The 113,834-nt window shown below is 36.4% G+C and overlaps 1 protein-coding gene and 2 non-coding genes across 4 annotated transcripts; all 3 read right to left on the bottom strand.

Annotated features, from left to right (window-relative positions):
- Window positions 1–15,222: 15,222 nt before the first annotated feature.
- TRNAQ-UUG (transfer RNA glutamine (anticodon UUG)) lies at window positions 15,223–15,294 on the bottom strand. Its single transcript has one exon. It is a non-coding gene; the product is annotated as a tRNA-Gln (tRNA).
- Window positions 15,295–16,293: 999 nt separating this feature from the next.
- TRNAQ-UUG (transfer RNA glutamine (anticodon UUG)) lies at window positions 16,294–16,365 on the bottom strand. Its single transcript has one exon. It is a non-coding gene; the product is annotated as a tRNA-Gln (tRNA).
- A 5,924-nt stretch (window positions 16,366–22,289) lies between these two features.
- Window positions 22,290–92,274, bottom strand: sens-2 (zinc finger transcription factor senseless-2). Of its 2 annotated transcripts, none has more exons than XM_028322908.1 (6): window positions 92,059–92,274; window positions 64,295–64,423; window positions 51,951–52,590; window positions 50,948–51,129; window positions 24,221–24,487; window positions 22,290–23,664 (listed from the first exon to the last, which is right to left on the bottom strand). In XM_028322908.1, the coding sequence occupies exons 1-6, from the start codon at window positions 92,189–92,191 to the stop codon at window positions 23,567–23,569; spliced, it is 1,449 nt and encodes a 482-aa protein (XP_028178709.1). In that variant the 5' UTR covers window positions 92,192–92,274; the 3' UTR covers window positions 22,290–23,566. The 2 variants fall into 2 exon arrangements, with proteins under 2 accessions (XP_028178709.1, XP_028178710.1); XM_028322909.1 differs by having other exon boundaries at window positions 50,948–51,117.
- Between the last annotated feature and the right edge of the window lie 21,560 nt (window positions 92,275–113,834).

Below are 113,834 nucleotides of genomic sequence, written 5' to 3'. Positions count from 1 at the left end.
TCTAAGACATTCTGGCTGGAAATAATGTTAGATTTTTCAAATGATTAAAAAAGAGCAATAAATATAACCTTAAAAGTTAGTGACGACAAAATACTACTACATTTGAATTTAGAGGTCTTCACTCAGTCAGTGCTTGTATGGGAGCAGCATGGGAGCGGTGGAATGAGGGCTATCGTTTTTATACTTAACAGTTGGCACCCCTGGCGATTGACAGGACCTTACTCTACAGTGGCGCCATCTTGATGAGTGCAAATGCGATAGTCCTCCTACCACTTTAGCGCTCACAAGTTGGTGCCACTGTCTTCGCGACTAGCAAGTGACAGGACCTTACTCTACAGTGGCGCTAACTGGTGAGCGCTAAAACGATAGCCCTCATTGAACGAGGGTTTTCGCGATTGAAAAATCCGCCAGATGGCAATACGTAGACGGGAGGTCCAAATGCTGCATGATTGGTGGATTTTGACATATCTGTTAATGTCATGTCAAAAATAACCAATCATGCAGCATTTGGACCTCGCGTCTACGTATTGCTATTATCTGTGGTATTGCCATCTGGCGGATTTTCCAATCGCGAAAGTCCTCATTATGACGTGACAGATCATAATCTTAAGAAGTTCTGAAGTCTCGCTGACGTTTGACGTTACAAAATATACCCTTCGTGTCGCTCCCATAACTCAAGCACTGACTGAGGTGACTGACTTAAGCGCTAGCTTAAAATAAGTTATGTACTTCTTTTGAAAATATGTTTATCAATATTAGGAGAGTTAATAAGGTTTTAGGTGTAAGACGTAACATTCATTTTAAGTAGGCCTACAGGGAAATGTAGAGTCTAACTTCAGTTATAATTGATTATAATGTTTTGGGTGCCTGTAATGAAGTTTTGTCTTCCCCTCTATCCAAAGAGGCTATGTATTTATGTAAAATTGTTAAAGAGTGTTCAGATAAAATAAATATCTAGTGTATGATTGTTTGTAAATGCTATTAAGCGACATGTTCACTCAATGAACAAGCTCATAAAATAAAGATTAAAAAAAATCGATTACTTTAACAACCATACTACTTAGTATGCAACAAAATATTACAACATGCGACTGGCAATAACAAAATGAATCCTTTGCTCCAAAAAAGAAAACAGTCCGCCATCTTTAAAACGGCCCATTTTCGCGCGCTCTCTACGGGTAATTTATGAACAGTCACTGAGCTATGTAATAATCTGAGGCTGGATTTAATTTGCAGGACTGATTTCACACTAGGGTGCGAAAGGGATAGACGTACTCCCTTTTCCATATGCCAGAAGAGACCCGAATGTAGGGTTACTATTCGTAAAGAAAATGCCGGAAAATTCCGATTGCGTCAGTCTTTTTCGGGTTTTAATTAATTAATATATGTTGCCGAACACTTCGTGCATGTGAAGTTAAAAAAAAACTAAAATTAAAAATTAAATCATCATCATCATTTTCAGCCACAGGACGTCCACTGCTGAATATAGGCCTCACATCGCCCGTTTGGTAGCGGCCTGCATCCAGCGTCTTCCTGATAAACCACACCTACTGATATTATAAAGTTCATCATAATTATTTTGGTTCAGTGATCATCACCATTTCAGCCATTGGACGTCCACTACTGAATATGGGCTCAGCATAAAATGCTTCCATGAAAAAGTCAAATATCCATTTCCACAAACATTCTCGATTTTAATAAACGTCTTGTGCTTTGAATTTGTACTGTGTGAATAATATTCCCGGATTTTTTAAATCCGGTTTTAACCCGGATTTTTTTAATCCGGTTTTTAATCCGGATTTTTAAAACGAAAACACGGTAACCCTACAAAGTAATCGTTAGTGGTTTCGTCTGAACCGTAATGGAAAATCAGCAGCGTGAATTTATCCCGCCTTTTTGTAGTAAATAATGTGGGATTTTTTTGGGCTCAAATCGTGGGGTTTCCTTTTTTGGGTAAGGATTTGTTTCTAATTGACGATTCGGTGTTCGAGCCCCGGGTTTTAGGGCTATTTTTCAAGTTGAAACGGCTAAAAGATGTTTCTGCATATTTTTGTGTTGAAATAAACTTTTGGTGGGCATTTTTAAGTGTTTTCTATCATGCAATCAAACCTTTTGTTTTGTGAATGAAATTAGACATAATATAAACATTGATTATAACTATATTACTACAGAGAGAGACTGAAAAGTTTATGAGAAATCACTGAACTAAGTTACTACAAAGTTACACTCAATTTTATCATATTGCAATAGTAATTGTACTCCGAAACTGTTTTAAGTTAACTAGCATAATAATAGGGTATCTACATCTAATATAGGTTTAAAGAACATTTATTTCTCATTAAAAACATTACAGTCACTTACATGAGAAATTAACAAATTTTATGTAGGTAGATAATTTACAAGTTGTTCAATAGCCAGAACAAGCAGATGTACTTCTGCGGGAATCGTCCTAACAAACCGGTACTTACGTGAACTTTGTTGTACATACGTTTACACTCAGTTTTCTAGGTTGACATTACTGTGAATAAAACTAAGTTGTACATTACTGTACATACATACAATATGTAAGAACCTTTGTATACCACATGGAGCAATAAGGAATAAGGATTATGAATTTAGAAACTAACAAACAAATGGTCAATTGCCTATAAAATAACATTTGGTGCTCTACATAGAAATGTACAAAATTAAATAACAAATCAAACTGATACATTACATCCATCCTCTCACCTGCCAAAGTACCTATTCTAATTTCTCAGTCCAGTGTACGTACCATCTTCTCTACACTGAATAATACCCAACCTACACAGCTCAGGGATCGCTTTAAAGCAGATACAATGGCTTTTAATCCCATTGTCACATTAGGGCGCTTCAGACTGATTAATTGCATCACAAACAATATACCCCACGCAATTATTGCTAGGTCTATCCACGGTTTAGCGCAGTGGTTCCCAACATTGCTGGAATGCGACCCTCTTTAGAGAAATACTGTAGAAGGGGCATCAAAAATATGGATAATTGTTTTGTATGGCTAGCTGGTTCTTTGTATTTTCAAAGTAAAAATGAAAAATAATTTTCTTTTATATTTATACTTGAACGCCTGTTCTACAAAATTCACTGAAGTTTATTAAATAGATGAGCTTTGAAAGAAAATTGGAAGATTTGGAAAACGATATTTGAGAATGAGAAAGAAAATTAAATGTTCATTTAATTATTTAACTTTAAATTGACACTGTTTTTAATAAAAAATGGAACTAATTACAATCATAAGATGCTACAGTGTTATTGCCGCGCATGCTTGTGCATTAAATGAAATACATAGATTAAGAATAAAAATTGGCATCTTAGTTGTAAGTAACTTTACGCACTATTCGCTTACTAACGTAATGTATTACTACTCAAAATCACTTATCACGGGGCGTAATTCAGTTAATAAGATCCCTACACCGCAAGTTTGACAACCACTGCCCTCAGTGGCCAGGGGTCTCACTAAACTGGCCAGTTTAATGAGAGATAAGGAGAGACAATGCCGCTAATGAAACTGGGAACTTCAAGATGTTCGGATGACGCGCCGCTTTGTGGACTGATTAGTGTGGTAAATAGCTCGTGAGGTCACCCTCGACGGTTTGGGGGCGATGAACTGGTGGATTTTGATGCATTTACCTGCTAGAAGTAGGTATTTGAGGGTGTTTGAAGATTATTTGCTCGGAAAAATAATGTTCCGTAGAACTAAAATGTGCCATAAAACCTATTGTTAAAAAAACGCTCTTTTAAATGGTGTCAATAAATATATCTTGTAGTTTATATTGGCCACTAACAACCAATTAAAAAGAACAAAAAATAATCTAGTTGTAAGTGCAACATCCTCTTTTATTTTTAAAAACATTCCATAAACACATACCAAGTCACTGGTCATAAACAGAATAAAAACATGACAGATTCAAACAAATAAAATTTGAAATTCGAAGCCCATTAGTGACGTAGCACCATTCCACAGGCACTTGTTCACTCGTTACACCGAGTCCATTTGTTTGCCGCAAGGCGGTCTAATCCCGCGATTGTACCCGGATAATCCAGGATCACGAATCATGACACTATTGTTGTAAGTGTGAAACCGACACAAATAGGCCTACGGCTTTGCGCGTCCCTCGTGTATCCTTGGGTTTAGAGAGATGAAACGATTTTGAAACCTATTGTCACGGTTCTAGAGAAGGATTTAGTTTGATTGTTGTAATGGTAGAGGATGGTGGTGAAATATGATTCGTTTTTCAAAATCTCTATGAATATTCGCAGATGTGTTTGAGTATTGTAGGGTTTGTAATAAAGTTGAAAATTGTTTGGCGTTGGTTTTATTTTGAAGATCTTTTGGTTCCGTAGTCAATTTATTTGAGCACGACGGATGTGCATTTGAATTTATATTTATAAACGCTCATTGTAGTTAGTTAATAACGAGATTATTCGGTGTTGGGGTGGTTTGATCAAATATTGGCCGCGTTGGTTAAATGGCACGTGAAGTTTGCACTCGTCGTTTGTAACAATGTTTTTGTTTGTTCAATTGTTCTGCAGTTGTTTTATATGGGGACTGTTTGGTTGTGATATTAGAGGGCAAATTAAAAGGAGTTGTTACCAAAAGCGGAGAGTCAATATAAGAATCCGGATTTTTTCTCCTTTCTATTTAGAGTAAAGAGAACCGTTATTTTTAATGATCACTTACAAATAGGCATAACACGTCTGTAACAGAAAACTTTCAGAAAGAGTAGGTACTATTTTGATGACCTAAAAAGATGGATGTTTAATAGGTTAAATTTTTAATTGGGCACATAATTATGAATTTTGTGAGTGTAAAGGAAGGCGCTGGACTCAGGCCGCTACCAACCGGGCAACATGGAAAGCATTGGAGGAGGCCTACGTTCAGCAGTGGACGTCCTATGGCTGAGATGATGATGATAATGATGAGTGTAAATCTAGTCTAACTTCTAGTCTTTCAAATTACAAATACCAATAAAAAATAATAACTGAACTCCTCCTTTTTAAAGTCGGTTAAAAAGTCGAACCAAATTGCGCGTGGTAATTTTGTCCACTAGTGTAGCCTATTCTTAACCCTTTAACCGCCTGAATATTCATATAATCATAATAATAATCACGGACTGAGTACGTGAACGGCTGTTAAAGGGTTAAGCCTACCTAGTCCATTATGGCAGTAATAAGACAGCAACCCACAGACGAGCCTATCCTTTGCTCACAAATCGAAAGCAATTCTAGTAATGGCGTCGAAGTTTACGCGACAAATAAAACTGAATTTACATCGCATCAAGTGATATGTTTATCGTAACGTGCGCGGAACGACGCCCGCGGGGGTCGTCAGCGGGGCCCGATAATTATCGAACGTTGAAGCGTTTAGCGTGCGCGATACGGTGGCGATACGATTTAGTATGATACCTCAAATATTATCTCTTAGACAGAGACCTAACTTATTTGAGACGCGCCCCCTACTTTGGGAACCAATGTCTTAGTCTTATGCCCGTTTTCACCATAATTCCCTAATTTTAAGTGACCCCTATTGGTCACACATAACAAGCATTTTGTTGTCTAGGTATTATAATGAAAAAGGTTTTAGCGCTGTGATTGACTTGTCTTGAAACTTGTGAAAAAAATGTCAGTGAAAAGGAGCATTATTTAGTTGCACTGTGAAAAAACAATATCTATCTTTAAAAAATACAAACACTTATTTTTAAAATGCCTAATAATAGTAAATCAAATGGTTCTCGTAGCAGCCTTAGATTCGCAGCTACAGAAACTGGAAGCGACTACGAGAAAAGTGGACGCGACTACGATTTTTTCCTTCCTGTAGCACTGAGTTAGTCGTAGCGTGTAAACCGCACTTTCCTTAGGCCGCGACAGTAACCGTAGCCGTAGCGTCTACGGCTCGTAGTCGTAACGTTTATGACTTTGCATACGCTGTAGCACGCTAGGATGCAAGCCGACTGCATCGACTTTATTGGCTCGCATAAACTACGCGATCGGCGTAAAGGTGTCGATACACGCCTATGTATTGGCCTAAAGCGGTTTACACACGTGAAGATGGATACATTACTAATTATTAATGAGAAAGTAACTCTATCTGTCTGATATCTATTTTTAGGATTAAACCAGTAAACGGTTTTGTTTGAAATCGTTTTATATGAAATTTAGATTATAGTTAGGACTTTGTCCGGTGAAGCTGAAAAAGCCGCTCACGGCTATCAGCAAGGTCCATTCGAAAAAAAAAAGTTAGTTTGAGGGCCTCGGAAAAATAACTTAAAAAACCCAGTATGAAATAGAATTGACAAAATTAGTTTGGTAGGTACTTACGTCCGTGACCGGTCCGTTAACTCTACTTTTATTTAAAAAAAATATCCTATGTTTCAGACAGAAGCTATGTTATATATTTCGATTGAGCATTCTGGCACGAAAGAAAAGTCAACAGACGAAACAAAAGAAAAATGGAAGAATTTATTTTCAAAATGAGAATACGCAACAAAACGAACTCCCTCAAAAGCGGCTCAATTATTTTTTCACGTTAACTGCATTTTAATTGGCAATAAAAGTTGCTGGCCACAAATCAATGTGGCGAATTGGCGCTATCCCACTCCCGCTAAATCTTCATTAGCGGGTAGATGGACTCCGGCACGCGAGCTCTGACTTGGGGAAGACTCTTTTACTGTTTATTTAGAACTGAATGCTGTACTCTCTCTATTTGTTATGTCACTATCTACCTACACCCATAACCAAAATGGTCTTGTGAATTACCTACTAATTATGAGGTGTTTTACTACACATAGGTATTACGAGTACTAAGTATTTATACCAATAAAGAATTTGAGCAAATAAGTATTTTATTAATTTATTTATTTAGTCGATTTACTCTAAAAGCAAACCTGTTTTGATTTGTTTTTCTTATTTTCTTTTGTAACTTTTTTTTCAACTCTTTTATAAGATAATGTACGAATAGTACGTGGTAGTACCTACACATTGGTTGGTTCAAATAAAGCTGTCCCTTGTTGCTTCTACTTAGCAGTAGTAGTTAACAGCTAATTTTAATCCTAATAAAGTCCATCAGGTACTCAAAACAAAACTTATAACAATACTTGTATTTATAAGAATCAATATGATCGATTAATGAACACAATCAATACTTCCCAGATACTGTTCACTAAAGCGCCTGCAAGCAACTTTGCTATTCAAAAACTCTAGGCGTAAATCTCATCGCGTGATGTTCCCCATATTTCCTACTCCTCAATTATGCGCTGTAACCGTTTGCGAGGTACTGGATAGGTTTACGTCGCCGTGTGTTCTTATTAGCACCCTATAATTGGTTAATAGTTAGGGTAAAGAATGGTTTATTAATGTTAATTGCGTAGGTTAATGGGCATTTGGTCAACTCGATGGGTAGATGTTGATTTCTTTCATTGTCCGTATAAGTGTAATTACTTATGAAGTCAAATAACCACTTACCTGCTAAGATGCTTGTTGGCTGAAGAGACGGCTGCCAGAAAAAAGCTGGATTGCCAGAAATCCTGGGTTCCATACCTGCACAATACAAATATTTTATGTGAACATAATTTATTGGTGTAGGTGCAGTTGTTCTCTACTTAGAGGTAATATCAGTAGGTATTTAGTTAGTAATAAAAAGTATTTCAGTTAGCTTACTAAAGGGTAAAGCTAGATAGAGATGTATAATAAATGTACATGTATACCTACTTTTATATTTTTTATGTTACCTGCTTACTAAAAATATTGTTCACGTTCGTGGTTTGCGAGAAACTATCTTCGCTCGCCTGACATCCGATATCAGTGAATCGTCCTAAATTTTGCATTACTGTAAGCTTCGGGAAAATATGATAAAAAACACCATCCTCGAATATCAATCAGGTAGAGACAGCAGAATAAACTTTCAGAGTAAATGCAATCTTATTCAAATCTATTTATTAAATAGTGACGCTTATTTACTCGTCTCGTTCAATGTTTATTAAAGCGTAGCAATCATAGTTTCATACGTCATCATCATCATCGTATCAGCCACAGGACGTCCACTGCTGAACATATTAGGCTTCCCTTAATGACTTTCACAATTGTGGTAGCGGCCTGCATCAGCGCCTTCCTATGATAAGTAATTACAATGGGATAGGCAAATGACTTGAGACACTGCGGTATTTCGGACGTGAGAATCTCGCGAAGACCAGTGTGTGTTGCCAGTGATGGTGTATGGCTCTGAGACGTGGTCGCTTACTATGGGCCTCATAAGAAGGCTCAAGGTCACCCAAAGAGCGATGGAGCGTGCTATGCTTGGAGTTTCCCTGCGTGATCGAATCAGAAATGAGGAGATCCGTAGGAGAACCAGAGTGACTGACATAGCCCGCAGAATCGCTAAAATCAAGTGGCAGTGGGCGGGGCACATAGCTCGAAGAGCTGACGGCCGCTGGGGCAGGAAAGTTCTTGAGTGGCGACCACGAGCTGGAAGACGTAGCGTGGGCAGGCCTCCCACTAGGTGGACCGACGATCTGGTGAAGGTCGCGGGAAGTACCTGGATGCAAGCGGCGCAGGACCGGTCTTTGTGGAAATCCTTGGGGGAGGCCTTTGTCCAGCAGTGGACGTCTTTCGGCTGAAACGAACGAACGAACGAAGGCAAATGAATACGGTTTTTGCAATTTCACTGAAATAAATGGTCCTCTATTCTCCAACAGTAGGAAGAGGAACACGAGAAAGAGCAGTATATTTTTTATGTTGTCAAAAATCGATTCTTCCTGAAGATCTTTTATGGCAATATCTTGTCAGTTTTTTTGAGCAGGGATGACTTGGCATAATTAATGGTAAATGATTTCAGCGACTTCATCAAGGTAGCAGGAAGGGCTGGATGCAGGGGCCTCTACCAACTGTGCGATGGGGAAGTCATTGGGGGAGGCCTATGTTCAGCAATTCATGTCTTGTGATGATGATGACTTCAACGACGGGTAATGAATAAAATCATTAAGTATAGTCGGGACTATTCCCACCTCTCGTTTCCACCACTGCAACTCCTGTGTAGCCAGGATCGACAGCTTGACCGCCACAAAAACCCAACCAATGAAGGTCAAGTTTGTCCCGGGGGAAAGTTAAACTGTCATTGGACCCGCAACGATATTAATCAGAAGAACATAGGAGGAGTTCGAAATTAAGGTTCATTAAGTATAGTGTCAACTTGAAACTTTTTGCTCGAAAAATATTATCTTTTTTGCGATCAGTACCACCGTACAGTCCTAGAATGATTGATTTTACAACCATGTCCCCCGTAAAATATTGACGCCCCTTTTGGTGACCGTCTTTGCATGCTACTGATTCTCTGGAGTGATACTTTATGCTATGAATATTATATGTATATAGGTACCTATACTACTAGTATACTGTGGTGAATATGAAACGGGACGAACGATCAGGCTATAAACTAAAAAAGAATAATAGTTTTCTTAATACTTAAGCGTCACATTTCTTTTCCTTTACGTGCGGTAGTTTTCTGATTCTAGGCACCACTTTTTCGAATGTTTCATCAACATCATCATTTCACCCACAGGTTCGAATGTTTAGGTCATAGTAAAATTGTGAATTCCGTCAGATTTTAATCTGCCATTACTATCTAACCTAATTTAATTTCACGCGCTATATGTATTATAAATTGACGGAGTTCACAATTTCACGTATAATACTTACCAACCTACGATACGTAATTTATGAAGTGACCAATTTTTGAGTACTCTAACGAACTATAGCGTCTCAGCAACTCATAGTTTACTAACTTTAATAAAAAAAAAAACAACTCTAAAACACATCTGCACCCTTTAAGTGAGATTGTGATCAACCGCCCGCCCATTCAATATAAAAAACCCACTTCTAATAAAGCCCAACCATCATAAACCGATAAATATCACCATAACCTTCGATTCACTTTATGTCATGTCGTATGGGATGAGTTTTATCTTTGCTATCACTTAGTAACGAATTGCACTCGTAAATATACAGGGCTTGTCGTATTTATGACATATAACGGTGGCTTTTACCGCAGCTCGCAGTAATCACTTTTCATTTGAAGTCATAAATGTGGTCCTGAAATGGGAATTGGTTAAAAGACGCTGGAGATATTAGTCAAAATGTCTGACTGTTTTGGTCATGCCATGTAAAATGTGAGTTAAACGCTCTGTACGGCTAGCACGAAAAACTTTCGAGTTCGAATCGTTTGCGTATTCGAATCACCATCAAAAGATTTAGTACGAAAACTACAACAGCGCCCTTGTGAACGTGTCGTAAAGTGAACTTAGTATGAGAAATGGTTGCACGAAACTTATTTTGAGAATCAAAATTGTCACATTATTGTTTAATTCGAAGGTTGATTGTCGAATTTTGTCGAATACGCAAACGATTCGAATACGAAAGTTGTTCATGCTAAGGTGTCCAAGTTTATAAATTACGAAAGAGTGATTATAATAATATCGTCATAGTGAAACGACTCTAAGGTTGGGTTGAACCATCTTTCTTCAACTTAAACAAATCTCAAAAATCTGTCCACCTGCATACAAAAAAAAAACTGTTATCGTTAAAATTAGGTAGTGCAACTTAGCTTTAAACTTCATGATACAAACTCGAACGATTACAGCTTCGAATTTCAGCATTTTGCGTATCACAGGCTTGATTTTTGCTACCAACTATGGGTACAAATATCGTTTGACATTGTTAAACGACTGTTGGGACAGTTTACCTACTGAAATATGAATTACTAACTAAAAATATGAATATTCAAATAGATAGTTGACAATACCGTCTTAGAAAGAGATGTCCTTTTTGTAATCGTTTAAAAACTATCAAGAAGGCGTGATCAATTCAAATTCTACGAACCCAAAGCCTCCCCCGTCGATTTGATTTCGCCCGACGTCTCAGTTATACCAATTTAATCGTGTCAATTGAAATTCAAACGGCACGGCCACGAATCAATTACGTTCAGCATTTGAATACCTCCCCAGATAGAAATGTTATTGAAGAATGTGCGTGTGACTGAATGTGAGCCAATACGCTGGTACGTGTCTTGCAGCGAGCTTTGGGGTTCTTCAGGAGTTGTTTTTTATTAAATGCCTTCGATATTTATGACTATAATATAGGTTCCTAATGCAAATGACTGTTTTGTTTCATTTTTGTTTAACTGTTAATTGGCACGTAGGTATCGTTCCTATATTTTACCAATATTGTTAATCCGTTGTTAAGCCGTTGGGGCAGAAAAGTTCTCGAGTGGCGACCACGGGCTGGAAGACGTAGCGTGGGCAGGCCTCCTACTAGGTGGACCAACGATCTGATAAAGGTCGCGGGAAGAGCCTGGATGCGGGCAGCGCAGGACCGTGCATTGTGGAAAACCTTGGAGGAGGCCTTTGTCCAGCAGTGGACGTCATTTGGCTGAAACGAACGAACGAACGATTGTTAATCCTGTGTTACTTTGCCTGCCGCGACACAAGCACAGCTTAGTGCAGCAGCCACTAGAAGGAGAGACTGTAAACCCTCTGTTGGCAAATAAATACTTTATAGGTATTTGACTTACTTCATTTTGGTCAGATTGCAGCTTTTTTTGGAAAAAAAAGATGTTCCGCTTTGGAATTTCTAATATTATACTTTTAAAAAACTTATACAAACTCCTCTAGATATAACTTAACTTTATGTTTGTTGCGTTTTGTGCTAAACCGCAAAACGTTTTGATGAATTTTGGTCGAATTAAATTGATTCTTTGACCTTGGAGAATGAAGGAAGGAAACTAAGTACAATACACCAAATAAAGCTATCTTGGTTCTAATTTAAATTATAGGTAGATAAATTACATAGTTGCTTCTATAAACTGAATTATAATATACTAATATAATGACCCGCCCCTGGGTAATAATAAGTATTCAACAAAATTTAAAAAAAATAAAAAAAAAGCATGAAATCGGTCCAGTAATTTTTGAGTTCATTAGTTTCCTTATTACACAATAAATACAAAATGTTTGCTGTTTATAATATCAGTATAGAATATTATACTAATTCAACAATAAGCACCAGCTTGCCAAAGCGGCATAATTGCTAACTTCCTCTCGTCTGAATTCGACACCAGCGACACAAGATCCTTCCAAGAGTGGCATTATGTAAATATTGAGATTACCAGTGTCTCGGACGGCTCCGTATAATGGCAACACTGATGCGATTGGTCCTATCGCGTAACTCAATACGCAACTTGGCCGCCCATTCTTCTGTGCCCAGAGTAGTGGTGGGACATAGACGGTTAGGTTATCGATATTTTGATGTTAAATAAAATTGACAACCTCCGACTCTACAACTGACGCTGTGAACGCTTTGACGTCACCACGACCATAAGAAGAAGAAAATTGCCAATAACAAAATTAAAAACACACGCAAAATTAATAAAATTAGAGCTCTCATTGAAATTTCATTTGTTGTAGTTGTCCCTGGGAACAACTAATGTTAACTCTACCAAAGAAGCAAAATTTTGGTTTATGCTATCGCTCGCTGGACCGAAGATTAATGAAGCGGGCAGCGCTGAAAATTCTTGGGGGGGAAACCTTTGTCCAACAGTGAACGGCCTTTGGGTGAAATAATGAGCTTAAATTACCGGTGACATCTTGACCACAATCTCTGGCCATTCTTTATTTTGCTCGTAATCAAGCTTGATCTTTGGTGCACCGATAAGCACCTACTTTTTTCAACCGACTTCAAAAAAGGAGGAGGTTCTCAATTCGACCCGTTTTTTTTTTTTTTTTCTATGTTTGTTACGCGATAACTCCGCCAATTATGAACCGATTTGAACAAATCTTTTTTCGGCGTATAGGTAATACCTCAAGGGTGGTCCCATTTAAATTTAATAATAGAAAAAACAACCCCCAAGGGTGGAAAATTGGGGATGAACTTTTTTATACGCAATATCTCCGCCGATTATAAATCAATTTGAACGATTATTTTTTTGTTGAATAGGTATTATCAAAAGGGTGGTTTCATGCGAATTTGAAGAAAATATTTCACCCCCAAGGGTGGAAAATTGGGGATGAACTTTTTTATACGCAATATTTTTAATTTTTAGTTTTTTTTTGTGTTCACGCATTTGAAGTCGGTTTTATTTTTTTAAAAAGTTATATCGACACAATTCGTCACTCCTGCTCTCCCTACCCGCCTTGAACTCCCGAAAACTCTAAACGGATTCGACGTCTTTACTAAGCGACAGTTTTAAAGTGCCCCCGCCTCCTAACTCAATTCTGATACCGCTCAAACTGACAGTCGCCATTTTTATGTAAATTCCCGCGCAAAGTTTGCACTGCGCGCGGCGAAAAGTGGAACTAAGTATTTTCTTACTAACTTGTACGACTGCTAGCGCCAACGTAAAACAAAATGGCGGCGCTTTTCCAACGTCTTGTTGGTGTCGTGACGAGTTTTTTAAATGTTCAAGTGGATCCGAGTAAGTAGATTTGCGAGGGATGGGGACAGAGCTGATATTTATTTTCAATATGTGCGCTGTTGCGGAGCCTGGTTTGAATGAGGAATGTATAAGTAGGCAGTTCCAAGACGATTTTATGTTTAGGGAAGTAGCTGAGTTTAAGGTAGAATCCGTAGAATAGGTAGGTATGTTTTTTCTTTTAGGCAACTCGTATTTGTGGACATATTTAACTAGAGCTTTTCTCTCCCTTTTCAGTACATTCTATCGTAAACTTATCTATAGGATCGTTTAATTTAACAAAACATAAAGTAAGTATATCTACTGATAGTTAAATAGTAGGTAATGGCCTGAAAATTTTCATGCAGATTTTCAGCTGCGTTGCTTTTGATTGCATCTCGTACGCACATTTATTTGTTAAGCCACCGTCCACGCTGAAATATCCGCGTCGAATCATAAAAACGGCAATACATCACAAAGCAAATACCCGAAACCAATCAGGAATACGTTTTTACTGGTCCAATAAACTGCGGGTTGATAATCCGGGAGCGGGCAATTTCATCACCATACAGTTTCCGAACGATCCCGCCACCGCAACGCAGAAATATATTCAAATTGCGAGCTGTCTCCTCGGCAATTCTGTGACACCTGCTTTACATCTCTCTCAAACCAATACCAACTTTAACCCCACTCGATAGAGATCGGTTTCCAACAACGCGCAACCTCAATTCCGAACTTAAATGATTATGGATAGAAATTCTTATTCCTTTCAAAATAACATCGGTTTCCTCTTAGCAGAGGTTCACTTGCTTTCTCCGTTTCAGGACAGCGGAATTCCGACTGTATTGTCGTAGGGTAGAGTGGCATTTTCTTTGGGGGAAAGAATGGAATAACATCTTGGGGACCCAGGGAGGTATGAACGTCTGCAGTCTTTGTCTGGACCACTAAAAGCCAACTGACGTAAGTTTGTCAAAGGAGTACTCACAGATAGTGGCATGGAATTTGATATTTTTCAATTGTAGCTTACTGAATGTTTGTACCTATGCATTCTTACGCCCGTATTCACAAACACACCTCGGTCTGAAAAAGATGGTATCAGCCATTTTCAGTGACTGGATGAATAAAAAAATCTTAGGTGATGTTTTTTATTGTACTTCTTGGAAAAGCCTTAGGTCCAGAAGTGAACTGAACTGTGCCCCGGGGAATAGTTATATTATTGCTAGCAATGAAAATACTTGCATTGCAATGTAGCTCTTGAATCTAATTAAGGATTAAACTATTTTTCGTTTAAAAACAACACAATATTAATCATTATTCTAATTAATACATTGAATTATCACCAATAGATAAAATAGTTATGTTTGATAACTTCTATACATCTACAATAAAATTAATGACACTGAAATAATCTGACCCCAGACTTGTGGTATGAAGAGACTTGTGGTATGAAGACCTTACTTATGATATCTAAGCTGAAATAATGATAAATTACTGAGTCTCGGTCAAATTATCATTTCAATTTTTTCTGGAGTCTGTTGGTTGGCGGATTTAATTAATCATTAATTACTTCTAAAGACAAAAAAGATTCTTGAAGAAAAATTTTCTTTATCTTGACTTATTTTCCTACTTAGTGTTAGTTCCGAAAATCATAAAAAAATATATTACTTGCATAAATATGCAGTTTTGTATAATATCTTTTACTATTTTTCTATTATTATCTAATTACAAATTATATTTTGTTACAACAAAATGACAGGTTCCACCGAGATTTGAACTCGGATCGCTGGATTCAAAGTCCAGAGTGCTAACCATTACACCATGGAACCGCTTGTCGTGGCGTTCGAAATTGGCTATCGCGAGCACCGAACTCGTGACGTGCGGTCACGCGCAGGTCAAGATGAGCTCACAGCGATAAGTGAAAGTTGGAGATGTTAGTTTAGCACTAGTTTGTACATATTATGTGTGAGACATAATACGGACTGATTTAAACAATGTCTGTTGCAGGCAGTTTCACTAGCAATCCACTTTTGATTGTTTTTAAGTAACTACTATTTTATTTCCTTGGGGGAAGCCTATGTCCAGCAGTGGACGCCATTTAGCTAAAACGAACGAACAAACTATCTTTTTTAAATTGATATCGCGTTATAACGATGATTAAATTAAATTGTGCCGCCTTTTTTGTTTTTTTTTCTTTCTTTCTTTATTCTGTTTTTGGGTACTGTACAATAAAGTTTTAAATCTATTTAACTATCTTGTGTTTATGTTTTGATGTTATAATTGTAAGAAAGCTGTTTTTTCTTGGTTATTCGGTATATTTACCATCGGACGGTCAATATTCCTTCCCGATTGAAGCCCTTTCAGGCACTAAACATTCCAAAATTTAGCTTACTCTACCACCACTCCCATTGTCACAGTACGAGTACAAGTCGGAAAACAATCAATTCTAATAACATTATTTAATATTTAATAAATTCCCGGAACATTTTTCCGAATCGCTCTGTCCGTTCTAATAATAATGACGTCACAAATCCACAGGGCCGGGCCCAGAAATCTTCAATCTCGCGGACCGGACAATCATCGTCCGGCCCGGATCAATTATTCACAATACTGATTGCGTCCGGAACGCACGTGGATGCGCCTGAATTATATATGTGTGGCGAATCGGACCGCGCAGGGGCGGACTTAGGGTGACTTTTTTACCCATAGAAAAACAAATAAAAAAATTCAATGATGGAGCAAGGACATAAAGATGCAACATACTCATTACAAGAAACACGAAGACAGAATAAAAAGTTATAATATAAATCATTTATCGTCTAAAAGGACGGTTCCACCGAGATTTGAACTCGGATCGCTGGATTCAAAGTCCAGAGTGCTAACCATTACACCATGGAACCGTTGAAAGAGAAGCCAATAATGTGGGACATACGATAATTGTTATTGAATGATCAAACGAACTTACCAAGTGAAGTTCGATCTAAATTANGTAACCAATTTTATGCAACAACTACGGATTACTAACATACTCGTACAATAATGCAATGCAATACTATTATACAAATAAATTAAGAAAATTGGTAAGAAATTAGTAAAAAAATTACTATCAATATCATTAACATTTAACACTGAGCAACGATAAAACATAAATTTACAATTCCAGGACAGAAGAATACACTGAGTACCAACAGCAAAAATAAATAAATAAAAATAAACCCATGTCAAGAAACTAAACGGAGCCAAGTGGATGAGGACTGCACACAAGGTGCTGGAGAAAGTCAGGTGAAGCTGGAGCTGGAAGTGGACCTGCTCCCAGGCGTGTCGTGCATACATTTAAGGTAGGATTTTTTCCTTGACCTGTTGTGAAATAATGAGGTGGTTTTTAAGTANAGCAGGATAATTAATAAAAGGCTTTATTTGTTCAAGTGTTTGACCAATTTACTACGTTTCTCGACGACCTTGTATGTTCTTACAATTTGGTGTTATTTTCAATAACTGCCAATTTGTAAATTATCGAACAAAGTTGACAAAATAGTAAGTCACGTCATATGACTGTAAGGCTGGGTTGCACCATCTTACTTTCACTTTAACAAACGTTAAAAATCTGTCAAACTCCATACAAAATGCACCGGTTATCATAGTTACCATTAAAGGTGCAACTCAGCCTAAGACATTAGAAAAGTTTCACGTAGGCGAAGCCGCAGCCTTATAAATAATTTAATACGAGTATCTTATTAATCGCGTTTTGACTTGAGCGATTTTATTGACCTAGGTATTTTTGTATGAATGGAATGTATTATGTTGTGTCAAATGTACTTTTGTTTGTTCTCTGTAGCCTTACAAAAAAATAAAATAAACAAATGAATCGTGTTTTGATCGTTGTTTAGTACACGGACCTGAGTCCCTCCCTGTCATAAAACAATAGCCGGGCCCTGAATGCGCCCCCGTAGTGCGTGATAACAGGCGTTTAGCGTCTACCATTCTCCCGGGAGGACTGCCCTCTCACTCCAAATCTAACAATGTTTTTTCGTCCTACTGTAATCAAATAAAACTCTAGGTTCTGTAAGGTGAATTTTTGATGGGGACTTCTTTAGGATAGGGTCAGCTCTACTTTTTAGGGAGAAGATTCTGATGATACTTTAGCGAGTTTTAAAAATTAATTTAAGAATGTCTGGTATGAGGTGGACCGTTCGTTTCAGCCAAATGACGTCCACTGCTGGACAAAGGCCTCCTCCAAGGTTTTCCACAATGCACGGTCCTGCGCTGCCCGCATCCAGGCTCTTCCCGCGACCTTTACCAGATCGTCGGTCCACCTAGTAGGAGGCCTGCCCACGCTACGTCTTCCAGCCCGTGGTCGCCACTCGAGAACTTTTCTGCCCCAACTTTGAGGTGGACCGACGACCTGATAAAGGTAGCAAAAAGGCGCTAGATGCAGGCCGCTACCAACCGTGCGATGTGGAAGTCATTTATAGGGGAGGCCTATGTTCAGCAGTGGTCGTCCTGTGGCTGAAACGATGATGATGATGCAAGGTTTAAATTCCACGGAAAGAATATGCTGATTGTGTTAACTAAATGTTGTCTCAACCATCTACTGTTAGTGGTGGTCTGTGTTAGAGTAAATTTTATTAAAGGCACTTTCACTTTAATTTTTATTTATATACCGGCCGTTGTGGACATCCTTGGAGGAGGTCTTTGTCCAGCAGTGGACGTTATTTGGCTGAAACTGACTTTCAGCCTAGGCGCAGACCACCGATTTTTAGTTGGCCGATAGTTGGGTCGGGCTGTTAATCAGTATGAAGATGTATGAATGTTAGTGCGTACATTACACCGATTTGGTATCGGCCGATTCTTCATACAAATCAGAATCGGGCCCAACTATCGGCCAACTAAAAGTCGATGGTCTGCGCCTAGGCTTATTCTATGATTTCAGTCCATTAGAAATCGCTAAATGTAAATAATAATCATTAGTGTTGACGTATCATTGCCACTGCACCTTCATAACAGAGTAAATATGGTAAATACAAATGAGTAGGCCATCTTCATAAAAACGCACCGAGTGCGGTTTGTATGTGAGCGCGCCAATATACGTATGCGGCGCGCATGCACACACTGACAAAATTCGGCGCAACCACGACTGGCTCCCCGCTAATCCCCGCTAAATTTTGTCAGTGTGTGCGTGCGCGCCGCATACGTGTTGGCGCGCTCACATACAAACCGCGCCCGTGCGTTTCTATGAAGATGACCTACTCATTTGTATTTACTCTGTTCATAATAAGCCATCAGCAGATTGTTTGCGAACCATAGACTATCTGAAATCGATGGCCATTAGCGTGATCATCGATCGATCATAACTCGGCAAACAAACGCCCGCAAACAGGCTTCAATCAATGTAATCGACTAATTAATTTAGTAGGGTATGGCTAGATTTTTAATCGCTAAAAACGGCTGCGGATGTGTACACAAGTCGACCGTTTTATAACACACTGCGGTAACTCAAAAAACAGTTTTTTGAGTTTTATTAACGTTTTTTTTTTTTAGTTTTAAATTAAGGTGAGTTGTGATTAAAACTAATTTAATTAGCTTACGTGAATTGTCTCCTGCACAAATAGTGAGGAATCACTTTTTCGAAAATTTATATTCAAAATGAATCCTTGACGACCACATCTATGCTATTAACAATGCTTTAGTGAATGTGTGTTGCTGAGATTTTGCTTGGAAAATTTAGGAAGGAAATAAGTAAATCATTGTTATTCATCACACTATATTCCTTCCCGAATATTGTAAGAGATATTGATGATTTTGCGATTGTACTTACCTGGTCCGGTTCAGAGTTGCTCTCCTCTCCTAAGGTGCGAGGACATGGATGTGAAAGAGTAGCTATCAATTGAATAAGCTCTCATGTATGTTCATTGTTCAGCGATTATATTTCACTTGATGTCCACTTTTCACCAATTGTACACACTGATTAATATAAAATAAGTCCACTAAACCCATTCACAACGATAATACACTGAAATTCACAACAAAAACCGCAATGATACGGATGGTCGCTCGGCCGGGCGCGCGGCGCTTGTGACAACTCTCGAATCCAAACTACCGCCCGAGTTTTTTTATTATTTTTTTGGTAGTGCTGTTCCTATTCTAAATCCAGGCTCTTATTATGTTAAATTAAAATAATATTTTTACTTTAATAGTTTATTGAAGATTGTCAATAAACATGACAGTTTGCCTACTTGTCTCACACCGTGACATAATGTAGTCATATGATACTGGGCATAATTTAAAAAAAATTGATTAGGTATTGTGAATTAATTTATTATAGCCTGACCAGGAACATAAAAACCCTGGCATAGAGGCGCGTCAATTGCATTTAATAGTGCAACACTGAGTACAGTCGTACCTGTGTTAAATTAATAGGCTAACTTTATGTATAAGGACTTAGGATTACGGGCTAATTTGATATTTTCATAAATTAACGAAAAAATATTATTATAGGTAACCTGGTTTAAATAAATTAAATGAAACCATCAATCGAGCTAGTAGGATTTATTTTATTATTCATCAATAATCAAATTCAGAACTTGAATATTCAACTGCAATGTCTGCTCATGAACGCTTCAAACTCGGTACTTCTTTCCCAATTCCATAAAATTCAACACTTAGAAAGTGACAAAAAACTTTAAAATAGGTAGTTGAAACAAACCACAGCTAATTTTCATAGTGGACTGTACTATACGATAAACATGTCAGTCAATTTGACAACCTTTGTCGGAAACATTATTCAATGAAAATATTGTCCGAACCCTTAGTATTTCTCTTCGACAAATACTTTAACACTTATGAACCACTTTTCTTTCACGACTATACAGGGTGTTAGGTAAATGGGTATATGAGCCGACACTAGCCCATGTTAAGATGGTCATATAAATGGTATGGTGAAGTCAGAAAATTGATATCTATCTTCATTTTAATTATTTTAATTTTCATACAAATCGGATTTTATAAAATTTATTTTGTATGAAAATTAAAAAAAATAAAATGATGATATCAAATTTCTGACTTCACCATCCCATTTATATGACCATGTTAACATGGGCTAGTGTCGGCTCATATACCCATTTACCTAACACCCTGTATAAAGATTTTAGCAATTTAATTCACAAAATTAATTGCGCACATTTAAAATAAAGTTTGTTTACACTTTGACAGCAATAGACTGACATGCAAGGTGACATGTCAATGAAGTTTTCAGTTACTGTTGCCATTAAAAGAAATTAGTACCATTAGTTTTCCGCAACATGGCGAGGGTTTTTATGTTCCTGGTCAGGCTATAAGCATATTTACAACTTTTCTAATATTCCTTTATACCGTTTAATAAACTATTAATATTAATGGTTTAATTTAGGTACTTTTTAATTATAATATGCGATTTACGTCAACGTCTCTACACAGTTTTTGATATGAAAACGTATAATAGAGCCACATTTTTTTATTATTTGGCAACTGCCTGGTAGAGTGGAGTTAATACACCAGTTTTTATTGTGTTACCAGCACTGAGGATTTTTGTTTTTTAGGGTTTTAATAGTCAAATAAATTAATTTGGCTGCCGACCTCCGCCCACATTGCAAAGCAAGTGTGCTCGCAGCCTTAGAACAAGAAATATTAATAGAAATGTAAATTACCCCGAAACCCGAGCAGGGTGTCTTAAATCGCTCCTAGCGCCCTATAGCGAGCACATCGGATTAAGACATCACACCCTATTACCATAATGTTGGTTTCGTAAGCTTTGCTGTATCGCCTTACGATTAACTTGAAATGTTTTTGGAAAGTATAATGTTTCCAATTATTACGTCAGGAGTTTTAAGAAATCATGTCATTTGACGTTTGTTAAAAGTTATTCCAATCATCTAAAATCATTCATATCAGCTTTGGAGTTTCAGGGTCTTAACACAAAAAGTTAAACTCGCGTTGAACACTTGTTTCAATTGACATTTAGTTTGATCAAGTGTTCAACGCAAGTTTAACTTTTTTTTAATAAGGCCCACGTTTAATTCATTCTAAGTTTCTGGAATGGAAGCAATTTATTAAACGACTAGCGGCCGCCCGCGACATCATACGCGTGGATCCCGTTTTACCCCCTTAGGGGTGGAGTTTCGTAAAATCCTTTCTTAGCGGTTGCCTACGTCATAACATCTACCTGCATGCCTTTCAGCCTGATCCGTCCAGTGGTTTGGGCTGTGCGTTGATAGATCACTATGTCAGTCATTCAGTCACCTTTGAGTTATTTAAATTTAGATATTAATTAATTTTAATAATGAAAATGAAATACCATTTTAATACATCATCATTTTATTGAAGTGACATGTTTAGGTATAATAAATCACAATAACTCGTAAATAGACATAAGGATTGCACGTTTGTCTTTGGATCAGTTTACACGACTAAACGAAGTTTATACAATATTTACAGCTCTTATACAATCAAAATTAATTATATTTAAAATATTGAGAAATATTGTACACAAATATTTTATTAACTAAGACATTCTGACAGTATAATGACGAAACAAAATTTAGTAAATATTATATAACATTTATATAAATATAATTATTAATTAAAACGTGATTATTTACAATTTTGATAGTTACTTTTATGGTCGGTGACGTTGACGATTTTAAAAGGTGTCTACTACAAAAACAAACATTATAATCAAATAACATAATATCAATATTATCTAAACCACATAATAATGTTCTAATTTGCTATGAGCTGGGCATGATCATACAAGTTCAGGTCATTAGCCTGAGGAAATGTTTTGTAATAACTACATTTATCTATTGTTTAATTGTTATATAACTATGTGCTCTCAAATTATACACTAGTCGTAAAAATAGACAACATTTTATACATTATGAGTTAATATTAGGCTGCTGACACTCGTGCGTGACACATTTTATATAACATAATCATATTTATATTCTGTCATAGATTTTAAATATGAAACAAGTCACTCAACGCAACGTAAGACGTTTATTTGTCAGCAGCTTTATACAGGTTGTTCCAAATTCCAAAAAGAACGTGTCAAACGTAAGCAAAAGATTTGATACGTTATTTTTAGAAGCTATATATTAGATACAATCTAAACAGTATATTACTTACACGAAGTTTAATTGAAGTAATGTGTCTACTAAAATTGTACTGAATTTATTTTTGTCCTAAAATAATATTTGGTTCTGAATAAAAGCTATAGTTTTTATAACGACGTTATTAATATTATCTTAACCCACGGAATGAATGGCGGAAATTTTATTTTCAAACGGAATGACAATTTGTACTTTAAAAGTATATTTTACACATATTTCTTTGTTCTCCTCTTTGGAATGCGTCAGTCCATACAAAGCAAGTTGCTAAAATTTCCAAGAAAATGTATTTATACATTGTGTATGGCATAACAGCCTTTTATTTAATTTATACAATGAGATCAAAAACTCACAATAACAAAGAGTCATAACACAATTACTTACTTTACAATTTGGTTCATGGAATGGAAATTACTTTTTACTGGTAATTCTATTTTTAGTGACAGTTAATTGCTTGACTTTTGCGTTAATAAGAATGTAAGAAAACATCAATTAACATGAAAAATACATAAGTCAGACATAGGTAGACTTGTATTAGTAAAAGACTTTTTAAAGTTTGAAAGCGACACTATTAATACGGTTTACAATATTTTTTTTTGTTGGATAAACCAGTTAACGTAACAAATGATTCAATTAATTTCTTTATCACATTTTAAATATTTAAAATAGTTGCAGTTGCTCAATCTTTTACTAACATATGTAAGTCAAAAGTTTAACAGAAGCGGGTTGCAGCGGCTGTATAAATAATTTTAAATTACAAACAATTCGAAGTATCAATAATAAAGGCCGCGTATCTAAGTGAAGACCAATTTACAGCTTTTTATTTACAAAGGACCTCAAAGGAAAAACAAATGAGGATAGTTAAAAAAAATACCGCTGCATTCCCGTTCCCATTCAGGTGAATCTTTGGTAGTGTTTGGACGCCTCAACGCCAGGCCGCTGGCGCGAAGGCTGATGACGTTCAGGATGGTAGCGGTTGTAGGGGGGGCACAGGGTTGCTCATGTGGGCCCTGAAGTCTGGGTGGGGGGGCCGCAGTTCATGGTGGGGCGGCCGGAGATCTGTGGGAGATTTGCTGGTTATTGGAATGTCATTGGTGCTCGATTTTTGAAGTTCACTTTTAATAACACACGAAAGTGACCAGATAGCTACAAACGAGATGCGGGGGAATTTGACGAACCAGTGGAGGCTCCAAACTCATTGCATTGTATGTGGTTTTCTATAGGCCTAGTCTATGTTACAAGAGCTTCAATTTAGTCACATTTGTGATTTGGGAAAGTTTTTTTTCTTGGCTTTCGCGGTTTGCGTTTAGCCACAACGGTTTTGGTAAAGTAATGTTTTAAAAAAACTAAATACTGATTTTGTTGTAACTGCTTATTCATAAGCAATGTAATGTCCTACCATACAGACATATGATCTGACAAAAAATGTAGGGGGACTTCTTTCCTTGCATCTTTATGATTTACTAAAGGAATAAGAATTATTATGTCTTAAGAATCACAAGTATCCCGTACACATTTTTGTCCCTTTTTTGCGACAGTTGGAGTTTAGGGTGCAGTCTTAATGCAACGGTTTTTCGCCAAATCCTGTCAATTAATATTTGAAGTCAGAACTCACCTAATCTATGCTCAGCGACGCTATGCATCTCAGGTGCATGCATGCTATGCACATCCGTATGCGGCGGCTGCATATGCTGCTGCGGCGGTCTCAGGTCCGCATGCTGCGTCTCCCGGTGCCTGCGGAGATCCACCTTCCTCTGGAACGCTCGTCCACACAGCTCGCAGGCGAAGGGCTTGAAGCCGGTGTGCTTGCGGGAATGGGTGATCAGGTTGGAACTCTGGCTGAACGCTTTGCCGCAGACCTGGCATTTGTGCGGCTTTTCACCTGTGAACAAAGGGTGTATTTTAAGTCAAATTGTTTTTAGCTTTCATGGTCACTAACACTGTCAAAGTCAAAGTCAAAATTTCTTTATTTGTTTAGACTAATAAATAGTTCTTACAAATCGTCATTTTGCTCTTAAGGAGCCTCTACATGTCTCATAATCTTTTTACCCTACCAGCGCTTCGAGACCAACATTTGGCAAGTGCTGAGAAGAAGCGCCGCAACAAACTCAGTCACCACTGTCTGCCGGTTAATATAAATAAATAGAAATAGCAGTAGTAGGTACATTCGATTCAGGAGCAGTTCACTGAATTTACCACCTTTCTTGTATAGTGTAATGGGTATACAAAATTGCGTGGTATATTAAACAAGGTAGTGACGTGCTAATATCTAGACTTACAGATTAGGTACATACTTAAATACTAGTAGAAATAACTCGCATACATAAATTGGAATAACTTGGATTGAGCAGTCCCCGAAAGCAGCGCCTGTTCACAGACATGACGAGTGAACCAGCCATCGCTTCACTCGACCATATTAGAGGGAATGTAACGACCCGCCTCACTAGAATATTATTATTTACGGGATTGCTATCATGTACCTTTTTATTTACGAGCCACCCAATGATGTCTGCCAAAAACATCTAACCTGCTAGATCATCAGTGACTCCGTGATCAAGGTGCTTACAACAGTGCCGAAATATCGGAAGCTCTTAAATAAAAATTCACATGGTAGCAATCCCGTAAATAATAATTAATTATAATATTTTAAGATATTTGCAATGGATGCGGCTCAGCCGTAAAAACAGAGTAAAATAGGATTCTCTTTCACGTGGATGTCGTAAGAGTTCGACAACTTCCTGGCTATATTTGCTATTGGTAAATTAGAGAGGGTCGTGCTTCTGCATTGGAGACGCAATGACCAGACGATTTTAATGGCTAAAAGCTGCATATTATGGCGTTTTAAGTCTTTGCCTTGTAGAAGTTAATTGATGTTGATGATGGACTATGAAGTGTTAATATTTAACTCTACACACAGATGGACTTCTGTTGCTTAGAGACAAAAGAGCTCTACGTAAACAGTTTTATTTCGAAATAAAACTTACAGAACTCCATGGATTTGTAGTCCAGTCTACATACTCAGCGTAATCTGTGCCAGGTCAGCCATTACGTATTCGCACCGCGCTCGTGTGAGCTCACAAAAATGTATAACGCCTAATGACGTTGAGCCAACTTTAGATGTTTTCTTTTTACCTGTCTGCCGAAAAAGGGTATTGTTTTATGAGAATATCCATAGGTCGGCTTTGATGCTTTAAAGGTTTGATAGATTTTAACATTAGATTAAAATATTCGTATTATTTTAAGAATTGCATAAATTGAACCACTCAACTTTAGCCGTAACTGTGACGACAACCTATGTTTTTTGTGTGGAATTTGAAAGATTTTTGACGAAAGCAAGATGGTGCAACCCAGCCTTAGAGTAGCCTTAATGTATGGCTATAAGGTTTATTAATAATTGTAATGTAAGCCACCACTTTGACGACTAAAAATCTAATAATAGTGCATGTCAAGCCAAGTATTACCTCTTTTGTATTAAGAGGATCGAAAGATCTAGTTATCACGCTTACGTAGACAGATAAAAATCACACACTTAGATCATGCGAATCTGGCCATTGGCTGTTCTTCAGCAGGCTATATTGTCTATGCCCTGGCACGTATTAATGCCGGCGTAATCTGTGCGAAGTCCGCCATATTACGCATTCGGCGTCCGTACGCGCTGGCCTTACAAAAATTTATAGCTCGCCCCTACAACGGTTTTGAACGTAACTTTATGTACTGGAGTTAGGACTCAATTTGCGCGGCCCTTAGGGCTAGCACAATCAGGTTTTTGGTGAATCATAAGAATAAGAGATAAAAGTAGTTTTACTCAGTATTGGGCAAGAATACGATTACGAAACTATTGTTATGGGTTCATTTTGACGATATTATAGCTTATTACATACACATCTCAGCTCAAATTTCTATTACAACTGCCTTTAATTTAAAATATACACGTAACTGGGTATGCTCTTAAGTATTTATCGAACTTTAACTACATAGACTAGAACAAAAGCTCCTTCTAAGTTCCTTTATATCGCGAATAGTGATTCCAGCTTTTAAGAATTTAATAAAGCATTGTCATGGGCGAAACTTTCGCAGCCATTGTTGAAAGCTGCCTTTACCTACACTAATTTATTTTGTATGTGAAGTTCTCTTGAGCTCACGATTTCACAGAATTTATACGTCAAATATAATTACATAAATTCAACTGTAACAATGACTTATACTGGTCATTATGTCTATTTATGGTCATATTTCACAAAGTACATACGTCCCTTGCGGAAGTTTCAGTCGGTTTCATTTAACAAGTACCTAAATGCCATTTAAAATAAATAATTAACACAATTTTACAGTATCAAATTCGGCGTGGACAAAACAGGAAAACAGTGGCAACCAATGCGACGGTGTTACATAGTAGGTAATTACCTTCACAAATCACAGCGCGGCGTCGATTCCCGACTTAGGTACTTTGAAAGGGCCGTGGTCCGTCAATCAAGGGCCGGTGAGCGGCACTTCATTAGAGCGAGCGGGTGCACTCTACCCGTCCCACTCTCTTGTCGCCAGAGCAATTTATATCCGTCGTGCTATTGGGCCGAGATTGCGGCGACTCCTCCCCGCGTCGCGTAGCAACGGTGGGGGCTCACCCCTCTCCCCATCCCTGCCCGCTTTATGGATCGCAATTTTCCCTTGAATTGGAAATCAGAGCGCTCTCGCCGCTCGGTCGTTAGCGTCTCTCCGTCTTTGCGATACTTCCACGCTACAGATTTTTACAGAGAAAGATGTTCGGAGGCCTTTGTGGTAAAGTTCGCCCACTGTTTTGGGTAGAGCCGTTCACGCGGACGTCTCATTTGAGAACTTTGACGTTAAGGCACTAACTTAGTGGAAGTTGGATAATATTGGCTCAATTTAAATTAGGAAAATGTACAGCACCAAATATTATAGATATTTGTTATTTGTTTGCGCTTGACAACCTGCTGATAATGGTTTAATTAATGTCCAAAATAAGGAAATGTTGAGAGAGTAAGGGGAAACATTATGAAATAATACCAATGATATTATTACGTAAATACCCTTTACGTAATGCATAAAATACTGTCATATATTATGCATTACATAAATTATGCAATTGTGCATTAAATAATTTAGTAAAACGTACCTATCGTTTAAACTAAAATCGGCACATCTGTCTTTATAACGCCGTTGATACCATTCAAAACAGAATGATCGCTTAACTTTCGCACTCAAAGCAAATATCAAGCCCAAACTTTGGCAAACCACGCAATGAATCCTCTAAGCGTCCCACATAATACAAGAGATGTAAACAAGCCAAACTTCAACGATTACAAGAAATTACAATCCCTTACGCAAAGTCCGCAAGCAGGGAGAAATCTTCGTCCTTAACAGCGTAATTATGCTGCTATATTACGGGGTGAATGGCAAGTGGAGAAATGGAAGTGGGGAAGTGGGGAGAAGTGTGAAAGGGACGTGCCACTTAATTGTCTTCGGGGTGAACTCCGAACTGGATGAATTGAAAGATCGTCTATGTATTATTGATCTATGCTGAAACTTCGGATTGATTGCGGGAGATAGAGTAATTGTAAAGGGGCATTAAGTCATCCGTTCGGCAGCAATTCGTGGTTAAAGGGTGAAGTTTGGGCTAAGGGCTACTTTGCTAAGAACGGTTCGATAACTCACTTGAATTTGGTGAAAGCCTGAGACATAGTTTAGTCGACTAATATTGGTCTAACCTAAAATTGACAAATGCAATAAAAGATAAACGACTACCATATTTTAGTGCTACTTCTAAATACATATTATAAACAATTACTCTTTCAGCAAGTGTTACGTACCTAAGCTAAATCTATCCACGATATCTACTAAATTTACCGATAGCTAACCGTCTTTATTCGTATCGTTTGGCGGATATTGCGTACTTAGCGGGTAATGGATGATAAACTAGTTATACGTTACGGCCTCGGAGAGCGTTCTCAGATTTTTACAGGCACTTACTTTTATTCGACGCCATTTTGCTTCGCTTCTCAACTTATAAATGCTTTGAATTTTTAGCATTGAAATAAATCTTTGGTATAAGACTTAGTAATAGACTTATTATAAGTAAGTTTGAATACGGTTTATAAATCTGTTTTTAATATTAAATCCATGATTAAGCAACAAGAGTGGTCAGTTTTAGTTCCTAAAATTTCATCTAATGCACTTCTCAATTTTTTTCAGTTGTTGAGTAAGACATTGAGTCCTTAAGTTGTCCTGTTGTAAAATTCAATGCTAAAAATACTAGGAGTTCTTTAAGAATCTGGTGGGGTCAAAAACTAAAGAACACTGACAGACCTCTGAAACCTGTAATACCTTATGTATCTTTTACGGTCCTAGTTCATTAACATCTCCAATTCAAGTAAATAATAAGCAGTGCTGGATTTAGTTGAGTAAAAAAGCAGTAGATATTTTCTCTTACAAATTCCATCAGCTCCCGAACTATCCAATCGATACCGGTCCAGCAATAAGCGAGCAGACGCGCTAAGTGCGAAGTTCCCGGGTTGTGATTGAACGCATCCCGGCGAGCGATAACCGTAAATCCCGGGACTTGGCCAGGGCCGGATAAAGGCTTTAGTGAGACCTCTGAAAATCTATATCATAAAGTACCTATATATTACAAAATCAAATGGGACCTCTGAAAATCTATATAATAACGTTGTTTTATTACTAAATCAAATGGAACCGCTTTTTAAGTAGGAACTTGTCTTACAATCCTCCCGAACTTTTGCATTTTTATGAGATGTGTATTTCTAGTCATCTGATAGAACTAACAATGCTTTTTTATCTACACTCATATTATAAAGAGGTAAAGTTTGTGTGTTGGTATATTTGTTAAATTGTAAGGGGTAACCTCGGGATCTACTGACTCACCAATAGAAAGCCACATTATTGCTGAGTGTCATAGGTTACTTAAAAAACCGAAAAATTCGGTGGAAAGCTAGTTTATGATATTTAAGTTTTTTTAATTAGACATACTAATAGGTATCTATCTATGTATTATTATTTCTAATCACTCAGCTTGTCAATCGCTCTTTGAGGAGAAGGGACAATTCACACTGTCGAAACCTCAAAGAAAAACAAGTTGTTTGAAAATTATGTTACAACCACACAAACATTATCATAATGAAACAACAATAATTATCTATCTGCAGTGATACATTTTCCGGTACAATCAAGAAAAATAATAACTTAATATCCCATAAAATATCTGTAAGTGTTCTAGCCGGGATTGCTCAGAAATCATTACGGGCCATTATCAGGGCACTAAACGAGAGATTCGCAATAAAACAGACATTAATATAATTAAATTACCGCCCTCAATCCGGCCCTGCGCGGCTCATCTGCACAGTATCACAGAGACGGATTTTTATGGCGACGTACTTTAGACGCTCGTGAATTAAATATATGATGGCTCCAACTTAAAGTGCTACCTCTGGCAAGATTTCACGAAATATGGCCGACGTGTTTTAGGTGAACTTTATTTTAGGTCAGCAGTTCGATGCAGACGAACGGTCCTTGTAGAGTGAGGTTCGGTTCCTGACTATGGTTATTTAAAAAAATCTTTTGTTCAGAATTTAATGCAGTTTGAGTAATATTAAATTGAATAGATTAAAAGTTTTGGTGATATTAGATCAGCATTTTCAGCAGTATTTATTTCGTTAGATTGGTAGAGACGACGTCAAGCTAAATACGTACGTAATATGAACTATTCTGCTACGAAATGTATATTCTGATGTGCAGTTGTACTTACGTACAATTTTCAAAACACTGTTTGCTATTTCGGCGCCATGTCACAAGCCATGTCCTTCAAGCATGGCTTGACTTTGCAAAATAATAAAAAGAAAAACCATTTATAAAAAAAATCCACAAAAACAAATCAAACGCGCATTTTCAGCCCCGAGCTTTAATTATTTTACGTCTTCCCCTAATCCTCTGTCCTGCAATAAAAGTCAAAGGAAAGAATAATTTGAGTTATGCCTTTGCCATAATCGAGAGTAACAGTAAAAAAATCAAGGCAGAGAGGCACGCCGCCAGGTTAATAATTCAGAGCGTATAAAAAACGGCAAAGCTGCAAATTGGGGTGAGCTCACGCTGCATTTACATGAACATTGATAATTCAGACTTTTTTTCCATTTGAGTGTACTCGCATCATTGTGGTTTTTTGGAATATTTCCTTGATGTTCCATTTTTGAATTGGTGATTTACGAAACAAATGAATTTTGATTTTACTGGCCAGTACATATTATAATAAGTTAAGAATAATTTAGAGGTTGTGAGCTGAAAAACTGAAATAAAAAACTGCTCAACCCATAAAACTTTAAAAAAAGTTTCGGTCTGGCCTTTTAAGAAAAATATTAATGTACCAACCTATTTCTTTAACTGACTGCAAAAAAGGAGGAGGTTCTCAATTCGACTGTAGTTTTTGATCTCAGCGTCACGTTGGTGGATGAGGCAGTTCTTTATGTTACATAATATGTTCTTCACGCTTTAAAACAAATGATTTATTTATAACTGCCAACCTGCCAGAGAAGTTTGAAGGCTTACAAACGATTGCTATACGACACTATGACATCACTGTACTTAGCATGTACGCTAAAACGCTAATGAGTAACGCTCGAGAGCCTTCCTAAATATCCCTGCACTCCGCTCCTTGGGCTGCACTTTTACGAACACCTGCTTCTGTTAAGTGCAGCCTACTTCTGGATTAGCGACTTCACAACTTTCGGAGTTTGCTCATCTGCCGCTGAATTAAAGACGCTCGCGTTGATATTAATTTATGTGTGTTAAAAAATCATAAAGTATTTTTTTCTGAACCAATTTTTAATAATATTTTTTTCATAATACTACTTTAAATAAAAAAAAAGAACACAAAAATGTGTATCTTACTTTTGAAGAATTATGTTACTAAAAATACTACTTCCTTTAAAAACATAATGTCCTTGAACATAATTATCTTTAAATATGAAACTAGGATCAAGTTCTTTCAGGAATGGGCTCAATAAACAATAATAATCATGTGTTTTAACTAGTCGGAATAAGACAGAAATTGCCTCGTCTTGTAGGATAGAATTGTTCATGACTGTACGTACTCGTACAGAACTATACTCAGCGGCAAAATCAAAAACATCTACAAGCAATTCCACCACTGATTAGTGCGTAATTCTATCTTATCGGTACTTAATACCTCGCCTACATTTTTGAAGTCAAAACGCGGCAGATTATTAAGGATTTTCGATTGACCGATCGATTCGGTAATCCGGTTGTTAACAAGCCGAATGGAGGAAATATGTCGACATTTTGAATAACTGTTTACATAAAAGGCAACCTTTACCGACTGTCCTAACAACAGTAATTATGACGTAGGCATGAACATATGAAGTTTTTCCAAATTTATCCCCTAGGGGGGTGAAGTGAGGTCAAAACTTTGAAAGGAGAAACAAGATGTAATACGTGGGCGAAACCGCGGACCGAAAGCTAGTCCAAGATAGATATAAGTAAATATACATAGAAAGTAATTTTATGATAACCAAGTCTTTCTTAGGTTTTGAATTGTATTTTCACGCACTCTTCAAACCTCATTATTGTTACTGTAAAATACACACTATTGGCAATTGGCACGGATAGATACAGAGAGCAAATCAAAATAAACATTTTATTATAAAATAACTCCTATTACAACTACTTAAGATACCACAGTTACCTAAGCTTGAAGTTCCGTCGTATGGACCCAAAATACACAATTTCCATGACTGTAAACACAGGTAGTAGTCTAAAAATAGGTAGAGTCCTTTCAAACATTCAAAATAGTAGTTTATCAAAGTGTATAGGTAGGTACTCATGAACTTAGCAGCATAGTTTAGTAATAAACATAAATTTAATACATAACTAAAAAATATCTGCTGTTTTTTCAAAGAATTTAGATTTATGTAGCTTGGCAGCGCTCACAGAGTTAGCTGTTTAATTCTTGCGCGGTCCACCCTGTATACGAGGTATCACGAGCACCAATATACATATATTATACCGTAGAAATCCTGAGCAGAGACGTGATTACCGGTCCGTAGTGAAGTGTGGATTTTCCGGAGATTCCCGCGACCCCACTTTAATGCCCCCAACCCCCAACCCCCCAGGTTAGGGGGTCGGGGGTTGGCCATCTATAGATCGTGCAGGATTTGCTGGACGCGATAGTTACGTGCGGATGTTCGCTCTTTGATTTTTGAGGAGTTGAGAGTTCCATACGTCTATGTATGGAATCAATTCCATATGGAAAAAACGCTGGGGAATGAATTAGATTTTTGGAACTTGTTTCTTGGATCCGTATGTAGAGCAACAGATTTATTTATGTATCATGCATCAAAAACCTCTCAAAATTCGATTCAAATTCAAAGAAAGTCATGAAAGCTGTGATAAGTTTGATTTGGTGAATCTATTGATAGGTTTCAACCTATTTCTGGATAGAGTTATATTTCCATCCGTAGAGTTTTTTAAAATGTTTTATTTTTATTTTTTTATATGACAGGAGGCAAACGAGCAGACGGATCACCTGATATGATATGTAGCAGTAACTTAATTTGCAGTTCAATTTACTTGCCTATTTGAGACACAGTTACATAGTGCCTGAGTTTAACCAGTCCCTGAAACAAAACACAATCTTATCTGCCAACAACCAACCAATCTTGCTCCATTTTGATTGAACTAACAAACCAACGCAAGAATAAACACTAGAGCACGATTGAATCTCTTGTCTATGGTGCGAAAACAGGGGCACATTCTGGGGGAACGGGTCCAATTTTAGGGGAGGGCAAACACGGCCATCTTCCTTTAAAAACATAGGTGAATTGAAAAGCTGAAAAAACGGGCTCCTATATTTTTGTCCCTTTTGGGCTACGACAAGAAATTTAGTAATCTGGATGAGTCATAATATTTTTATTCGTCACAGTACTCATTATTACATAAATGTAACTATCACAAGAAATCGCTTCCTAGCGAATCTTTACAAAAAATCTCTAAAAAAGTCAGACTACTATAGTCGTTATTCCTAGAGCGAGATTCCTAATTTGACGTACCTAACACAGTCTCTGACTAGCATTGAAAGTAATGAATTTATTTATCTGTATACCCACCCTCATTTGCCCAGCAAAAACTAATTTAGTTATTAACAGTTTCCGTTTATTGTACGGTTGCATTTTCATTCAGTTATTCAGTCCAGCATTTCGCCTAAAAATAATGCCTCCTCCAATATTTTTGCCTCGGCGTCGTGCCACAAACCCGCGGAGCATTTCAGTGCGACGTTTACGATTTGCCTCATGCTAGAAAACATATTCTTCGTGTAAATGCCACTTAGGTGGTTGATTTATTGTAGTGGCTACCTCCGGCCGAGGTTATGTGGTTCTCGTATCCTTCGAGATGTAAAAATCTTTGTACATTAACATTTGGGGCCGTAAAAGTGAAAAAATATGACCACTTTGACGACCTAGCCACTACTAATTTGGTCCTGGGTTCGTCACACAACCCTAAAATCTTACCCCGTGATGGTTGAGTAGAATTGATATTGTGATGGTTTTTTTTTCGGTACCTAGACGGGTGAAACTTCAAATATTTGTATGTAGAGTCAGAGGTCTATGGGACTCTACATTAAGTTTTTGAAATGATTTACATGATAATCGTTCTTATGTAGGTATATGTTAGAGTTTGTACCCAAAATATCCGAACATTTTAAAGAAAATAAAAGAATCGTGTCTATGATTAGGTTCTATTGTTTTTTAGCTTTAAATAGTTGGTCACTTTCTGTCGCATGTTGGTTGCGGTGATAAAAAGGGACAAAGCTATTATTTATTAAAATGTGCTTTATAATTTGTATTGTAACATATGAATTTTCACGTAAGTTGTTAAATATTATGAAACAAAGACACCGGCATTAACAACGAAGCCGCGACATGTTTATCAGCCACCGATTACTAGTTTTAAAATATTAAAAGTTTAACCACTCCTTTATACTAATTACTGGTATTAATAGAAAATTATCACTTAATCCCTTTGAAGGATTGCGCTTTGGGATTGTAAAATAAAAATAAAGGTAGAGTTTTAAAAGTAAATAGGTTTTTTTTTAAATAAATGGTTATGATTACGACGTCTAACCGTTTAGGAAGATGGTGTAACTTCTTTCTACGATTCCAATCGACCAAAAAATAAAACCTACATAATATATTATTTTATGAGACAACATTTTGCAACCATCCCCATTCTTGAAGTTATCCATCCATTGGAATGGGAATCACCAATTCTGATCTGAGACTATGGTCAAGGTTGACAATAAGTAAAAAAAGATTCAATGTAAATAAATATAAAACTTTAAAACAGTGCGCCAAGTCCAATGATCATAAATCGACGGTGCAAATAACCGAATTGCCAAAATTGCCCCCGATGATTGACACTGTACCGTGAAAATGGGCAAATTGCCCCTTATAATAACTAACTAATAAGACCTCGCGTTGACAGTTGACAAATTCGTTAATTCGTCTCCTCTGGGAGGGCAGGGGAATCGGCGCCCTTACGCAATATTTCGGATTCGTACTTAAAAGATTTTGCTCCGAACCTTTGGGAAAGGGCCTTAGGAATAACGGCTAGGAGTTTCCTGATTGAATATTATTATTACAAATTGGGAGACAAAGTTCATTATCATCATCATCATCATTTCAGCCATAGAACGTCCACTGCTGAACATAGGCCTCCCCTAATGCTTTCCACGTTGATCGATTGGTAGCGGCCTGCGTCCAGCGCTTATTCAGTTCATTAAACTTTTATTTATTTGTACATTGAAGCTTCGGCCAAACCAGCGTCGGCGATGGCGATCACTGCACGTGTATAGACTGCGACCAATGATATGACGCGTTGACGTGAACTCATCGCTACAAATTCATACACGTCTGAGAGCTTAGTGTGAGTGTACATCAAACGTCGTCACTAGTAAGGGCGTTTAAAAAATCTATGAAGATTTTTTTGTCGCTGTACAATCCGTCATACATTTCATGTCATTTTTTTACGCGGTCACTAGTGAAGACGATGTAAATTCACTCTAAGCCCACAGATCTTCATCGCCATCGCGCACGCAGCCTACACGCGTCGTCCCTACACAAATAACACCCAATTTTTACATCATTTTAACCGACGTTATCAGTGACTTAAGTAGTGTGCTTAGATTAATTCAATACAAAACTAGTTGATAAATGTAATAATTATAGAAAAATATGTTTTTTCCTGTATTAAATTGGTGTACTTTAATGAGCTTTAGGATAATAAATGCGCATTAATCACTACTACACAGCCAGTCAAGTACAGTTTTGTGCGATGTATGATAATTGTTCTGAATAATATAAAAATAATTGGGTATTTGATACAATTGTGCAATGATTTTAAAACACAACTTCTGGCGCAGTCGGGTAAAAACACTCTTTTCTAACCCTGAAAGCTGATGTAGCTTTCAATTTGCTGTAAAATCGTTTTTTAACAATCTTTTTTTCTAAATAACTAAATAGTTATTTGAGTTGCCATCTAGTGACGATGACACTCATGATAGAGTCGCGTTTTGGCAGCTTTAAAAAAAGTATGTCAATTGACTAGCAATGTCAAGAATGTCAACCACTCTATTGTTAATAATAATTAACGATTATGATTTTCATTACCAAATCTATAAGGCTTTACTAAGTTTAATTCAAATTGCTGACCTTTACGCTACAATGAAAAAGTCAAAGATTTTCAATTTCATGCTCTTTTTCAAAAAACCGCCATCCGTTGACAGTCCACACAAAATGGCGTCGCATCAGACGTCAACGGCCGCGTCGTTGTGGAATGCACAAAGATTCCGCCGGATTGCTAGCTACTGTCCGCCGTCCGGAATGTCCGAGTCACTTCACTTATTGCGATGTATTTGTGACCGTTATACGGGCAGGAATGCGGGATTTTCGGGACATTCTGTCTGTGCTGTTTGGCAGACAATAAAAGGTTAGTTTCGACTTTATTTAGGTGGTTGCAGATAGGTGTTTTTAAAGTTTTTGTTTGTTTTTTTTTATTTGACATGGTTTGAAAGTTAGATTTTTTTAAACATGAACCTAGATCTTTTTCATATTTTAGGAGTTACTTTAAGTAGAGCTGAGCTTAAGTCAAGTGAAAAATGAAAGGGGTGGTCTTCTAAGTACAACATACGTGTGGCATCTAGTAATTTCGTAACTAAAAAGTATTTAATGTATTGGCGCCTGTAAAAAACATTATAAAACTACATAGGTGATTTTTTTATTTTCTATATAGTCCAGTCATTTCGTCCGAAAAAAAGGCAAATAAAAGAAAATGAATTTGCGCTTCTAATTTTTTAATATGTTGTAGGGGATACCTAGAAAAGCTTAACTTGAGATTGTCGACCAAGCTTTCCTAGGAGCTTTCGCCGCCATCTTGGAAAACGCTTAAAATTTGTTTTTCGGCAATAACTCGGCTATCCGATGAGATTCGAAAATTTTTGTAGGACACTTTTTGTAGCTTTCTTTGTGCTCTACAATAACGCCCGAACCATTTTTAGCGTATCATGCATCGTTATTGAGATATCGATCGATAAAGTCAAAAATTTTGGACACAATTTTTGTTTTTACCCCTTTTTTCAACATGGCGGCGAAAGCTCCTAGGAAAGCTTGGTCGACAATCTCAAGTTAAGCTTTTCTAGATATCCCCTACAACATATTAAAAAATTAGAAGCGCAAATTCATTTTCTTTTTTGAATGTACGTAATGACTGGACTAGTAGGTTTATTGATGAATTAGATTTATGTCTATGACTATGATGAAATAAAAGCCAGCTCTAAAACTTGCAGCTCTATGGCACAGCACAGTGGGACGGCGCGGAATGCGAGAGTCACCTCGCTTATTGCTCGGTGACAATTGATGCTTGTAGTTTTGGGGTCTGCGTACTTTGTTTTGGACCACTGTGCAATCTGAGTGTAAGAGCTAGTGACGAAACAATAGTTCTGTCATTTTGTTTCATAGACGAAAATATCTAAAGTTATCATCACTAATGGATCAAGTAAAAATGCGTAGGTATAGCGGATCTTAATCCAAATTGGATTCAATTTATGCTTGATCTATATTTTTAAGCTTTTTAATGATTGAATTTTATTAACTTAGACTCAATAACAGAACAAGATCTATAACCGAGATTGAATCGAGTTTCAGGTGTTATTTTCTAATGCAGCAATGCATCAGCTATTGCATCTAGATTTTTGTGATATTAATACATTAATTTTTTAGTGGTAGGTTTAGAATGTAGAGTCTCGCTTTCGATATTTTGGAATGAAAAGTAGACACTAGAATTAATTCAAGAGTACAAACTAACAATACTGTTAAAGAACCATGTCTTTCAAACATAATTCTAATTCAAAGAAAAATATAATCCAAAAATTGCACTTATTACCCACTCTAAAAATCCGTATAATATTACACGTGACAAATGAAGTGCCGTTCGAATAGTAATAGATAAATGGGCAAGGGTTGCTCATCATTTGGGAGGATTATAATGTAATGCCAATAGGGCGATTTACACCCCACGGAAAGTCCATGGTGTTTCAATAGAGATGGGCTTTATGGTAGAGTTGGCTGGCTTATTTAGTAGACAGGGAGAAAATTACTTTATGCCAGTTAAAAAAGTATCTGCTATGTTTACAAGATTTAAAAATCGATTAGGTACTTTTTAAGATATGCTATGGGAAATACCAGCTAATACTAATCCTCTCGATTGATAATTAACGATAATAAGAATTTGTAAAATAATTTTAGCAAATAAATTGCCATACTTATTCAAATTTTTTGAAGAATTTATTAGCCATAATGATATTTATAGGATCTTTGATAGAATCGCAATCGTATCGTGTAAAGGTCGTTCAATAAATGGTTTATTTTGTGTGATATAAATCTAATATGACAGGTTAGAAGGGCTCGTGGTTATAAGCGAACCCAGAGGCTTTGCATATATTGAGAAGTCCCTTAGTGACACTATTATAGATAAATCAAAATTGATATTTAATACTGCAATAAATTAATGTTTATTGGTAATTACAGGATTTAAATCTTCAAGGACTTATTCCTCCATTTGCCGCTTGGTACATTAGAAAGGGTCATGCTAATGCAATGGAGGATAAATGACCTGATGACGATGACGTCACATCAAGTTAACACAATGGCACTTACCTACATAAATTGTAATAGATGCCATTTCTCAACAACAATGTACAATCTGTTATACTGGCGATTGCGCTAACAAAATAAAAAAAAGTAAAAAAAAAACTGTTGAAATAATTCAAGTATCGAACGCAACTCTCTCTCAAATCATGCGTCAATCAACGAGCTGTGCAAAACCAAATTAAACACGTTCTCTCGTTCCATTTTCAAAATAAACCGCACGTTCCATAATCAAATTACTGTATTTTGATTGGCCAGTGCTCGGTTCGCGCGCATTTCTAGTGTTTTGATTCGCCACCGCGACAATGGCGCCAGTTGTCTAAGTGTTTTGGCAAACTGTTACTCAATAGCTGGTGGGAATTTGAACCTTACAGTATCTACTATAAGGTTCTTTTCCTGTAACATTGGCTACGTGCAGGTCAATTCAGAACCGGTGCAATTCAAGTGCAAGGATAACACTGACAAATGTTAAAGTGCATTTGTTAGAATAACACGAAATCATGTTCAGTTTTAGCCTTTATAACACTTGATAGTTTGGATTTTTTAAAACGTTTTATTACATTATCTGCCATTTGAATTAGAATACGGACTAATTGAAGGAATTAGTCCTTTGGGAATTTAATTGGAATAAAACCAGAACTTAATACGATTAGGTAACCCAAAAAGACAAAAAAAAATGCAATGCCAAAATCCCTGCATTGAAAATGTGTGCTGCACTTCATCATTTAAAGTGTATTATAATTACATTATCTTTTTTACTAGAATTACCCTCCGTGGAACGCCACGCGCTGCGCGTGCGACTCGAATTGAGCACCAATTCAGTGGATGGCGCCAATTAATGTCCGTACGAACGAATACGGTGCAACTATACTCACAGGAATATTTTAGCGAATCGGGAAGGTTAGTTATAGGTTAGTCCAGTTAAAGCTACAAGGGTAGTGCCTCTTAGTATGGTATTATGTGTCAGGTTGTAACACCTCTGTTATATTTGTGGCTATGGGTGTTACTTGACTCTACAGAAGGAAAATTAAAATTGGAATCGAGCATGATGTGTCAATCCTGAAAATCGAGCATGTGTCATGACAAATACAAGTAGATACAAGAAATATTGTCAATCTAGCTCTTAACTATTAACCATGTGAACTTACTAACAAAACTCGATTGTCAACTGTAGTATATACGTAATAAATAAATAAATAAATAACTAATCCGACTAAGAACTAAGTGTTGTGGTTTAAAGGCTGGCAACTTTCAATGGCGTTACTTGGAAAACTTCTCATTATGGTATAGTTTACGACCTTGCACTAGTCAATATAGCTGGAAAACTGGGAATTTTCATCTCCTTATCAGAAGTTGAAGAAAATAATATTAGTCTTAAATATTACAATACTGCTTAAAAAAACTGGAGGCGCTTAAGTCAAAAGTTTAAAACGTTCACCCTAATTCACCGAACGAGTCCCTAACACCCAAACTCGGCTTACAATTAAATTTATTGTTTAAATAATGACATCCTGCTGCACTGTGCATGCGATCGGCACGTGTCATGTGATCTATCATCCACAATACCCTGACCTCTCTCCCATCAATTGATACTCTAAATCAGAGCTCAAGCCATTTTGGGCATCCAGGATGGCATGATCCCCTGTGTCATATTCAGGGTTAGAAATCAGAGGTCAAGATGTTTGGACGGTTTTGATTAGCCTCATCCTACTCTAGTTTTTGTACGCAAGTAAAAAAGCTTTTTACGTTACAAACTCATCAAAATAATGAACCCTGTGTAGATTTTAATGAATTCGTTTGTACGGGTACGGTTAGATTGCAGGGGAAAATGTATACACTTATTACAATATTAGAGCAAATACGTTAGAAAGCATAGTACAATAGTTAACATAACTTTTGTTTAATCATTTCTCACGGGATTCTCTTAACTCAGAGCTGGGTTCGATTTTCCGATCCGACATTTTTATGCCTAGATGAAAAATTTAGAAATACGGATTAGGCTGAATTTTTATTAAAAAAAACGTGGAGATCTCAGTTTGCTATCCATGTTTTAGAAGGATTTCCAAGTTAAGGTTCGACCAGTGTGCACATAGGATGACAGAAGTGACAAATTTAAAGGTCCGGCTACACAGGAGTTGCATCGATGGAACGAGAGGTGGGAACAGTCCCATTTCTATCCAAATTATAGTTAGTAGTATCTAAATAATTATAACTAAAAGGTGACTGACTGACTGACATAGTGATCTATCAACGCACAGCCCAAACCACTGAACGGATTTGGCTGAAATTTGGCATGCAGGTAGATGTTATGACGTAGGCATCCGCTAAGAAAGGATTTTACGAAACTCCACCCCTATGGGGGTAAAACGGGATCCACGCGTACGAAGTCGCGGGCGGCCACTAATTTTAACTATAAAAACATAAAAAACCAAGCGCTATTTGCACCATAAACCCAAACTACCGACATGCGCAATAGCTGTTGGGCATTGCCCGTCCACTTCAACCCTAACGAGACTCATTTACATAAAGAACTAATGATTAATATCACGGAATCACCCGACGAAATCTGACTGGGGCCTCTGGGACACCGGGGCAATTTGGACACGAGGGCTGGGTGGGATAGGTGTAATTATATCGATAGTGTATGGACATTTTTGAGTAGTATCGATAGAGCTACTGATTTTTCTTAAGGACCCCTGTCCCAGTTAAACACAATGTTCTACTAATAGTACAGGTATAACATCAGTATCTGTTACAATAGATAAAAATTTAAGTATGTAAAATGGTAAAGCCCGAATTATAGTTTTGAACAGATGTAAGCAGATGGCGTTGTATGTTCATGTTGTCGTTATTTTCAGTCATACTGAAAACATTAAGGTTTTCTTTTTATATTTTTACTAAAGAAATAATAATATGACGCTACACAACAACAATTTGCAGCATTTATACGTATGACTATCAATTTGGCAAATTTTTTTTATTGAAAAACATGAAAAAATTAAGTGAAATTTCAACTGAATAAAGATAATACCATACCGTTCTAATGTATCGACATTGTGATGATACAACCGGAGTATTCACTCCAATTTTGATACTAACCCTATTTGGGTTGGGGCCGGGGCCCCGCAATTTCCGCGCCCCGCGGGGGCTCATAGCTAATCGCGATAATGTGTTTATTGAATTAGCGGCGCGTGCGTCGATGAGGTCTCCGGTTGCAACCGGTTAAGTGCCTTTGATGATTCAAAAAGTCAGAGACTGTTTTGGTTTGTTCAAATCTGAGCGTTGCGTGACTGAAATGCGCTGGTGCTGAATAAACTTTGATTTAACACTTTAGAAGTACCTACTTTATAGTTTGATCATGGTGTATTGATGATAGATTCCTACATAGGTTCTAGTTTAATAAGTAGTTACCTATCTTATCTAAATAAGTTACCAAAATTCTTAGTTATTTATTAATGAGTCTTTCGAAGGTTGCAAAAAAAAAACTAAAACTTAAAATAATGTTTAATTAACTAGGTACAGTCTCAGACCGCTGCATTATCGCCAAATGAAGCTATTAAGTAATCACAAAAACCTACGAATCCCAAAGAAATACTAGTAAAACTAAGCAGGCAACGGAAAACAATGCAGGTGTCGGATTACGGGAACGAACGTGGGGCTGCGAGGGCCGAGGACATTAATTTAATTACCCCTCTCTCTTGGGAGCGCCTAATATTATAGGAGTGAGCGTTCACAACGAAAAATCAACTGTCACTCTTTCTCGTGAGAAAAAAATCTCGAAACTGATTTTGCCGCACCTCCCCAGCGGGTTCGGGTTGCGAGTGGAAAAATAAAATATAAATCTGAGACACACAAAATGCTGAGGAAACATTTCTCGCGAGCTTTTTCTCTGGAAGAAATCGAATCTAAGAAAATCCGATTTATAACGTCAAGGTAATGTTTATGCCGAGTGACAACTTTTGTGTCGAAGTAAATTGATTTGGTCTGCCTCATTATTAGACGGTTTATCTGTCAAACATACGTATAAATATAAAAGTATTTTAAGTAGATACTAATATGGATGGTTACGCTACCGCTAGTAGGTACTTAACATAAGATGAAAATATCGAAAATTTTCTCGATCAGTAATTTTGTATCTGATAGATTGAATAATTGTGTTACTTTTATGTACAGTCACGGAATGAAAAGGTTCGTCAGTTTTCAAATTGATTCCTTTAACGAATCGCGAGCACATATTACCTTTTGAAACTATGATACAGAATAATCTCGAGTTAGAGAAAATAATCTTTAACTGTTCGTCAATAAAGTTCAAAATTATTCAGATCAAAGTTGTTTGACAATTTAACTTGTCAAGAAGATTATTATGATTGATAAACTAAAACCTTCTTGTTGGTTCAACCTGCCATTATCTATTGAAAAAAAAACTAGGCATGTTGTAACATTGCACTGATGGGATAGAAAAATAAACAAGCAAAACCTCATTCGTTAGCAAACGTCATATTTATTTAAATGTTAGCAGCATTGTTTCTTGCACGGTTATGTTGGCAGGTTTGACTCTTACAGTACCTAGTGCAAGCGAAAACCGACACTAAAGTGACGAACCTTTTCATTCCGCGACTGTACCTATGTAATAATTTTGTAAATCTATATATATAAAAGAAAGTCGTGTTAGTTACTCCACTTATAACTCAAGAACGGCTGAACCGATTTAGCTGAAAATTGTCAGGGAGGTAGTTTAGAGCCAGGAGAAGGACATAGGATACTTTTTATCCCGTTCGAAATAAAAAAAAGTCTGCTTATTTATTGCCATTAAGGCGGAACAAAGTTCGCCGGGTCAGCTAGTAAGTCATAAAAATGTCCTTAATCAAATTATATTTCACGTATAAATCTATTATTACTTACAGTCAGAATGTTCAAAATGGCTATCAACTTTCTATTTGATTACCATTATATTGAATACTAGCTGACCCGGCGAACTTCGTACCGCCTTAGCGTAGAGATTTTCTTAATATTTTTTTCCGTAAGAACCATCCTTGGACTTCCACAAACATTTAAAAAAAAGAATTATCGAAATCGGTTCAGCCGTTCACACGTGATGCCGTGACAACGCGAAACGGGTTTCATTTTTATATATATATGTCNATTGACCCATTAACTTTTTGCCCAAAGAACACTTTACCCATGAAGCGTTCGCCAAGAGAATGGCACGCCAATGAACGTTTGACCAACAGAATCTTTTGACATCTAACTTTTCGCCCAAATGACATTTGACCCATGAAATGTTCGCCAATAAATGTATACATGGAATTGAACTATTAACATTAAAAATAAATAAACAATTAATATTTTACATTAAAAAAAATTGGCCAGTCATGACCTACTCGTATTAAAAGTTAATAAGAAACTCCCATAATATACCATCTGGATTTATTTAAATATTTCCTATTAAATGAATTTCTAACATTTAGTATTTACACGGAAAGTTGAGAGAAAATTGTTTATTAGTCAGGACTTGGTTAGTATTATTATTATTACAATTGACTTTAATTGTATTTCTTAACATGTATTTGACCATTGACATTTATTTGTATTGTTCTATTTAAAATTGCCTCAGTAGTATTTCTCTGACATGTATTTTGACCATTGACATTTATTTTTATTGTTCTGTTTTTAAAGTGACTTATTAATATCTCTTTGACATGTATTTGACCACTGACATTTTTTTTTCTCTTGTTCAGTGTTTCTTTAAATTATTTAATGTTCAATACTCAATATTTTATTGCATCCATTATGTTCTTAAAATTAGAACATTATGGGCCATTTAATTTATAAACTGCATGTACCTATTTTATTTGTGACCTAAGTGTACCTATNGCTCCGACATATAGATGTCTATTGGCTCGGACTGAACGTCATGACATTATCACCTACTGATATTTGAATTATCACTTTCACCATCTGATATTATTAAATGTAGAGTTTCTAGAATAACAAAATAAGAACTAAAATATGAAATAGGATGTGCATTTATGGCATATGATATGGATAAGGATAACGTAAGGAGTACGTCAAAAGGTGTTATCACATCTTTGAGTGTCGACGCTTTACACAATCTGGAGTTCCCCAGTGACGTGTGCTGAAATGCTGGCTCAGCAGATTTAGGTGCAGGCAATACTAGCACTTATTGCATTGAAACAAGCATTATTCGTATCTTAGTTGCTATAAGATTTTAGACAAAATTTGTACTGATATGTAATGAAACAGTGCTTTTATGTCTTGGTTATACTTGACTGTAATAGGAATCTCAAATATTAAATAAAGAGTGAACAATGAACATAATGATAATAAAAACATTTTTGTTTGAACATAATCCACTGAAAGAAGTGATAGTGTCACATGTGTCAATTAGTATCTTATTAAAGCAACTGGCATAACTTATAAATTTTCCATGAAAGTGATATTCATACAGTATGTAATTAAAAGAGGACAAAACTGAATTTCCAGCGACCACTAAACGTGTAAGCCGAGACTGAGAAACGTTTGCGAATTAAAAGAAAACCTCACTAAAAATCGAAGTGTCTCAGCTCTCGGGTCCTTAATTAAACTCAAGGCACGTACTGCTCCTTGATTCAGTCCCCCTGGGCTGAGTGACACCCTCCCCCCACTTCTGTGGACTCCCCCCTTCCTTATGGACCGCTTAGATTTCCACCCCCCACGTTGTGTGGACAGAATACTTCCAGTCTGGAATCTTGTACGAAGAATTGGTTTTGAAAGATTGGACCGTTAGTTTTATTGCCCTCGGCTAGTTTTGTTAGCGTTGCTTGAAATTCTAGATACGTTGTAATTTTAGGAATTTAACTGTTAACTCTATTTGCGAATGGAGCTGCTTGTTTTGGGTCTACGTCGGCAATTAGTATAGCTTTGAAGAATAATCTGTAATGTAATTTACTATCTGAATTTTAAACTGTCGATTAAACATTTGGATTCTCTATCCAATAAGATCACTTCTCGAATTTTCTAATTAAATTGCAATACCTGCATTTTATTTTATTCCAACTGCAAAAAGAAATCAAGGATTTTTTCTCGCAATGTCATTTGCATATTGCCAGCGTTCCGCTCGCAATGGCCTTTTACTAATCCAATTAGACGATAGCAACTCGCTTTTAAGAACTTCACAATGTCTGCCATTTTGAATAGAAAACTCTAGAATGTAATCAGAGGGCGTTTCTGAGTTAACAACATTTGGCTCTGAAATGGGACTGTTCTATTTTTAAAATTATGCTGGGAAGATTTTTTTTTAAATTAAGATTTTTCTTTTTCTAAATAAAGCAACGGTGTCAATTCTGTTATACCAGTAATCAAATTATCATCACTGCGACCTTTGTAAGCTCTACGAATAAAAAAAAATACAATTAAACAGTCGCCATTAGAGACGTTGTTCTTTTTATAATTGATGCAAACCAATTTCGCAAATGCTTTTAAAATTCTTCACCGCAAACCATGCCAGGGAAGTAATGCCAAAACAAAAAAGAAAGAGGTCGGAACACGGCCGCCGTGTAATTATTCCGAAAGCTAATGTGCCACTTGTTTATCCCCAGACTAATTAAGAGAAGGAAGAGTTTTAAAAAATACAGTAACAAAGCATTCGGTGAATCAAGCATTCATGAAATGGGATGGGAAACGGTCAAATTATCATTTTGGCTGTCTCGTCTTTTTAAAATTGCTTCCTTACTATCCGCGAATTCTTTTTTAATTTAAAAAGATGCACCGCAGCGTCGTAATTTGTTGGAGTCGCGCAGGGGTCAGTTTTTGATCCATAATTGTTTATTATTCACAAGTAACCCTCATAAGAAATGTCACTATCAAAAAAGTAAGTAATTACTTCCAATTATACAATAGGACGTATAAATGTAACTATGGACAATTAAACTCGAACGAATTCAAAGCGGGAACTAATATTAATTACCCGGAGTTTGCTAACTACCGTAACTACTAAGTTGGAAATTGCCGTACTAAATGCAGGTACAAGTTCGGGTTAACAAACTTCCAGGCTCTATTAGCGATGAATTAACCAGGTTCGGGTGAGGTGACAAATCGCGGTCGTACGTCTTGACGTTGACTAATTGTCGGCCATTTAATTTCGCGGGTGTAATTATAAATAAAATTTCGACGATAAATTGTTTGGGGTACATTAATCAAGAAGTTGGGACACTGATTAAAATGCCGTTCGTGGAACTATTCGGGAAGTTGATATTGTTTATAATTTAGACGTGGAGGGTCGGAGGGATCAGGTGCCGGGAAATGCACCGCCCTCACTCGAAGGTGTGTCGGCTGAGTGTATTGGGTTAAACGTGTTAATAATTTATATTGTCAACAACGTTTTGCAACTCTAATGTATTAACTTACTTAGCGTGTTAAACATTTGACTCAATTTTGTTGATTTACATTTGGGGATTTGTCTGAATTTACCTGTCTATCAATGCTTTTTCTCTGTTGTATCGATTTTAAATGATTTCTGAACCATCACATTGATACATTCCTGCAACAAAATAACGAGACACAAGATTATTAATTCTATGTGAAATTCTCGTTTAGAGTCCAACTCAAAAATCGACTGAGACAATGAACAATTTCTGCAACAAAAATTAAACAAGAAAATCCATCGAGCCTATAAACACATAACAGCACGAACATGTGCCCAATAACTAACCCAACCCTTACATCGACCGTCTCTTTCTGGTTCTTTAAATTTATATTCCCTCTCCTTCCCACCCACGACACGCAGGGTACCGGCGAATCTATGCGCTTGAATCACAGACGGGCCCACCCTTGTCTCAAATGAACTGGGGAGAAATTCTTAGGTAGGTATGTCTGATGAAGATCGAAGATGTCGGAGGTTTTATGGGTGGTAAAAAGCGGAGATTAGATTTGGATATTTCAAGTTTGAACTTGTCTTCTGACCTTATGTGTGAGATAAAAAGGAGTTTCTTTATTATGGTCTAGATGAAATCAAATTAAGGCTCTACGCGCACTGAAAGTTATTTTGCTCTTTAAAAATCTCTAAAAATAAGACTCTATTATCTGAGAGTGCCATACAAAATGAAATTATACAGTTTTGAATTACCTACTTGTGTAGCTATTTTATGTACATGTTATGTACCTACTATGCCTTGGCAACTATCAGAACTATCACTGCACATAAACAACACTGTGGCTTCATGCAGAATAGATGCTTTCTTCAAACTGAAAGCTTGAGCCACACAGTTTTAAAACTATGTATTAAAATAATTGTTTAATTATTTATGCCTACTTATTTCTACAGATAAAGGTATCAGTTGGACACTATTATTAAAACAAGGGTACTATTTAATTACTCAGTAAGTGGTTTCTGGTAAACCTCTGCAATATTGTTGCAACACCGTTTATATGGAAACTGGCGATAATAGTGGCAAATTGATAATGTGGAACAGATGTTGTATGTTGTTATTTTGTATGATTTCAGCATGATTTAAAAACAGTGTATAAAATACATATAAGGCAATTGCATTTCTATGTCATAAAGTAAAAACAGCGCAATCAGAAGAATTGACCAATAGTAGCCCTTAGGGTAATAAATGTCCCTTGATTTGACTTTACTGATTTTGCTAAAGATAGATGAAACACTAATTCACAATCAAATATAGGTACTTTGTGAATAAATGACTGTTACCTAACCAAGTGACTTTTGCACACGATTATTTTGCGGTAGAAAATTCGAATCCTGCTGAAGGCAAATGTTTTATGTAACGAGCACGGATGTGTAATGCCTGAAGGAATGTATTAAAAATAACTATTTCATGTACTTATCCGATAGTTAGGATGGATTCGACCAAACAAGAATAAATATTAATCTAAGAATAAAACGTTAGTTTTGACATATTTCCCATACTGAAATTGTCAATGTGCCAGTTATACCAGGAGTTATTCTCGGATAAAAATTTGGTCGAATCGGGCCTTAGTAGATGCAATCTCCTCTTAGTTTGGGACTATTATGACAGAAATTAGATGTTTACTTCCAACCGCTTTTGGCCATAAATGACAACAGCTCATGAAATCATGAGAGCACAGAGCACTTGCGGGTTAAGAATACGGTCGAATCTTACGGTGGTTAAGTGTTAGTGAGACAGCGAGATGGCGGCCGCACCATCTTATATTCATGAAGGGCCTTCGTGAAAATACGGCTTGTAAGTTCGGCAAGCAAGAACTTTCAACTGTTAACCGTAAGATGTGGAGTCCTTCAGTTCAGCTTCAGTTTTTTGTAATAAGGCCATTTTAGTTATCTATCTATATAAATAAAAATGAATAGATGTTCGTTAGTCTGATTATAACTCGAGAACGGCTGGGCCGATTGAGCTGATTTTGGTTTTAAAATGTTTGTCGTAGTCCAGGGTAGGTCTAAAAGGTGAGCAAATACGCGCGCGATATTGTTTTTCTGTGACAGACAAAATTCCACGCGGGCGAAGCCGCGGGCGGAAAGCTAGTCTTGAACCAAATAGATTTCGTGCCACATTAGTCGTATTGCGCAATTGACTATGAATCATAATAATTAAGGGCCCTTTCAAAATTAGAAAGAATCGTTTTTTTGCGAGACACTGCAAACGGAATATTTAAACTACCAAAGGGGATACTGGAAAAAACAGTACGTGCACGGGATGACCCCGTGGAAAATAGCACTAAGTCAACAGCTTGCCATCCGCCACGGCCGTGTGTACGTGTAACCCAATCGCCGCTATAACCTTACCGCAGACGACTCCAGCGCATCGCCTCCATTTACGCGATTATTATAAAACACCCGTCTTAGGTGTTAATGCACATTAATTATGGCAAGACTTACCCCACGGGGAAGGGAGGCCTGACACTCCCCACTTTGGGTAAGTAAATGCTTCACAAAGTTCGCTTTGAATTATCGTCAAGATTATTGTCTGGGCGGTTGATTATGTTCAAACTTGAAGTAATAATGGGAAGGGATTAGTCAATTTTGTGAAGAATTTGAAATATCAGAGTCATCAAGTAAAACTTTTTTATACCTGTCACCGTCAAATTTTAAACTCCGTCAACCATGATAACATCATCGATGATTTTAGACGACAAATGTATGAGCTTTTCGCGTAAAATGCATAAAATGGCGCGATAAAAGCTTATCGTAGCGCATATTTCATGCTATTCCTACTGTTTACAATATAACGCGTGAGATTGTAAACTAACAGACAGAAAATTTCAATTTTACCGTGACAATACATTATGTCATGTATATGAGTATGGCCTATCATAAATAACACATTACGTAACCCAAAATAATATTATTGTTTGTCACGTTTTCAGTGATTTTATTTGTATATCAGCGATTAATGGAGTTCTTATAAAATAAATCAGATATAGTTGAATTAGGAAATTCAAGATTTAATAAATCAGGACTTGAGTGAGTGATGTGTGGATTTGGATTAACGATAATCCATGCGTTAATATATCATCGTATTAAAATTCTGTGATTACGCATTAAATTGGAAGCTAAATATTTTGTATTTTCAGCAGAATATCAAAAATACTGAGTTACTTATGAATCCGTAGTAAAAAGTGTTTATTTATCATGAGTCAAACCTTCCTAAAGTTTTGGTAGCTTTTAAAAGTAGTATTGCAAATTGATTTGATTCACCAATAAAAATAAACATTTGACAAGATAGACAGATTAGAAATTTTTAACGACAAAAACAGTAGGGCCTTGTTGTTGAAGAAAGCAAACGACGACTTATATGTAACTCTTTATCAAGTTAGTATTTTTGGACCCTAAACAAAAAAATCATATAAAATATTATTTTAAGTAATATGCTTGACATCACGCGTTATCACTTAAATAGTTTAGTTAAGTGTAGAGTCACTTTTTGTCAATTGTTACTGTAACTTAAAGTCCAGTTAATAAGATGTTATGGAGGGAAATGCGTGGAACATAATTTCTGACTTCGTGATTTAGGAAGTGGACATATCAAAAAGTCATAAAGTCATAGTTAAATAAAATATAACATAAAATATCAGTCTGTCATCCACTATACAACTAAACCTACCTGTATGGATGTACGTGTGCTTCTTCATATCCGACTTCTGGTGGAACCGCTTCCCGCAGTACTGGCACGGGTAGGGCCTGGTATCGGAGTGGATGAGCAGGTGAGTAGACAGAGTACTGGACCTCTTGAAGGTCTTCCCGCACTGCTTGCACTCGAACACCTTCTCAACGCTGTGCACCGCCCTGGAAGCGGGAGGTTTATCAGATGGGAGCTTTGTGGTGGGTTAAAACATCAAATCAAATAATAAATAATAATAAATAAATCTTTGGACAATTTCACACAGCGCCAGCTAGCCCCAAAGTAAGCAACTTAATGCTTGTGTTATGGGTGCTAGCTTAACGGATATACTACTTATACATATATATATATATATATTTAAATACATAAATATTATACATAGTCACACCCAGACCCGTCACAGAAATTAAAATTCATCATTTCAATTTCTGCCCGGCCGGGAATCGAACCCGGGACCTCTCGGCATAGTAGTCCGTTCTGAACCACTACACCAAACGGCCGATTTCTTCTATTTATACAAGTAGGATCCCAAAGAGCACTTTTACACATCATCAATGTAACCTGCTGAAGTGGCAATGGGCACACATATTACGCAGAACTGACGACCGATAGGGCAGCAAGGATCTGAAGTGGAGACCACGTATCGGAAAGCACAGCATAGGATGTCCACCCACAAGGTGGATGACTTCATAAAAGTAGCAGGAAGGCACTGGATGCAGGTCGCTACCAACCGGCTATTGTGGAAATCATTGGGGGTGGCCTATGTACCTATGTACATACTACAATCCCACTACTGGACGAGTCTCTCCTCAAACCGTGCCAGTTATGCTTAATGCCTGATATTCTAATGCAAGTAAATGTTCTAGTATAGGCAGACTCATATTGATATTAATCTACCTACCACGACGTTATCTTAGATAACAACAATAAATAATAACTACTGTCCAGTACTACTAGTAATAGGTATGAACACCACTTGACTGACCTGTGTTGACTCAAGCTGATCTCGTGTCCAAACGTCTTACTGCACAGTTCACAAGCAAAAGGTCGCTTTCCGTTATGGGACCTTCTTGCATGGACCTCCAATCCGTGGGGTGTGCTGAACATCTTCTCGCACTTGACACAGGAATACACATCTCCGATCGGCAACGGTCTGGACAAAGGACTCTGAGCGCCAAGAACAGCTGCCCGAAGCCTGAGAAACTCCGGCCCTGCTGCCTGCACCGCATGAAGGTAGAAATTACTATACCCTCCCCAAGGCAGACCCAAACTGCCCGCATCTCTCAAAAACTCCGCGAATGGCAACGGGGGATATAAATACGGCCTTTGCGGTTGCACTCTCGGAGCATCAGGTCGTAAGAGAACGCTCATGGAAAACGCTTCGGATCTCTTCGGAGGTGACGAGGAATCTGGAGGTCTTCGTGGAGAAGATGGAGGAGAATCTACTTCCAGTTCAGGAGACGATGAGCGGACCGATCTTGGGGATTGAGGCGATGGCGCCCAGCATGGACTGTCACATCGCGATCCTGGAGAGACGTTTTCGGTTCTTTGGTCATTGTTGTGGTCATCTTCGTCTTCATTGGTCTTATCGCCGACTAGACGATTGATGCCGAACTTGATTTCATCTGTAAACAAAAGGGAAACATAAGTGCGAGTATATGGACTGTTTACTTAATGTTTACGTTTATTTCGATCAGAATTCGCCCATCGATTGGCACAATAGGCCCAAGTGAAAAAGCGCAGGTGTCGCACTTGTCGCGTGGGATGAAATGAGCCGTATCATGTCGCAGCAGCAAATTGACTTTCATTTGTTCAACCCTCGAGCGCTCAACCCCCGTAATTAACACGTCGGGTCGGACGAGCCCCCAATCTTTTTTACAATTCACTAATCCGCGGGCGCGACTAAACGAAACTACCCATTGTTAGTTTACTGCTTGATGTATTGTTGTTCACGGCCAGTGCGTTATTATTTTGTACTGTACAATGAAACTTGAGTAAACATAATATTACGCAAATGAAACTCATATTATTCGGAAAATTGCAGGTTTCGTGTTTATAATTTTCCTTATCAATTTACCTAGAGTTCGTCATAGATTACTTGGAAAAATATTTCAATTAATTTAATGTAAAATATTTGACAAAATGATGGTTGGATCAAATATTACCTAATAAATATTTATGTAATATTAACTTTGATAAAATTATAACCTTCTATTTCAAAAATCATATTAGAATTATTCTAATTCTCCTTGTTTGTGCGATATCCATGGTTAGTGTTACAGCTAGTTTACCAAACAAGTAATTTTCAGTAATTGTTCGAGGTAAATTATTTATTTACGATTCAAAGCTTGAAGACGTCCCTCCCGATAAAGTTCATACATCATCAAGCGACCATCAGCGCTCGGCTCACGCTGTCCAAAAACTAACATCCATCTCTGGACGAGACAAGTTGCCCTAATGAAGAGCGACCCCTATATCTGAAACAGAGCAGCTGTCGGCATTTGGAGCGGAACCAATCGGCTCTGTTCGGCAAAATTCGGCAATGACTTCGGCCCGGGGTTCCCCTCGACAATTTCACGCCCGGGCCTTTTCGACAAAGCCCAGCGTTTAAGGGTTACTCTGTACACTTGTTTGTTGTTCCCTACCGACACGGCTTTATTACCCCATAGTATTTATTACATATTAATGGTTATTTAGATTCATTGTTCCGCCCCGACAGTATGCTCGAATTTATGGCTTTGCGAAATATTGAATGGGACCCTTTCGGTAATGGAGCGAATGGAGACAATTGTATTGAACTTCATTGTCATAGGCCGTTATTAGATTCTTTAATTATTATTTTGCATTGATTCATTGACAGTAATATTCCATTCAAGCTATCAATGGATGTCGAGGGTGACAAGTGATTTCTTAAAACTAGAAAATTCCAAATAATTTTATTACGAGTAGACATAGTGTTGATAACAACAATTTTTAATCCTAAGAATATGATGGAAATTCAAAGCAGAAAACTAGCGTATTAAAACTCAATCCAGTTACTAAGTAGGTACTTTCAGAAAAGGCTAAGACCTCCCAAGTTCTAATTCGAACCCAAAGTACCTTCAGCCATCATGGAACTTCGTTAAAACGAAGTTGTTGCTTTTTAAACGAAAATTGGATTACAAACCGTCAGTCTGTTGCATTTTTTCTATCCAAACAGTGCATTAGCATCATTAGCGTCCGCCTATTTGCCTCTTAATGCAATTTTAATTATAAGAGGCGCGGCCGCAAATGGCGGATGCATTCAGATTGTTATTTTTCAGGCTTTTAACAAATTAAAAACACTCGGCGCGACCGACGGTGCATCGTAATTTACATTTTGTAATCGTGATAGTAAAATCTCGATTGCCGAATCGATTTTCGAATCGGTGAATTGGCAATACGATTCCCTATTCGATTCTGCATTTGTGATTATTTACGGTTTAGCGGTTGCATGTTTTTGCAGTTGGGAATTGCGGGCAACACTCACAAAGCTCTCGTTGTTTTATGACAATTAATTGGAATCGTTTGTAATTGATTGTGGAATTTGTTATTGGTTTAATTTTAAAACACTAATAAAAATATATCTTAGAAATTCTCTACATTTTATATTTTTCTAATATTAGTTCAAGTGATAATACAGAAAAATGTAAATCTTAGAAAAGGAAAACACTTATTTTTTTAAAGCGCTTTGAAATTTCAGTGAAAATTCGACAGATGTTTCACCTCTTTCATTCCTAAAATGCTCTACCAACTATTTCTGAAATTCTGAATTAGAAAAAAATTGCAATCGATTTTTGTCATAAAGACTCATTGACAAATAATGAAGACAGAACTATGATATTAAAAATGCATAGTCACGATTGCGTCATTAATCAGAATCTGTAGTAATAAAATGTAAATAATAAAGAGTGCATACGGGGAGCGTGTATAATGGCCCTCGTAAAGTAGGCCCTGGGGTGCGAAGGACCAACCTGCCGCAAACCTAGGGTTGACATGCACTTGATTTATTTGTACCTATTTCTAAAAGTAATTGAATCATTGGGCTTTAGAATACTAAGGCTGGGTTGCACCATCTTACTTTAAATTTGACAAACGTCAAAAATCTGTCAAACTCCATACAAAAAATACTGGTTATCGTTATAGTTACGGCCAAAATTATGTGGTGCAACTCAGCCTAAGGGTGGATTCGACCAAACAAGAGTAAATATTAATCTTAGAATAAATCTTTAGTTATTCGTCATTTTAACATATTTCCCATAATGAAACTGTCAATGTGCCAGTTATAACAGTATTCCTAAGATGCGCGCCGCGATAAGCGGATATGTCAACGTAAAATTGTGAATTCCGTCAGATTATAATCTGACGTAGTTAAATTACAATCTAACCTAACCTAACCCACTGTTAGTTTACAATCTAACGCGTTATATTATAACGCCATTTTATCGATTTTGCCCATACATTTTGACGCGATAAAAGTAATCACGGCGCGCATCTTAGGCCTACAGGAGTTATTCTCGGATAAAAGTTTGGTTAAATCGGGCCTAAGGCTAAGTTACACTGAGTTACTTTAACCGTAACTATAACAATAACCGGTGTATTTTGTATGGAGTTTGACAGATTTATGACGTTTGATAAAGAAGTAAGATGGTCCAACTCAGGCTATTGTTTTGAATGGATGGATTTGTAAAGTGTAAGTTTTGTCCCCAAACTCGTTCTAAGGGCTCTTTCCCACAGAGGCATCCCGTTTTTTGCAGGATCCCGTTTACTAGTTAATTTAAAACGTGCGCAAAATTGCAATACTGTTTATTAGATTAATATTTAAAAATAAAATAATGTTAAAAATAAAATAATGCGTAAAATCATGTTCCGTAAAATTGCAACATTGCAGTAGATATTAAAATGAGTAGCATTTAGTGATTATGAATGACTCAGTAATTTTATAACATTCAGCCATTCATTATATTATCTAGTAAATTGATAAAGAAATAAATTGAAAAACCACGTAATATTTTGTTAACTTGATAGTTCAAAATTACAGGGTTATATTTTTTGAGGGTTCTTTAAGCCCTTCGTAATATTTGTGTTAGCATTATTCTAGTATTTAATTGCGGGTAATAAAGAAATGTAATTGATAAAGACTAGATGGCACTGAGGGTCGGTTAGCACGCGGTTCACTTTGTTTTATTTTCCGTTTTCTTGGGTCTAGAGGGGCCCAAAAATATGTGAGATCTAATGCAACATACCTACCTAAATAACTATTTAGTATTTACATTATATTATATTCAATGTTATTAAATTGTACCCAAGCACTTTCTGTGCCTAATTTTCCAGTTATCAAAACCGATTATAAATCAATGTTATCATTATTTTAATGCCCCTATCACCGTTGTAAATATTATTTTAATCTTCATATCGATTACAAATCGTAGTACACGGTGAGTTGTGTCAAGTGTAGATATTTAAATAAATAATTAATTGAAAACCAGATCAATATCTTTGAAAATAAGAGGCAATACTTGTAATTAATTCAATGATTACATTTCATAATTATCAAAACATTTTTGTATATCATTATCAATATTTTCAATGCAATAATAAAACAACCGAATTAAGAACCCCCTCTTTTTTGAAGTCTGTTAAATGAAAGCTTCTTGAACTGAAGTAACTTGTGCGATATTATTCTAATAATATACATTGTTATTATATTAGTATTAAATTGTTTTCTTTTGTATCTTTTTACTGTAAATTCTTTCAGTTTCATATAAAATATTCACTGTTCCACTAATCACATTGGATTTGTTTAATAAATAATCTCGTATGGATTAAAGTATAATCAAAGTTATATCCTGAAGGTCTTGATTAGATTTCGATTCTATAGATTGGATCCATAAAGTATTGAATCTTTCGTATCTTTATGACCATATTTTTTTGGGTTGAATTTATTAACGCAATCAGTTTGTCTACGTAAATTAGATAATTATTATTATGTTGTGGTAATCTGTATTTTTATTAATGTACTAAATAAGCCCGCGACTTCGGGAAAATCGTATATTTTTCTCGTTTTCGCAACATTTTTCAGTGATGCTCTGCTTCTATTGGTCGTAGCGTGATGGTTAGCCTATAGCCTTCCTCGATAAATGGGTAATCCAACACTAAATTAATTTTTCATATAGTTCCTGATATTAACGCGTAAGTACGAGTATACAACCAAAGATACAAACAAACTCTTCAGCTTAAAATATTGTACAGACAACAGCACATTAAGGTACACTGTGGAAGGAAATTTATGTACTTAGTTGTGATAAGCTAACTATAATTTTACAACAATAAATTTATGACGTGCTATCGACTGTCGTACCTAAGTTCAAATATTTAATCATTATCATTATCATCATCATCATTTCAGCCATAGGACGTCCACTGCTGAACATAGGCCTCCCCCAATGCTTTCCATATTGATCGATTGGTGTGTCGGTGTTTCTTTGCGAGATCGAATTAGAAATGAGGAGATCCGTAAACGAACTAAAGTCGCTGACATAGCCCGACGGATTAGCAAGCTGAAGTGGAAATGGGCAGGGCACATAGTATACGCAGAACTGACGGCCGATGGGGCAACAAGGTTCTGGAATGGAGGCCGCGTACCGGGAAACGCAGCGAGGACGTCTACCCACAAATACTTATTTAATGAAATCTCTAAAATATGTAGGTATAGGCATTTCTTTGATTTGACAAGTCCATTATGTATCTTTATAAGATTGGTGTGTTTTGTCAAAAAGCGGACTTTGATTTGAGTCGATAAGGTCTTAAAGCATAATCTAGATTCCGTAGAAAAAGTGCCTAACAGACTTTTTCCTTTGTGGTATGAAATCCTTGAAAAAAGCTTTACTTTATGGGCCAAAATCAACCAACTCCCAAAGTTTTGTATAAACTCGCTTGTACTGTATTTCCAACTCTATGCTTACCTATCTACATACGTATTTACGAGTATGTTTGTGCATCAAAGCTTATCAAAATAACTATCATTCAGTAAGTGCAATATTTATAGTAAAAGATATGTGTAGGCGACAGCACATTAGATTATACAATTTTCTTGCAAAATAGCCTTTATTACCATGAGATAAGACGCCACTGTGTTAAGTTTGATGTGCTGACGTACCTAAATACGCAACATCCTTCAAATTGCCGACAAAGAAATTAAGATATGACGTCACGACACGTTAATACCATTATCAAAGGTATTTGAGATAAAGTCTAAAATCATCATCATCATTTTCAGCTATAGGACGTCCACTGCTGAACATAGGCCTCCCCCAATGATTTCCACAATGGCCGGTTGGTGGCGGCCTGCATCCAGCGCCTTCCCACTACCTTTATGAGGTCGTCGGTCCACCTTGTGGGTGGACGTCCTACGCTGCGCTTTCCAGTACGAGGCCTCCACTCCAGAACCTTGCTGCCCTATCGGCCGTCAGTTCTGCGTACTATGTGCCCTGCCCATTGCCACTTCAGCTTGCTAATCCGTTGGGCTATGTCAACGACTTTAGTTCGTTTACGGATCTCCTCAATAGTACAGTGCCATCAAGTTAAAAACGGCTAAACGCCAGTTGTAGATTCGAGTCCCATGTGAGTCAAATATGTGTGATAAGCACAAGTGTTTTCATTGGGGTTAATAGTTTTACAGTGAGTATAATTAAGTATTATTTATATTACTGTTCAAGTAAATTATGTTATCTAGTAATAAAAAATCTGCTATTTAGAGCTGGGGAATTGTGATTGTTAAAACAATTTATTGTATTGTCATTGGTACGTAAACTCAAAGTGGACCGACGACCTTAGAAAGGTAGCAGGAAGGTGCAGGATGCAAGCCGCTGCCAACCGGTCACCATGGAAGTCACAGGCCTATGTTCAGCAGTAGACGTCTATGGCTGAAATGATGATGATGATGATAATGTAAACTTTTTTTTTTATATCCACAACGAGGAAGCTCTTGGCCTGTATCTCACCTGATGGTAAGTGATGATCAGGCCGAAGGTGGAAGCGAGCTTCACCCGGGCCGGAATCCTCAACCACCTCCTTTCCTTTTTAGGACATGAATGATCGTTGCAAGTTAATCCTCTTTGAAAAATCACTGCAGATATAAAAATGGATTTAGGAATACATATCGATCATTCTATAGATCATCGAAATACCAAGATGTCATATATTTTTGGATACAGCTATATGTCATTTTGCCTTGTGGTTCTCTACCGTGTGCACTCCTACTCTTCCCGTAAATGTCGTAAAAGGGAACTAAAAGGAAAAATGCGAACATCAGGCATCCCCAAGCCGTCTGGCCAGCGTAAAGAATGATAGTGATTATCATTTCAGCCGTAGGACGTCCACTGCTAAACATAGGACTCCCCCAATGATAGTCTGTTAAATTATAATGGGTCGTGCTGCTAAAAGACCTAATAATGATGATGAGAAATATCATTCTAAGCAGAGAAACATCTTAAATTCTGTATTTTCGGAACCCTAACTCGTTCAAACAACAAAATCAAGACCGCTCTTTTTAGTTCTGCGCTTTATACAGTGATAACGAACGAATCCATTTCGATAAGTAAATCCAAGATCAAGCAATCTGCCTTTCGTCATGTCCGTTTCGTTAGTGTTGACAGAGTTCTGATAGCGATAAATCAGAGGCGGCAAGATCTGAGAGGATATTGAAGGCGGATTAGATGGCCACGCCTGGTCATGACGGGAATGGAACCCGCGATACGTTATCAGTGCCGTGGCAACTGTTGGGAGACAGATCCCATGAATAATTACGGGTTTGTACAGTCTATCTAATAGGTATCAATTAGATTTCTTTTTCTTTAATATTTATGAGTTACCTATTTAAATCTACATAAAATCTAGACAGTCGTACCTAGATTGGTGACCGTACGCCATCTTCAATCTTCATCGCCCAGATTTCTCTAATTCTCAGAATTATTTGCTAAAACACAGCTTTTCCATGTTTCTGGCACACCAAAACCTTAATCTCTTTTTGACTCTATCACAATCAATCTAGGTCGAAAATAGGTTGACGTTTTATGGTTGCTAGCATGTTTGTCCGTTTGTACACACCAAGACGTACGACAAGCGGCGTCTTTGAGATTAAACTGTACTTTTATAATTGCTAGTCAACAAAACCAAGATTTGTGGGTAAAGACAAACAAAACGCTAACGACTTATTTTATTTTTTTATTTTATTTTATTTATTAGGACAACCAACAAGACAAACACGCATACATGAAATTACTATAACTAAAAGTGCTTAAAACTAAGTGCTGTCTTAATTAAAGGCTGCCACGGCATGCAATGTGGACAGTTACAAATATAAGAACTAAGAGATAGTAGGTAACACAGTGAAAAATTGAAATGTAATGAACATTATGAATAAATTTCTTTTACATTATTTGCTGTGGCTGTAAGGGACCTCAGCACAGAGCGCCTGAATTTCAATGGCTTATGGTGAAAGATGTCGACGTCACATGCTTTGCACAGTCTGTTGTACTCCCTTTGCAGTCTGCTCATGGTGGCGTGGTAACCCAGATTGGTTTTACTAAATTTTGTTGCGAAGGGGACATACTTGCAGGAACGTGGGAGCTTAAGCGGTACGTTAAAATTAATTGAGCTCAAAAGTGAGGGACAATCGACGGCTCCGTTGATGAGTTTATACAATAGCATACAATCCAAGAGCGTCCTACGCTCCCGCAAGCTGTGCAGTTTGAAGTAGGCCAGTCGCTCTCCATATGAGGGCANTACAATGGGGATGTTGCCTGGGTCAAAAAGCAAGAGTTTTAATTAGTCCGTCAGTTAACTTATCAAAAAATACTCTACACGTATTTTTCACTTTTTCAAACTAATGAAAATTTAAAGAGATAAAGCGCCCCAAAGTTCATAAGAAGAGGCCCGTGACGTCAACGCTTGCTTAAAAATGCCGCACGTTGTGACGTCGTGCGCAACTTCAACGCACCATAACTATGTAATTATTTGTTAGATTGACAAATAAAAATATATGTGTCCAATATTTTTTGATATTAAACATTACGGACTAAAAAAATTTTTTTAGGCAACTAGCCTATTATCGAATTTTAATCTTTAATTACTACACGCTTAGCTTAAGAGAGTAAATAAATAATTATACAATATTCACTTAGGTTAACTGTTCCAGTGTCGATACGTTACGTACAAGTACATACTCTGACGTGTCCGTCCTACGCATGTAAATACGTCCTCCACGAACCCAGACGTGTTTGTATTGCAGCTCCTTAGCTTTGGCGCGCGCTGCAGCATGGAGGAGCTTATTTTCTGGCGATAGGTTCTCAGTGACGTAAATCGCGGTCTTCTTATCGGTCCCGGTCGACTTCTCTAATTAAGGTGTACTTGACATGATTTCTGATTAAACAAGCCTTAAAATTTTATGATTCCTCATATCTATGGCGCGCCTTGCTTTGCTTGCTTTGGTGGTTGCGAAAATTACGATAGGCAAATCTGTTTAAACTGCAAATCTGATTATTACGTCATTGGATAAAAATTTTAGACGAATTGTAAATTACGTAGAGTCATGTCATTTATACCTATTAAAACTCTATAAAATGTGCCTAGAAAAATATGCCAGCACCTTATTTAGGATTTGAGAAAAAAAGTTCTAAAAATATTTTGATTATTTGTTTACGTTTGTTAATTAAGATTTTGAAAATACTCAGCGGATTTTATTCTGTAGCATACTAAAAATAACACCGTTTTTTCGTCGGGGGCTAAAATTGTTTCTGAGATGCAGCACTCTTTTACTATACGCAATCACACTAATTAATATTATAAAGGCGAAAGTTTGTGAGTGTGTATGTTTGTTACTTCTTCACGTCTAAACGGCTGGAGTGATTTTAATAAAATTTGGTATGGAGTCAGCTGACATCCTGAATTAACACATAGGCTACGTTTTACCGCGGAAAACACCGCGGGGCACAGCTAGTATTATTATAATGGAAGGTCTCTACTTTAGACAAAGATTGCAATGCGAACAAAGTAGTAAACTTTAAACAAAACGCAAACTGGACAGTGGGTCGATCAATCAAAGGGTAACATTCGTGCGCGAAGCATGGCAACTCCTGTCAATATTTACCGCTGTCCATACAGTCACGACATCGTGTTTGCCCTATTATTCACCGTGTTTAACCAAAACCAACTGTGGGCAAGCGTAACCTTGCGTGACTCCGCGACAATGGCATTAGCCCGGCCAATTTGTGAATTATTCAAAGTTCGGCTCGTAATCTTTTCTGTAATTGAATTGCTGCGCATTGGTATTTGTATTTTTTAAAATTTCTTGGAGTTTTTTAAGTGTACCTACTTTTGTTAGTGGTTTAACAACTGAACTGAACTCGAGTTCTTCTTTGCCTGGCCCATTCCCATTTTATTTGGAGAACTGACCTACTGAGTAGTAGATATTGACAATTCATAAAGGGTGTATTTCACTTCAATTAAATGAAATGAGGTGGGGTGGCTGACAAAATGATGTCTTTCTTATCATCATCAGAATTAGTGCATACTCAGACGAATGCAGTGTTAAGCAAGCTTCGATTTTGGATCGCATCATGTAGAAACTTTCTTGAATTGCCCTCTGCAGACTTTGTATCATGATGTTGTATTTGGCGTATTTCCTCAATTTTAACCGACTTTAAAAAAGGAGGAAGTTCTCAATTCCACATTTTTTTTTGTTTCAAAGTTGTGATATCGAGTGTGACCCTTAGGGCGATAATATCAAAATCGGTTAGTTTTTACCCTCAACGGACTTCTGAGAAGTCGCGGACAATCCATACATTTCAAATAGACGCCACAAAACGTTATCTTGTAAACCAATGTTTGCGTACAAGAGTACACATGTCCAAATCCGATTTATAGGGTCCGTGGACCGTCGGCAAAAAAATGAAAGGACCAGATGATTAGGTGAAAGAAGGAATTCAGATTTATAATAAAACTTTGGACATCCTACTACTAATATTATAAATGCGAAAGTAACTCTGTCTGTTACGCTTTCACGCCTAAACCAGTGAACTGTTTTTGATGAAAAATATAGTTTGAGAACAGGGACGCGCGCGATAAAGTTTTTCTGTGACATGAAATTTCACGCAAGCGAAGCCGTGAGCAAATGCTACTTGACTATAAAAATGGTAGGTAGAGTCTACGAACCAGAGGAATATCAATTACCTTCCATTCAGTATTTATTTCTTAATCTATATTGTTTATGTAGATAATAATATTTTTATAATGAGTGTATTCGTTCGTTCGTTTTAGCTGAAAGACGTCCACTGCTGGACAAAGGCCTCCCCTTAAATGAGTAGGTAGGTATGTACAATTGTACAGTAAGCTCAATCTAAGTCGAAAGTCCGATTCCTCCCAACCAAGTGTTCATTTCATAACCTCAAACATTCTAACCGTACATTATCTTATCGAAATTCGTGTTCGATACAAAAATTACAACCATCATAACATGATGCGAGCGTTTAAACTGTCGAGCGATATCGTATCACACCTTTGTCGTTGCCGCCAAATCAGAGTCATAAAACAAATGTAATTTTGCCATAGATAAGGTAGACGGGAGATAAGATATGTCAAGCCCAAATCTGAAGCCGTGGGATTTGGGGTCCCGTGTTATTGGAAATTTCGTTTATGATAGGTTATATTGGATGTTGAGTTAAGGCTGGCCTTCTGTGGAAAAACACAGTGCATATTGTGATTGGCAATCTGATAAACAGTAGCTTACGCCCGTATTCACAAACGATGCTTGCTTAAGTGAAGCTGCAAATCGAATGCACAGCGTTGAATAGACTAGCTCTGTGATTGGTTCGTATGTCATTTTGTGCGTTCACGCACACTGTGAGACCTGAGACGTTTGTGAATGCGCGGCGGGCGTTAGCATATTATAATATCTGTTGCAATCAGATCGACCTTTTGGTTGACATGTTGCTTCACTAACTTTACTGCACTTGATTCTTCGGCGTTCAGTCTACCTTCTAGCTATGGATTTACTCGTCTATTAAGTTGCTATCTTTGCCTACTATGGTAACGTTTATCCAATAGGTTATGTGAATTTTATTCTGATCGCAATGTCCTTTACACTTTTGATGAATGCCTAGTTAGGTCTAAGACGAAAAAAATGTATGCTACAGGGTAACATTACAACTTTGCTTTGGTCCGATTGATCGGATATATCAGACTCATTGATGTAGTCTAAAATAGCAGCTGTTATAAACTTGCAACACACAAAATCTTGCAAAAAATCGTTACCTCTTGCAGAGAAGGTGTCCTGGCTTTGAGCTGGAGGTGGGGAAGCCAGCCGGGGCTCCGATCGGTTGGCAGAAGCCCCCCACAGAGACTGGCAGATGCCGTTCCGAAGTGCTTCACTCGCCGACACTCCTGGGGAAGACACAGAGAAGTATGAAGATAGATATTCAACTGGAAAAAAGGAATTGTTGGAACGTGTTGAAGTCGCTGATACTCCTGGATATAACACAGAGAAGTATGAAGACAAAGATTTATAAAATGGAAGAAGCTGTTTGAAGATGTTGAAGATGAATTGACATTTTAAAGCCTCCAGATACTATCAGTAATAATGACATCAATATTATTGTCATTATATCGTTGGAATTGGATTGGCAAATTCTAAATCTCTCCACATTCAAATATCCTTATCACACTATAACCATCATTCCTTCTTTTTTACCACCACAATGCTTCAAAATAGTAAAGCGGGCAAGACACTTCTAGTAAATATTGATGTCATTAATACTAAAGATTCCTTCTAGGAATCTAGTTTAATTTTAAGATGAAACTAAGTTACATTAATAAGTATAGTTTGATAACAATGTACCAACGATGTTAATTAGGTATTAAAACATATAACTATTCTACACAATTATTTTAAAGGTCAATAAATAGCAGTTAAAGAAAAATTGTGCCCATGGTAGTAAAATAAACTTGACCATTAAAGTTCATTCGTTTTAGATTTTCTATTTATGACTACCTCAAATTGACACGTGCGTCAACAGTAAAAAACAAAGTCTGATACATTCAAGCCAATTTCCTCGTTATTATTTGTAACATAATGGTTGTAACAATTAAAGTATGTTGCAGTAAAACGCCCAAAACTAGGGTGTGAAACTGTGAACACAGTGAAATGTCAATTCTAGCCGCACGTTTAATAGGGCACTTCCTCATTCGCGCTATGATTAGTGTGACTCACCGCCATCTGCCGGTCATCTTTGATTTTGTTAGGACCAGAAGCTTTTAAACTATCAAGATTGTTTTTTTATTAATCGTCATCATTAATCGTTTGTTGGACATTTTATATCTTCTTCTTTTTCTATGAGAATTTGAATTTGATATTATTTGACGAGCCGATAAGTGTCTGATATGACTTAATAACTGGACCCTTTGGGAAATGGAGTCAATTACTATTTGCTTGTGTTTATTTTGAAATCTATAAACATTTTTACTAGTTTAGTCCCAAGTTCGTGTTCGATTGTTAAAAGATCATTAATATTTTTGCTTCACGGTACTGATAATGTTTTTAAAATACACACTGATGAATACATTTACATAAATTGCAATAACAAAATCGAGATTACAGAACTGTTTATTATCAGTTAAACTAGACCTTTTAGGCCGCAAATGCACGATGCGTTTTAACGCATTATAATAATTTGCTATCCGTTTCTGACCACAGCTGAAACTGGCTTCGGCCTCGGTTTGATCATCACTTTCTCAAATGAGATTCACGGAATATCTGCTTGTTTTGGCTATTGGACAACTTTTGTTAATTTCTCATGCAAGTGACTGAAAGGTTTTTAATGAGAAATAAATGTCCTTTAAACCTAGATTTATGTTTCTCATTGTGTTTAAAAATGCGTTAGAGTGTCAGACATTGACGCTAATAACACCCGTGAATAAAACGGTTCTGTCGCTCATTAGTTTCTTAGAATCATGAGGGTGAAACACGATCATACGGATTAAGGAGACACAATCATTCTCAATAAACGCTTAAATGTAAAACGCAAACACTCGTTAAGCTTTGTTTATCCGGAATTATTAAGTCACCTCTGCGGTCTTGTGGAAGGACATTTGTGTCTCTTGTAAATTCATTTGAAGCATATTGTTAATCTTTTTTTTTGTTTTTAATGTCGCTTGGTCAATCAACAACATTCATCGCGTTGATATTCGGGTGACAGCGGAGTGAAGTCATTGCGACTATGCAAGAAAGCGCGAATTTTCGGATTACCGCGATGTGTGGCCTAGGGTTGACGAGAGGCAAGCTGAGTGGTAGACCTAGACATTGCTAATCAGTTGAGACAACCGAGTACCCATTTGACATTATATGCTGTCAAAACGCGACTCTCCCACACATTTTGTAGGGCGATATATGCCTTTGACGTCATTATTAAGTGTGGAGAAAGCTAGTATTAGATTCACAGTTTTCACTAAAGTGGAGAGGAGACAAAATGTTTCTGAATAACTATGGATACTTAAACCAATTCGTTTTTTTTTTTCGATCGAAGAGATAACGTGGAAATAACGAAATTTCATTTGTTATTCAAACACATCTCTCCTCTTCACCTCGGTGGATGGAAACTGGGCCCAACACGCGTGTGTCCCCAGCCTAAGCCGCGCCAGCAATTTGGCCAATTGAATGTTTGTCTTATCATTGAGAGGGCCGCCTTGATTGCGCCGGCGCAAGTCGGATCACTTTCGCGCCGCGTGAGGAGTCAGGACATGTCAAATGAACATCGCCTCAGTTAAAGTGCGGAGTTTATTGATTTTAATCTTTTGAGTTTTATAGATCTGTCGCCCATTTGGTTTAACTGAATAATAAGTTTGGCACATTGACATTTTCAGTATGGGAAATATGTCAAGTCAAAGTCAAAAATGACAAGTTTATTCTTCAGTTAAAATATATCAACGTGGAAAGCATTGGGGGAGGCCTATGTTCAGCAGGGGTCCATATTGGCTCACCTAAAGTTATTTACCCGAAATTGTTCTTCCTAACGATTTTAAATCCGAATGATCACTCTTCCTAAAATTTTTCCTCCTAAAGCTTTCATTCATACCTACTATTTGTAGTGCTACCGGCGATGTTCATAACACTCATGTTTCCGAAAATTTTAATTAATAATATCATTTATGTAAATATATTTAAACTCCTACTGTTTTTTATCATAACACTTTTATCCCTAAACATTACATTAATATTTTCACTCATACCATAGAATAATNAAAAATTTTAGGAAGAACATTTTCGGACTTCCAATTTTCGGAGATGAAAATTTAGGTGAACTTTGGCGCACCCGTTCAGCAGTGGACGTGGACTGAAATGATGATGATGATGATGAAAAGATATCTGACGAATGAAAAATCAGCCCTTAGTTCGTAACGGACTGTTAGGCTTAGGCCGAGGTCGCGGGTTCGATTCCCGCACAGTACCGAAGAACGCAGCGTGAGACGTCTATCCACAAGCAAGGTGGTGGCAAGGTGGTTGATGATGATGATGATGATGCACGAGATATTAAAAATAAAATCAAATGAAAATTATTGTTCAGTATGACAGAGTTACTCAAAATGACTGAGTCAGTGTTAGAAGATTTATGTTGTAAAATTGAATCTAACTCAAGATGTCACAGTCTTAATCTTGATATGCATTCATCATCAGGACTTTCTTTAAATGACTTTAAACCTTATCCTAAAGGCATACATTTTAAAATACATTGGTTGACACGTAATTTTCTGGTAACACAAACTTATCTTGTAACAGAAAGTTTGAAGTGGATTAAAAAATAATTATGTTTTATTATCGAGCACATGTAGTTTTGTAATCGGTCCGAGATTATTACTTGTGATTATTATAATAATGTTATCGACTCCATCAGCTTGTAATTACGTTGTTGCTTTTTGATACGATCTTGATTCGTTTTTATTGTGATTTAATTTTAGATATTTAATTATATCGTTTTTAGTGCGTGAAGTATCTAGGTGTACCTACTTCAACCAATATTATAAGACACATCTTTAAACAAGACATTTTTTTAGCATTAAAACAAGAGTTACTTTTCTGTAAAATTCGATTTTAACAGCTTTCACATTCATTAATACTTAGGTATTGAAATAGTGACGTCATGCAATTTTACAATATAAAATCTATGAAAGCATTAAGATGGCTCCCAAAAGTATGTCACTTGCTTAGTAGGTGTCTATGGATTTTGGATTAAATAAAAAAAAATCTGTGTTCTTTTTTTTTCTTTCTAACCAGTGTGCCTACCATGAGTTTACGTTAGGTGTGCTCGCTAGCGACTGCGTAAAAAAATGACATTTAAATGTATGACATATTGTGCAGCGCCCCTAGCGGCTACTTTCAAGAAATAAAATCTTCATAGAATTTTTTGACGTATTCGCTAGCGAGCTCACCTAACGTAAACTCATGGTAGGCACACTGTAGGCTTACCATGAGTTTACGTTAGGTGAGCTCGCTAGCGACTGCGTAAAAAAATGACATTAATTGTATGACATATTCTACAGCGCCCCTAGCGGCTACTTTTAAGAAACAAAATCTTCATAGAATTTTTTGACGTATTCGCTAGCGAGCTCACCTAACGTAAACTCATGGTAGGCACACTGATCTTGACTCTGCTTTAGTTTCCAAAAGAATCCAACTCGAATCCAGTCCAGTCAACAGGATGCATGATAGCAGCAAGGGCAATCAGTGCCGGAGGAAGAGGGCGATTCACTGGCGCCAGTGAGGCGATCGCCAAGAGTGACGGCTTGATGGCAGGACAGAGTCGTTAGGGAAACGACTGGCGATTTCGCATTGTCATCGCTGCCGACTGTTCATGACATTTGGTACCTTGACAGGAACACAGCATGACTTTGGGTACCAGCTGTGCACAAGAACACAGGGTAAAAGTGTGATGTATTTTATGAAAAGCGAGGTATTGAAAACTGTGAGACGTTGTTAGACAATTTTTTTTTATGTGACTGGAGGCAAACGGACCACCTGTGTGACGGTAATCACTTACCATCAGTGTGTCTACCATGAGTTTACGTTAGGTGAGCTCGCTAACGAATACGTCAAAAAATTCTATGAAGATTTTATTTCTTGAAAGTAGCCGCTAGGGGCGCTGCACAATATATCATACATTTAAATGACATTTTTTTACGCAGTCGCTAGCGAGCACACCTAACGTAAACTCATGGTAGACACACTGATGGTAAGTGATTACCGTCGCCCATAGACGCCCGTAGACCCAGGGGCGTTACAGGTTATATTGAAGATGTCGCTGGATTAACTTAACATTTTAATATTAAAAACGTTATGATGATGATCATCATCATCAGTTCATTTAGTGTCCCTACTGAAGGAGCACGATCCTGTCTAATTAGACAAACCAGAGGCAAATAGATCCTTCTACACTTCTCATGTTGGCCAGTCACATTTATTACACAAATGATTTTGATATTGTGAGATTCGATGAAATTTCAAGAACCATAAAATAACCATTTACATAAAGTATTGTAAGATAGAGGTATGTCCTTCTAACAAAGTATTTACCGATGCCTGGTATCCAAAAATTAACGACTACTTATGATTTTTTAGTTTCTAATTTAGTTCACCCATACTACCCATCATAATCTCACAATGTCAATGAGTGGCACAAGTCTGATTATTAAAATAAAGTTATAACCATTACTCGTCGAATTGAAATTTGACCCTTACCACGCTTATCCTGATCAATGTGTGTATCATCTTATATCATTCGTTTAAGTCGCGAGGGGAATCAGCGCATGCGGAGGAAGCCACAGATTAGGTGGCGCCAGGACGAATCGAATGACAAAATAAAACCACAATATTCATGCAATCATAAAAGAAGGAATCTTCAGTAAGCGTTTAATTTTAAATTCCTTTCAATCCTGGAAGTAATTGAGCAGATTTAAAATAACGAGTCTGGTGAGGGAGACGTGTTGGAAAAGGTTTTTAAAAAGAAATCGAGCAACTTCTTTGTTTTTAAATTGGTGTCAGAAGTTATGAAGTGCCATTACTACTCCTGAAAGTAAGTCTCAACTAACAGGAGCACCACAAAGTAGTTAATATCTCTCACTTTTTCATGGTGACTGACAGATCCTCTATTGGTGGTCAATCTATCAATGGTGTCCAAAACTATGTTGTCAAGATATGGTCTCCAACTCTCTCCTCGAGAGACTCCACTCCATCTTTCATTGGGTTTGCGATAAATATGGCAGATAAAATATGCTATTTCTATATCATAGAAATCTTTGTAAGCAGACTGTAAGATAAAATATAAAAATATCATAATATTTTCTTGGGACTGTCATGGAAGTTTGTCTTTGTGTTCCAAACGAACATTAAAAGACTTGTACGTGAATTTGGCATGCCTAAACTGGGCTTATTTTCAGCTCAAGCTCAATTGCAATTAACTTTGTCTTCCGTGTCTACCATTACCTAACCGTTTCTATTTATGGCAACACTGTGTTACTCCCATTTCTATTTTTATCAAATTGCCAAGGCTGCCTGACTCACTAAAGTAAAAGACCGCCGAATGGCGCCCGCGCATCATAAGAATCAATGACCACGTCCGTCCATCGCTAAATTGTCGACGACGAAGACAATTGTAACATCGCTTCCTGTTTCTGATGCTTTGATACTTGTTATTTTATTTCACAGTAGAGACAACAAATTAAACATACATTCCTCCAATTTTTAATTGCCTGAACTGACGAATCGGTTATGAAAATGTTGGTATTGAGATATTGGAGAAGGGGACATAAGCCAATGGTCCCCAAATTTTATAATAGGCCACCTAAAAGTTCAGAAATTTCATGGGGTTGTGAAGTAGTGGATGAAATTTGTTAGGTAAGATAAAGAATTTCAATAAAGTTTTTTTACAAACGTGTTTTGATCGCCGATAGAGACTTTGTATAAAAATGGCGAAACCATGGGCAATAGCTTGTCTACAATTCCAATAAAAATCCAATTTTAAAAAGTATCAATGAACGCACATACACAGGGTGTGTCGGGCGTCGGCTTCAGTCGCGAACGTAACGAGCCCATCGAGTATATTATTCGATTATCTTCGTCGATGATGCCCAGCTTTATTATTATGGCGTCGATTGATTGAACGTAACAACTTTATCTCGATTGTCGAGCGGTGAAATTGATTATTAGTTATGGCAATTTCATGTGGAAATGTAAAATTAAGTTTTAAATAACCATAGTTGGTTTGAAATTATAATAAAAATTGCTTTACAATATTTAGAAATTACAATATTTAAAAATCTGTGACTCTATAATGCAGCTTTGAAATCTTCTGTCATGGAATGATTTAAATTATTTACACTAATTTATAAAGAAGAAAGATTTGATTGTTTGTTTGTATTGAAAAGGCTCCAAAACTATTGAACCTATGTATTTGAACAATTCTTTCACCATTAGAGTCCTACGTTATTTCTGATGAACATAGACGGTACGAAGTTCGCTAGGTCAGCTAGTAATAGCTAAAATCATAACCCTGGAGTCAAATCATCGCTATTTGAAGTTCACAAGTCTTATATTATTTTAAAAGACTGTATGCTATCATCGCTGGACTCTACTTTTGTTCTTTGTTTTAATTATAACCGATTTCATTTCTCACATATAAGTAAAACGAATTCATTAATATAATATTATTAGTTACTATTAACCACATAACAACCATAATCAACAACATTTTCAAGAAAATAATGTTAAGTTGAATTCAGAAAGCGGTATCGATAACATATTCTTGGTATTTCTTGCACTTTATCTCAAGAAGTAGGAATTATTCTTATAAGAAAGAATAAAGGAAATGAGGAGAACATTGAAACAGAACAATTAATTATAAATACCGTTGAAAAATACCTACTTATTATTTTCATTAGACAACAGAGCTATTTTTAGGGAACTGACTCTGACAAAGAAATAAAATTTTGAATAGTAGGTACCTACATACTCGTACTAAACACCGTTTCAGATATTTGTCATATTGTAACTTTTCATCCATGATTAATTTCACTAATAATAATTAAATGTTAAAATGTTCAAAGTATAATGTTATACAGTCTCTACAATTTTATAACTTACATAGGATAGAGAACTAAGTTTTTTTGAATTGCCAAATGTGTCTGTTTCATATTTTGCAAAGACTTTTTCGTCATTAATCGAAAACCAATTAGGGTTCCTACTTAAAAAGATATGGTAGTTGACAACTCCCAAAATCATTCAGCAGATGCGATCTCAAATCAACAAAAGGAGTTCCAATTGTACAGAAATACCACCAACATAGACCTTATCAACATAAGAGAGAACCGCTCGCGATCAATTAGCCACAGTAGTAGAGACAATACCGCATTTACCATCAATGGGCTCCGGCCATTCATCCACCGGAATTATTATTAGCGAACGATTTCAACATCGTTCGATAATGAATGGACAAGGAACGAGTGGAGTATTTATAAACAAGTGAGGTGTTGAGCGAGTGGTGTTGCAGATAAGCGTTTGGAACATTCCGAAGTCATCTGATTATGATTAGAGGGTGTTTCATGATCAGCCACAACTCACACTAGTCAATTTAGTTCATATAAGGACATTTGCGTGAAAAACAGAATTTAGTTTTTCACAAAAGTGGGTGTTGGTTTAACTTCAATTTTAGTAGGTATAGGTTTAGTTGACAGCACTTCAAACTAATAAACATTTTGTTGTAAAACTACTCTTGTTACATCTACATCAGATGCCTGATGATTGCTACCTGGTATTTATATTTTTTTCTTTTCAAAAGCATCAGCTTGACTTTATATCTAGTGGCACAAATCTATGAATTACTAATTACCGAAACGGTTTGCATATTTCTTTTACAAGATTCCTTTTCTTACTTGAGTACGAACATTTAAAATACATAGTTGAAAGCAATACAAACAAATAGATATTCTTATTTCAGGTTTTTTATAATTAGGATGAGAGAGGATAGACTTTTTTAGAAAAAAAAACTCTCCAATCTGCCGAAACACACTGTCTAAGTGTCTACTTTTCCTCTGACTTTCACTCAGAATCCACACGAATTTGAGTTGGTGCCTTTTCGAACAAAGTGTATCAACTCCAAAAAATATATTTCGCGGTCCACTCCACAGATTTGAGACGTAATCCCGGTGTCATCTTACCGCTTGGGTGGTCGGAGTACAGTGCATTATTGATTGGAGGCCAGGACGGAGGGCTCCAAGGGATTTGATAGTGCGAACTAATTATTATAGCTCATTAGGATTATCATTGACTCATAGACGTTGGTCATTAATTTAAATTGCAATTGAGTGGTTGGAAGATCTTGCACATGTTTCAGTAATATTACTGCTCTGAATGGGTTTTTAAATAAACATTTATCAATATAATAGTTAGGTATTATTTACGGGATTGCTACCATGTACCTTAGTTTTGAGTTTTACCGTGACCATGGCGCTTGCAACAGTGCCGAAATATCGGAATCTCAAAATTAAGGTACATGGTATGGTAGCAATCCCGTAAATAATAATAATAATGTTAGTGACCATGAAAGTTTAAAACAATTTATCAATATTATAAGTACATACAATTAAACAATATAAATTTTACGCTGTAGAGTGACACACACAGTACAGTTCCGTAGCTGATTGCAAAATATTCGCAACCATGCTATGTACCATACTTAATTTAATACATGGGATTATTCCTCTACTCGTAAAACACTTTGATTATATCATTAGCACAATGCATAGACCTGTCGATTGCATCATCATAAGAAATCATTTAAAGCATATACAGAGAAAACTAAGCCGTTATCGTGGCGGTGACAGGCAGTCTACCGAGTATTCCTTATCAGCCAGAAAATAAGGCCCATTGTGTTTCTGGAACGTAGAAATAAGGATCCTTTCATTTTTATAGCGAACGCGCGCATAATGGACACAAGTTCAGTAGGTTTGTGTAGACCTATACTCCATTTGCCTCGGATAAATGAGAGAGTTTATTGTTTTAAACTTTCATGGTCACTAACAAAATCAAAATCAAAATTATCTTTATTTGTTTAGACTAATTAAATTAGTTCTTGCAAATCGTCAAATACTCTTAAGGAGCCTATATATACATGTCTCATTCTTTTTTTGCCCTACCAGCGCTTCGAGACAAACATTTGGCAAGTGCTGAGAAGAAGCGCCGCAACAAACTCAGTCACCACTGTCTGCCGGTTTAAAAATATAAAAAAATATAAAAAAGTAGGAAGTTACATACATTCAGAAGCAAGTTACTTACCACGCGCTCCCGTTGATAGAAGGTGGCCTTTAAGACGCCCATCTAGCACGAGACCGCGTGGCAGTTTTGAATATAATATTTCTTTAGTGCCGTGCTAATTTCTAGGTTAATTGTTGCGTTTTGATACATAAATTTTATGTCAGGTATGTCTTTCCTTGACCAGTCCCCGAAGGCAGGCAGTTAACATAATTATTATTACTGACGGGATTGCTATTTGCTACCATGGACCTTAATTTTGAGGTTTCGATATTTCGGCACTGTTGCAAGCGCCATGGTCACGGAGTAACTGAAGAAACTTGCGGGTATGATGTTATGGGCAGACATATCAATCGTAATAAAAGACTGCGAAAGAGGGTAGACGACTTTTAAATAAGATTAAGGTACATTAGCAAATAGCAATCCCGTCAGTAATAATAATTAAATGAGAGTTGCGCTCCTGCAGAGGAGACTAATGATGATGATGACGATGATAAATATGCATGGGTTTATTAACTTATACATCGAAGACTCTATATTTAGGCTAGTGTCTGTAATAGTAAAGGAAGAATATTCCCGTAATAGTAAAGCTTCAAAAACCAACTTTTTGACCCAATCAGTGAGTTTAGTTATTAATAGCATAGAAATGATATGGATTATTAGTTTTACTTGTAAAACAAACAAAAGGAGCTAAAAAACGTCGTAATGTATCCAACATTACACAACGGTGTAACATTTGATGTCGTTACTAAAAGGCTTTATGCAACGTTAGTGATTAATTTTATGATTTTAGGATTCAGGCCTGGCTATTAGCCACCATCTTACCTATGTGTCGCCATAACAACAATGTTAACAGCATTGTTGTGTTCCGGCAGTTAGAGGTAAGATAGCCAGTTCCTCCGTGGTTGAGGATTCCGAATGAAGCTCGCTTCCACCTTCAGCCTGATTGTCAGATCATCGTGAGATACGGGCCAAGAGCTTCCTCGTTGTGAATAAAAAAAGGCACAGAAGCTGTACTGAAATTACTGAATATACCTTCACTGTGTCATTGGCGGGGTCAGTACTTCCTCACATAAGATTATTAGCAAAAATACATTTTTTGTTCGAGATAACAAAGTTGCGTTTAATTAAGTAAAATGTATAATGTTTTCTCGAAACTTGGAAATAATGGAGGAAGTTGTTGATTAACACATTTAATGAATTTTATTTTTGAATTTTAAGTTGTAACTGAGTCTGTGAGACTTGTCGGCGGTTTATCAAGGTGAGACATAGGCGTGGTAATGATGTCAATTTTAATATAAAACGTAGTTTATTACATTAAATTAATTCCAAAAAGTCTAAAAACTTTTAATTAAAAAAAACATACAATCGAGTTGAGAACCTCCTCCTTTTTTGAAGTCGGTTAAAAAATAGTTAAACAGAAGCATTCAAGAATGACTTTTTTAATTTCGGATTTTCTATGAAGAGTAAATACTCAACGTAACTCAACCAAAACCGGTCAAACGAAACCACGGGTAGGCACTGATTGTTCGCAATTTATGGGTCGGAGTGATATCAGTGCAAAGAATAAATAATCATCTGATTGAACTCTGGCAAAACAATGATTGGAGCCATCCATTTTGATGAAGACGTTAACAGCTATAAAATTATCATCGAATGATATTTGACTGCACATATCAAGGCAACTAAATACTACAAATAACCTAACCGTGTCGAGGACTCTGAGGGCGAAGTGTGAGTCATCAAACGCTCTCAAAAAAAATTACTTTGAAATGAATGACGGATTGTACGTACAGCGCTCACTTGGGCCCAGTTTTTTGATTCCTAGTTAAAATAACGAATTGTTAAATTTTGCTACTAATGGTTAAATATTAACTAAATGTAAACAAATAGTTAAAAAAATACTAAAAGTCACGCTAAACATTGTTCGAAAAACATTTTTTCTGATATTTAACCACTTGTCATTGGACATCTGTCAAATTTGACCATTGGTTATTTTAACTACGCAGCTACGAATCAAAAAACCGGGCCTTGGTGAGAGCGTTTAAAAAATATATGGAAGTTTTAGTTCTTGAAAGTTTCCGCTAGGGGCGCTGTACAATCCGTCATACATTTAAAGTCATTTTTTACGCGCTCACTAGTGAACGCGTTTGATGTAAAGTCATACTCAGCCCTCTGAATTTGAGTTCCAAATAACTTAAAAAAAAAAACGACTTCAAATGTGTGAACACAAAAAAAAAACTAAAAAAATTAGAAAAATTGCGTATAAAAAAGTTCATCCCTAATTTTCCACCCTTGGGGGTGAAATATTTTCTTCAAATTCGCATGAAACCACCCTTTTGATAATACCTATTCAACAAAAAAATAATCGTTCAAATTGATTTATAATCGGCGGAGATATTGCGTATAAAAAAGTTCATCCCCAATTTTCCACCCTTGGGGGTTGTTTTTTCTATTATTAAATTTAAATGGGACCACCCTTGAGGTATTACCTATACGACAAAAAAAGATTTGTTCAAATCGGTTCATAATTGGCGGAGTTATCGCGTAACAAACATAGAAAAAAAAAAACATACGGGTCGAATTGAGATCCTCCTCCTTTTTTGAAGTCGGTTGAAAACGCTGATTTGGTTCTTGTCAACCGCTGATTTTTGACTTTGACTTATTTTGCAGCCGTCGTCAGCCGAGTTCCCACATTGAATCCCGGCCCACGCGCTTTCCGCGTCCATGAAGACCAATCAAGGCAGTTCCTTTGTTTTGTGGTGTTACTCATCGCTTTAGAGGATTCTGTTTTACGTGAAAATATACAAATTAACTAGTAAGGCCCAGTTTTTTTATTCGTAGTTAAAATAAACAATAGTTAAATTTGACACACATGTCAAATGACAAGTGGTTAAATATCAGAAAAAAAGGTTTTTCGAACAGTGGTCAGCTTGACTTTAAGTACTATTAGCTAACATTTTTTAAATATTTTAACTATGAATGAATCAAAAAAACTGAACCTAAGTAATCTAATGTTAATAAATACATTGCCCGCTGATACATCTTAGTTTTAGCTGTTTCGCATACGCATGATTTTAGCCCTGACAAAATCGTTTTTTGTGACTTTTGTTTTTACGTTCTGTTATCATAGAAGTAGAAAAAACTGCTGTAATATAACTTAAAATAAATGAATAATGTTTTGAAAATGATTACATTAAAGTTGAGAACTAAATCTAAACACAAGTGCAAGACTCAAAAGTACCTAAATATTTGTTATTTTAGTTTTATTTTTTTCCAATAGCTACACGAACATCTTTTACTATTTATAAAACTCATTTATTTGACAAGTCATCATCATTTCAGCCATAGGACGTCTACTGCTGAACATAAGCCTCCCCCAATGACTTCTAGATCGGAAAACGCAGCGTGTGACATCCACCCACAAGGTGCACCGACGACCTGATAAAGGTAGCAGGAAGGCGCTGGATGCAGGCCGCTAACAACCGTGCGATTTGACAAGAAAACTAAAAAAAAATCTTAGTACTAGTTACATGTGTGACTTAGGACCGGTTTTTTGATTCGTAGTTAATTAACCAATGGTCAAATTTGACAGATGTCAAATGACAAGTGGTTAAATATCAGAAAAACATGTTTTACCAACAATGGTTAGCTTGACTTTTAGTACATTTTTTAACTATTTGTTAACATTTTGTTAATATTTAACCATTAGTAGCAAAATTTAACAATTTGTTATTTTAACTATGAATCAAAAAACTGGGCCTAAATTTCTTTGAAATCCGTCATAACACAGTGACACCAAAACCCGAATTCGCTCGTCCATTCACCAAAATTGTCTGGTCTCCGTCTGAGACTAGTTGTCCAACTAGTCGACCAACTAGTCCGCCAGTTCCCACGGAGCCACGACTCCTACGCGTGGTTAGTCATAGTGTGTCATCTGCTTTAATTGATCTAGAGATCTATGCCTAAATTAAATCGTAACTGTAGTGTGTGAACCGGCGAGTCCTTGAGGGATGAATCAGTTGTCGTTTGTTTTGGATAGAGCTTGAGAACTACTATTACTCGTATCTTTGTGTATAGTTTTTATGGTTTGATAAAGGTGTATCGATTTTGGAATGGTTTATGTAAAAGTGAATTTATAAACATTAAATTCCTAGCGATTTCAGAAGCAATAATGTCGTTCTTTTAAAAACGGATTATTTAATACATCGTGTAAGTAAATGACTCTGAGATTTTTGTAAGCAATATTGGAAATTTTCCATTTATCTTGTTAACCCAGCTAAGACAAGTATGTTTCACCATTTTATAGTCCAGCATTCGACAGATATCGAACTACCGACTCTGGATCTATCGACTACCGAATTGTCAGTCCGACACCGTTGGGCTATTGTGACTCAATATAATAGTTATCATAACATAAGCTAAGTTTTACGCTCATGCAAGGCGTTTAGCGAAGCTCATAGCGCGTAGCGGGACAAAACTACTGCAATCAAGCTCAACAGTCAACACGGTAGAGTCTTATTTCGTAGTGTGGCGACGCCACTACAAACTAGTGACCAACAGATGGCGCTGTTACTACTTCACTATGGCACACTCCGCCGCTCATACAAACCTGCATCGCGGTGACGGAGTTTTATATCCTGCCAAGTATATATAGTCAAACTAAGATGGTGTAAATCGGACCTTGGTCCCCGAGCACAACACGGCTAATTTGCGACAAAAATGTATAGAATGATGTGCTGTCGACTGCACTTATAATTTTGATGCCATGTATTTAAAAAGACTCAGTGATTCCTCAACTAGGTGAATAAATTAAAATTCGACTAGTAGCGGGGGTCTACCCTGCCAAAATTCGACTAGTAGCTATCCTTGGGGGTCTACCCTGGCGACCATGATGATGACTCAGTGATTCCTAAACTAAGTGTACCTATACCGTTTTTCAAAATTCGACTAGTAGCTATCCTTGGGGTCTACCCTGGCCAAAATTCGACTAGTAGCTATCCTTGGGGTCTACCCTGGCGATTAAACTGTACAATCCCACTGATTGGCGTGCGAACAGAGAACGGGTTAAGAGGTGTTAATTGTTCGTGATTGAGTGTTTTCTCAGGGCAGAATATTTCAATTGCGTCCAATTGACGTCTGCCCGTTTTTTACATTCCCTGGCAGACGCGCAAATGTTTTAGGTTTGATTTAAAATGATGTTAATTAAGTAGCTATAGTGGACAAACACTCGAAAGAGTTAATGTTCTCTAAATATGGACACAATAATGTTCACAATCCTGTTTAGAAAAGTTTAGTGCACGCGTCGGTAAGAAGAGAAGAACACCTCAAGAATGGCTGAAAATGAGTGAACGTTTCGTGCATTGGAATGAATGAATGATGAATGCCACATCGTTTGCATCGGTTCAGTTTTTTCATTCATTTGTGGGAATCATGTTGAAAGAATGACAAAAAAAAACAAAATGATCATCCTATATTAATTTGAATCGACTTTCGAGTGTCATTTCATCTAATAAATATTATTTAATATTGCCTTCATATGGTCTCATAAAAACCAGAATCCAATAAGACCCAAAAATCTTCTACTAAAAATCCATTTTTGTGTAGTAAAAGTACGTAATGTTTGAACACAAGACATTATGGCTTTTCTTAGTGCCATCCAGTTAATGAATTTTAAATGATGACTAAGTGTATGAAGCGTGTAATCATTGATTAAGTGTGCAAATAATAAAATCAGTTCGGTAACCGAAACCCGTGGGACTGCGCGATTCGGGTCAAAGTCGTTTTGTAGCGCCACTTTATTACGATTTTGTTCTATTAGTTTGTTTAAATCATTATGCTTGTGTGTGTCATTGTCATGTCCTTTTAAGGGAGATCTAAATCTAATTATTTTTGTTTTAGTACCACGTTCGTTAAATTTCTTATTTTCATCTAGCCAAATTGTGCCATATTGTTCTAAAATTGTAGGTAGGTAGGTACCTTATTTTGACCAAACATTTTAATTGAATTGGTTCATGAATTGGCTGGAAATTCATTATCTTTCGAACAACAAATTTTAAGAAGCCAATAAACTACTTTGTATGATTTAGGTATATTAATGTTATTTACATCTTGAATTAAAGTGCCTTCGCAAGCCATACAATTTATTGATACCTTAGATTAATAGTTAAATTTCAAATTACTTAGTTTAATTTCAAAATACATAATTATTATCAATAGCTTTTGCCCGCGGCTTCACCCGCGTGAAATTTCGTTTGTCGTCATAAATTATAGCCTAAATGTTAATCTGGGTTATGAACAATAATACTATAAAGTTTAATTAAAATCCGTTCAGCAGTTTTTGCGAGAAAGAGTAACAAACATCCAGACATCCAAACTTTCGCATTTATAATATTAGTAGGATGCTCTAGTAACAAAGTAGGTAAGAAACTTTAATCAAACCAAAAATGTTCCTCAGCGTTTGTCAACGAGTTATTTCCTTGACCCTAAGCCTAAATCTTAACCTCATTAGAATCTTCCTGCCAACGAATTGATTGCGACAGCGCTTTGATGCGCCCGCGCACGGCTCATTGATGGGCCTGATTGAAGCACGCTTTCATGTGCCGATCGTAGAACTAGTTCTAGCCCGCGGCTTGGCCTGTATTAAATTCACGTGAAATCTAAACTCATAAAAAACTCTCAATTATTTTTGCAAATAGGTTTTAAAAAACACTTTTATACGTCCCAGTATTAACACTACAACTGCTTCGGGACAATAAAGAAGAAGCAGCGCAAGAAATTCAATCATTGTTGTCAGCCTCCTTTTCAAGGGTTTACTTACAGTCTTTAAAATATAAATAATAAATAATCTTAATATTGATGCGAGCTAGGCAGTTAAACGAAATAGGTACTTATAGTCTTTTTCACCTAAGATGATCCGTATGACGTTTCGAGTTTGAAAGATTTAGAGATGTCACATAACTAAACCATAGCGATTTATCAATCGATTTTTTTCGAAGAGTTAGTAAAACCTACTTTTAGAGAAATACTTTGTATAGGTGATATTTAACAAAAAACATGTTTTTTTTAATTACAAATATTATTGTAACAATTTTTTATTGATAATATTCAAATTTCATGGTTCGTGTTCAAAAAAACGATTCCTAAAAATTATTGGTTCTGTTTCTTTAAATTAAAAACTATTAATTTATTTTCAATGCGTTTATTATAGTCAATAATCGAAAAATATAGTTGATTTTTGTGATGTTTTTAATAACTAAGTATTCACTGCAATTGATTAATGAACCGCGGAAATAATCGATTTTATTATACAAGAAATACCCCAGCACTAAATCTATTCCGTTTCACACATTGCGTACATTAAATAAAAAATATTTTTACATCGTATTTAATTAAAATATAATCAATAGACTCATATTTTACTATATATTTCAAGACAAGTAGTTAATTTTTTTTTATTATATTGCTAATAAAATACAAATATTTTTTCAAAAATATTCTGCATATGTAGTATGCGTAATATGGATAACCTTGAAGTGTCATACGGATCATCTTACGTGAAAAAGACTATAGTTCGTTACAGAATATTTGAGTTTCGTTTCAGCCAAATAACGTCCACCGCTGGACAATCAAGGATTTTCTCATCTTCATGCCCACGGCTTTAGTTCGTCCCAGAAAGACCGACCGTATGCTTCAGCCAAATGACGTCCACTGCTGGACAAAGGCCTCACAAGGATTTCCACAACAATCGGTGCCGCATCCAGGTGATTACCGCGACTCTCACCAGATCGTCGGTCTACCTAGTGGCCTGACCACAAATTAAGAAAAAAAAATCTGCTTTGACACCAAATATTATAGTGTTCCAATAATACAGCCAATGGCTGTAACAGTCTGTAAGAGATTTAACATTTAACTATGTATTACTTAGGCTGGGTTGCACCATCTTATTTTAACTTTGACGAACGTCAAATATCTGTCAAACTGCATACAAAAAGCACCGGTTATAGTTACCGTTAAAGTTAGGTGGTGCAACTCAGCCTTAGTGATTCAGTATGTAATGAAATGTCTCATGTGCGGTCGTATTACCAAATATGGGGTATTATGCATAATAATGTTACGTAGAATCCTCCCATTTAGGCATTACTTAATATTTTCCTCCCATGACTTATTTTCCTTCTACCTATGAGATATCATAACTCCGCCCCATCGTCAATTATACTAACTTTTGCCCGCGGCTTGGCCCATTCCTCACAGAAAGAACGACGTTCGTTTCAACCAAATGACGTCCGCTGTTGGACAGTCCTCCCCCAAGGATTTTCTCATCTTGCCCGTGCCTTGGACGCGTGTTTAGTTAATCATAGAAAGACAGGCGTTCGTTTCGGCCAAATGACGTCCACTGCTGGACAAAGACGATGGCAACGAAGTACATTTGTGGTCATCTACTGGTATTATGTAGTACATTATTGAAAACTATTTTATATTCAAATCGGACCGGTGTAGTCAGGAACTACGCGATTAGCGCGTTCAAGTAAACAAACAAACTCTTCAGCTTTATAATATTAGTATAGATAAATTTTCTCGCGGCTTTTCCCGTATGAATTTCAGTCTGCTATAGCCTATGTTACTCAAGGATAATATCGTCATGGTGAAAGAACTTTTGAAATTAGTCCAGTGATTTTAGAGTTTATTAATTACAAACATACAAAAAATTCATTTTTTTCATTGAAAAGACATTTTAGTATGATAAAGTCGATTTCACACCCGTTGAGTGGTCCAAAAATCCCTAGCAATCAACTAATCATCTCCTTGTTGGCCCAACCGCATTCAAAGGCTCCCATTAATTATGCATTTGGGCCCTAAATCGCCTTTTGTACGACGAAGGGATTTGGAATTTGGAACGCCACGTGTCTCCCATTAGGATAATGGTCTGGAATCTTTCCAGAGGTTATTAAGTATGGCCGCAGACGTTTCACGGTAATTGTAATGCTTTATACGAGTATAAGTGTGTAAAGTTGGGTGTGGATTAGATTGGACGTAATAATATGTCGATGTGCTAAATCGTTATCTCTGACTGCTATAGCGGGTTCGATTCCTGCACATTACAATCATTTATGTGCTCGTAGGTGTTAATTTGTTTAAGAATTTCGAAAAATTGACAGAAACGAGGCTAGTTGCCTAAAAAATTTTTTTTAGTCCGTAATGTTTAATATCAAAAAATATTGGACACGTATAATTTTATTTGTCAATTTAACAAATAATTACATAGTTATGGTGCGTTGAAGTTGCGCACGACGTCACAACGTGCGGCATTTTTAAGCAAGCGTTGACGTCACGGGCCTCTTCTTATGAACTTTGGGGCGCTTTATCTCTTTAAATTTTCATTAGTTTGAAAAAGTGAAAAATACGAGTAGAGTATTTTTTGATAAGTTAACTGACGGACTAATTAAAACTCTTGCTTTTTGACCCAGGCAACATCCCCATTGTAATATTTTTTTGCCTTATTAGTTATCATAGCAGTAACCATCAAAAAAATTTTCGTGCTTCTAGCATCAATGTCCATGTTTTATTAAATCGGGACCACAGTGCTTCGCCCGCGTGTCAATAACACCAAAAACTATGTCGCGCGCGTCTGTTTCAAAAACCGGATCTCTATACCGTATTTCATCAAAATCCGTTCAGTGTTATAGGCGTGAAAACGCAACATACAGTTACTTTCGCATTGGATATAGCCTGTAAATAATAATAAATAAATAAATAACCTAACTAACAATGGTGATTACGTGAAAAATAATAACTCACACGCGTACACGCATGTTTCGATTAATACTGAGCCCCCGCCTTTTTGGCATGAGATATTATTAACCGACTTCAAAAAAGGAGGAGGTTATGTTTAATGTAATGTTTTTGTGTTTTCTCTTCTTTTATTTTTTCATTTTCATTTGTGTTTTCGTGTCAAAAATACCTTTAGTATTTCTATTTCTATAACTGAAAACAGATTTTTTTACCCGTACTTCAGAACAACAACAACAAAACGGAACTAATAAAACACGGCTGATGTTCCCGTCACTTTTTGCAAAACTGACATCAATTCAGTCGGTCAGTAATGAGATTATTGATCGCCCTTATGATTTACTGTGGGAATCGGATGTCGGATGTCGCGAAGGCCGCGTCGATTTGTCGCGAACATGTGCGCAGGAGTTGTTTTGCTTGTTATGTAACTGTTTTGTTTGATTTCTTACTTTGGGACTTTCTCTACATTTCTAAGACTTACATTTTTACGAGCTCAAGTATGTACGAGTAGATATTACTCGTAAGCTTTAATATTAATCCGATTGCAACATAAATTAATGGGACAATATTATTTGATCCTCTAAAAACTAATTGATCTTTTTTGTATGTGCACTTTTAAAAATAAATGATGTATTTTATTATATTTTATCTTTATATTAATTATTGGGTCTATAATAGTTGATCTACGGATAAATTATGAATGATCTTCATTTAAGGTAACATAATATTTATGTTTAACATACTCTTTTAATATTTGGTAAACAAAAATAATATTTGATCCTCTTTTTTAGTTATTGATCTTTAATTTTGTTAATTTGATGATTTTTATATCAAGTTTGCCTTTTAATATTGATCACCTAATAAATACATTTCGATCTATGTATAACTTAACTTTAAAATATATTTGATCTAACAAAAAATATTATTGGTTAATATTTTTAATTAAAAAATATCTTTTAATTTACGCGGTACTTTGTGGTTGAGTGACAATCGTCCGTCATTGGTTACTGAGTTGGCCAAGGGCTTAGCGGCCAATAAGCAAGCAGAATGGTACATTGCCATGTTTGTTTAAATTACAAGCTTTGCTTAGATTGGGACTAGAGGCGCTATGTAAAATAATTTCTTACTTCTGTAATCTCTGAACCCGACATCATAATTTTTGCCTCTTTATTTTTTTTCAAATCGCAAGGTTGATTTTCTCTTAGTATACCGATCTCGACCGTGATCAGTGACCATAAAGTCATCTGTCAACGGGTCGATTAGACACGATAAAAACACTAAACGATATTTGTTTACTTTTAGTGCGACATCGGGTCGTGAGGACCTGATAATTTTTTTTTCCAAATATTTACTGTGTTTGACGAAACAATTGCAAAACAATATGTATTTTTCGTACTACTGAAAAGACCGAATATATCCATCCCGCACCAACGCATCCAGCACCTAAGGTCAATTAATTTATTCGACCTGATAACGCAGTGTGAACGTGTTAAGTATGCTTTTTTAATAAAAAATAAATCTTTGAACATCAAGTGCCTTTAAATAGTTTCCATCCTTTGACTACAACTTAATAAAAATAAGTACCATAACATAATTATTTTGAAGATTATTTGATATAGACAAAAAATAATTTATACAAATCGAATTATTTAAAAAAGTATCACAATATTGAATATTTGGTGCTCATTTCTTTTATTTTTGAGGACCAACAAGTAACGATCAGATATAATTTTTACATCTCAATATTTTTTTGCGTAGTTCAAAAGAGATTAAAATATCGATCGATTTCATTTATTTTATATCTCAAAGAAAGAGGATCAATCATTAAAATAGATGACCATTTAGATTTTTTTATTTGCCGTTTTTGCTAATTTAAAAAGATCATTTAAATACATGCCTAAATTAATTGACTTAGGTACCCGCGGTTTCTGAATTCAGATTTTCTCTGCATAGCATGCTCTTTTTGTAACCAAGTGTGAACTTTTCTTAATTAAATTCACCCTTTAGTAGAAAATGAGCACTTTGAGCACACTCTAGCTCGGAAACTGGGGGTTTATATTTACAGACTTTTTCAGCTCGAAAATGGCGGGTCAAGAATAGATTAGGAATTAGATATTATAACGTAATAAGGTAGGTATATCAATCCGATTTCAACACAAACTAATTTACTACACATCAAACTATAACACTATTGCATCAAATGTAGTTAATAGGCAACAAAAATATGAAGTCCTATTTGCTAGAGGCTGCGCTTATGGACACAAAAAACATAGGTAGAGTCAACAGCATTTCTGTTGCAAAATCACAAATAGAACTACAAGTGATCCCATCGCGTTAAGAGCGCTTTCACATTAGTGCGTTAGTAGCGCGACAGCAGCGCGGCAGCGGCGTTTTTGTAATGTGAAGGGAGGCATCCGCTGTCACATAGTATGAAATTTTCGGCAGCGCGTCTGTCGCGCGTTTGTCGCACTGTTAATGTGTATGGTACTCCAATCCTCAATAGTCAATCATTTATTGCTTATGCACATTTCCTTTGCACATTACGTCATTGTACTCGTATGTTTTAAACACACTTCTTATTCATTGTTCTTTTTTACATTTTCCCTTATTTAGTTATTTCGCCCGAAAATAGTGGAAATAAATCGTTTGTCCCGATAATGCGTCGCCATAATTAGTTTAGGCGCGGCAGCGACAGAGTGCGCAAATTGGATTTCCATAGGGAATGATGGATTGTCCACTGCCCTGCCAGCTCCAAATCGGGATTTAGTCGAAGTTTGATTCGGCAGAATATATTTCCTGCCCGTTGGTTGTTCGTTTCTATTTTACTGAGTTTACTTATGTATAAGTTACATAGCATGTAGGACGTAGGTCTAGTATCTACACTCATGATTAAAAGTCACATACTGTCCTGTTATTTCCAAATCGGGATTTAGTCGAAGCTTGATTCGGGAGAATATATTTCCTGCCAGTTAGTTGATCGTTTCTAGACGTCGTTAATTATGTAGCTTGTAAACAAAATTCACCAAGAAAATAATACCAAACTTGTTTTACTTCAGCGTTTTTATACGTAAGTTCCATGATAGAATAGGTAAGTGATTTCAAAATCAAACACAAATGACAAGAATGTATCTTATTATTATTTAGGGGGGCAGGTTCGAATTCTGCCCTACCGTACCATAACCTACTATAGTTGTAACTACCTACTCCTGTTGTTGGTCTAATCTAAATATTGAAATTCAGTCAACCAGACCTTAATCTATACTTGAGATTGAATCTAGTTTTGTATTATAACACAGACTTATGACAGACAGACTCCAATTTTGATGAGAGTACCTAATACAAATTATTACGGTTTATAAAAGTATTATTTGGAGAGTTATGAAAAAGAGTAGTAGTAGTAGCAGCTAATTATTCTACTCGGTACTTAGTTTCTAATAATAGAGCTTAGATATAAATTTCATAATAACAGAGCATACCACGCGTACCTACGGCATGAAACCTTTTTTTGAGAACACAAACTGAAGGCAGATTTTCAGGGTATATTTTTCATCACTAAATTAACGTATATTTTAATGAGCTCTTGAAATATGACTACAAATTATTTTCAACTACCGAAATAGAATTTCACGAATTTAAATGACAATTTCAATATGTGTTCATCATCATCATCATCATTTCAGCCATAGGACGTCCACTGCTGAACATAGGCCTCCCCCAATGATTTCCATGTTGATGTATTGGTAACGGCCTGCGTCCAGCGCCTTCCTGCTACCTTTATGATGTCGTCAATAAGCGTTCAACGGGCGGTTAATTTTTGTAATAAGCCCCTGCTTTCCGAAAGCTAACTTCAATCTATACTAATATTATTATAAATGCGAAAGTAACTATACTCTGTCTGTCTGTCTGTCTCCCGTTCACGCCTAAACCACTGAACCGATTTTGATGAAATTTGGCATAGAGATAGTTTGAATCCCGGGAAAGGACATAGTATAGTTTTTATCCCGGTTTTTGAAACAGGGACGCGCGCGATAAAATTTTTCTGTGACAGACAAAATTGCACGCGTGCGAAGCCGCGTTCGGAAAGCTAGTAATAAATAATATCCTAAGCTTAAACACAGGCCAAACTCGTTATCTTTAATAAATAATGTACAATAGCCGAAACAGAATAAGATTCTCGGGAAAACTAGGCGAAATCGTATAAAAATCAATGTCCCCGTTGTAGAGAGTACGAAAATAATGGCAAACTCGATAACGTCCACGTTCGATCAGGCAAATCCGATTACGGCGGGATCAGATGTCCCGTTCGGAAATTATTAGGATTATGTGAGCTCTTATATTAATTGTTTTCTATCTGGTGGTTATAAGATTTTGTCTGGCGGATTAAGTTACCTACTTCGATTCGTTTGTTTTTATTTCGAAGAACTGAAGACGTTTAAGTACAGGTATAGACCTACTTAATGATTTTTACTACAGCTCTTGTTTTTACATATTATTGTAAGTACTTTTTTTCTGTAATTAGATGTATCGAAATCAAATTTCGTATTTTTCTTACAAAGATTTCTTACAGAGTTACAAAAAGGTAAAATTATAAAAAAATGCGATTTAAATAATAGGCTAACTAATTATGTATTTAAGGAAACTTATCTGAAACAAATTCTGGTACCTGCTTCAAATATAGAGTTTGTGAAAATCCAAATTTTTCAGTAATGTAACTTTCAAATAGCAATCAAAAACCGCTACTTTTGCTTAGTTACATTTAATGTTATAATAATGTGTGCTCTTATAAGAATAGTTTTCTATCTGGTGATGAAAGATTGTGTCTGGCGGATTAAGTTACTTCGATTCGTTTGTTTTTATTTCGAAGAACTGAAGATGTGAAAGTAATTATTATTTTACTGCCTCCAATTAACCTAGAATACCCTCACGTTAAATTAAGGTAATTTTAGTATTGATTCTAAATATCGCCTTGAAGTCTAAAGATTGTAAGATTATTATGTAACACTAAAAAGATAGCTGAACTATTTTTGAGAAATAAATTATTAAAATAGATCATTTTAAAATGTTGATTCATACGAAAGATTTTTTTATTAATGTATTACCTAGGTTACTCTCTGTCATCAATTTTGATACACTGGTATTATTTATGGAGTTTGACAGATTTTTGACGTTTGTTAAAGTCAAAGTAAGATAGTGAAAGTCAGCCTAAAAGTTGAATTAGAAGTACAGATATTTTTCAGTGCGCTAACTTTCAAGTGAGAAAATTTCTAAAACGTTACAAATAACTTCGTGAAATAGATACATTGTTATATTATATTTTTACATTAATAATACTTCGCAAATTCGTAGTTTATAAGTATCAACTAATAGAAGATATCTTTTTTATCATTTAGCCACACAGATTTTTTAACTTTAGCATCTACGACGGAAGAGTTTTTTACAATTATTTGTGTCCGCAATTTTTTTTTCATCCGATGTATTCTCTGAATGAGAAACGAAACAGTTCAAAATAAGAAAATCACAACTCTAATACCCTGACATACGAAATATCTTCCACCAAACCCTAAAAAGCCGTCGGCAGTACAGACCCCGTGTCGTTTCAAGAATTAACACCCTTAACACTTGAAATTTCAAGAGGGTACCGTGCAGGGTCGGAGGGACCGGCCTGTAGCGTGTTAGTGTTATTCTGTTATTGTCGCTTGCCACTTTTTGCCCTTTTTGTGTTGAGGGTTAATTTGAGTTTCTGTTTTGGGGGAATCTTTCTTTGATTGCGCGTTTTAGGGCTTAACTGCGCTTACTTTTTAATTTCTTTCTGTGCTTTTGTTTTTGATGACTCAAATTTTATTGTTACTTTTTGTTTTAAAAAAATTGAAGGTGTTAAACGGACGACAATATGTCAAAGCTAAACAGAACTCTTTTTTTATATTCATGCTATTTTAAACAAAGATGTAGTTAGTTTCAAACCAGTAAAACCCATAGATTACACTACAGCTCACACTAAGTAGGTATGCCCGTATTCACAAACGATGCTAGCTTAAGTGAAGCAGCAAATCAAACGCAAAGCGTTGAATAGAGCTCTGTGATTGGTTCGTATGTCTAGTATCCCTGTGCGTCCACGCGCCCTGTGAGACCTCATAGTAATGTTTGTCAATACGGGCGTTAGAGTCTTCGTAGACTACAGATTTTTTTGTCGGCCGATAGTTTAGTCGGGCTGTTAATTAATCAGTAGGAACATGAAAGTGCGCAAATTACACCGATTTATTATTGGCCGATTCCTCATACAAATTATAATTAAGATGCCCATCAAACTATCCGAAAAAAGTCCTCAGTCTGCATTGGCTCTTATTTTTTCTCAAAAATTCCATCAATACCCATTCGCAATGAGAAGAAGACTCAAATAGTCTGTCTCTCTCTACCATTAGGGTGGATTACCGTTTTTTAGTCCGCTATGAAGAGTCAAAGGACTCTGACGAAAAAAAGCGTCTCTCATCAGTGGGGTGCAATTGAAAATTAATTTTTCATCCGCATTTTGGTCCGCTTTGTAAATTCCGATACGTGGTACAGTCTACGAGCACGTCTCTACATTTCGTTGCAAATTCGCACTTATTCTGAAGTACTGAACATTATAAGGTGTTACTGCTTATCTTGAAGAGCTGTACGTTCGATGATAGAGGCAAGGAGAACCGACTCTACGTAATTTGAATGAAAAAAACGACTTGTAAGTAACGATCTTAGCGGAAAATTGGGTAGTTTTTTCTTTTTTCTTTTGTCTATGACTTTTTCAATAATAATGAGTTTTAAGTATTTATTCGTTCGTTCTTTCGTTCGTTTCAGCCGAAAGACGTCCACAGCTGGACAAAGTCCTCCCCCAAGTATTTATTATTATAAGTAAGTGTTTTTTTCTACTTTCAATACAAGAAACACCTACAAAAGGTTTTATTAGTATTTTTTTAGTAATAAAATATTGTGTAATTAATATCATTTCGGTAAAGTGTGGTGGAATTCATTTCAAGAAATTATTATTCAGTGACTTCATTACATTAAAAGCATTGAAATTGTTAGAATTTTAAGAATTCAAAAATATCAAACACAACCTTTCTATATTGGCATAATAATATATTGGTGCGGCTAGATTAGTAGAACAATGAATAAGATTTAACTTTTTTGATTATTATAAAGTTATTTAATTTTTAGCTTTAAGAGTCGCTTCTCAAACTTATTTGAAAATTATAAATAATAGTTATTTTTCAAGTTACTTATAATTTTCAAATTTGATTATTATGCCAAGAAAAAGGTTCATATCAATCAATTTATTAAAAAGCGCAAAATATTGTAAACGCTGAAACAGTTGTTTTTGCATGAATACTAGAAAATTATTGTAAAACTGGAAATTATACTTTTTTTGTGATACTTTAGTGGAATAGAGAGCAAAAGCAAATCTCAAAATCTCATAAATAAGGAGCATGAAACAGATTAAAAAAAAAACATATTTAGAAAGTTACCAACAAAGTTACTAGAACATTGAGAATATTTTTTCTGAGGAAAACCGATATGTATTTCATTACATTACATTTTAAATTTTAAATAGTCTTTTTAGTTAAACTCTTCAATTTTTCATTGGAAGAAAACTAAACCAGCAATATCATTGGTCTCATTAGGATATCAACTAGGATAGGTTTTGTTTACATCCAACTTTGACCAACAAAAAAAATATATTAAAAGCTTTACCTTAGAAAAACAAAGAAGGGTTCAGTTAGTTCATTTTTACGATAGATATTCTAATTTTGAATCCGTATTTTTCTCAATGTTTAAAAAACAAAAACACATCTACATCAATAACGGTCTCTTTTAAAAAAGAAAAACTACCGTTTATGAAAATACAGGCCGGTAATTTTATGAATAAAATGCGTTTTCAAAATTAATCAAAAAAAGAACTTACCTTTCGGCGTGACAACTCTGAAGGCGCTATTCGAGACGGGCCTCGGCGATCCTTCGCGCATCGCCGGCGAGCCGCTTCCACTACGCACCATAGAAAAGTCAAGCGGCATCGGCGGCATTGCACTGATTTCCATTTTCGAAAATTCAAAACCGCATAACGGAACACGAAAATTTGAATTTTGAATTCGGAACGGTCCGAATCGGAGCGTGCGACCGGCACGGGCGGCGAGTATGTATTAAGGCAGCCGTTCACTTTCCGAGCGGAGCCCGGCCGTTCGTGCCGTAAAGCCGAAAATCTCTCGAATCTCCATACTGATTTCGACCTTATCGCAAACGGCGTTATTCTGTGGGCGTGGTACGATAGGCCCCGCCTCGGCCGCCCGCCATGTGCCCGAGTGACAATCACTTTGTATAGGTAACACAATAATATGATCCGTGATGGATTTTATTGCGCTACCAATGCATTGTTCGTGAATAAATTTTTTGAAGACGTAGGTATTTTGCATTAAACATTTTCTCGCATTTTGTGAGGCTGCTTGTGTTCGGTTCTGAATATTTAGAAGGTTTGACTATTTGATAGATTGATTTGTAAAATTGAAAATTATTATCAAGTGACAAACTGAAATTCTACACCTAATTATTTGATGTAAATTGGTCCATTAGGGAAACTAAATATTTTATTAATACAAATTATTATTGTAACATAATTTAATATTTTGATAAATTTAAAATAGGTAATAGTTATGATTATTGCACACACAGTTCTATAATTAGTAAAACAATGCTGTTGAAAATAAGTACCTATTAAAATTGTTTATCCCTTTTTTAATATTTTTTTAAATCTTATCCTTGGAATAGCAACAATAATATCTATTAAAACTAAAAATATTATGGATTTTATTTAAAAATATTTATTGATAAAATGCAATAAGTTCCTTACACAATGTTTATAGTTTGTTTGGCTTAGAACTCAGGAAAAACTAAAAAAATATTTTACCATTAAAATGTTGTCCTGAACTGAATGAGAAATATCTCAGTTTAGCACAATTTGTGATACATATCAAACAAATCAGTTGATTGCGAACAAGTTTAGTGATAGCAGTTAATGTACCGCTAAGGTTGCAGTCGACTAAATATGTCAATATCGTTTATTAATTACTTTAAGATCGACTAAACGTTAACTTAGTGCTCATTTCGCTAACGTGATTTAGAATTACTAGAATCGTTTGTGACCGATACAATTTTTATTCTGAATAAATTACTGTTTATTGGAGATTTTATTGCATATCACACAAAACTCTCAAATAAAATTAAATACAATTTATTAAGGCATTTAAGCTTAGCAACATCTTCTTTAGACATCTTTTAGGGACTGGTTAATTAACAAATTCAGTGTTTAAATTTTAGATTAATTAGCTTTCAAATGTGTTAATAAAGGCTATGATTGTTACTTGTTATTATTAATACAAGCTTACATTAATCAAGGTGCAAATTAATAATAATGTCATAACGAAACAATCATTGTTAATTACAAAGTGTTAAAATAATAATTCTCAATATCAACGGAACATCATAAAGGAGCGACCCGACGGACGGATGATACAATTAACGGTGCCCGACGAATTGAGCCGGGCCGGTCACGTACCGACATTTAAAACAATGAACGGTTCAATTTTTCACCGGCGGCCCCCCGGACGCCGCTAATCCGGCCCTGCCATTACATAGCCGTATTCTAGAGCCGTAACTTATGACATAGCCGTTTTTATGGAATTTGAATAAATATTTTTTTGTAAGTAAAATATTCATTTTAACATTTTGTGTGTAGGTTGAGACTACTTAAATATTTTGAATTTTTTTATATTTTGTTTTTGATTTTATACAAAAAAAAAAGGAAATTGACAAAGTTATTAACAGATAACCTCCTGGATATTCAGGTGAAAAAATATTTCAAAATGTTAAGGGTTATTAATGGTACTGTAACATTTCCAGTTTTTTTTATGAAATAGGTATAACTAAAATTAATAAGTATTCAGGGTGTTTTGCTCTTCTAATAATTGAAATGAAAATCATAATAAATTGTTTTAATGCACCAAAAGTTACGAAAGTAAGTTAGTATAATATTTAATTAAAATAAGCATACAAAACGGCTCGTCAGAATACGGCCGCGGGCTTGCTTTGCGAAAACTAATTACACCGCGAGCTTCGCAATGATAAAGCAAAGCCGTCGTATGGGATATTTTTATTCGGGACAAAATGAAATTCCCCTGCTCACACCCACAGCCAAAAATCGACTCTACCTCCACCGCACAGAGCTCAAAACTCGATGAACACGTCCCAATTCCGGGTGCGCTGGAAAAATTTTACTAGGTACTCGACATAAAATAATCCAGGCATAATCTTGTCGGGGAAATCCCATTATTTTGATCCCCCCTCCCCCCCATTTTCGATCCCCGAAACAAAGAATCGGAAGAGTATCGGAATGCCTTTTGGTTACTCGGATTTAGTCGTAAAAGTCGGCAGGTCGGAATTTATTTAGCGTTAAGGAACGATTGTATACTGATTTATTATTACTTGAGTCGATATTCGAGGTTATTCTGTGATGATGAGAGGTTTTATTTGCTTTTCATCTCAATTTGAGAAGGAATGGAGACGTTGGAAAAGTCACAAAAAACATTTTGATTTAGTTTAAAAAAAAAAGGAGAAATACACGGAAATTATTTGTATCTATCTTTCTCCAACCAATCGGACTCACTTGAATTCTTATCAAAACGAAACTAGCTAGATAGGTAAATAGACTTTCCAAGTTATACCCATTTTCCATAAAGACACCGAGTTTCATTTTCACGACAAATACTCGTAAGTAGCTTAATCTTTTCAAATATTAAAATTCGATTTGAGTTTTAGAGGTTAAGGCGCAGATTTATGATAAAGGTAGGTACAATATTTACAGAAAAATTGATTTCGGAATTAGGTAAGCAAGTCCCGTTGACTAAAACTTAAGCATGTAGGTTTCACAAATGTTGGTTTACTTCACAAAAGTGTTTAGGTATAAACAAACTAAAATGTTAAACGAGCGATTAATCATGCTGAAAATAATTCAAGTACATACCTAAAACACGATTTTCCTATGGGGAAACTGTATTCCTTGCCTACTGATTTGAACAATAACAGTACAATCCTAAATATTTTAATATCCAACAATGAAAGGATATTCTAAATTATATTCATTTCTGCCGTTTTGCTAACAATATAAAATAATGAGGACCAATCTTTCGTACGTTTTAATGCGTTTTAAAATTCGTCAGATAGGCCTCGTTTACACATAAACGACTGATAAAAGCCACAGTATGGGAAAATAAGCCAGGAAAATATTCAAATAAATTCAAATTCAAATAGTTTATTCAGCACATAGGCCCCTCCAATAGGGCACTTATTCACGTCCCAAATATAGCTTCTTGCCCTACCACCACTTCGGGACAATATGGGCTGGAGCTGAGAAGAAGTGGCGGAAGAAACTCATGTCTCAATCCCTAATTTTTAAGTGACCCCTATGACAACAAAATTCCTGTTATTTGTTACCATAGGGGTCACTTATAAATTAGGCATTGATGGTGAAAACGGGCATAAGTCACCTTTGTCAGCCTCTTTTTCAATAAAATGCAGTAATTAATAATAATAGACAACATTATTTTGTTAAAAAAAATCTTGGCTTTGAAAGCTCGCATAAGAATGACTTATTATNGCTTTATTAAGCCTACAATTGACTGGTTATTGAATCAACGTTTTCCAAGTGGCAATTTTCCATCGTCAATGGGTAGCGGTTCTGGCGACAGATTGGTGCAATGATGTCATGGAGCACCTGATTTTGTACCCTTCAACGGCCAAGTCACACAACATTAAGTATAATAATAAAGAAATCGCAGTAAGGAACCATCATAGACTTGGCACGACTTTGTCTAGATTTCATTACTTTTTAGAGATAAACAAGCAGCTCCATCGAGACTTGGCTAGTTTTTTACAGAATGTTTTTGGTGGGATTTTTATTTTACAGATACTACAACTAGCACCTGCCCGCGGCTTTACCCGCGTGAATTGAAGTCTGATATAGAATGTCTATTAGTATTAACACATTGTGTTAATAGTCATAATGCGTTAATAACAAATTACATAATTGTTTTGTGTTAGAGAAATTAGAGAAACGATTGAGTCTTGATAAAAAAAATTCAGCCCTATGTACAAATTTTAATAATGTCTTTCCGGCAGTTTATACTTTTAGATTTAATCAGTTTAATTTTTTTAAGCTGATCTTTGATTTATTTCTCATTGCATTATCTTATCATATTTATTAATAAATAGTATCTATCTACCATAATTATTAATCTAAAACAGATTCAAAACGTTATATTTCTATGCTTATAGAAAGCTCTTGTATCCGTCTCAGTTCTTGCTTTAATCCTACCAACTGCATCGGGACAACAAATGAGCCAGTGCTGAGAAGAATTAACCGCCTCTGTGGTCTAGTGGTTAGACCACCTGCTTCAGACGCAGAGGTCCCGGGTTCGATTCCCAGTGGGGGCAGATTTTTCTGTTCGGTTTGGTTGGTGGTAGGGCTTGTTCTAAGTCCGCCTGGCTAGCTACCACCATCTTACTTAAGTCTGTCGCCATAACAACAATGTTAACAGCATTGTTGTGTTCCGACAGTTAGAGGTAAGATAGCCAGTTCCTCCGTGGTTGAGGATTCCGGGTGAAGCTCGCTTCCACCTTCGGCCTGATCGTCACTTACCATCAGGTGAGATACAGGCCAAGAGCTTCCTCGTTATGGATAAAAAAAAATTAAAAAAAAAAAAAAAGAAGCAGCGCCAGAAACTCGGTCTATTGACAATAGACAACGTCTTATACAAACATGTCTGTCTAGCTTCCTCATCATCATCATCATTTCAGCCATAGGACGTCCACTGCTGAACATAGGCCTCCCCTAGCTTCCTCGTTGTGGATAAAAAAATCTTGTTGTTCACTCGGTTGACTGGCTGATCTATCCGAGATGTGCCCAAGGGGCATGAGGTTATTTGGCCGGCGCTCGTAAACACAAAAGGGTTAATAAGCCGACAAATTTCAAGGGTGCTGAGGGTTTAGGCACGTGATGCTTTATCGCTGCGGTGCGGCGAGGCGTACCATATAACTATCATCAGGAATTAACACCTTTAAATATTTTTTATTCTCATTTAACGAATAAGATATAATGTACTATTTTAAGAATAGAAGCATGATTGTTAGAGAAATATTTGGGGAAGACCTTCCGGGTTCGATACCCAGTGAGGGCGAAATGTGCTGTTCAGTTTGATTACTGACTAGTAACACCATATCTAAGTAAGTCTGTCAAAAACAACAATTTAACAGTTTTGTTGTGTTTCAGCAATTTGATGTAATCTGATGTTTAATGTTCGTCTGTGGTTAAACACATTCCGCTCGATCATTTGCAATCAGATGATTTGAGATTAAAGTCAAAAGCTTTTTCGATATGGTTAAAAAAACCGACTAGTCTTTCTCAACAATTTGTATTATAATCTTCTAACTGGGAAAAAGCCTCTCAATACCGTACGTCCTATACCCCCACTTACATAGCCCCTCCATTTCAAAAACGGCAAGCCGGCTCGGCCAGTGTTTCGCACACCTTAATTATACGGAGTTAATTAATACAAAACATTAACTGTGGGGCCACGAGACGAGCGTTTCGCAAGAGTGAATAGGCATTCACTGGGCATAATGTACCACCACACCCTATACTGCATCTCACTTAATATCAAGTGTGATTGCAGTCAAATACCGGTACCTGCCTTGTACTGCAAAAAAACTCAGAAACAGCTTTTACCATCATTTTTTTAATGCGTAACAAGGCATCATCATCAAGTTTCCACTCCAGGAGCACGACTCTCTCTAATTTTCCAGCGGCAAAAAGGCAGGTATTTGACCGCAACCACATCTTGTGAATACCTGTCCTGTAAGTGCCCGACATACTCTCGCCTCGAAGAGGCCCGAATTATAGTGTCAAATATTTATTTGTCTTGATATTCGATATTCCTCAAAGTTCTACAACTTTTTATTTGAAATGACACTATCATTCCTTCGAAATGTCTTTAAAAAAGTTCGTTTATTAGACAGTCTTGTGCCATGTCTACTTAGGTATTGCCCTAATAATTTGATTACCATCAGTGAGTTTGGGCAGATCTCCCACTTGGTGGACTGACGGCCTATTGAAGGTTGCGGGAATCACCTGGATGTAGGACCAATCGTTATGGAAATCCTTGGCCTCCGCCTTTGTCCAGCAGTGGTTCTTTAGTTACAAAGAAGTTGCTTGTAATATATTCGCGAATTTCCTGGCCCCAATCCTACCCGTACAAGCAGGTAGTTGGCATCAAAAATCATTTGCTCTCTCAGTATTACGTCCTAACGTTTACTTTCCATTCAAAATTTTATTTCGCGCCGTTTGCGCAGCTCGCCTTTGAACCCAAAGACAACACCAATAAAAGAGCTTTCGAGTTCAGTAAGTACAGTCCGCCGCAGAAATTAGATGGCTTTTTAAATTATTTGCAAAACATCAGCGAAATTTAAACGTGTTTCACGCATAAATTAAGATTTTTCTGATAGGAAATGTAGCTCCCCGCAGGAATTAAATATAAAAAATACTTAAGGAATTGAATTATTTAAAATTCACCTTTTTGAATGAATTAATAACAAACAAACAAAGTTAAAAAACAAAGTCTTTATACTGAAAACTAATGCTGAATCGCTGAAAAGATGATAATGAAAGATTTATAGTAATACCTTTTTTAAACCGACTGTAGTTACTACAGATTACTTATTAACTCGACAGAACAATCGGTTTTCAGTATTCAAATGAGTCGATTTAAGTTTTTTTGGTTACAATTTCTGAAATTGCTTTTTCTCACCCTTTTGCTCTTTCAATCAATATTATAATATCAATTACAAGCTTAATGCAGTAATCAAATAAGAAGTAAAACACGTTTTTGCATTTCGCCCTTTCCCCGCAAAATTGCACTTTTATACTTTTTCCCAAACTCTCGTAAGAGCGTAAGAAAAAAACAACTTTTAACTAGAAGGGAGCGGTGCTAACCGGTTCCCTGCGGTATTTACCGGTTGGAATTAAAGTAAATACCCGAAACAATTTGCATGCAGATGTGACATTAGAAGATTAGGGTACCGTTTTATCTTTTTGCAGTCGGTTAGACGGTTGGCCGGCATTTAATTAGGCGTGCTCTGTAGCGGGTTAATTAGACATTTATTTTTGAGGCAGTTCCGTCGGGCTTCACAGTTTCACACACTGCAGTAAAGTGTGTTACTGTTATTACGCAATTATTTAAATAATGCGTATTGCAGGTACAGTCCGTTGCAGAAATATGGTTTTTGGGAACCTCTGGGACAAAGGACATGCATGACTGCTAATGGTTTTATCTCAGTTTTCCCGTGGATGGATGTCGTAAGATGTCTCTCTAACCTGTCTGGCCAGAATCGGGACATTAGGCCTACAAATAGATTATCTAAGCTACAAACCCACCATTTACCTCTGGAACATTAGATAGAGCCGTGCTCCTGCAGTACAGGCATAATGATCGATGATGATGATTTGTGTGGAAATTGTGGAATAGTCGATTTTTCTCGCTATGTGCATTGACCCTAGTAAAGTTGTTCATAATTAAAAAAGTATCCCTGCTAAAAATATTTATCTATCTACACTTATATGATAGTTTAATATCATTAAAAAGTAAGTTTTAATTGTTTCAATTTAATAGATTGCAAAACCACTGCACCGATTTGAAAAATATTTCATCATTAGAATCCTACGTTATGTTTGATGAAAATAGGCTATAGAACATTTTCAAAAGCGGTAAGAAGGTCACTAGGTGAGTTAACGGGACTATTTCCACCTCTCGTTCCCACCACTGCAACTCCTGTGTAGCCAGGATCTACAGCTTAACCGCCATAATAACCCAACCAATGAAGGTCAAGTTTGTCCCGGGGGAAAGTTAAACTGTCATTGGACCCGCAAATAAATTATCAGAAGAACATAGGAGGAGTTCGAAATTAAGGTTCGACTTCCCTCCACTGCAAAGCGGATGACAGGTGACAAACAAAGGTATGCACCACGGACAATAAATATCAATTAAGGGGGCCTATCTTAAGAGCAATTAACTACCTGCCAATATTTTTTTTTACAAAATCGCTTAAAAGCACGGAAAGGTGCTGGGTGAGCTAGTGCTTAATATAGAGTGTGGCTCCTGAATAGTAAAACATAACCCTAGTACTAATTTAATCCTACACCCTAGGATGTCACATGCTACCCATGATTAATAACGCCTAGGTCATCGACCATACCACTTCCTGTGGCTCACCCAGTTCATGTAAAGGATAGAATATCAGTGAGCTTTTAGACAGCAGCACATCGAGCGTAACACGTAAACCACAGAACCGAATTAGATGAAAATTGGTATACACCTAGTTTGACTCCTAGTAAACAACATGAGACAGTTTTTGTCCCGATTTTTCAGGGGACACGCGTGCTATAAAGACTTTCTGTGACAGACCAGTAATAAAAGCCAGTAAAAATGATTACTTCTGTTGTATTTTCATTCATTAAAACATGTTTACACCAGCCTATGAGACAACACGACGTCTAGTTGCGCGCGCACATGTGTTAACGACGTGCGACCGCGACAAACGACGCGCTCTTGACACGTCTACAGTGTTGAAATGAGTTAGAGCTGGCATTTTGTACAGACAACGGTGGCCGTGGCACTATATTTACCCACAACGAGGAAGCTCTTGACATGATCTCAATTTTATTGATGGAAGTGATGACCAGGCCGAAGGTGGAAGCGAGCTTTACCCGGAATCCTCAACCACGGAGGAACTGGCTATCTCACCTTTAACTGCCGGAACACAACAATGATGTTAACATGACACGTCTACAGTGTTGAAATGTATAGATCTATTTTATTATCCTTAAGTTCTTGACATACAATCTCTGATGGAAAATGATGATCAGGCAAGGCATCCACTGAATCTCTGTCAGGCTAAATCTACCACTTTTGACTGGAAAAATCACTTAAAAGTAATATTAACCAAGGGCATCGGTCAAAACTTTTGACTGATTTTTGCAGTCAACAGTGGTGTTGGCGACAGATCTGGTAACGTACTTTTACATATTTCCAATATGGTAGTTTTGTGTTACCTTGCTTTAGTTTACGTGATCTAGAATACAGTTTCTGTAGGTAACAAGTGGTTTTGACTGATAATGAGTAACACATATTACATATTTTTTGTTAAAACATTTTTTTGGGCAAATTATTTTAGAAATATACATTTTAATATCTGTCTATTCTGGCCGTTCTTAGTTCTGTGGTAAAGCTTATTTTATTAATATGATGAAACTATGAATGAACATTACGATAGCTTATTATAAACAGAAACCACATTTCTAACACACATTGTCCATTTTATTGATGAGAAATTAAGGAACAATCTTATTATATTTTTAACTGTAGTAACTAAATACTTAAAAGGTACTTAAAAAGTTTGTTACTTATTTATGACAAGCACGGTTAGTAGGTACCACAAACAAGTAACAGTAAAAATGTTTTTTTTAATGTTTTTTGTGAGATTTTTTTTTGTACACAATTTACCACAATATAGAAAACTACATGAAACAGTAATGATAAATGGAAATATATGGATGATTCTGACTCCTTACTCGACTCTACATAATAATATGCGTAAGGAACTCTCTGTCCACCTGTTTGTTACCTTTTCTCACTATAGCCAGCCGATTTTAATTTGTTATAGAGATAGTTTGACGCCCAGGGTAAAATACTTATAGAGCAGTTTATATTCCTTCTTGAAAGAGGAACTGTAAGACCGACATGTATACGCGGGCGAAGCCGCGGGCAAAAAGCTAGTCAATTATACAATAAAAAATACATTTAATACATTGTAATAAAAGTTATCTAACCAACGGTTTCGCAGTAACAAATCATCTCGCGGATGGTTCATAACAAACAGAATACAAAAACGACTACCGGATACGAGCGAAGCTACATGTGCGGAGACATGTTGTCTCATGATTTTGTTCATTAGCACTCTCGATCTGGGGACAGTAATTACAGTTTTATACGGTCACATTTTAATGCCGAACTTTAACTGTTATTGCGAGTTTTTGACCGATTTCAGCACTTTTTAAGGTTTTAAATCTAAACGTATAATTCAAAGGTGACTGACTGACTGACATAGTGATCTATCAACGCACAGCCCAAACCACTAGACGGATCGGGCTGAAATTTGTCATGCAGGTAGATGTTATGACGTAGGCATCCGAAGGATTTTACGAAACTCCACCCCTAAGGGAGTAAAACGGGATCCACGCGTACGAAGTCACGGGCGGCCGCTAGAAAGCTATATGTTTTTTTTAATTATTTGTAATAATTATAATCTTTTAGAAGCTATCAAAATTAAAAACTCAAAACTCATTTTATTTTTGCAAGTAAGTAGGCTTTTAATATGTCTCAGAATTAACCCTACCACTGCTTCGGGACAATAAATTGGCCACTGATGAGAAGTCAGTTACTATGCACACAAGTATGACACTTGACGTCGAAGATTTATACAAATCTACTACATTTAAGTCCAAATACTTATATTATACATCATCACACGCTTGATTATGAATATAAATAAAGCTGCACTATTATAGTCTTGCAAAAAGTCTTGGAAAAGAGACTGAAATACGTACTCGCTTCTTCTTTTCAGCACTGGCCTAATTGTCCCTAAACAGTGGGCCCTACCGCCCTTATATAATAGCCCACTTTTTGTAAAAAAAATCTTTGAAACCAAGAACTTTCCAAAAAAATCCGACGCCAAAACTTAGACCATAGAAAAGAAAGACCCAGGCTTTCTAGTGCTTTGTGAATCTCCAGTGACCCTTACTATAACGGAACCCTCGACACCCTTAACACCCAGACAGCCGCAAATCATCGTAACAGAAATAACTCGCCGGAAACAAATGATTGCGTGCGCACATGTTGCCGCATTGTCTCATGGGCTGAAATGATTTCATTCATTACCAAGCTTAATTAGCTAGCGTCGGATATTTGCGCTGTATACTCAGTTAGCTCCACAAAAAGTTAGGCTGAGTTGTACTACCTTATTTTAAATTATAAATAACTTGAAAAAATCGAACTGCATAAGGCGGAAATTGAACCCACGACCTTCCGCTTGCCGGGCGACTGCTCTTCCAACTGAGCTACTTAGACACTAAAACTACTTGAGATGCAACTCTTAATGCTAAAAATTAAATATTATTTTTGTTAGATTGTAAACACAAACTAAACGCAAAAGTGTTTGACAGTGACGTTTGTTAGTGACAATTCAACTTCCTGTTTGTCTCTTCCGCTCTCGATGGTTGTTGCGCTGTGTAACCTGTGTTATAATTACCGAAATAAATCTCTGATAATACTAAATAAATCTAGTTTATTTTGGCCAAACCCATCAGGTTATGGGCCCAGCACGCTTCCACNTTGATTTGTTGATACAATGTTTGTGATAAGTAGTAGGTACATGTAAGCCTAAGTTAACATTGTTTAATGTTTTTAATTTGTGTTTAAGGGCCAGTGTTAGATTGTAAACACAAACTAAACGCAAAAGTGTTTGACAGTGACGTTTGTTAGTGACAATTCAACTTCCTGTTTGTCTCTTCCGCTCTCGATGGTTGTTGCGCTGTGTAACCTGTGTTATAATTACCGAAATAAATCTCTGATAATACTAAATAAATCTAGTTTATTTTGGCCAAACCCATCAATTTTAACCATAACTATGACCATAACCTGCGTTTGCATAGAGCCAGCCTAAGCTGCACCATCTTACTTTGACTTTCACAAACGTCAAAAATCTGTCAATAGTGCTTGCACCTTAGGCTGAGTTGCACCACCTGACTATAACCATAACCGGTGTTATTTGTATGGAGTTTGACAGACTTTTGACGTTTGTTCAAGTGTACAACTCAGCCTTAGACTTCTGTCGACTGACCCCGCTTACAACGGTTGGACAAAATCACTGGTCTAGTAGGTTGATTAAAAAGGATTTCACGCTTACGATATGCTCGTATCTGGCCCCAGAATGGTCTGGTGCCCCGAGGATGTTGGGCTACTGATTCGAAGATGATAGTTGTAGTAATCATTCACGATGAGCTATGATACTATGCTAATCATCATCATAATTTCAGCCACCGGACGTCCACTGCTGAACATAGGCCTCCCCCAATGACTTCCATATCGCACGGTTGGTAGCGGTTTGCTAATAATAAACATCAATCCCATATATGAAACGGCATAACAGATAGTTTGGGACCAAGGGAAAAAGTTTGGATAGCTTTTTGTATGTACCAAATATTTATAGGTAAAAAGCTTCATATTTCCAGACTTGGAATGCACGTCGTTTCTCTAACCAAGTGTCGCAGAATTTCCAAAACAAACTTTTTCTCATTTGGCCCTGTTCAAAAACAAGGTTGGATTACCGCGCGAGTTACAAAGCGTTCAGCAGCGGATTATGGCCATAAACAGAGTGTTTTGACATAAATGACAGTTTATTGTGCAAGGAACGCCGAGTTTTTGTGCGCCAAGAGACGCGTCTCGGAAAGATATTATTACGTACCTCTGTGTCTAAAATGCGGTGTGTGCGGGCAAAAGAAATTTGCAATGGCATACAGGGTATCCTAAAGTGGGTGAATCAAACTGGATTGGGAGGAGCTTGACCTCCAACCTACCCCTAAAAGTATGAAATATTTTATTTTGCAATTTAAAATTGAATAATATACCCCAGTCAAGTCTGGATGTAGCATGTAAATTCCCAGTGAAAAAATTATCCATGATCTAAAAAAAACAAGAATCTATCCCTTATCGTCACGAGTATTATGTTTGTCTCGAAAAGTCCAAAAGATATGGAGACATGTAAAGTGTAAATTTTTGTTTTTGATTTTCATAAGTGCCAAAATGCTGGTAATACTTTTTATTTGATTTTGTTTGATTTGATATTTTAAAGGCAATGACCATAATAAAAATCATCATCAAATAGGTACATCATCCATACACCGACTCTACATCAAACACCGTTCCCTCAAACTCAAAAATCATACACAAAAATCGTGCCGATTCACCCGCAGATCAAAGGGCCATAACAAAGAACCCTAAAAACATAATGAGACACCAAGTGCTCCCGTTCGCATGGTTCCGTAGAACCGTAGCAATTTTGGGATCTCATAAATATGTATGAGGCGGTCTTCTTTTCCTTGCTTATCAATTATGGGGTCGTTTAGCGACACGCAGCGGTAGGGTTAAGGACTCACGGTATTTGTAGTTTGTGCGAGTTAATTTTCAATCGAGTAAGCTGCTGATCTTTTGAATAGTATGTGCATTATTTTCTTTTATGTATAAATATTGGCAAGATTGTCATTGTTTACTTAGTATTTCAAGGGATATGATTCATATTCAATACAATATGTATAAGCTCAGTAGTAGGTAGATGAGTAGATAAGTAACTGTGTAAATATTTCTATAACTTACTTTTCTTTTATTTTCAATTTTCCCTAATGTAACGTAAAGTGGAGCACTATTAAGTATATTAAATCCCTTATTTATGTTTACATAAAATTACTTACTTTTAGAATATTTTATGTTTTTTTTTAAGTTATTTATTACTAGCTTTCCGCCCGCGGCTTCGCCCGCGTGGAATTTTGTCTGTCACAGAAAAACTTTATCGCGCGCGTCCCTGTTTCAAAAACCGGGATAAAAACTATCCTATGTTCTTTCCCGGGACTCAAACTATCTCTATGCCAAATTTCATCAAAATCGGTTGCGAGGTTTAAGCGGGAAAGCGAAACAGACAGACAGACAGACAGACAGACAGACAGACAGACAGACAGACAGACAGACAGACAGACAGAGTTACTTTCGCATTTATAATATTAGTTGGGATTTAATTATGTGAGTTGAAATTCAGGCGGACATGATGCACTTATTTTCGAAAAAAAAATGAGAGCTTAATGTAGTTTTTTTTTATTAAGTATAATAATTATGTATAATAATGTTACCTTACTTTTTCGCTTATGTGTTATCGGCAATAGCAATCTTTTATAGCACAATTTAGATTGACAAGGACAAACTAAAAGCAACAGTGGTTCAAACTAATCTCTTACAATTCACGTAACAAAGCCACCCGTGGGGTATCTAATACCTACTAATTTCCATTATTATTCAACTAAACCCTAAAACAGTCAGGCGACATCTCGCTAACCCTTGATAGCCGGAGGCGCAAAAGACCCCGTTTAAAAGGGGGAGTTTATTGCAAAAAATACTCACAATTTCACGGGCCCAGTCCCCGTGTCCCCGAGGTAGTTTCGATGCGGACTCGATTATGTTTAGGGTTAAACGTCATTGATATTGCCGATCGCTGCCACCAGAGGGCAATTCTTTTTTCTTAATTTGTATGGGCCACAATTTGTTCTGTCCGCATTTAGGGTTAGATACCATCTTTATTGATTGTCATTTAATTGAATTTGTATCGGAAACGAGTTTTTAATTCGGTTTAAACATCTGTCAGAATCTGGTATGTTTATTGGATATGAGAGCTAGAAATAGTATCAGTGGAGGTTGATATTAAATAAAAAATCAACAAAACTTATTGATCAGACACATTTTTATCGCTCTATCATAAAATTAACTACTTATGCTTCAACTAAAACAAATAAAACTCATTTATTTATGCAAGTAGGCTTTTAAAAATCACTTTTACAAGTCCCAGTATTAACCCTACCACTGCTTCAGGACAATAAATAGGTCAGCTGAGAAGAAGCAGCGCAACTCTCCATATTTAACCAACTTTAGTGCAAACCCACGAGAAAAACGCAAACGCAACCCTTCGCCAGAAGAAACTTCCACCTTTCACCCATATCCATACCCGATCCTAATCAAAACGACCATAAACAATAACAAAAAGTATCCAATAAAAACGTCTGTGAAAAAATCCACAGCCCGCATTCCTAAAAGAGCAATCTTTAACTAAAATCGTAAACGGAATCAGTCCGTTTTAGCAATTTACGGGAGTTGGTAGGGTCTTTTTTACCAATTGTCCGTCGACAGCAGATCATAGTGGATAAGCTAGCGCCCGCATGTGCGCTCACGCAACTCGCCCAAAGAGTATTCTGGTTTAGTCGCAGATACGCCACATGAGATATCTGAGATAATTCACAAACACACAAGACTTGTGTACTTGGGAAGGTGTAAATTAGGTAGCATAGCAAACATTTAAAGAGGCTTAAAACAATTAGAAATCATTTTTATCTTCTCAAGGTACTTATTGGGTTTCGTATTATGAAATAAAAAGGAGTGAAAATATTGTACACCCGCGATATCAATAGACTGATAATTAAAAGAAAGCAGGTTAAAATTTGTCCTTTCAAATAATGATTTCGTTAAACTGTCGATTTTACTAATTTAATTAAATAGAAACTACATGAACTTTACTGTAATGGAATCTACTGTATTGTGGAAACAAAAATATCTACATTGGTTAGAATAGAATAGAATAGAATAGAATAGAATGTATTTATTGCTTTTTCTGTGTACAGTTTGCAGTTGTTAAGGCATAAAATTCGTTACAACAGATTGCTCATATTGAGCATGCAATATTAAATTGTACAGACGATGCCACATCGAGACAAAACTTATTTCGACTTACTGTTAGGACATTGTGTAGTAGGTTACTGAATGAACTTTGTTGCTATTTCTGATGAACCAAATAAACCATATCTTTTACTCCTTCTAATGCCTAATAATAATGTGGTTATTGCGATAATATGTCATACGTGTCTGATATCCCAGAGGTATTATGTAATGTGGTATGAAATTTCTTAGGCAGAAACTCTTACAGTGGTCTATCTGCGTTCATAGTCTATGACGGCGCAGGATGCGGTGATCAGTGGTTCGTAATTAATAAATCGTTAATGGCGCGCGGATCACGATTGTTTTTATGGTGGTACTGGTGTCTTGCCCACGATTGGCGTTGAGCGATGACACATCGTTGTAACGGATGCTCTGACTTCTTTGTGGGGGATTACATGTTTGAGCTTCATTCTATCATTGAAGTTCAAAAGTTTAAAGAATAACAGCAATTTATAAATAATAATTACTTACCTACTGACTAACTAACCCCTCGTGGTTAGTTAAATATGCTTGTGAGGGTCACCACAATAGTCGAGCGGCGACGGGGATCGAATGCGCGTTCCTCGGATCACGAGTCGGCCAGTCTGATACCTTCAACGTTGGACTATCGTCGCTTATTAGTACTTAATGGTTACAGTTTTATAATGAGGTCAAAATTTTATTGTAATCAGTGGAGAAATAACTCGTTTTCCATATTTTCGAATTATTCCAAACTTAATCCTATCGCCTAACTCTACATAGAGTATATCAATTGGTCAATACGGGGCAATGAGCATTTACTATGAGTATTTTTCTTCAAGTGTGTAACAATAGAGGTCAAAACATAAGAACACCAACCGCTATACAGCCGCTATCTACAAAACATTTATCCAAAAATTTTTTGTCGGCTTTGGGAGAAATTTTTGTAAAGATTACTGATTACCAAAATTAAGAAAAGACGCGCTAAATTGCCGTCCTAGTGGCAAATAACTCATAAACAAACTCGTAAAAAAACTGATTATGTCGTCTTGTTATTAAGCAATCTGAAGTTTTAATTAGTTTATAATTAAAAGTGTAATCGGTTAAGTGATAATAATGACATGCGGGTCGGTTGTTTGGAACGTTTGTTTTTGGTTTAAGGAACGATCACCCTTTGCCGTTAATATAGGCACATCAGAAAAGGTATACATTTTTTTGGGAAATTGCTTGACTAAGGAATAATTAATATGACTAAGGTCAATAATTTTGTTTCAAACTGTGTCAAAATTAAATGGTTTGCGTTAACTCTATTTTGCGCTCTTGTCTAGTAATTGATTGCATTATTTATTTATTTGGGAAACAAGTAGGTATTAAGATTAACGTAAGTAATTATCAATTAAACTATGCCAAATAAAGAATAGAAGCAAAAAAATCGCAACTTTACTAAGGCCCGGTTTTTTGATTCGTAGTTAAAATAACCAATAGTCAAATTTTGCTACTAATGGTTTAATATTAACAAAATGTTAACTAACAGTTAAAAAATGTACTAAAAGTCAAGCTAACCATTGTTTGAAAAACATTTTTTTCTGATATTTAACCACTTGTCATTTGACATCTGTCAAATTTGACCATTGGGTAATTTAACTACGAATCAAAAAACCGGGCCTAAGTTGTCCTGACGTTCTTTCAACATGTCATTATTTTGTTCTGTCTCTTTTTAGTCAAGAGGAGCATTAGGCCTATATAATATACCACGCTGACCTGACGGGTTGGGCAGGCTTGATGTTCGCACATTTGTCCCTTAAGATCTACGATTGCATCACCTTAGCTTTAACCACAAATATGACTTTAACGGGTGTTTTTGTATGGACTTTGGCAGAGTTTATTAAATTATGTATGAAAACTAATTTAGAACTTACCTCAACTGCAAATGGCTTGAAGAAGATGACAGTAGCTGGAGAAGAATGCAGGCGATCGTGCTTTGTTTTAACTTCACCTCCAGCACTGGACTGCCATGAGCTGAAATGATGAAGAAAATTTTAAATAGATAGCTTCAAATCCATATATTTTATACCTAATTACCATTGATATTTCTAATTAACATAAATTAGACACGGATCTCAACACGATATTTTATGTAGTAGTTTCAGAGTTTGACGTCTTGGCTTGAAAAATATCGCGTTAAGACCAGTGTTTCTACTTTGCAATACAAATCTATAGTCTGTTATGCTCATCTTTACCTAAGGTTAATGAATTCCTTTATTGAATTCACAATAGTATTTAAGTTCTACTTATATTTCTTAGGTAAAAGTACCTACCTACTTACTATTAAGTACTAGCGTTTTATATCTTCCCTTATATTTAAGAGGATAGATTTATTTGTTTGTTTGTTTTTAATAGGCTCCGAAACTACTGGACCGAAATGAAACATTCTTTCATATTTAGAATCCTGCATTATTTCTGACGTACAAGAGGGTACAAAGTTCGCCGGATCATCATATCATAACACGGAAGGAGCCATATCCTCAATAGATCCAAACACATCGAGTTGACTCAACTTGCTCTGATCAACTAATTACAAGTTATTCTCACTGATTAAAGCACAGCTTGGCTCTAATGAGTGACTCACAAGACTATCGGTGGACGGACGATTTACACGAGGAGAGCTGAATCAAAGTCGAATAATTTGTAATATCTTTACTTTTATGGTGCATTTTCTATAAATTATCACTGCTACGGGATTTTGCAACAAAACTCTTATATAAATGTAAACAGATATTTTAAATTTACCCTCCCGACGTTTCAACTCGATTGCATTGAGAGTCATGGTCGCGGGCAGACTGGAAGTCGAATTTTACCTATGACAGGTTGTCTTTCTTTAAATCACAACGGTTAACTTATGTTAACCGCCTCTGTTGTCTAATGGCTGTTATCTAATAATTTTGAAAAGCGATTTTTAATTATTTTTAATAACTTGAAAAAATCTAATATCTTAGGGTGAGATTAACTTTGAAATGCACCACTCTTAACGCTAAAAGTCTAAGGCTGGGTTGCACCACCCAACTTTGACAATAAATTTGACGATAACCAGTGCTTTTTGTATGGATTTTGACAGCTTTTTGACGTTTGTCAAAGTTAAAGTAAGATGGTGCAACCCAGCCTAAGAATTAAGCAGCGTGCGTCAATTTACGCAGATAAATAATTATTGATTTTTCCGATCTAGCTTCTCACTGTGACATTAGATTGTACAACGCGCAATCCTCATCACGCATTGGTTCCCGCTGAAATCCAGCTTCCCGACATGACGTTTGTGTTATGTCGCGATTTTTGCTGAGGCGCCTGTTCAGAATATTTTTAAGATAATAATCATGTCTACTCTTGTTTTATCCGCCACATTTTTGGTAATTTATTATTGTGCATCGACTCGTCGAGTGTAAATCCCTCACGACGGGTAAAACTCGTTCTCACACTGAGCTATCATCTTTCTCAATCAACGCAACATCGGGGTGCACGATTTTTATTGTTTTCCTACCAATTGCCACTACTTTTTTAATTCCACAAAAAACATTACCCCTTAATTAATTTTACAACCGCTTTATTAAACTTTACTGTCAACTATAAAACAAAATGGCGGTAGTTGGTCGTAACACTAATTCGGTTTATTTTACATTTATTGTTGGATTTTATTGCGAATATATTGTGGTTTGTAGTTTTATATGAGGTAAATCATTGAAGGAAAGGACGTGAGTTAGGTTTTGATGAAATTTATATGTTTTTGTAAGGAGATTGTTAAAAAGTGACTAGTCCAAATACTTATTTGGTTACACCAAAGTTACATTACCTATTTAGTAAACACCTAAGCGTTTTAAATGCACTTTTACACATAGAGTATGAATTGGTTGACATAATATTAATATGATTTTTGCCTCACTTTAGACTTAGTGCTTTTATGAATCGAAGACTATACATCTAGGCGTTATTAATCTAATTTACTAAAACTTGGCTTTTTATTTTTAATGTAAATGGAACCCACAAAAAATGTTTCGTATTGCACTTCACTTCTTTTATTTCGTCGTATTTTCGAATTCCCATTAGAGAAACTAATGAACCCTCGACTGGCGAGCTGACAACTGACAGTTAATTGCTCTTTTTGGGCGGTAATATTACTTTTGTTTTTTACTTTTTCCAAACTACATTGGTTTTATGCTAAATAGTGACAGATAACTTCTGCCTCTTTAGTCAGGAAAGGAATATTTTGGTGGACCGTTTTTGTTTGGAATAAAGTTTGTACACTGTGCTGACGAGTACCAGAAAACGCAGCGTAGGACGTCCACCTACAAGGTGGACCGACGACATCGTAAAGGTAGCAGGGAAGCGCTGGACGCAGGCCGCTACCAATCGATCAACGTGGAAAGCATTAGGGGAGGCCTATGTTCAGCAGTGGACGTCCTATGGCTGAAATGATGATGATGATGACTGTGCTGACTGTACCACTTTAGTCCTACTAATATGATAGACTACTTCCTATCCTACAATTGCGCTAATATGGTAAGTTATGTGAAAGTTTATAATTGTGGATGGATGTTTTTACTTTAATCGCAAATCGACAAAATATTGTTGAAACTTTACAGTAATTAAGCAAAAAAAATTTACATAGAACTCTTGAAGTCGGTTAATTAAATGAGTCGTCATTTCTGTGACAGACTGAAGTTTTACGCGGGCGAAGCTGCGGGTAAAAACTAGTCTTAATAAACTTGAAATTCAGCTCTAAATACAAAAACTTATTATTAGACCATCATCGAAGTACAAAAACCATAACCAAATCCAATATGTAAAACAAACAAAGATGACTTTAACAAAATGCAAATCAGAGCAGATAAACGAATAATAAAGTTAATTAATTAGTTAACAGAAATATCAGGACAGCTCACTCGTTATTTAAATTTAATCCAAATTAACGTCACGTTATCTCCAGCCCGCCCTTTGCGTGTCAAAACACGGATTTCCCATATTTAAAACATTATTACCGTAAAATCCGAAGAATTCTGTACTAAGGGTGAGCCACAATGCCCTATTTTTTAACAGCTAAGCTTACCTTTCACTTTACAGTAGTAAGTTCTTGCAATTATTTCAAGCCATAACTGCGTTCGTTGCAACCAAATGACGTCACACTGGACAAAGGTACTTCTATTTTGTGACTAAGGCTTCCCTCAGGGACTTCCACATCGACCAGTCCTGCGTGCCCGTATTATCCAGGTGCTTCCCGAGACCTTCACTAGACCGTCGGTTCACCTTATGGGAGGCATGCCTATACTATCCGTTCGCGAAAAGTTTGCCGCTGGCGATATGACGTCACTCGAAGAGAAGTGTCTATAACTAGAGTAAACTATATTGAAATACGAGTAACTAATCACATGCCAAAAGTCGTAGAAATTGCGAGTCATCGACATTATTCTTTGAAACAAGCCGCCGACACCAAGCCGGGCTGTCGGCGGGCTTCGCTACACACCAATCAAGTTCTGAAATACTGTAACAAAATAATGAAAAACAAATTTTTTATTTCATATTTATTAAAAATAACAAGCTAGAGGGTGATTTTGATGATCAAAATGGTTTTAAAAATTAAATAGTGTACACATTCAATTGAGTTCAGTTAAAGCAAATCGACCCAAATGAGTAAGCATTTGAGTGGCGGTAGTGTTGCATCAACGAGGACAAACAGTGGCTGGACAAACAAGGGTGAAAATGCCCTTGTTTTTAGGGTTCCGTGGTCATTTGTTTGATAATTAAACCTATAGTTAACAATGTACTGCACTGCACCAAATATTAAAAACTAGCTTTCCGCCCGCGGCTTCGCCCGCGTGGAATTTTGTCTGTCACAGAAAAACTTTATCGCGCGCGTCCCTGTTTCAAAAACCGGGATAAAAACTATCCTATGTTCTTTCCCGGGACTCAAACTATCTCTATGCCAAATTTCATCATAATCGGTTGCGAGGTTTAAGCGGGAAAGCGTAACAGACAGACAGACAGACAGACA

Source organism: Ostrinia furnacalis, unplaced genomic scaffold (assembly GCF_004193835.3).
Source record: "Ostrinia furnacalis isolate ACB-3 unplaced genomic scaffold, ASM419383v2 OfSCF0535, whole genome shotgun sequence".
Classification (NCBI taxonomy): domain Eukaryota; kingdom Metazoa; phylum Arthropoda; class Insecta; order Lepidoptera; family Crambidae; genus Ostrinia; species Ostrinia furnacalis.
This window is presented reverse-complemented; position numbering and strand designations above follow the sequence as displayed.

Coding starts and splice junctions, on each gene's coding strand:
- sens-2 (XM_028322908.1), bottom strand. CDS start 92,191: ATGGAAATCAGTGCAATGCCGCCGATGCCGCTTGACTTTTCTATGGTG. Junction 52,591..64,294: donor GGACACCTTCTCTGCAAGAG/GTAACGATTTTT, acceptor TTTTGTTTACAG/ATGAAATCAAGTTCGGCATC. Junction 51,130..51,950: donor ATCAGCTTGAGTCAACACAG/GTCAGTCAAGTG, acceptor TCCCGCTTCCAG/GGCGGTGCACAGCGTTGAGA.